Source organism: Bos taurus, chromosome 11, assembly GCF_002263795.3.
Source record: "Bos taurus isolate L1 Dominette 01449 registration number 42190680 breed Hereford chromosome 11, ARS-UCD2.0, whole genome shotgun sequence".
Classification (NCBI taxonomy): domain Eukaryota; kingdom Metazoa; phylum Chordata; class Mammalia; order Artiodactyla; family Bovidae; genus Bos; species Bos taurus.
The window spans coordinates 65,201,027-65,345,205 of NC_037338.1; the positions used below are offsets into that span (position 1 = coordinate 65,201,027).

The window sequence follows — 144,179 nt, forward strand, 5'->3', positions numbered from 1 at the left end:
AGCCATTAGATAATGGTGAGCAAATGCACATGACTGTATGCCAATAAAACTTTATAAAAACAGACATCAAGTTGAATTTGACCCATTGGACACAGATTGGGCATTTCCTGTTCTATGTAGCCACGTGTTCTCCTGACCCAAAGACATGTTAAAGCTTTTTTTCTCAAAAGGAGATTCTCAGTTGAAATGTCTTTCTCAACAATAGAGCTGTGATGAATTTCTTACACTTGTTCGTGTGCTGTGCAGTCCTGACAAGGTAAAATTCGTGACTGCTAATAAAATAGAAGCAATCTACACTCCATGACCCTGGTGGCCCAAAGGTTAATTAAAAAAGAGTGTGAATGTAGTTAAGAGATTTAATCAACATTTCTGTCTCATGTAGCTATGAGGACTTCCTCTACATAGGATTTGATGGTGACCAGATCTAATCCTGCAAACACTTTTTGGATAATTTTGCAAGTAAATTTCTTTCTTATCTGAGTTTTTTTCCCTCTCAAATTCTTGATAGAGTTAACAGAAAACCATTTTTTTTTTCTGAAATTGTTTCAGAGCCTTTGCCTTCTCCCTACTCCTTATTCTCTCCACTCCAATTAATTCACTTGCCTCTTTCACCTTTCGAAATATTTTTCTTTAGTTATTTATCCTGATGGTTTGACTGGAAATGTTCCTCTTTCCTTTCCATGGAGGACTTTTGGTGGTCTTGAGCAATGTGCTCTTTCAATCTCTTTAATAAATTCCTTAAGGAAGTTGGGGATTTCTGACAATAATTTTTGAATAAAGAGCTCCTGACTTCCTTTCCTTCCACTCCTCCAGAAATCCTATAAGCTAAGATTGTTTCCTCTTAATCTCTTCTACAGGTCAACTATTTCAACTTTTGACTTCAATTATTCATGTTCAATGGTTGTGTGTGTTAAATTCATTGATTTCTATGAAATCCCCTTAATTTACTTACTGTGAGCAAAGCGTTGTGAAAGACAATGTGATTGAAGACAAAGGCATTGAAAGCAATCTCTGCCCTTGAAGCACTAATCATTCACCTAAAATACCAAGTTCATAAACACTATATGAGTGATGCAAAGAAAGTTAGTAAATGTGTACAGGATATAAGGCCATTGTTCTCTGGGGCTTGGATGTAATGGCAGATTTTGGTTGATTTCTCTGTGCAGTATACACACTACTTTTATGAAGGGCAATACCCCAACTTGCTTTGGAATTATCATGCATCTTCACTCTCAGCCCATGTGCCAACTGTGGAATCATATGCTATAAGGAAGCTAATCTCCCAATTTACTCATTTGGAGCTGAGTTCACCAGTCACTTCAAGTTTCCAATATGGACCTATGTGTTCTCTTTCTGCCATCCAGGAAGAAGTTGCTTTCTGCTGGTGGACTGGATTTTTTGACCAGTGGAGCAGAGAAATACTGTGGGCCACCATGCAGATCCTCAAATACAGCCAGCACAGAGAAGCCAGGCAAAGGCCTGGATCTTGCTGCCATCATTTGGGGTCTGCATTAATCTGGAACTGAACCATGTTTTTTGTTTATTTTATATATATATATATATTACTTATTTATTTTGTTTTTGGTTGCACTCGGTCTTCATTGCTTTGTGTGGGTTTTCTCTAGTTGCGGGGTCCAGCAGCTACTCTTCGTGCAGTGCATGGGTTTCTCATTACCATGGCTTCTATTGCTGAGCACAGTCTCTAGGGCATGGGCTTCAGCAGTTGCGGAGCACAGGCTCAGTAGTTGCTGCTCAAGGGCTCTAGAGAGCGGGCTCAATAACTGTGACCCACGGGCTTAGTTCCTCCAGGGCATGGGGAATCTTCCCAGACCAGAAACTGAATCTTCCCAGACCAGAAACTGAACGTATGTCTCCTGCATTGGCAGGTGGATTCTTATCCAGGGAGGTCCTGAACCATGTTTATTTATTTATTTATTTAAGCTTAAACCAGTTTAAGCTGATTTTTCTGCCACTTGGAACAGAGCATGTGATCATGGAGCTTGAATTTCAAAGATTATAGAATCTTTATAGGTAAAGATAGAGTCATAGTTTTCAAACACTGTAATTTGCATACCAACTTCTGCATTTGACAGTATTGAACATAGTTTTCCATTTAGGGTAAATTATCAATTCGAAGGTTGCTGGCATTGGAAGTCTTCTCTATGTTGTATCATTTGGCCCACAGATGCTTACACCATTCTAGGAATCTGAAATAATTAAACCTGGAAAGGCATTTCTGAGCATTTTAGCATGATTCTTCTGTGACCCTCCCTGATAACACTATATTTTATCTCATACAGTACTTTTCCATTACTCTAACAGGAGATGACTTTTATTCTCATTAAAGGTTTAAACAGGGAGGCTTGAAAGTCTATTTACTTTATCAAGATTGCATACCTAGTATATGGGGGCATCAGGATTTGAACCCAGGCCTCCCTGACTCCAAGGTCCCAGCTGATTCCTCTGCATCATATACATGGGATGTCATTTTCAACTAGAGCCCTGGTTGGCAAGCACCCTTCACCATCCTTACCTTCACTTTTCACCTACTGACCAAGTCCGGGAGATGGTGAGAGACCAAGGAAGAGTTTCATTTCTGGTTTTGTTGTTCTGATACTCCTCATGGGGTGATGCTGTTATTGTGGTCCATTGTCTGGGCACCTTTCACACTTCTAGGGTCATCTTTGTACCTTGAGCAGCTATTTGGTGTCTGCCATGATTGGTGGGGGTAACTTCCGGCTCCTGAAGGAGGCGTGAGGCTGACAGTGCAGTGGTTGTGGCTTTTGGTTGCAGGGAGTCTCTGCAGCTTCTGTTGTTCATGACCGCAGCTGCCGGGAAGGGCTAAGGGAGGACTCCAGTGCTTGTCACCTTCTCAAGCACTTCCGGGCCCCCCACAGCTGGACAGCGCAGATTCTATCAACACTCTTCAGAGAGCTGTTCACAGCTGGATCCCTGCTCAGCCCTGACACTGTGAAACTTTTTCAAGTAACAGCACTTTCAAAGACCATGTTCAAAGTCAGCACTCCCAGCCTCCCCTTTCACTCCAGCCTTATACCACTGCACTATTCCTTTACTAGCAAATCTGCAGAGATCCACGGTGCCTGCTCAGCAGAGTGGAGGTGTCTAGGGAAGTTGGCAATCATTCCTCATCCTTTCAACTTTATTAATCATGCAAATCAAACACCAGAATCAGTCTGATCATCTGCCTGATCATCTGTCAGGATAGACACAGACTGAATTTTGGTGATTAACAGCCTGGACTTGGAAGTGGAAGGGTCTGGATTTGAATGCAGGGTCTATCACTTATGACTAGAGGTCTCTGAAGTATTCATGTACAAAAACAGGATAGATCTTACTTCATAGGGTCTTTGCGAAGATTAAATGAAAAAATATACATATTAAGGAGCTTGGCATATTGTATATGCTTGCTGCTGCTGCTAAGTTGCTTCAGTCGTGTCCGACTCTGTGTGACCCCAGAGACGGCAGCCCACCAGGCTCCCCCGTCCTTGGGATTCTCCAGGCAAGAACACTGGAGTGGGTTGCCATTTCCTTGTCCAATGCATGAAAGTGAAAAGTCAAACTGAAGTCGCTCAGTCGTGTCCGACTCTTCGAGACCCCATGGACTGCAGCCCACCAGGCTCCTCCGCCCGTGGGATTTTCCAGGCAAGAGTACTGGAATGGGGTTCCATTGCCTTCTCCATAGTATATGCTTAGCACACAGTAACTATTTTTACTGAGCATCCTTGGTTCTAGCATCTTTTGGTCTTCAGTTGATATGTATTTCTTTGGTGAATAAAATTACAAATTGTTTTACAACTGTCATGATAGATCTTAATATTTTGCACCAGAACTTTCCAGATGTGAGGAAGAAAGCAGTTACACTCTAGGATGTATCCTGAAGATCTCCCTGATTTTGTTATTGGAATCAAACAACTTTGTCCTATGTGACAACTGCCTGTTGTCATACTGCAGAATCTTCCTGGATTAAGACTTTTCTCCCTTGATTTGCAAAGCTCATCGTCTTCGAAGACCTTTACCCCAAGCCCCATTTGCTCTACAAGCAGAGATATGATTTTAAGTGGATACATTAAAAAACAAAAACCAAAACCTGGGATTCTGTCTTCTTAAGATTCTTGAAGAATTTTTCTGCTGTGCACCGTTTGTTCAACCAGAAGTCAGGCAGTGTGTCATCTGTACTGCCAAGTAGAAGGAATCTCAGGTTGTTTGCCCTCAGCTTGGATAGGAGTAAGGCGGGGACAGCATGGAAAGGAAGGGGCTGGCAGGATTCCCTGAGATCTTGGGATGATTCCATCATCTTCTATCTCTCTTGGGCCTGTTTTTAAGCCTACCTTGAACTGATAAGAAGCTATCACCTGAAGAACACTATTAAAACCAAACCCCTCTGGAAGGCAGGAGGCATCTCTTCTCAACTTTCTCACCTTGACACCATGCTTTCCTTGGCACTCAAATGCCAGGCTCAGCAGCACGATGTGATGCCAAACACCCTTTGTGGTGATTTCCAGTTAAGTAACAGGTGAACTGTGGGCTTGCTAGTACTCTTGGGGCATCAGAATTGGGGCAGAGCAGGAACATGTAGCTCAATCCTCTGCTGAAAATGTGATGAATAGGTTGGATGAAAGGGAAGACCACTTAATGAGCTCAACTTGCTTGTGGATACTGTAAGTCTGGAAGAAAATACAAAGCTGAGTTTCTGTTCTTAAGGAACATGTGTTTGTGTTGGCCAGGCCAGGGTAAGGCGCGTGAAGCAACTGGCTAGATGAGGGAGTCTATGATTAAGTGACAACCAAATAGTACAGACAGAAAGTACCCTTGGGGCCCAGCCTTTGGAGACATGGAGGAGACAGCCAAGTGTTGACAGATTCGCAGTGATCTGATGTTTTTGTGAGATGCTTGCCCAGGGTTAGAGATGTAGTTGTGACTGTGCACATTGCAATTCCAAAAATCACATTTCAGTGATTGTTTCATTTTCTCAAGTCAAGTCCCAGCTTTCTGTTGACTGAGGAAAACACATTGGAAACTTTTTGGGGTCACAGGATGGTATTTTGTGCTTTCTAAGAAGCCATCTAGCTAAGAGTTTCAACAATTCTCAAGCTCTGGTAGACTTGTAAATGTCTAAATGTATGAGATCAGGCTTACCTTATTGCCACTCACTGACCACATGATCTTGAGCTTGTAAACCTGCTAAGTTTCACTTTCTCTGCTGGAGAAGAATGATACTATCCTTACAGAGCTGTTACAAGGATAACAGGAAGATAATGTATACAAAGTGCTTGGAACATGGAAACAATTTCATACAAGACAGGTTTATCTTGGTCACTGGTGGGGCTGTGAAGAAACACCTTTAAATGAATATGAGATCAGAGCATGTGGGAGCTGTATGGGATCAGAGTGGTCACTTGGGCCAACCCCTCATTTTATACATGAGGGATGGAGGCCAAGATAAGCTAAATTGTTCAATAATGCACACCACCTAGTAGTAGAGGTGGGTGAGCCACCATGTTTCCTAACTGATATTCCATTGCATTTCTTTATCATAGGGCCTTCCATGCTGAATCGGTACACTGTCACTAAGTTCAACAATTCCTTCTTGTGAGCCGCCTCTTTCTTTCACTATCTCCCTCCAGTATTATCAATAACCGCTTTGGGTTTAGTGCTGTGGGAGAGAGAGATTTAAGAGTAAACAAGGCACTGTTCTTGTTGACAAGGACTTGACACCACAGATAACTCAGCTGCTATTAAGGTCCTTAGATTCAGGAAGGGTCAGTGGGAATTGACATGGGGTTCAAAGGTAAATTAGGCAGGGGAGGCAAGCTAGTGGAGTGGCTCAAGTTGGAGTCTGGAGGAAGGCAGATTGGGCTCACATCCTTGCCTTAACCTTGAGCAATTTACTGAACCTTCCTATCTGAGAATAAAATGGGGATGATAAGAATATCTACTTCTTAGGGTTGTTGTGCAGATAAATTAGAATATAGTACAGTGCTTGGCATGCAACAAGCACTCAATCAATGATAGCTGTATTGATATAGGAAAGACACTAGTGGCATTGTGTACAGGAGGGAACAGAATAGTAAGATAGAATCACAGAATCCTAACAAAGGATGTTTGATGTTAAGTAGCGATTTTATTCCAACTTTGGGAGCAAAGTCCTTGCATAAGAGGGACTGCTTTTCTGAAATGAGTCCAAAGGTATTACAGCACTCAGAACACTCTTACTAAAGCTTGGCCCAAAGAATGAACTTGGTCCTTCTCTACCATGCTTAATAAACATGAGACGGCTTGAATTTTCTTGGGAAGTCAGCAGTGCTGAATGTGGACTCTTTAAAAAATTTAAAAAAAAAAATTGCCAAATTGTTCTTTTTTCAAACCAATTTCTGATTAGCAGCTTGATCTGAGCAAATGAACTCTCCTTGTTCCTTACAGTTCTATTGCAGATCCGTTTTTCATCAGCTCTATTATTACACATTCTTTTCAGGCTCACTCTCAATGTAATAATAATACCTACCATTTCCTTTACAGTGATTTATGACTTTATTAAAGCTCTTAGATTTCTGTTCAGATTTCTAATCTGTTGACTTGGGTCACTTTGTATAATTTAATTATTGTCAGAGGTTTTGCTATAGGTAGGAACACCTGAATTTAATTAGTGCACTGTTTGCATATTTCACATCATAAATAATGATGTACAATAAATTGTATCTTAATACTAATCCCGTAGTAGCCCTCATAACAACTCCCTGCATTTAAATCCCAGCCATGGATCAAATCCTTTTTGATGACACTTGGCATCTACATTTTTTCCCCAGGACCTTTCTGACCACTCTGTTGCCTCTTTTCTTTCACCCACTTGTGTAATAGTTATATCCAGAGCTTTTAGAAGTTGACCGGTAAAGACAGAGAGCAATACAATTTGATTTTTTGTAGGTATTTTTTCTGAGATGTTTTTCTGAGATTTCCTTTTCTGGACATACAAGCATCAAGAATCTAGGGGCTTATACAATAGGTCTTTGTTCATTATATATCTTATATATGTTAATCCCAAACTCTTAATTTATCCCTCCCCTCCCCTTTCCCCTTTGGTACTGTATAGCATAGGGAACTATACTTAGTATTTTGTAATAACATATAAGGGAGAAGAATCTGAAAAAGAATATACATCCATACACTAGGGAAGCCCCAAGATAAACTATACTTCAATTAAAAAAATAATAAAACAAAAAGAAATAGAAAAAAGAGCGTCAGGTTGGTAGGAGCCGACTCATCTATTTCTGGTTTCTTAGTCACAAATCTACATAAAAATTGCCGTGGATTATAGCAGAATTGATGAGCTGCTATCCATAACACAGTTTCTTCAGACTCTACTAATCAAAGTGACCACTTTAAGAAAGTATTTCAATTCTCATCAAAGAGTTAAAAAGCCCAAGGCTTTTAGCATCTCGTTTCACTTGCACACATAGCCCATTATAACCTGCATAAACAAGGATGACAAGTTGAGATTAATGAGAGTCCCCAAGTGACAGAACAATTTAATTGTCAGAAATCATAGGAGTTGAACTTTACCAGTGTATTTATATAAGACAGCCATAGTCTAAAACTTCCCTAATTGATTATGACCAATAAGTAATAACTCGAAAAGCAGTTTTCTGGTATACAAATAACAAATGACTCATAATAGTTAATTGAGGTATTAAGATGCATAAGGGAAGAATATTAGATTGACTAGATAAATGATTCATAATGTAAGGCAAATAATTGGAGAGTTCATACTCCTGAGTAGGATATAGCTCGTAAGCAACGTTGAAACCACATCAAATAAAGGGAATTGTGTTTGCTAAATGAACTCCCAGTTAATTGGATATCATAGATACGTGCCCTCTAGGCTCCATTGGAAACCTGCTTGCTTTCAGCATGGAAGCCTTCTTAGGGAGTCTTCTAAGACAAAGTCTTATCTTGTATCCTGCAGTCCTTGTAACAAAAAGGTAGGAGTCTGAGGGTGGGGGTGGTGTAGAGCAGCCAAACACATGCAAGAAGAGGGCCACATTATGGCTGAGTGTTAACGTGCATGGAGCCTGATCCTGCCTTTCGAGGCTAGATCTGACTGGCCATGGGCCCAGCTTTGGGAACCAGGGATACTTGTATAATGTCCCTCTCAGCAACCTCCATGCTGAACATACTAGCAGATGTAGGCAGCTGCTTATGTCATACAACTGAGGATTCCTTGCACCGAAATATCCCTGTACCTCAATCTGTGCTAGATTTTCTCCATCTCAAATTCCAGCAGGTTCATTATTTGCTCAAAGTCACAGCAAAAATAAATGGCTACACCTTAACTTTCCAACTAGAGAAGGAAATGGCAACCCACTTCAGTATTCTTACCTGGAGAATTCCATGGACAGAGGAGCCTGGCAGGCTCTAGTCCATGGGGTTGCATAGAGTTGGACACGACCGAGTGAGTTTCACTCACTCACTCGTGCTTTCCGAAACCAGGTTATATTCTCTGTAGTCTCTGTCATATAATTAGGAAGAGTTTCTCGAAAATGTAATGACTTGCTGCCATCTTGATCTGTCCTGCTTGTTTCGCAGATGAGGTGACCAATCACCAAGGCAGTGAGTGGTTGGAATTTGAGGAGTTGCTTGAGTGCCAGTAGCTGGACTCTCAGCATATCTGCGTTGGACTCTATCATAAGCCTAGCAATCTGCTTTAAGTGTTTATAGGGAAGTTTATTCCTTAAATCTCATGAAAGCCTTTCTTCTCTCTCCTCTTCTTACATCATCTCCAAGACAAAAGCTGCAGTTCAAGTGAATGGGACATGGGAGAAATTCCAGTCTGGCCCTTTTGCTTGAGGAGCCCAGAGCAGTCCTTTTGACTGTTTCCTCTGGGCATGATTGGAAAAAACCCAGCTAACATTCCCCAACCCCCCTCTATGACTTCATTGGGAAACTATGCATAAGATACTTTGGAAATAAATATACACAAGAAATTACAACTGTGTTTGAATGACCCTCTACCTTGGAATGTCTAGAACTGTGAGAATTATAAGGCCAAGAAATATGTCCAGGCCCGCTGGCTTGAAAAGTTACTATTCCTTATATGGAATCTGAACAGACAGGGAAGCTGAAGTTGTATAAACTAAATGGAGATTTCTTTTTCCTTAGCCACTTATGTGCCTCATCCTTGACCTATTTCATTTATAGGTCCTTTAAGATCCTCTGCCTTGAAAATTCATTGCCTTCTTCATGGTCTTCCAACAGTGAATTTCAGAGCATCCAGCACTTTTCATGGATTTCATATCAGAAATGTCCAAGGATGGATGGACCCAGAAAGAGTCAGGCCACGAGTGTGCATGGGTGCAATTATATCAATAGAATGCAACGCCTGCTAACCATTTGGGGAGTTGGTTAGAGAATTCCAGATAAAATTTATTCCTTACTTTTGGAAATATAAAAATATAGACAGTCAAAATATTTAGTCTGGTTTTCAGTAAGGAAGTAGGACAAGTGGACTCAGGCAAGGACCCACAGCACAATAAATATTTCTTTTACTCTATTTCCTTGATAATGGAGAAAATGGGGCAACAAGCTGTGATTCTAAAGCTAAAAACAGAAATTCTATTTTTTTAAATAGAGGTAATTATTTTCTCTTACTCCATGTAGAATGGGGACATTTTGCAATTTTGGTTTGCCCAGAATATTTCAATGTAAGCAATTCAGAATACTAACAGCGTATGTTGAAAAAGGTTATGCTTTCACTAATTGTCACTAGCAGTTCCAAATTCTGGTTAGGTTCAAATCCCAACTAGACCATTAACTAGGATAAATTTCTTTTCCACACTAAGCTTCAGTTTTCTCATCTCAAAAATGAAGGTTAAATAATAGTATCTTTCTGGTAGGATTGTTGTGTTTAGAAAGTTAAAGCAACAGAAACACAAAGCCTGATATATATTAATATGTAATGTTTGGTAAATAGAAACAATTATTATTCTTACCAATCGTATGATTGATTGCCAGTCTTGAGAATATTGGAGTTTTTAAAAAAGTGGAAAGTAGCTCATAAAATGATTCCACACATATTGAAAACGGCCCCTTTAGTATGAACTCATTTGTTATTCATATTGGTTTATAAGCTCTGTGATGGAAATGGAATGAGTATTAAATATTTCTATTTCACTTGAAAACACCATTTGTTGTTAGGGGCTTTGATACAATTCAGGCTCCAGGAAATGCTAGATGTTCGTCTACATTTTCAATAAAAGTAAGGGAGTGAGATAGCTACCCAAATCATCCAAAGGAAGTGCTGATTTGGGGGTTTCCTTACTGCAGTTTTTCAGATGAAAGCTTGCATTTCATAGATGCTTAGAATATGATCTTATACTTCACTTATCTGGTTAGATTTGTAGAGATAAATCTGCAGATTGACCTAGAGATGAAAATAAATTGTAACAGATAAAACACCGCTTCTTCTTTCTAAAACCTATATGTTAATATTTGCTTACCCTACTGTTGCTTCAAGGGCATTTCTCTCCTGTGACCTAACAGCAGACTTTGCAGAGGGTACCCATAAAGCAAGTGGAGGCTTCCTCACTTTTGCAAATGAGAAAAGCTCATATTAGAACTGTTCTAAAGAAACATTAGAATTTGAAATAGTAAACCTAGAAAAAAGATCTTTTGGCTTTAGCATACCTAAGAAGTCTGGGATTTAAGCTTAGTGTTTTAAATATGTGGCAGGAGGCAGAAATAGTGCCATAAGGTTTTCTTGTATTACTGTCTCTACAGGTCTGAATTTAGTCCTTGTCTTATATATGATTGGAATACTTTTTATAGACATTTAAGATATTTTGTCACCAAAATAAATACCTATTTTACATTTAGAAAAGGCTAAAGGAAGGAATCTCATATTGGTTTTTAAGCTCAGTGATGGAAATAGAATGAGTATTAAATATTTCTATTTCATTTGAAAACACTGTTTGTTGTTAGGGGCTTTGATATAATTCAAGCTCTGGGTAACTGACTTTGATAAACCTGATTTTCCAGTTTTTAAATCTCCAATCACTAAGCATCTGGGTTTTGCTCTTTAAAGAAGCTAATACTCTAATAATACTTAATATTTGCCATTTTCAGCAAAGCCAGCTTTAAATATTTCCTAGTGCTAATGCATGATTTGTCGAAGCTTTTTAGCTAAATCTAATCTTTCATTACTGTTGCTGCTTATCTCTATTTCAGATAGCTAATTTGCTGACTCTCTTCAAAGTTCAGTTTTTGTTACATGTCTGATCAAGCTTAGCAATAATTTCCTATATTATATTAGTCAAAGTAATGTTTGTTTATGAGCTTAGAGTCATATTTATTAACATCCATGATTAACTGAAAATTGCCCTGTGTGGTATTTCAATCCACAAATGTGTTTTGATTAGAGAAGGGACAATTATTCCATTTGCATTTGATACTAACACAAATGGTATAATTTTCAGCTCTCTTAGTCAAACAGATAGTAGTAGAGAAAAGAAAAAGTAAGGCCTTAGAAAGATTGCCCACGTGGCTGCTGCTTTCTGATCATTTAGACTTTAATGTAATTTTGTTTCTTTGAAGCACATTTCCATAAAATAGTTTTTGGTATGGATAATTACCTTAATTGTTCATATACTCTCTAAAGGATCACTGGGGCATTATCTATTATGCTGCTTGAAATTGATCATTGTGTACTTTCTAACATATTTCATCCTCTTTACGATTGGATTTGACTATTTAGATTTAAAAATTGACAAATATTATGTCTGTAGACATTTGGTAAATAACAAAAAATATATTTTGAGAAGATGATTTATATTTTCTTTAATTCTGGCTAATATTCTCTGAGACTTCCCTGATGGCTCATTGGTAAAGAATCTGCCTACCAGTGCAGGAGACACAGGAGACTTGGGTTCGATCCCGTGGTTGGGAAATGGCAAACTACTCTAGTATTCTTGGCTGGAAAATCCCATGGACAGAGGAGCCTGGTGAGCCATAGTCCATAGGGTCACAAAGAGTCAAACATGACTTAGCAACTAGGCATCCATGCACACAGACATAGACACACACACACAATACTGTCTGAAGCTTTTGTGACGTGATAGAAATCTCCAAGTCTGCTTTGTTTTTTAGTCGTAGCATAGAATTTAGTTTTGTATAGATTACTTGGACATACAGGGAGAGACTTTGTTTGAGTGATGCCACTGGAGTCTGGAATCTGATTTTTTTATTGGAGTATAGCTGGTTTATGTGATGACTCATAAGTTGTAGTTAAGATTGCTGGGAGAAATATCAACAACCTCAGATATGCAGATGATACCCCTCTAATGGCAAAAAGTGAAAAGGAACTAAAGAGCTTCTTGATGAAGGTAAAAGAGGAGAGTGAATAAACTGGCTTAGAACTCAGCTTTCAAAAAACAGAGGTCATGGCATCCAGCCCTATTACTTTATGGCAAATAGATGAGAAAACAGGGGAAGCAGTGACAGATTTTATTTTCTTGGCTCCAAAAGCACTGTGGACTGCAGCCACGAAGTTAAAAGACACTTGCTCCTTGGAAGAAAAGATATGACAAACCTAAACAGTGTATTAAAAAGCAGAGACATCCCTTTGCAGACAAAGATATGTGTAGTCAAAGCTATGGTTTTTTCAGTAGTCATGTACAGATGTGAAAGTGGACCATAAGGAAGTCTGAGCACGGAAGAATTGATGCTTTCGAACAGTGGTACTAGAGAAGACTCTTGAGAGTCTCTTGGACAGCAAGGAGATCACAAAGTCAGTCCTAAAGGAAATCAACCATGAATAGCAATAGAAGGACTGATGCTGAAGCTGAAGCTCCAGTGCTTTGGCCACCTGATGTGAAGAGCCAACTCATTGGAAAAGACCCCAATGCTGGGAAGGATTGAGGGCAGGAGGAGAAGGAAGCAGCAGAGGATGAGATGGTTGGATGGCATCACCGACTCAGTGGACCTGAGCAAACTCTGGGAGATAGTGGAGGGCAGGGGAGTCCAGTGTGCTGCAGTTCATAGGGTCGAAGAGTCAGACATGACTTAGGGACTGAACAACAATCTGGTTTACAATGTTGAATTAGTTTTGTGTGTACAGCAAAGTGAATCAATTGGAATCTGATTTTGATGAGAGGCTCTGGATGTTCTTTGGAAGCACTAGTTCCAGCAGAGGATATAATGATGCCTAATATATGACTGGGTGACTGGTGTTGTGTAACCCAGACCTGCTTGAGAGTCATCTCATAGGAACTCCCAGCAGACTCTTACACTTTCACTGGTTTGGCTGTCCTTTCCATCAAATGGGGTGAGAGGGTGGGGTGAGGCGGTAACTTATATATGCAATTCAGAATGGTAACTCATATAAGATGATCTGACTGTTATTTTCTTCCATGAGTTGAGAGCTATATAGACACTTTCATTTTATCATATAAACTTTTAAAGCTGGACCAAACAGATGGAGAGAAAGGCACCAGCACTTAGCACAATTCCCAGTGTTCTCTGTTAGGTTGATTGAATGAATCAATGAACGAACTGTTCAGAATGTTCTATGTGACCACAGGCCTGATGCTCCCATTTTAAGCTTCTAGCCTTAGCTGTTTCTTTACATTGTTTGCACAATCAACTTTATCCAAAAGTTTTACTCTAACTCCTAAGGGAAAAAAAAAATTCATATGAATTGGGAGTACCTCTTAAATTTGTTTGGATCAGCTTTAATCTGCATTGAACCCCCTTTTCATGCCAGAATGCCAGCTTTCATAAATCAGCTGGCTCAAATTGAATAAATCTATTTAAATACTTATAAAATATTAAGGGTGCATTTGGGAAAAGCCTCTAAGGTTATTGTGGCACCCATGTACCTCACAGTAACTAATTTATTAAGAGTTTGCAAACCTGGGAAGAAAGGAAAAAGAAAAATGGTTTCATAAACCAAGAGCAGAAGCCAATTTTTCAGCTCAGATGATGAAAGGAAGCATGCATTTCTAATCAAAAAGACAGATAAGCCTTCTCTCTCCCACCAATCCCTCCCCGGCAAAGTGCCTTTTCATCATCAACAACACTCCATTCCTAATGGCTGCCTGGGCCTTTCTGCACCTTCTCCATACACTGGTAATGTACACACAGCATCCCTTTGAAACAAGAGCCCATTAGCTGTGGCAGACTACCTTTCCACATGACGTTCTTCTGTAGCAAGTCGTCAGCGCAGTGTTAAATCATTCCTACTGGGCATGCTCAGAACACTGTTGGAGGAATAAACTGATGTTTAGGGCCATAGCATGAAAATTGCTTTTCTGTCCCCTTGAAGGACAGTTAAAGATAAATAAATAAATAAAAGGGAAAAGGTCGTCAACTAGGCAGCTAACACCAAGCTCATTCTTTTACCCGGGAGTTTTCTTTCTTTGGATTTCTCAAAGTGATCATTTGTGACCCACAGTCTGAGGCATGTGGTGGCTGTCTCTTTGTTCCAAGGGTAGAGCTGGGGCTCCTGTAATGCTCTTGCTCTGTATTCCAGGTCATCCTGCCCATTCCAATGCCTAAGATTAACCCCCTCCCATAATAGTGAAAGACTTCCCAGGCGGCACTAGTGGTAAAGAACCCACCTGCTACTGCAGGAGACTTTAAGAGACATGGGTTCAATTTTTGGGTCGGGAAGATCCACTGGAGGAGGGCATGGCAACCCACTCCAGTATTCTTGCCTGGGAAATCCTATGTACAGAGGAGCCTGATTGGCTACAGTCCACAGAATCAAAAAAGAGTCAGACACGACTAAAGTGACTTAGCACACAAGCAAAAAAGTGACATAAACATTTGTATTATTAACAGCTGTCACCTTCAACAAGTTTGGCCTCTCTTTTAAGGATCAGGAATGTTTTTGTTATTGCTATGCTAAGTCGCTTCAGTCGTGTCCGACTCTGTGCAACCCCATAGACGGCAGCCGACCAGGCTCCCCCATCCCTGGGATTCTCCAGGCGAGAACACTGGAGTGGGTTGCCATTTCTTTCCCCAATGCATGAAAGGGAAAAGTGAAAGTGAAGTCGCTCAGTCGTGTCCGACTCTTAGCAGCCCCACGGACTGTAGTCTACCAGGCTCCTCAATCCATGGGATTTTCCAGGCAAGACTACTGGAGTGGGGTGCCATTGCCTTCTTATTGTTCAGTCGCTAAGTCCTGTCCAACTCTCTGAGATCTCATGGACTGTAGCCTGCTAGGTTCCTCTGTCCTCTACTATCTCCTGGAGTTTGCTTAAATTCAAGTCCATTGAATCCATGGTACCATCTAACCATCTCATCCTCTGTCGTCCCCTTCTCCTTTTGCTTTCAATCTTTCCTTACATCAGAGTCTTTTCCAATGAGTTGGCTCTTTGCATCATTTGACCAAAGTATTGTAGCTTCAACTATAGTCTTTCCAATAAATATTCAGAGTTGATTTCCTTTAGGATTAACTGGTTTGGTCTCCTTGCTGTTGAAGGGACTCTCAAGAGTTTTCTCCAGCACCACAATTTGAAAGCATGAATTCTTCAGTGCTCATTTACAGTCCAATTCTCACAGTTGTACAGGACTACTAGAAAACCCATAGCTTTGACTATACAGACCTTTGTTGGCAAAACGATGCCTCTGCTTTTTAACATGCTATCTAAGTCTGTCATACTTTCCTTCCAAAGAGCAAGTGTTTCTTAATTTCAGACATCTTACCTTTCCATTACTTTTCATGTTAGCTTGTATAGGTGTTGACAACTGTAGCAGCTACAAGGGCCTCCTGAGAAGCCTGCTCATTGATCCTTTCTCTTAATGCCTTAATTGTCCTCTCATGTCCCATGGGCCACCCTGGAAGGGTGCTCTCTTATTCCTCCTGCCCCTTCCCACAGGGTTTCTTGAGCAGGTGCTGACACATAATAATAGCTGTGTTATGTTTAATACAGCAGATGTAGAGCATACGGAGATAGTTGGGGACAGGGAAGATAGAGTTGGTAGGACTCACTTTGTTATTTATTTTTAAGAGCCAGTATCAATAAACTGCGTGCTAAACCTAGCTCTGGCTTATCTTAGCATCATCCGCCAAGTTTTTGCAGGAAATAATCAATGTGGCGCCCAGTGAGGCCTCTGCCTGGACAAAGGAAAGGTTTTTTAAGCATAGTCCGTGTCTCTTTTTACTCAGGGTAAAGGGAGGAGGGGGGCTTGATTTCTGACAAGCTGCCCACATATTTGGAGTCAAGTCATTTGTTATTTTAGGCCTGGATTCCTAAGCACATTTTCTCAAGGTGTTTATATGCAGCTCTTTTCCATATTCTTCTCACTCCGGGAAGCAGGTCAGAACATGCTAAAAAACAGGGCTTGTGTGAATTGTTTTCCTGCCAATGAGTGTAGTAGAAGGAAGTAAAGACGCACATTTACCAGCAGGTAGGGTGACATTTTCCAACACCTCTGAGTAATGCAGAGAAGACTAAGACCATGTTGAAGATTGCCTTTTCTGAGTATAATTCATTTCCTCTCCATGTCAGAATGCCTTCTGACATTTCTTGCCACATCCTGGCCTCTTAGTAGGCACGGCCCTCAGCTGCAATGGCTCTGATCTGGTTTATTTCCATCCCTGGGAGCCGTTCACATGTCTGCAAGTCTGGATCCCTGCAATTTTGCCTTTGATGGGTTTTGCCTCTTTCATGGGCTTCCCTGATGGCTCAGCTGGTAAAAAATCTCTGGTTTTGTCTATTTCATGGATCACCATTTGAATCAGAGTTTGACTCAGAGTTTCAGTCAAGTAAGGGTCAGGGCTTAAAGATCAGAGCTTAAGTGACTTTCCCCACCCTAAGCAACAAGTCCCTGCAGATGAAGTGGCACAAGAAAGCTCAGCCCATGTCTCTGGGCTTCCCAGATGATGAGACTCATTGGGTCTTCCCAGAGAGCATCATTTCCCAGGGAAATTCTGATTCAGTAAATCTCCTTTGAGATCTGAGAATCTGTTTCTAATTGGAGTTCCAGGTGATTTTCCCCAATAGGAAAAAGTCTTTGTAAGGATTTCCGGAACGTTGTTACTGCTAAACACACACAGAAAATTCCTGCCTCGATAGCAAGCTGATGAGTATTTTGGTGCATTGAATGCATGAACAAATGAATGAAGGCTTTTATTCTAAGTCCAGCAAGACAGACTGGACTGGATAAAATGGTCCTAAAGACAAGTTAGTGTATGGAGAGCAGTAAAGGGAGGGATGAAGGATGTGATTAGATGAAAAGGTTCTGGAAAACTCTGGAAAACTCATGGCAGTGTCAGGGATTGGGGGTGATAATGGGGGGAACTCAAGGAGACTTGAGCCCCAGGATAGTTATCTCTGCCTTTCACAAGGGCTGGTTTTAATCACTCCCTTGTACCTTTCGCTGGTGTCATTTGTCAAACCTTCGCATAAAAGTTGTAAAGTGAGGTTATTCAGCGGGTACCATCATCCATCTCCCATTATTGATCGAAGAGGGAGGTGGGGTACCATTCCTCCATATCCTGCCTGCCTGCTTTTGTTCTATCCTGTAACCCTCCCCGCACTGGAATAGATCACAACCTCCATCCCTTTCCAACAAAGCCCTTTGCAGCTCTGTGTGAGCCTTCTGGGTGTGCTCTCTTGGTGTCTGCTTTGGAGACTTCCTCTTCAGGGGATTTACCGATTTGAAACAAATCGCTTGGTTTTGGCCCCGAATCCCATAATTTTAAACTGTGTGATGATCAGAGTTGTTCATCAGGCACTAATAACAATGTGGTAGGAGCAGCTTTCTTCTTGCTGTGGCTCCATCCCTGGTGCATTGCCTGCTCTCTGCCATCACGTTGAGCTCCTCAGGGCTTCAGACAGTTAGCTCAGGTTCATGGGTAAATGGGAACAGGAGTTTCCTCACCCACATAGTTCAGTTCCCTTTCAATGCAAAGACAACTGAAAATGCCAGCAACTGAATTTAGAAAGCACTTAGTGCTCTCACTCCAGGTAGTGTTCCATGGGTGGTATGTGCATTCATATATTAATCCTTACAACAACTCTATGAAGTTGGTACTACCATCAAGCCCATTTTGCGGATCTGGTCCCTGATCACAGTGAAACAGAGTCAGGACACTTCAATCTACCAGCTTACCTACTGAGCACGTGCTCTAGCCTTGGAGAAGAGGTGGGATTGTGATGGAAGGTGGTATTTCCAGACAAGGGGAGAAGACACAAGGGACCTTATGGGTGGAACAAATAGCAAGAAAGCCCCTGAGACTCATTCTGAATGATATATCCATGGAAGATTTTTTTTTTAATCTGCCAGTGACTGGAACTATATGATAATAGGAAATTTCCCTTTGCCCTGGACCAGCTGAAATGCACAAAGATGAAGTTAGTAGAATGATCAGGAGGAAGAGAGGGTGTGCTTAAGCCAGCCCAGCAGCAGGTCTACTCAGGGCTGATTCGGGGCCAAGTACTTAGCATTTGATATCAATGAAGAGTAAAACTGTGCTGATGTATGAACCTGATAAAAAAGACTTTGAAACTCTTTTTATTTTTTCTCATTTGACTCTTTACCAACTTTACAGGTAACTTTATTTCAAAGAAAAGATTTCTTTGAGTTGACTTGTATTTATGTTTGGTTTGGTGACCAAAGGTGATGATATTGATTCCATTGCTAAGGGTATCTACATCTTGGCCCACAGTATATTCTTTTCCTTTTCAGCCTTTCTTAAAACTGATCCAAGGGGAGATAGTATTATTTAGCACAGCACTGCTTAATAGAAATTTAATGCAAGCCACATCTGTATTTTTAAAATTTCTGGTAGCCACATTAAAAAATTTGTTAAAGGCACAGTGGATTTTAACAATGTATCCTGTTTAATCCAACATAGTCAAAATATCATTTCAACAGATCTCTGAAATTTAGAGTGTTTCTTATACTTCAGTTCAGTTCATTTCCGTCGCTCAGTCATGTTCGATTCTTTTCGACCCCATGGACCACAGCATGCCAGCCTCCCTGTCCATCACCAACTCCCGGAGTTTACCCAAACTCATGTCCATTGAGCTGGTGATGCCATCCAACCATCTCATCCTCTGTCATCCCCTTCTCCTCCTGCCTTCAATCTTTCCCAGCAACAGGGTCTTTTCAAATGAGTCAGCTCTTCGCATCATATGGCCAAAGTATTGGAGCTTCAGCTTTAACATCAGTCCCTCCAATGAACACCCAGGACTGATCTCCTTTAGGATGGACTGGTTGGATCTCCTTGCAGTCCAAGGGACTCTCAAGAGTCTTCTCCAACACCACAGTTCAAAAGCATCAATTCTTCGGCGCTCAGCTTTCTTTATAGTCCAACTCTCACATCCATACATGACTACTGGGAAAATCATAGCCTTAACTAGACAGACCTTTGTTGGCAAAGTAATGTCTCTGCTTTTAAAGATGCTTAGAGCCCTTCTCATTTTGGACTATGATATGTTTAGTGGCCACACACGCCTCATGCTGTCCTGTGGGACAGCGTAGGTCTAGCAGTTCAGCCAACCCAGCTGGCCATATTGTGGCCCTCTTGCTTTTTATTAATAGCTGGTCATCCTTAGAAAAGTTAGTTAACCTCTCTCATTTTTCTCATTGGTAAAATAGGGATAATCGTAAGGACCAAGTGAGTTCACGCAGGAACACTGGAACATCAACAACACTAGGACTGTTGGAACCCAGCTCCTGCCTCTGCTGGCTTCCTTCCTTCTGATCCTAAACAGGCTAAAGTTAATGTGAATTTAAAAACAAACATCAGAATCCTTATTTCTGTCTATAACTTCTGATCATTGTATATCTCTTACAATATCTATTTAACATCTTCATTTTAATCTAGTAAATCTCAAGTAGAGACATCTAGCTGGTAGAAGCCAGTTCAGTTCAGTTCAGTCGCTCAGTTGTGTCCGACTCTTTGTGACCCATGAACTGCAGCATGCCAGGCCTCCCTGTCCATCACCAAATCCCAGAGTCCACCCAAGGCCATGTCTATCGAGTCGGTGATGCCATCCAGCCGTCTCATCCTCTGTTGTCCCCTTCTCCTCCTGCCCTCAATCTTTCCCAGTAGAAGCCAGGGAGGTGGCTAAACATCTTATATGTGCAGGACACCCCTCAGGCTTCACACAAAGAGCTATGTGAACTCAAATTTTAAGAGTGTCATGGCTGAGTGCCACCCTCATTTTAACCAGACCAGCCTGTGCACACGTGTATATATGTACTTAGTTGCTCAGTTGGGTCCAGCACTTTGTGACACGATGGACTGTAGCCCACCAGTCTTCTCTGTCCTTGGAATTTTCCAGGCAAGAATACTGGAGTGAGTAGCCATTCCCTTCTCCAGGGGATCTTTCTGACCCAGGGATTGAATCCGGATCTCTTGCATTGCAGGCAGATTCTTTACCATCTGAGCCACTAGGGAAGCCCAGTTGTGTATATATGACCTTATTATTCTTTGATCTCTTTTGAAACAGTTTAGAATATGAGTTATAAATAAATGCTAATAGATGGCACCAGCCTTGATCTTTGGGATACTCTCACTTATTTGGACAGGTTGATTCTGTACCCCAAATCCCAGAAACAGGCTTCCTTGGGCTTTCCAGGGGGAGGGAGTATGATTTCTCTGGTCAGAGGTAAGAGGCCAGAAGCTCCCACAGTGCTGTGACCCATGACCAGTCAGCAGAGGCTGCAGCATCCTGGGGCTGATGGACACTCCTGACAAGGCTTTGGCTTCCACTGAATCTGCTCTCTTGCCAGAACTGAGTGCTGTGTGAAAACTGACAGCTGCCTTCCTACCCCCCACGAGACTCAAGCAGAAAGAGCCGGAGCCTCACAGTGCCAGCTCTGGGGCAGGTGGCCTTATGAGAAGGCCCCTTCCCACCCCCTTTCTCCCGTTTTGTTATGACAAATGTGCTCCGTTTACCCTGAACTCTTGGACAGAACTTAAGAAAGGTGATTCTACCTCCCCACCTTGAAGATAGTTTCAGAGTGCCAAATTCATTCATAGGAGTTCTCAGGGATTTGCAGGCTTGCTTTCTCCCCTCCTTGTTCTCTCTGGAAGTCCTCCTGGGGGATTTTTCTGGTCTTAATTTCTATACTTGTGAGCTTTCCCTTGTATCATTGTGTATCATTCCCTTAAATTGTATCATTTGTGTGATACAAATAATCCCTTGTTATCATTCCCTTAAATTCTTCTAATTAGCCCTTTGGGTTTCCTGGGTTCACCTTGGAAATTTGGGGCATTTTTACCTTGTGTAGTCATGGGAGCTCAAGTCATTGGAACCCCCAATAGAGGGGGTTACTGATCCCCTTTGCTTCTGATTATACAGAAACATCATTTGTGAATCTTCTTGCTGCAAAAAAGCTCTTGGATGTGTCCTTGCTTTCTGCCTTCCAAGGAGCAGCTGTTTCGTCTTTGTTTGTGGTTTCCTGGCTAGGCTAGCTGTGGGTGGCATCTGTCATTTCAGGGGCCAGAAAGTGTCCCTTGCACTGCCCTCTACTCATGAAGGTGGACACAAAGGCAGGGAGAAACACACCATGCATCTCCTTCCGCTTCTCACAGCACACCTGGCAGCCTGGACTGATGGAGCTGAGATGCCCTGACTGGAAATGCCAGCTGCCACTAATCTTGGTGACCTGGTTAACTCCCCAGACCAAAAGACCATTCTCACCGAAAGAGCGGGAGCTGACAGCAGAATCCCCTTACTCGCCATTAAAATTCAAAGGAAGAATGAACCCCCAAGGGAACATGTGCTGGCTTTAAGACCATGTCTGGTGAACAGATGGATGAAAGCCAAGTGGCTGGCTCTGTGCTCTTGCCAGTGAGAGGGGACTATTCCTCTCCCGCGTGACTTCCTCTTTCACCAAATGATCAGCTTCCTTCTGGCCACCTGGAAAACGCAGACTCAAACACCTGTCTAAGTCGATGCGTTGAGCACTGGGCCTGCCTCCACCGGTCCATCTGTAGCACAGGACACGACGTTCACCAGCTGCTTTCCTGAGCGCACAGTGGGAACAGAGGCTTTGATGAAAGCATTGCTGCTGCACTTAAACTGCCGCCGAGTCAATGCTTTCCACATTATGCAGAGGGGCAGGCTTGCAACGTGGGGCCTGCCAAGGGTTGCTCAGATTGGGGCGGGGCGGCTGGGGGGAGGAGGGAGGCTGCAGGAGCACAGCAGGAGCCAAGTGAGCCTGGGCCCACGCTAGCCTCCTGGGCAGTCCTTCTCCAGGAGCAGACGGTGGCTTGGCTAAGCCCACATTCTGATTCTAGAAAAATGAGGGCGCCCTGTTGGAAGCAGCCATGGAGCCTGTCATTTTACACGGAACAATTCTCTCTTTTGTCTTGGTAGAGCTCAGAGTATGGAGGGAGCCCAATAAAACAGGAAAGAGGAAAGATGGCTTTGCCTCTGCCTTTAGGTGTGTGTATGGCATTTGCATTTTCCTTTTTTGGCTGGCTGATATTGTCTGCTCTCCTTTCATTTTATTGTCACCGCTCTCATCCTAATATCAATGGTCATAAAACACTATTAATTGTGTGGTACAAGGCAGGCAGCATGCTCTAACCCACCACACGAATGCCCTATAGCCTTTAAGTTCAGTTCAGTTCAGTCGCTCAGTCGTGTCCGAGTCTTTGCGACCCCATGAATTGCAGCACACCAGGCCTCCCTGTCCATCACCAACTCCCGGAGTTCACCCAGACTCACGTCCATCGAGTCAGTGATGCCATCCAGCCATCTCATCCTCTGTCCTCCCCTTCTCCTCCTGCCCCCAATCCCTCCCAGCGTCAGAGTCTTTTCCAGTGAGTCAACTCTTCACGTGAGGTGGCCAAAGTATTGGAATTTCAGCTTTAGCATCATTCCTTCCAAAGAAATCCCAGGGCTGATCTCCTTCAGAATGGACTGGTTGGATCTCCTTGCAGTCCAAAGGACTCTCAAGAGCCTTCTCCAACACCACAGTTCAAAAGCATCAATTCTTCAGTGCTCAGCTTTCTTCAAAGTCCAACTCTCACATCCATACATGACCACTGGAAAAACCATAGCCTTGGCTAGACAGACCTTTGTGGGCAAAGTAATGTCTCTGCTTTTGAATATGCTATCTAGGTTGGTCATAACTTTCCTTCCAAGAAGTAAGCGTCTTTTAATTTCATGGCTGCAGTCACCATCTGCAGTGATTTTGGAGCCCAGAAAAATAAAGCCTGACACTGTTTCCACTGTTTCCCCATCTATTTTCTGAATGTTGAGCTTTAAGCCAACTTTTTTACTCTCCTCTTTCACTATCATCAAGAGGCTTTTTAGTTTCTCTTCACTTTCTGCCATAAGGGTGTTATCACCTGCATATCTGAGGTTATTGATATTTCTCCTGGCAATCTTGATTCCAGCTTGTGCTTCTTCCAGTCCAGCATTTCTCATGATGTACTCTGCATATAAGTTAAATAGGCAGGGTGACAATATACAGCCTTGATGTACACCTTTTCCTATTTGGAAACAGTCTGTTGTTCCATGTCCAGTTCTAACTGTTGCTTCCTGACCTGCATACAAATTTCTCAAGAGGCAGATCAGGTGGTCTGGTATTCCCATATCTTTCAGAATTTTCCACAGTTTATTGTGATCCACAGAGTCAAAGGCTTTGGCATAGTCAATAAAGCAGAAATAGATGTTTTTCTGGAATTCTCTAAAGCAAGATGCAATTTGAGAGACTATCAGGGTATTTTGGAGGGTGGAGCCAGAAGAAATACCACAGCCTGGTGGTTCTTGGAACTCTTTATGAATAAATTGAGGTAAAAAAAAAAAAAAAAAAACACCATTGACATTTTGTTTTTTGTGGCCTAACCCTTGTATCAAAGTAGAATAACAAATGGACTCAAACATTCTACTGAGTGCTCAATATGCATCAGACACTGGAAAAGACCTTGATGCTGGGAAAGATTGAGGGCAGGAGGAGGAGGCGACAGATGATGGGATAGTTGGATGGCATCACAAACTCAGTGGACATGAGTTTGAGCCAACTGTGGGACACAGTGAAGGACAGGGAAACCTGGCATGCTGTAGTCCATAGGGTTGCAAAGAGTTGGACACAACTGAGCGACTGAACAATAACAACAACTGTTCTAAATACTATATTCTAATGAGATAATTTAAATCCTGACAACCCAATAAGGGAGAGATGACAGTTTTACAGGTGGAGAATCTGATGCACAGAGAGAGGTTCAGTAACTTCCCAAAGACTACACTGTGAGCAGATGCTGGAGGCCAATCAAACCAGCCTGCATCCCAGCCTGCAGAAAGTCCATGGATGCTAAGGGCTTGCTCAGGAGAACAATTATAGATGATTCATTTACCTCCTAGACTGTTTAGAAACATATTCATTTTTAAAACATTTTGTGACCTGACAATTCTAAAATGCCTATTTCCAACAGGCATAAAAAGAAAACCCTCTTTTCCCAAGTGGCCTACATCATTTCCCCCAGAGGTTTCACCCAGGCCTCATGGAGATGGAGGCTTTGGGCCACCCCGTCTTGTGTCCTCACCAACTTCAGTGGCTCCCCGAGCCTCTTGGGTGATGTCCAGGCCCACTATTGACTTCTAACTGCTCAGAAGTCTGAGAGCAAATTAATTCAGTGGTTTGTGATGTGAAGGCAATGTGGCTCCTGCAGAGTATGGAAAGCTCCAGAATGTGTGGATCAGGGAGAGGCGAGGGCCTCCCCTTCCCCTGCCCAGGTGCCCCCTTCCTCCTGAAGTCTCCTGTCTCCTGATATGTCTCAGCCATCTATCCGCTTCGTTAACATTAGGGAGGAATTATCTTCAGCTTGCGGAGGGCCAATGTTTGACCCAGGACCCAAATCAAGATCTGTAGTCACCACACTTGACAAAGAGATTTATCATGCCTGAAAAGACAAAACAATCTGGTGGACCTTCAAGCTGTATTTCTCTGGGAGTCGAATCATCTCAGAAAGTCACAATATAGTGGTAAAAGACCAAGGTCTTCCAAGACCAGTGCTATCCATTCTGGCTTCGCCATAGTCAAGAAATATCCGTGATTGACTAACCGAATAGTGGTGGAAGAATGAAGGCACTGGGGATGTCATCTTTGCAGTGAATTAATCTTTCGAGAGTATTGGCCGACTCTCTGGGTTGAGGTCGAGAGGCCAGGCTGGATGGAGCCTTGGTGTGTATGGGCCATAGAGGAAAACTTTGATTTTAACTATATGATTAAAATACATTATCACTCATGTTTTATTTATTTATTTTTATTCACTTAGTAAATTTACTTATTTATTTCTGAAGGCAGGGCCTTTAGAATCCATCTGCAATGCAGGAGCCGCAGGAGACCTAGGTTCGACCCCTGAGTTGGGAAGATCCCCTAGAGGAAGGCATGGTAACCCACTCCAGTATTCTGGCCTAGAGAACCCCACAGACAGAGGAGCCTGGCTGGCTACAGTCCATGGGGTCACAGAGTCAGACACGACTGAAGCGACTTAGCACGCATGCGTGTATTCCAAAGGCAGGATGGCAGAAAGGGACAGAGTAGAACCTCAACTCTTCATTTATTAATTGTGTGACCTTGGAAAAGTCACATAAAGCCTCCTGCTCCGTTTTCACAGCATGAGGGGGCGGGGCCTGACAATCCATCATCCCCTACTTAGTTATAATAGTAATGGTTATCATTTCAAGGTGTATGGGTGGGGTTACGTTTCCATTTTGCTTTGAGATTCTTAAGAAAGTTAAAGACTCTTCAAACCAAGAAACATTTAAAAAGCAAGCAAGTTTATCATTTTCACTGCATTCTGTATGTAGATTGATATAAAAATATAGTTAGCAGCTGGAACAGAATGTAAAAAAATCTTTGAGTCATTTCAAAACCTACGCCATGTGCTGAATGGAGATTTCTGAGACCTCTACAATCACTAACTTCAGCACTCACCTCTAATATATTCCGACTTAAAGTGTGCAACCTTGTTTAAAATGCACTGCTAAAGCATATATTTTCATGTATTGCTATGTCTGAATGCATGATAACCAGGTTGAAAATCAAATTATCTGTGTTAGGGTGAATATTATAGTGTGAATACTGCCTGCTGGGCTGTGAATGAATCTTGTAAACACAATCAAATGCATCTTTCCGTTTCTCCTGCCTTGAGCACCCCCACCCCGCTCAGAGAGGCAATTCTTCCCCTCCCTTCTCATTGTCACAGCAGTTCATGTTTATTGTGGGTGACATCTTCAGCTTTAACGCAGTGTGAGCTCTGCCATGTTGGAACTGTTCTCTGAACCTGTTCTCTGAACTGTTCTCTATTCTCAGCCTTGAGACGAAAGTTGCTTCAGGAATAAGGAAAAATAAAGAAATAAATGTCATCTTTTTCCTAGAGGAGTGTGACATGCTTTGTTTAACTACAAGTGTCTGCTGAGAAATTTCAAGTCTCCCAAATGGTTTTACTGGGGGCAAAGAGATTTACTAAATTATCCCAACAGGAGGGGGCTGGTATCCACATGTGACATTGGGAGCAGAACCTGAAGTTTAAGCCCAGGGCTTTCAAGGAGGGGAGTGAGTGAGTTCCGTGCTCTCACAGGCTTTGAGCCCCTGCTCCATTGCTGTCTAAACACTCTGTGGAGCAGCTATGATCGTTTATGGAGTGCACGGCTGGAGACGCAGACAAGGGATTAAGGGAGGACTTGATCTGATGGAAAGAGAGCCATGGCTCCAAAGCCATACAAGGCAAGATTTCTGTAAGATCTGAGCAAGTGATGGCCCATGTGGGGCTGCACTTGATCTTTCCTCCCACTGGCAGCATCCTTGCCTCCTGTTGCCAGATCTCCGAAGTGCACCACTGCAACTTCCAGAAAGGAAAAATAAACTCCGTGAATTATGGGGTTACCCTGACCAGTCCTTTATATAATGAGGCAGTTAGCTGCTCCCTTAGCAAAATAGTGAAGGTGATGATTTTAGAGATGAATTTCTCTTTCCTTCCTACATTTTTTCTTTCCTCATTTTGTACCTGTCCTTACCTGACCCAGGCACTTAAGGCCTCACAATCAGGCCCCCCTGACGCTGATCTCCTGAAGAGCACCCACCTGAGCAGCCCTTCATTGTTTCCCTGGACCCATCACCTTAGTTTTCTCCCACATCCAAGTCCTCTTGTCTGTGGACCTCTGAGGAATGAATACTGAGGAGGTCTCATAGCTCAATTCTCAGGCAAGTCTCCTGTTTTATCTGAGGTCTTCAATGCCGTGATTCAAAGGAGAGAATCAATGGTGACGTTGTCGACACGGGCACAGTGATATAAACAGTGATATGTACATTCTAGGTTCCTGTTAGCTCTGGAAACATTGCTTCCCAGCAGCCACCTCTGCACAGTTGGCTTGGCTGTTCCCAGGACACAGCTCTGTTGATTTGTCATGGATTTTGGGAGTCAGATACTCCCAAGCTCTCTTGACAGTAGCAAGGATTTTGCATCATCTTTTAGGAAGGTACTTCCTTCTTCAGCTCCCACTTCTTTGCATGCATTGAAAAAAATGAAACTAAAACGAGAATCAAATTGAGTCATAAAAAGGAGGAAAACATCACAAAAAAGATTCTTTATGTCAAATATGGAAAAGATAAGGGGTCCTCATGGTTGATTTTGCTGCTGTGTTACTAGCAGCCTGTTCAGCGAGTCAAGGGCCATTATTTTAATAACTAGCTGGCAGAACTGCCTCTATTTCCCCTATAGGTTTCTCTTCTAGGCATTGACTTATGTTCATGAAAAGCAGCTCAGGAAACAACTGGGGAAATACAGAGATTGATCAGCATGGACTGAAGTGAAGTGTTAGTTGCTCAATCCTGTCCAACTCTTTGTGACCTCAGGAACTGGACCTACGAGGCTCCTCTGTCCTTGGAACTCTCCAGACAAGGATCCTGGAATGGGTTGCCATTTCCTTCTCAAGGGGATCACAGACTAGGAGGCAGTAAGCACCTCCGCTTTTACCATGTACTTCCCTCTCCCGTTTTAATGCTCATGCTATTTATTTCTCCCCATTTCCCTTTCTTCCCTAGGAAGACTCACTTTCCGAGGCAGAATAGATCAGGATCCCTCTCCTTCAAAACTATCCAAAGAACTCAAAACCTAGTACTTCTGAGTGTTCTATCAGAAATTGCAGAGGATCATGGAAAACAAGAAACGGGGTCACCTATGGCCTCTTAGCTGTTACTTCACATGCATTACCCACAACCCAGCAAAGAATTGAGCCTTGGGAGGAAAGCAAATTTTCTCTGCAATAATAACAAAAACAATAACTTATGTACCCCTTACAGAGGGCTGGATACTGTGCTAAGGGCTTTACACTCTTTTTCACTTCATCCTTAAAATTTTCATTGTTACCTTCCTTTTGCAGAGAAGCTAATAGAGGCTTAAAGAAGTTAAGCAACTTGCTTAGAATCACACAGATGGTCAGTAGCAGAGCTAGGATTCAAACTAAGGCAGCCTATAGAAGACAGAAAGAATGTGTGTGTGTGTGTGTACACGTGTGTGTGAGCACAGGCACATTCATGCCCACAAATCAGAAAGCAAACTCCCCAAGGGCAGGCCATTGTTCTGCTCTCTACTATAAACTTTAGCCTGAAAAATAGTCCTTAGCACACAGTAGGCACATTATAAATATATGTTGAATGCATGAGGAGAGATTGAATTTAATCTAAAGTTTAGCAACTGACTCTAGTAGTCTTGCTGGGAGAATCCCATGGACAGAGAAACCTGAAGGGCTATAGTCCATGGGGTCAAAAAGAGTCAGACATGGCTGAGCCTCTAAGCATAACTAAACTCATGATTGTAAAAAACAAGAGAACTAATGTTTGCTTCCTTTTTTCAGCATTTCACCTGGATTGTATGTATCATCTTGTTTTATTCTCATGAAAGCCTTTGCAGTTGTGATGGAGAAAGTGAAACAGACTTAGATGTTTATTATAACATTTTATTACTGCTGTGTACCAAGAACTGTGTTATTACTTTCTCTTTGTTAAATTATTTAACTCTAATAACCCTAAGAGGTAGTTTTTCTTACTATATCCTTTTTATAGAAGAAAAAAACGGAGGCACAGAGAGGTACATGCTTTAAACTAGCAGTTACAGATTTTTCACGTGCTCCATACAACTAGGAAATCTGTAGGAAGCTGAGACTTGTTCTTGTGTCTTAAATATTATTCTTGTATTTTGATTCACACAACATTTTGCCTGAAAGAGATACCTGGGAGATGATTTAATTTATTTTCCTCTGAGACTTTGAGGCCCAGAGAGGGTGACTGATTTTCCCAGAGTCGCACAGGATTTAATGGCATAACTAATGGCGAAGCTGAGATTGAAAATTGGAGTAGTAGCCAGCTGCAGGTGGCTATTTAAATTTAAATTATTTACAAGTCAATAGTTAAAGATTCAGTTCACCAACTAGGCACATTCCATTGGTTCATGTGTAACATGTATTTAAATGCAACCATATGAGTTAACTGAGACTATATATTTCACTGCCTGCTTGGTTTGCTCTCTAAATACACTCACGTTCTTCTTGGCAGCTCTGTGTGCATGTCTTTCTCCACTAGATATTACCACGCTATGGAACCAATACTCTGCATTCACCCATTCATTCTCCCCTTCCATGTTTTTTGATAAGCCCACCATTGCCTTGGGTGATATGAAACATAGTCTTCGAAGAGATTTGTGCTTTAAAAGTGAAAGTGCAAACGAAGTCCCTCAGTCGTGTCCAACTCTTTGAGACCCCATGGACTGTAGCCTACCAGGCTCCCCCGTCCATGGAATTTTCCAGGCAAGAGTCCTGGAGTGGGTTACTAGTTCCTTCTCCAGGGTATCTTCCTGATGTAGGGAACAAGCGCCTTACCATCTGAGCCACCAGAGAAGCCCTTTGTGCTTTATTTAAAGAGCTAAAGCTTTCATTTCTGAAACAACTAAAGGACAATTCCAAGTCGTCTTAAGAGTAAATAAAATAATTTCTTACATTTATGTTATTAAGAATTTACAAAAAGCTTTACTGGGCCATTCTATTATTCAAGCTTCAAGATAATCACCTAAAATGAGCACACCTGTTGTTAGAGATGAGCTGAGAAAGCTGAACTTGTGCATGTGTAAAGAGCCAACTCTTACTGGCATGTCAAAGCCTAGATTTGACAACTCATGTAGATGTAGACATTTTGGAGGAATTCTAAGCAAGGGACATCACTAGAGAGGGAAATTCTGATTTTCCTTGTTGCTATCTAGTCCATGCCTAGTCTAGGAAAAGCAGAGGTAAATAAGGCATGAATGAAACATGGTCCCTGCCCTCTCAGAACTTAAAATCGAAAGTTGGGAAAGCATTGGTTTGGTTAAAAAAGTTTGTTCAAATTTTTGTATACGATGTGACAGAAAAACTCGAATGAACCATTAGGCTAACCCAGCATAATTCCTGTGTATCAACAGATAAAGTATAAGTTAGCAAGCAGCACCCATCGTGGCAATTTACAACTTTGCCTCTTGATGCAGCCTCATTGACCAGCACATAGTAGGCACTCAGAAAACATCCAATGAGTAAATTTCTGTGGGAACCAAATCTAGGCTTAGGTCCAGGCAAGGGGACAGGCAATGTACCCAGCAATTCAGGATCCTGAAATGTGACTCCATCTTCATCTATTTATGGGGTTGTCAGTTAAAATGTACACTGACTTTTCTCAATACTTGAACTGTTTCCTGATAGCAATTTTTATATAAACACATCTTTACCTCAGGAAATTGGCTGGGGCATTAGATTACCAATAAAGGCTAAAACCATTGTGGGAAACAGCAAAAAGAGATGGCATTTAAAGTAAAAATAGGAATGGAGGAATGACATAGGAGAACCAGTCACAGAGAATTAACTGTTGGACCCCAAATGCAAGAGGCTTTTGGAAAATGTTTGGGAAGATAAGGCTGTCATTTGATTTGGGTATTTCTGTCACTTGACCCAACTGCTAAGAGAAGGAAAAATTTTATTTTCTTAAAATATATTGAGACATTTCTTGAATGACTCCAAATATTCTAAAAATATGCATGAATTGGTTATAAACTTTATCTAATACAAACTTTATAAGATACAAGTAATAATAATCATGTCAGTGTTTCATTGGGAGGATCAATTCTGCTTTTTAAATTTCAAGGGAAAATTAATAATTTAGGAGGTCTATGTTTTATTCATTTTAACCATCCTAGTAGAAAATGAATGAATAGGTAAACATATGAATTATATCAAGGAATATTTGTAATCTAATTCCAATCAGAAATAAAGATGTAATTGAAAATGAGCACCATCATTGTCTAATATGTGTCTTTTCAAACTAAGATGTTCATGGTTTCTATAGAGGGAAGCCTAAAAGAGGAGAGAGCTGATAGCTACCCCTAGGATTTACCAGTCTCCTTAACCACTTGAGTGATGCCGCCCCCAAGCTGAAATAGTGTGAAGCCTTGAATTCAATGTTGCTTCTTAGCTTTTATACCCACAGGTTCCTCTTCTTCTTGCCCAGGTTCTGTTTTAAAAAGCAACTAAGCATGATGTCGTAGCAGGAGCATCTACAACTTAATTTAGGACAGGGAGAGAGACCCCAGGGGATAATTACCTAGTAGCCTAATCATGGAGACTGCCATTCCCTCTTCTGTGACTTTCTATAATATCCTCCTAACAGGTCTCCCTGCCTCTAGCACTTGCTGTCTGAAACCCATCTATCTTGTCCTTCTGCAAACTATCTTCTTGTGGTTTGTAGAAGAAATCACAAACTCTTTAGCCAAGCAGCTCATGCCAAGCACCATCTGACACTAGCCTGCTTCTAAAGACAAACCTCTTTGCTCATTGCTTAAATATATTCATATTTAGGATTTCCCAAGGTTTTCATGTGCCATCTCCCATCCCTGAAACTGAATCTCCAAGTCTATGCATTTCTTTGTCTTGTAGTAAGATGAACTACTTATTGAATGAATGGATTGATGGATTTCATCCCTGTGTTTAATTCCAAACTATTCTATAAATCTTTTATCTTACTAACGTATTTTGTGTTTTACCAGCCATCCTTTGAATTATATTAATTATTGTTGTTTAATCAAGTCATATCTGACCCTTTTGTGACCCCAGCCTGCCAGGCTGCTCTGTTCATGGAATTTCCCAGGCAAGAATACTGGAGTGGGTTGACATTTCCTTCTCCAGGGGATCTTCCCAACTCAAGAATTGAACCTGCATCTCCTGCACTGGCAGGCGGATTCTTTACCACTGAGTCACCTGGGAAGTCCTTATCTATTATTTGGCACTCAGTAAATGCTGGCTTGTGTTAATTATTAATTAGCTAACTCATTAATTAAATCAATGAGCATTTATTGGGTGCCTGTTATATAGCAGACTCTGCACTAGGCACTGGGGACAGAGACAAATGAGCTTCTGTCCACTAGAAGGAGCTTTTAATACAATAGGGGAACAGATGAGAAAATCCCCAATCGTTGCTATAAGAGAACACACAAGAAGTGCTGTGCAAGTTTATTGGAAAAATCCAGGTGAGGGTGATTCAGCTAAGTCTGAGATTCAAGAATTGTTTCCAGAAGTGTTAGTGTTTGGTCTGAGGGCTGTTTACTTGATTCATCTTTTCTCTTCACATCTACTTGGATGGGATTTTTGTCTTGATCATGGTCTCCTACTTAGTAATAATATTCATCCTTTGAATTTTGAGCCATCTTACCATGATTTAAAAGATTTCAGACATATATCTCAATTAATTCTCTTAAAACCTGTCTGATATTGCTGGTCAGGCAGGGAAGACCATGGTACAGAAGAGCAATAATTATTCCATCTCATGGCCAGCATGCCTTTACAAGGAAAGTTTTCTGATCCCTACTGGAGACTTTGAAATCCGACTGGGCAGTTTGAGGAGTTGGCATTATTTAGGAAGGGCTTGGATTTTATGGTTTTTCTCTTTTAACTTTATTTGTTTTTATTTATGGCTGAGCTGGATCTTTGTTGCTATGCGCAGGCTTTCTCTAGTCACAGTGAGTGGGGGCTACTCTGTCGCGCGTGTGGGCTTCTCATTCTGTGGATTCTCTTGTTGTGGAGCACAGGCCTTAGGGTTCTTGGGCTTTAGTAGTTGCAGTGGGCAGGCTCAGTCGTTGCAGAGCACGGTCTCTGGAGCACAAACTCAGTAGTTGTGGTGCATGGGTGTAGTTGCCCTGTGGCATGTGGACTCTTCCCAGACCAGGGATTGAACCCATGTCCCCTGCACTGGCAGGCAGATCCTTTACCAATGGACCACCAGGGAAGTCCTCTGGCCTGTCTTTGATGGTGCTGAGCTGAATCAACTCTCCCTTCTGTTATCGTTGATCCAGGCCTTGTTTTTGGAAGAGTGAGAACAAGTCACTAGGGGTAGGTGGAAAAGCACTGGGAGAACCAACTTGAAGAAACATCTGGGGATGTGGGAGTAGATAAATGATGAAAGCACGAGACATCTTTTTGGAAGTACATTCTAAGAAAGTTCTCTCTCTCCTCTACAGAGAAGAACTGAGATCATCCCAGGAGTAAGGAAAGAGGAGACATTTACACTGACAAAAAGAGACCAATATCAAAGACTCTTACTTTTAAAAATGAAAGTGAAATTATGATGAGTTTTAATGTGAGTTCTTCTGCCAAAAGAGCTTCACCCTCTAAATGCCAGGTGACTCCTCCCTTACCTCTGCTAGCAGAGTTTTTCTTGTCTTCAGGAAAATGCTATATAAATATGATAGAAATATACTCCTGGATTGTAAAAGAAAGAAAAGACCAGCTCTAAGTTGCAACATATTGAAAGTTGGTAATCCAAGCACTTTTCTTGCGCTTGCAGTATCTAATCCTTGAAGCCACTTGGTGAAACTCAAAGATTACATGGTAACTTGACTAATTTAAGAGCTGCCAAAAGAAAAAAATATAGCCCACCCTTTTCTAAAGAAAAAAAATCCATGAGTCTTAAGCCCAAAAGCTCTAGTCTTTAAGGTGCAAATGTAGAAGCACAGAGCAGAGACTACGCAAACTCCTTTGAAACAAAAATAAACCTGATATGCTGAAGGCACGACAATTTGTAACCATCACTCACTAATGGAAGGTCCCTGGATACTCATGAATCTGGCATGGGCCAGACCAGAGTTTTCCATTTTAAGTGGGACAGAGAATCATGAGAATGCTGGAAACCTGTCTTTTCTTCACCTTGCTGTTGATTTGCTTTTGCCAAAGAGACTACTGAAAACAAAGCTTTTGACGCTTAAAATATGAGACGCATTCCTCCTAGGAGCTTTGTTTTCTTGCAAAATATGTTCTGGTCTTAGGTTGCAAAGAAGTGAGACCTCCTGCCAAGATGTGTGCACGCATATTAAGATGGTTGCATTAGCTAATTCATGGTAGTTTGCTACTCTTTGGTAAAACGTGCCATTTTATCCATATTTTAGGAGGATGGGTTAGAGCACATTTTGGGGGATTAAGAGCCTCGGTTTTCAGATTAGGCAGGTCTGGGTTTGGGTCTGGTCAATATGATCACTAGCTTCATGAGCTTCAGTTCAGTTCAGTTCAGTTCAGTCACTCAGTTTTGTCCGACCCTTTGTGACCCCATGAATCTCAGCACGCCAGGCTTCCCTGTCCATCACCAACTCCCGGAGTTCACTCAAACTCACGTGCATCGAGTCGGTGATCCCATCCAGCCATCTCATCCTCTGTCGTCCTCTTTTCCTCCTGCCTCCAATCCCTCCCAGCATCAGAGTCTTTTCCAGTGAGTCAACTCTTCACATGAGGTGGCCAAAGTACTGGAGTTTCAGCTTTAGCATCATTCCTTCCAAAGAAATCCCAGGGCTGATCCCCTTCAGAATGGACTGGTTGGATCTCCTTGCAGCCCAAGGGACTCTCAAGAGTCTTCTCCAACACCACAGTTCAAAAGCATCAATTCTTCGGCACTCAGCTTTCTTCAAAGTCCAACTCTCACATCCATACATGACCACAGGAAAAACCATAGCCTTGACTAGACGGACCTTTGTTGGCAAAGTTATGTCTCTGCTTTTGAATGTGCTATCTAGGTTGGTCATAACTTTCCTTCCAAGGAATAAGTGTCTTTTAATTTCATGGCTGCAGTCACCATCTGCAGTGATTTTGGAGCCCCAAAAAATAAACTGACACTGTTTCCACTGTTTCCCCGTCTATTTCCCATGAAGTGATGGGACTGGATGCCATGATCTTTGTTTTCTGAATGTTGAGCTTTAAGCCAACTTTTTCACTCTCCACTTTCACTTTCATCAAGAGGCTTTTGAGTTCCTCTTCACTTTCTGCCATAAGGGTGGTGTCATCTGCATATCTGAGGTTATTGATATTTCTCCCGGCAATCTTGATTCCAGTTTGTGTTTCTTTCAGTCCAGCGTTTCTCATGATGTACTCTGCATATAAGTTAAATAACCAGGGTGACAATATACAGCCTTGATGTACACCTTTTCCTATTTGGAACCAGTCTGTTGTTCCATGTCCAGTTCTAACTGTTGCTTCCTGACCTGCATATAGGTTTCTCAAGAGGCAGGTCAGGTGGTCTGGTATTCCCATCTCTTTCAGAATTTTCCACAGTTTATTGTGATCCACACAATCAAAGGCCTTGTCATAGTCAATAAAGCAGAAGTAGATGTTTTTCTGGAACTCTTTTGCTTTTTTGATGATCCAGCAGATGTTGGCAATTTGATCTCTGGTTCCTCTGCCTTTTCTAAAACCTTGAACATCTGGAAGTTCACGGTTCACGTATTAACTAATTAATTAATTTTGAGCATTACTTTACTAGTGCGTGCGATGAGTGCAATTATGCGGTAGTTTGAACATTCTTTGGCATTGCCTTTCTTAGTCAATTTTTTTTAACCTATCTAGGAATTGATTTCTTCATCTGTAAACATGATAACATAACCTACTACATGGGATTTTGCAGAGAATTAATTAAGATAATGTATATAAATACCTTATGAAGGTATCTGCTGTATTATCAACATTCAATACATGCTGCTGCTGCTACTCACTCACTTCAGTCATGTCCGACTCTGCGTGACCTTATGGACTGCAGCCCATTAGGCTCTTCTGTCCATGGGATTCTACAGGCAAGAATACTGGAATGGGTTGCCATGCCCTACTCCAGGGGGCGTTCCAGACCCAGCGATTGAACCTGGGTCTCCTGCACTGCAGGCAGATTCTTTAGAGATCTCTTCAAGAAAATTAGAGATACCAAGGGAATATTTCATGCAATAATGAGTACAATAATGGACAGAAGTTGTATGACCTAACAGAAGGAAATGGCAACCCACTCCAGTGTTCTTGCCTAGAGAATCCCAGGGACAGAGGAGCCTGGTGGGCTGCCGTCTATGTGGTCGCACAGAATCGGACACGACTGAAGCAACTTAGCAGCAGCAGCAGCAGCAGCAAGAGAAGCAGACGATAATAAGAAGTGGCAAGAATACACAGAAGAACTATTAAAAAAAGATCTTCATGATCCAGATAACCACAATGGTGTGATCATTCACCTAGAGCCAGACATCCTGGAATGCAAAGTCAAATGGGCCTTAGGAAGCATCACTACGAACAATGCTAGTGGAGGTGATGGAATTCCAGTTGAGCTATTTCAGATCCTAAAAGACAGTGCTGTGAAAGTGCTGCACTCAGTATGTCAGCAAATCTGGAAAACTCAGCAGTGGCCGTGGGTCTGGAAAAGGTCAGTTTTCATTCCAATCCCAAAGAAAGGCAATGCCAAAGAATGTTCAAACTACCACACAATTGCATTCATCTCACACACTAGCAAAGTAACGCTCAAAACTCTTCAAGCCAGGCTTTAACAGTATACGAACTGTGAACTTCCAGATATTCAAGCTGGATTTAGAAAAAGCAGAGGAACCAGAGATCAAATTGCCAATATCCACTGGATCATGGAAAAAGCAAGAGAGTTCCAGAAAAACATCTACTTCTGCTTTATTGACTTCACCAAAGCCTTTGACTGTGTGGATCACAATAAACTGTGGAAAATTCTTCAAGAGATGGAAATACTAGACCACCTGACCTGCCTCCTGAGAAATCTGTATGCAGGTCAGGAAGCAACAGTTAGAACTGGACATGGAACAACAAACTGGTTCCAATTTGGGAAAGGAGTCCATCATCCTGCTTATTTCATATATATGCAGAGTACATCATGTGAAATGCTGGGCTGGATGAAACACAAGCTGGAATCAAGATTGCTGGGAGGAATATTAATAACCTCAGATATTTAGATGACACCACCCTTATGGCAGAAAGCAAAGAACTAAAGAGCCTCTTGATGAAAGTAAAAGAGGAGGTGGAAAAGTTGGCTTAAAACTCAACATTCAGAAAACTAAGATCATGGCATCTGGTCCTATCACTTCATGGCAAATAGATGGGAAAACAATGGAAACAGTGAGAGACTTTATTTTTTTGGGCTCCAAAATCACTGCAGATGGTGACTGCAGCCATGAAATTAAAAGACGTTTTCTCCTTGGAAGAAAAGCTATGACCAATCTATTCAGAGACATTACTTTGCCAACAAACGTCCATCTTGTCAAATCTATGGCTTTTCCAATGGTCATGTATGGATGTAAGAGTTGGACTATAAAGAATGCTGAGTACCAAAGAATTGATGCTTTTGAACTGTGGTTTTGGAGAAGACTCTTGAGAGTCCCTTGGACAGCAAGGAGATACAACCAGTCCATCCTAAAGGAAATCAGTCCTGAATATTCATTGGAAGGATTGATGTTGAAGCTGAAACTCCAATACATTGGCCACCTGATGCAAAGAACTGACTCATTGGAAAAGACCCTGCAGCTGGTAAAGATTGAAGGGTAGAACGAGAAGGGGATAACAGAGGATGAAATGGTTGGATGGCATCACCAATGTGATGGATAAGAGGTTGAGTAGGCTCCAGGAGTTGGTGATGGACAGGGAGGCCTGGTGTGCTGCAGTCCATGGGGTAGCAAAGAGTCTAACATGACTGAGTGACTGAGCTGAACCAGAGATACCCATTCGATATGTAGTAGGTATTATTTTTGCAATTACTGCTCTTTCTACCATCATGTAAAAAAACCACAAAGTCTTGCTGAGTCCACACTCTGATCTAAGACACAAGACTCCTATCATGCTTCTAGTGATGGTTTATTGGTGCTTCTCTGTGCATTGAGCACACATGGTGCTGTTATCATGGAATTAAGAATCTTGTCGGTCAATGATTGATCTAGCTAATTGTGTGCCCTTCCAGGTGAGACAATTAATGGAGACACACTGAAGTATGTCCAACAAAGTTCCCACAGGATAGAGAAACTGCATCACATACAGAATGATGAGAAGGTATTTAGCACAAAAAAGGCTTAGAATGAATAATATAGTCTCTTTCAAATATGGGAAGGGCTTTGTCTCAAAAAGGAATTGGACTAGATTGGAATTCCAGTTCCAGTTCCAGTTCAGTCGCTCAGTTGTGCCCAGCTCTTTGTGACCCCAGCCCGCCAGGCCTCCCTATTCATCACCAACTCCTGGGATCTACCCAAACCCATGTCCATTGAGTCGGTGGTGCCATCCAACCATCTCATCCTCTGTCGTCCCCTTCTCCTCCTCTGTTATCCCCTTCTCGTTCTACCCGTCAATCTTTCCCAGCATCAGGGTCTTTTCGAATAAGTCAGCTCTTTGCATCAGGTGGCCAATGTATTGGAGTTTCAGCTTCAACATCGATCCTTCCAATGAACACCCAGGACTGATCTCCTTTAGGATGGACTGGTTGGATCTCCTTGCAGTCCAAGGGACTTTCAAGAGTCTTCTCCAACACCACAGTTCGAAAGCATCAATTCTTCGGTGCTCAGCTTTCTTTATAGTCCAACTCTCACATCCATACATGACTACTGGAAAAACCATAGCCTTGACTAGACAGACCTTTGTTGGCAAAGTAATGTCTCTGCTTTTTAATATGCTGTCTAGGTTGGTCATAAGTTTCCTTCGAAGGAGCAAGCATCTTTTAATTTCATGGCTGCAATCACCATCTGCAGTGATTTTGGAACCCCCCCCCAAAAAAAAATCTGCCACTGTTTCCACTATTTCCCCATCTATTTGCCATGAAGTGTTGGGACCAGATGCCATGATCTTCATTTTCTGAATGTTGAGCTTTAAGTCAACTTTTTCACTCTTCTCTTTCACTTTCATCAAGAGGCTCTTTAGTTCTTCTTCACTTCCTGCCATAAGGGTGGTGTCTTCTGCAAATCTGAGGTTATTGATATTTCTCCTGGCAATCTTGATTCCAGCCTGTGCTTGCTCCAGCCCAGCATTTCTCATGATGTACTCTGCATAGAAGTTAAATAAGCAGGGTGACAATATACAGCCTTGATGTCCTCTTTTTCCTAATTGGAACCAATCTGTTGTTCCATGTCCAGCTCAAATCTAGTCCAGTCTCAGCACTATTGACATTTGAGGCTAGATAATTGTTTATTTTGGGCATTGTTTGATGCATTATATAATACTTAGTATTCCTGTCAGTAATAATTTGGTAGTTGTAACATCTGAAAATGTCTCTACCCATTGCCAAATGTCTTCTGGGGGACAAAATGGCACCTCTGTTTGTTTCAAAACCACTGGACTAGGTTAATCTTATAGAACAAAGTAGAACTATTACCAGCTTGTAGAAAAGCCCACTAAGAAGGTGGTGGGCTTTATTACTAATTTTTATTACTAATCAGTAAGGTCCCACAACAGAATAGAGGAGTGTCTGGTCATTTTGCATCCAAGCAAAGGCTAAGACTGTCAGGGATTTTTTTTTTAAATAGAGCACCTATTCTGGATATTATTTGTATTTGTAATTCCCATATTCTTAATTCTCCTATTCTCTATGTTCTTTTTGAAGCAAATTTCATCTCGAATGGGATTCTTTAGCACATCCTCAGCAAAGCACCAATGTGCTGGGGAGGACATAGAAGCTCTGGGCTTACTGTCTTTGAGTTACTGAACCTCTCTGTGTCTCAGGATCTCATATACTTCCTCTTGGTCAAATCCAATATTCCATGGTTCTAGAATATTGCTTCCTGTGATGTCAAGCCATTAACTTTTTCTAACTTTGTTTGTCTTTTATAATTAATGGTGTAATTTCTAAACCCTGAGAAATCCTTACCCACTCAAATCTAGATCTCCTTGGTGAGGTGATTTAACTCTTAAAATCTGAAGGAGAAGAATAAGATAAAATTTTATGAGCTTTGGGTGAGATATAAGTGGCCATTGCCTTTTGCTAGCAAATAAAGGGCATGGGTGAGCCTCAAAACTCCAAAAGTATAATGATGTGCCCATAGAAGGTAATTGATGTATAGTAATTGGATTAAATAAGATAAAAGTACCTTACGATGCAGTGGATTTTATGCCTAGAAACCCACCATTTACTCTGATTCTTAGAATGTTCCTGATTCCCATTTTAATATTAACATTTTTTTTGTATATAGTCTCTAAAATGATTACATTATATTATGATAGGTCATTTTTGTCATGTAGCTCTCTGACCACATCATTCTAATATTAAGAGATAACATCTGTATACTTTCACATGTGCGTGCATGGTCAGTCGTGTCTGACTCTTTGTGACCCCAGGGACTGCAGACCGCCAGGCTCCACTGTCCATGGGATTCTCCAGGCAAGAATCCTGGAGTGGGTTGCCATTCCCTTCTCCAGGAGATCTTCCTGACCCAGGGATTGAATCTGTGTCTCCTGCAGCCTCTGCACTGGCAGGAGGATTCTTTACTACTGAGCCATACTTTTGTGTAAAACTGGATAAATGTGTCCATTGCAAAGATAATAAGCCAATGTTCAAAGACGATAATTACATGCTATGATAGTCAGATCCACAGTTGCTTCTTCCAGTTGAATTAGTCGTAGCATCAGCCTAAAACGTGTTCACTCCTGAGGCCCAAGAGAGCTGCCCAGCCTGAAACCGCACTTGAGGAAGATCAGGTGAATAAACCAAGGATAGAACTAAACCAGACACTGACTGACTAGAGATAAGAATGAGTTCATGACAAGAGGAAGGAAATGTGTGACATTCACAAGCAAGGATGTCACCCACCCTTCTATCTATTATAGGTGGTCCATTAGCTTTCTTAAATTGACTCAGAATTGGCTAGGCTCTTCGATGCTTCAGTAACAAATGACACCCAAATTTCAGTGGTTCCCAACGATAAAAGTCCTTTCCTGCTCATACTCATCTCGGGTCCATGTTAATACTACTTTGTGCTGTCTTCATTCTAGGACCCAGACTAATAGAGCAATTCCTCTTTGGAGCACTGCTGGTCATTAAGCAGAAGGAAAAAGAGAGCCTGGGCATTATATACTGGCCCTAAAACTTCTGCATATCAGTCACTTTCCACAGTTTTCACTGGTTAGAGTTGGTTGCATGGCTAAGCCCTGTCCATAAAGGACTGAACTATGAGTTTCCTGCGGGGAGGGGGCTGTGTGTGTTTGGAAACAGTAACTTATGCTGCCATTGTTATTTTCCTTGCAGAATTCATCAATGCTCAGAAACAAGCTGAACGATATAAGCCTGAAAAATGGAGGCACAGCTGTGTGTGTCCGTCCACAGATGGAGAATTCGGAAGCCGTTTCTTGGTCTCATCACCCCCCTTTTCCTCCTGCTGAGTGGGTGGGGAATCTGAAGCTCTGTTATCTTTTCCACAGCCTCCTGTTAACTTGGGGAGAGAAGACACTGGCTGTGTCCCCCCAGTGGAGTGGAGATGACAGCTGCAAACGGAAATACCATGTTTTCTCCTGTAGTTCCCCTGTCAGTGCATCTGTGACTGTGTGGCCACCTTGCTAACTAACCACTTGTAGAGATGTTTAGAAATTCATGTGTCTAGCTTTATTACAGCCAGATCATTCCACCAGAGCTGAGCACGCATATGTGCCACCAATGAGCTGCTATCTGTCTAGTTAGTTTGCCTTTGCGGGCTTCTTTCCTTCCAGCCCCCATTGCTTATGACATGTGTGTTGTTGAAATGGTGTCAGAGTGAAAAAAATCTCTCCTTGACTGAGAGAAAAACGGGCAAATGTGGCATGGAATGTGTCTGTATAAATTTCCTGTGTTGCCTTCATCCCTTGCATTTCAGGAAAACAGCTTGTTTAGAAGTTCTATTCACTGTGCATCAAAATGCAGATTTGTCTTTCTTTTTTCTGTGTCATAAAACAGCAATGCCTCCTGAGTATTTGGTAAGCTGCAACTCTGCGAAAGCTCCCGAGCAACCCCCAACAACAGACTTAGAGCTCTAAGAGTTGATGAGGTCAAACGTTAAGTGGCCGCCTGTTTAGGCAGCCGGAGGACAGATTTAGATTTGAAGTTATCATCTATAATCTACTAAGTTCATGATTTTATGATATGATTAAGCAGGCTTTTCTCTGCCATGGCCTAAAAATAAGATCACGCAATGGAAACTGAATTCATTGGATGTATAAACAGCCCTCGCTCTGAGATGGGGCTTTCTCTGGGTCAGATTTCTTGTGATTGGCAGGAGATTGTGACAGCTCATATTGTATGTTCCTAAGAGGATCCTGGGTAGAAATGGTCAATTAGAACTGCCACTCAGCTGCTTCTAGCGTTGGCTGCTAGTGGACTGCCACTTGGGCTCTGAACTAGCTGTTAAGATGGGGAAATCCTGCTCCCCATTGTCATTGGGTTAAGTGGGGTGATTCCAGGAAAATCTTAATTGCATGCCTATGTACCTAACATTATAAATCAGCAAAAATGAGGCAACTCATGCTGTAGGATAGAATTAGCCATCCTCCAGTGCAGGTACAGGAGAAATTTTTTGAGCGGAATATTTCTCCTGATTGTTGTCACAGCCACAAAGGTGGGTCTGCCTCTCACCCCACTACTGTAGCTTTCTCCTCTCTGTGCAAAGATCTTTCCTCACTCCCACTACACGCAGACACGTTCTAGCAGAGTATGTAGTGACACAGCCATGCACATGGCTTGCCTCTCCCCTTCCTGCTTCCAGCGCCCTGATTTCAAGGTGAATGAGGTCAGTCCAGAGAGCAGCTGGCTGGAGCTAGCCCTGTGCTGATTTTTTCCCTGAGTTATAAGGGATGCTGCCAAGTCATTCACCTCACCCTGCATGCCTTGTGATGTTGTAAAAGCAAATAGAAGGAGAGAGTTCAGTCCAATTTGGAAAACTTGACAAACAGGTGGGAAAGACAAACACAAGTCTTGTCAATGCCATTGGGAAGAAAATGTCATTGTGCTGAAGGTGAGCTAGAGAGAAGGCTGAGTTTGAACACAGAAATGATTAGGAAAGAGAGAAGAGAAGAGAGAAGGGGAGAGGAGAAAGAAGGTAAGAGAGGGGAAGGGGAGGGGAGAGAAAGAGGTAAAAAGCATTCTAATGAGGAGAGGTAGGTAAAATGAAGGAGAAAGATTCTCCCATTTGTCAAAATGACCTGGAGCCTTTCTTTCAGATTGAATTGAGAGGAATAAGGAAGCTCCTAGACAGATGGGCATGGAGTGAGCTTGGGCAGGGCAATGGGTGAGCAGCCAGTCTTGAAATAGATTCTGAGGATGTGGCATGTGTTGGAACACTTCTTCCATGGGGCCCCTCCTTTCTGAGTTCATTCTGCAATCTCCTGGGACTCAGCTGAAAGTGAGGCAGCCCAGAATCACCCACCAAGGGTGTTGGCTGACACCTCCCTTATGGCCAGTTTTCCAGGTACTGCTGAAGCCATCTCTCAGTCCAGGTTGGAATGGACTGGAGAACCTTCCCCACCAAGTTGCTGATGCAAGAGGGAGCTCCTCCAGCCAGTCTACCACCTATTCCTTGTGGTCTAGTCTAGGGAGTCACTTGTGGCAACTCATTTAGAACAAGAGCTTATTGGGATAATTCCATCAGAACATAAGTGCTCTGTCCTCTCAAATGCACATGGCTCTATTGGGGACTTTGATGGCTCATTTCAACAACCAGTACTCCTGGAGTTCTATGAAAAAAGAGGTTAAAGCTCAAAAGAAATTAGAGGCTGGTTTGCTGTTTTGTAGGAATTAGCACTCGAGTCAAAGAGGGATGACTAGATCACATGAAAGAGCAAAAGGTGGGTGAGGGCATATACTGAAATGTTGAAGCCGTGGCCAGACTTTTAGAGCCCATTGAGATCAGAGACAGTGGGGTCGCTCAGAGCTGTCCCTTGGAAGGGCTGGGACTTGGATTCTGAGGAGAGGATGAGACTGAGGAGAGGATCCAGGAGAGCATCCGAGGTCAGGCTGAGGCAGCTGGAGCAAGCTGTGTAACCTGGGAGCGACACAGTCTGTGGGGACAAAAACTCAAGACTTGGAAATGATGTGTTAACATATGAGACTTGAATGCTAAGTGCTAGGGTTTCTCATCCTCAACATGATAAAAGTCTCAGTCTTAGAATTAAAGACTGACTTTTATAATACTTATTGAGTGACTACTAAATGATTGGAACTATGTTGGCCCTTGCATATATAAAAAATTTAAGGACGATACCAGAACACAAGAGTACCTAGGTTTGGGTATGATTGGTTTATCTTTGGAATTATGGGGAATTTTCTTTTTCATTTAGTAGTGGAAGAGAGATCACCAAGGTATGTTGGAGCAAGAATTGTCTCTTATTGTTGTTTGGGGTGAATTGGAAATGGCAGGGAGTATGACTAGAGCTCTAGGCACCAACATTTATCTGCTTCTGGAGAAGTTGAATTTAACTTTCCAAAACCATCTTGAAATCTAAATGTTCAAAACAAAAATCCATCCCCTTTCCTTCAAAACTTAATCTCTCTCCCAATCTTTTTAGACTTTCTGATATAGTGACAAATCATTCAGATTCTAATTATCAATGGTGCGTGTGCATGAGAGAGAATTGAGAACTGAAATATATAGAATATATTTTATATTTATAAAAAGTAAATATCAAGTTAGTAGCATTGTTGCTAAAGAGAAAACTGGAGTCATTTACAGATGAAGGATTAATATATTATACCAAACTCACATCAGGACATTTAGAAAATAGGAAAGAATAAAGTTGGGATGGGATCTTAGAGTCTCCTAATACATCATGAAAATCATGGCAGACAGTAAAAGAGGTATTTTCTCATGACACCTGGCTTCTTAAAGGTCAAGAAGAATTAATGGTAGCTCAAAGGTTAGGCTGCAATTGACTTAAATGCACTTCTGGGACATGGTCCCAGATGAGAACACCAGCTTTGTTTCACTTAGAGAGGAAAGGATTAGGAATTCCTGATTTAGAACATTCCAGTCTGTGAAGGGGTTCATGGGCTAACAAGGAGAAGTTGCTTTCCATCTGGAGATGACGCCAGGAAGAACTTAGATATAAAGAAGACATTTGTGACAGGGTGGATCACAAGATGTTGAAATATGACATCTCTGAAAAATTCCATGAGTTCTATTTTGTAATTCTCTTTGCCTTCTCTTCTGTCTCAACTGTCTGTCAAGTCAGCATCCTCTTATCATTTCTTTGCTTCTGAAATGTCCCTTTGGATTAAGAAGCTTTGACATATCAAGTTTGTAAGGAGACATTCTATTGCAATTCTTTGTACTTTGCACCACCACCCACTCCTGTATACTAAGTATGTTTTGAGCCACTTCAGTGTGATGGGTAACGTAAACACTAGAAAGTTGAGAAGAGGCTCGCTTAATTCATCTGTGCTTACTTAGTAGCAGTTGGCATAGGCTGTGGGGGTTAGCACTGAAGAAAGCAGACACAGGCCTGACTTCATGAAGCTTACACTTCAGTGGACACAGCAGAGAGATATACACCTGAATGTGTTGCAGAATGATAGATAATGGTCAGTGCTAAGAGTATGTCAAGGCTGTATATTGTCACCTTGCTTATTTAACTTATATGCAGAGTACATCATGAGAAATGCTGGACTGGATAAAGCACAAGATGGAATCAGGATTGCCGGGAGAAATATCAATAACCTCAGATATGCAGATGACACCACCCTTATGGCAGAAGGTGAAGAAGAACTAAAAAGCCTCTTGATGAAAGTGAAAGAGGAGAGTGAAAAAGTTGGCTTAAAGCTCAACATTCAGAAAACGAAGATCATGGCATCTGGTCCCATCACTTCATAGCAAATAGATGGAGAAACAGTGGAAACAGTGTCAGACTTTATTTTTTTGGGCCCCCAAATCACTGCAAATGTTGACTGCAGCCATGAAATTAAAAGACGCTTACTCCTTGCAAGAAAAGTTATGACCAACCTAGACAGTTTATTAAAAAGCAGAGCCATTACTTTGCCAACAAAGATCCGTCTGGTCAAAGCTATGGCTTTCCCAGTAGTCATGTATGGATGTGAGAGTTGGACTATAAAGAAAGCTGAGCACCGTAGAATTGGTGCTTTCGAACTGTGGTGTTGGATAAGACTCTTGAAAGTCCCTTGGACTGCAGGGAGACCCAACCAGTCCATCCTCAAGGAAATCAGTTCTGAATATTCATTGGAAGGACTGATGCTGAAGCTGAAACTCCAATACTTTGGCCACCTGCAGAGAAGAACTGACTCATTTGAAAAGACCCTGATGCTGGGAAAGATTGAAAGAAGCAGGAGAAGGGGACAACAGAGGATGAGATGGTTGGATGGCATCACCGACTCAATGGACATGAGTTTGAGTAAACTCCAGGAGTTGGTGATGGACAGGGAGACCTGGTGTGCTGGAGTCCATGGGGTCACAAAGAGTCGGACACAACTGAGTGACTGAACTGAACTGAGGGGTTGGGTGGTGGCTGTGATTCTCTATATTTGATGTGGCTGATCTGGGAAGGTTTTTCTGAAGAGCTGGCATTTGCCCGAGGTCTGAAGAGTGAGAAGAATGTCCAGGTAGACCTCTGGGCAAAGAGCCTCTGAGGCAGAGAGAGTGGTCAGTGTCAGAGTTCTGAGTAGGCACGTCCTTGGCCTCTTCAAGAAATAGTTGCAGGCCATGTGGCTGAACCTGGAGAAGGCGAGGCATGGAAGGTGAGGGTAAGTTCAGGTGACATCAGGCTTCGTGCACTTGTTGAGTGTTTCTGGTTTTATTCTAGTATAATGGGCAATTGTTGGAGCTTTTTGAATAGAGGAATGATATGACTTGACATATGCGGAGAATAAGGTGTGACAGAGTAGAAGCAGGAAGCATAGGGAAACCAGTGAAGCCCACATGTTTGAAGAAACCACAACCTAACAAAGAAACAGACATGCCCATAGGTGTTCAGAGTACAGTGCTCAGAGGAAGAATCAGGAGGAGAATGTCAAAGGGTGATGAATACCTCAGGGAGGTAGAAATGAACTTGGCCGGATGGTCCAAGGAGGATCCCAGAGAGAGATCACATCCTAAATGCATCTTGAAGATGAGAATTTTTCAGATGGAAGAAAACAGAACAAGCACTGCTGACTGAAGGAGCTGTGGCTACAAAGGGCTGGCTAGGCGGACAGAATGTAACTTGTTTGAAGGACACCAAGCAGTTCAGGAGGGCTGGAAGTCTGTGTCTCAGGTGACCATGGCGATTAGCAAGAAGGGTGGTTGGAAAACCTAAATAATGGCAGACTCTGGAAAGCCTCAACTGTTTGTGACTTTAGTGTACAGGCAATGCATTACGAACCACTAGAATTGTGAGTGGGGCTTCCGAAGCGGTGCAGTGGTTAAGAATCCACCTGCCAATACAGGAGATGCAAGAAATGCAGGTTCAATCGCTAGGTTGGGAAAATCTCCTGGAATAGGAAATGGCAACTGACTCTAGTATTCCTGCCTGGAAAATTCCATGAACAGAGGAGCCTGGTGGACTACAGTCTCTGGGGTCACAAAGAGTTAGACCCAACTGAGCTCACACTCACACACACACACAGAATTGTGAACAGAGGAATAAGTGATGACATTTGTAAAAAGTGACTATTTATATGTCCTTTAAAACAAAGAATTTGGAACATGCAGAGGTGAATTTAAATCTTGGCTAGAATAGGTAGTACTTGTGTGATCATAGCTAAGTTTTTAATATCTCTTAGCCTTGGTTTTCTTGTTTATAAAATGAGAAAAGAAGTATCTACTTCAGGAGAGTTATGAAGATTAGATTTTTAAAAGTGCTTAGCACTTTTAAGGAGAAGGCAATGGCAACCCACTCCAGTACTCTTCTTGCCTGGAAAATCCCATGGACAGAGAAGCCTGGTAGGCTGCAGTCCATGGGGTCACCAAGAGTCGGACACGACTGAGCGACTTCACTTTCACTTTTCACTTTCATGCACTGGAGAAGGAAATGGCAACCCACTCCAGTGTTCTTGCCTGGAGGATCCCAGGGACGGGGGAGCCTGGTGGGCTGCCGTCTATGGGGTCGCACAGAGTCAGACACGACTGAAGCGACTTAGCAGCAGCAGCACTTTTAAGCTGGTCCATAATAAGGCATCATGTACTAAAGAGTTACTTCTATTACTGCAAAGAGTTGGAGTGCAGAGAGATGGGAGGCAGGCATACTATTGAGAGGACCATCCCATTAATGAAGGGGACCCATGTCAAGGGCCCTAACTCTGGTAGCAGGAGAGATGGGGATAAAAAGGAGATTCAAGAAATATTTACAGACTGATTGACAGAGTCTGATGGCTATGGGAGATGAGATATCAGGAAATGAAAATGTCTCCAAAAATTTTAGCTTATACTCATGGGGATTGTTGTGTGACGTGATCATTATTAAGACCTGAGAGAATGAAAGAGGAAAAAATATCCAAGGACTTCTTCATCTCTCTAGCAGAATGTTGCTTTACCATCCTGCTCAAACTACTCTCCATGGAAAAGAAATAGTTTCTTCCAGAGAATACCTAAGAACTACCAAGAAGAAGAAATGGGCATGAAGTTAAAAAAAATATATGGTTATCCACTACAGTGTCTTAGATTGGGCTTTTCTAATGGACAATGGTGACATCTCATATATTTTATTTATTTATATTTTAAATAAGAGGGCTATCCTAGTACTATTGATAAGCAGACATTTGTAAATAGTCTTTTATGCTGGGGTTGAAATTGGTGATGAGGTTGATCATGTTGACACTGGTCTTTTGTAAGATGATGGACAACTGTCTACACTTCGGGAGGCTTCCAGGAAGCACTGATAGACTTGGATAAACTCCTGTTGGCCTCCCCACTGCTGTGCTTCCATGACACAGCTGTGAGGTCTAATACCGCGTTATGAAATGAGTGATCACAGATGGTGCCTTGTGCATTTAGCGCCACCTCTCAACTCAGTTCCAGAGGTTGTAGAAATTGCCATATAAAAAAAATGACATTTCTTTTTACTCAGGGATTGCCTTGTAAATAGTAGCAACTCAGGTAATATTCTAGAGTTCTCTGGATAGGCTTCAGGAGAGGTGCATAGACAGGGGCCCAGAGAAAGGTCTCCAATCTTCCCATTTCCCTGAGTCAATGCAAGCTGAACACTTACCCTGTGGAGCTGCATCACACACATATTTTGCCCTGGATAATTTCTTTAATATCAAAGAATCAAGTTTATACTAGCTTAAGACACATTGCAAACAACAGTACTTCCTGGACTGAGTATGAGTAATTAGCTGTGAGAGGCATGACCGTTTGGCCCCCAACCCATATTGACATTTTAAGACTTATTATAGAAATCCACATAGTGTTCATAACATAAAAGGCTAGCCCTTTAATGAACATCTTATCTGGGAAGCCCAGCTACAATATATTTCTAGAACCTCATAATGATCACGTTTACTTTATGCTCTGGTGCTCTTAAGCTAAAAAGAGGAGGGGGTGGGGGGTAGGGAATGGATGGAGAAAAATGTTAATTTAAGTTCTGTGGTTAAGACCAAAGCAAAAACTCCACAGTGTTGCCATGTTAGAGTGGACTGCAAAGCAAGTACAAGGACTTATTTCTCATAAATATTCAGCAACATCTCTGTGTTTTCCTTGAAGTGGCAGCAAATCCAGGAATGGAAGGTCTTGTTTTCCACAACTGCTTATGAGTTTGTTATGCTTGGGCATAAATTACAGAAGCCACGATTTCAACCACAGTGGAAAAGACTATAAAGATTTCTGCCCCTTATTAACTACTGTGGGACCACTAATTTTATGAATGGAGTTAAAAGTTCTGAATAGGAACAAAATATGTGGTAAATACACTCAAAAGCACTAGGAAGAAAATTTCACAGTAGTGCTGCCCAGACCTGGGGCGGAGCAGAGGAAGGAAAGAGAGAGAGAAAGAAAAGGAATAAAAACTCCACAGATCTCCCCAAGCCTGGCAGTGGTCACCCGCCAGTCATGGCAAACAGAAGTGCGCTTTCTGTGCTAAGTAAATAAACTTAATTGTAAGTTTGTAAGGCCACAGAAAGTATAAACTAAAAGTTTTGAGCCAAGGCCTGAAATGTCTCCATTGGAAGTTCATGGAAACAAGAACTATCTTTTTAAAAATCAGAATTGAACTGGCTGGAACTTGTAACTGCCCAAAACAGAGCCCCAGGGGCCAGTGGTTAAAAATATGATTTTTATAAACAAATCTGACATTGCAACTAAATGCAAAATCTTATGCAGATAGTATCACTTATGTGTGTAACTTGTTTAAGAGCTACAAGAAAAAGGAAGTAAAATCGACCTGTAACCTTTTGTTTAGCATTTTCAACTGTCTATATTTTGAAGTAGACAGTGGTGTACCCTTAGCCCTCCAAGATTAAGAATCTATTGGCATTTTCCTCTGAATTTTTTATGCATATTTTAATAAAATTCAGTTCTAAGTGCATGCTGTAAACATAAAATATCCTGGGTGCAAAATTTAACCTTGCTACAGAACTCCTGGGGGTGTCACCAAATTCATTCTGCTGAATTGAAACTTAAGAGAAACATTATAAACAACACTTATCTGAAGTCCTTCCTCACCCTCATACTCACAGGTTGAAGATAGAGGCAGTTTCTTTTCCCTCTGGAAATTTATTGGCCAATATTTCCCTCACTCCAATTTAATCTCCTTTGATATTTGAAGAGAAACCACAAAACACTAGCTGTTAATATTCTTTTAAGCCTCACCCTCTTGCTTCCTTGTCTGTTTGGTTAGATCTGCTCTTAATACGCCACTTTGCAAATTCAATTAAAATCATACAGCTCAATCCTATGAGTTTGGGTAACCCTGGATAGCAATGGTGATTTCAAGAATTACGACAGAGATGTAAAATCTCTCTTAGAGTTGGATGGTTGGTTTACCAATAATTCAGATGGAAAAGACTGTTTCTTAAAACCATAAATATTTAACATGATTATGACTCATTTGCTCTTAGTTCCATTATTCCAGAAGATCATGTATCGCTCCTGAGAGTGTTCTGAAACGCCTGGTTCTGATTTGAGTTTGGATCATCTTCCTCGTGTGTGAGGTCAGTGTGTGTGTGTTCTTAGTGTGACCCAAACGCCATTGTCTCATTTCAGCCCCTTTGAAAATCCACGTTGGTAGTTTGCCAACCTTTCCCCTCTTCATTCTTAAGCTTACAAACATTCTTGAGTCTTTACGATGATCAAGAGGATTTTGTTGTTGCTTATTTGCATGTTGCTTTCATTGCTGAAGCAGTGGAAGTAAAATTAGCTCTCTGTGCCTGAAGGGTCAAGGATGGATAAAGGATGGTCTGGTGCAATTGGAGCTTTGGAAGAGATTTACCAGATGGGATGATTTTTGAAGAGGTTTGGTCATTATCTTGGATGTGGTACATGTAGTACTTTCTGCATGATTTCTCTGAAGTGATTAACCATTGTATTGCTTTTTATCCACAGTACATTCTGTGATCTTCTTAGAAGCGTGTGTGGTATGCTTAGTTCTACTCTATTAATTATATGGGGTATCCTCAAATCTTTCCTCTATTGTTTTGCTATTAAGGATTAACGAAACATTTTCTTCAGCTGACTATTCATTTGTAAGACTGTGTCCTTCTCCTTCTCAGAGCCTCTGCTCTATGCCCAGAGAGGAATATTTTTGGACTCTATAACTTTATACCTCTAAAATATTAAGAAGAAACCCTCTAATTAAAAATACAACACGATTGCAACCACAAAGGAGATGTTAAATTCCATTTTGAAATCCGCTGGAATGGAAGGGATGTCAAAATGGAATTTGACATCATGAGATTCACTTGCACCCACATAAGTCTGATATTGGGAGGTGAACTAAGGACAGAGGGCCATTTTAGTTCTAAATATTGCTGGGTTTTGTGGGAATCAGCCAAACCCTAAATGCTAGAAGACCATCTCTTCAGATTAAATTGCAGGGGATAAATATCCAACTCTGGTTCAGTCTACACTCAGATATTTTGTTTTCATTCTCCCAAGTTCCTAGTAGTTGCAGAGATGCTGGCAAAAGGATAAAGGCTTCATGGGAATGTATCCTATTCAGAAATATCCCTGAATGATCACTGCCAAGGTTTTAAAATTTGTTGTCCTGAAAAATTCAGGCCTGTGTTTTGGTCAAGGTTGGGACAAAAATTATTAACTTTTCCCTCTATATCAAGTGAAATCATGCCTGGCTAAGTAATTTACTTGCATTAGAAAACCAAGTAGGGAACTTGTCCCACTTCCACCCGATCTTCTCATTGGATAGTTTAGCACATCTATAAATTCACTTTGATGAGTTCAAACAGAATTTCATATGTGTAGGAGAATAAAATATCATCGCCTGATTGTTGCCTATCTGACCTTGAATGTAAAACGGGTGTTAAGCCATAATTTTTGGGCCTCTCATTTGAGCAATATAATGAAGAGTCAGAAAGGATTTATTTTAAAATACATTTCCCAAGTACCATTTAGAAGCACTTTAAATTATTTCCTATTTTCTGTGCTTACTACCTTGCAAACACCGCTGATACTTGGGAGAATATTTTTCTACTTCCCAGGGCCAACAGAAAATTGGATCCAGCACAGGTATCCATGCTGATAGTTCATGTTGGATTCAGACGTAAATGTTTTTGGAAAACATTAGTGGTCATGTTAAATTTCTATAGTCTATGTAACTGTCACTCACACCAGTTGATGAAGCCTAGCTTGTTTTAAAAATAACCTACAATGTATGGCTGTTGCTTCTTGTATGAGGGAAATATGTGGTTCTATAGGATCTAGCTCTGGATAACTATCTTCGTATTTTCTCCCAAAGTGTCAATAGCAGTAATTAAGTTTGGATACTTTCTATCACTGTGATTTTTGCTATTAAAAACCCATAAAACTCTGAAATAAAAAAATTAATCTATCTAACTGTCAGAACTTAGGCAGATGTTCCTTATTTTACTTTTTCCTTCTTTCTTTTACTTCTTTAAACAGTATATTAAGATTAGAAAATGCATCTTTGTCTTTTTCAGCTGAAGAATAACAGAAAATTTACCTTTATTAATCAGGGTTATGTTTAGCTTTAACATTTTATGGCACAGATTTTTATCATTTGTTTGGGTATTTTTTTCTGCAAAAAACCCTTTTCTTCTTTGATGTAGACAAAATTAAATAGTACAGCCAAAAAAAAAAAACCAACCCACCAAGATGTATATATTATTCATTCTTATTTCTATTACTCAGAGGAAAAATGTTTTTAACATTTGGTGTATATGCTTTAGTCTTTTTGAAAATGAATATTTATTTTTCAAAATAATGATGTCAAATTACAAAGGTATTAGGTAACATTTTATTCATGACACAATAATTCTCTGTATTTTCACTGATGCTTTCTTATGCAACATATAATTATAATTGAAGCATAGTTTTTCGTGACACAGTCATAACATAACTTGTTTAGCCAATTACATAATTTCTATTCATTTAGGTCATTTTCAATGTATTGCTGATTATTGATATGGTAATTTTTATTTTAAATGTTATCAATTTGATTTGTGTGGTTAAAACAGTTAATTAATGAAATTTACTGGCTAGAAATTAAGCAAGAAATTCTAGCTACTTCTATCTTTTATTTTTCATCTTTCTATCATGTCATTTGCCTATTTTTCATATTATCTTTTGCTTATAATTGCAGCAATTACAAACAAATGCTTTTCATATTTTTGTGATAAAAAAATCCTTTAGAGAATTTTGACTTTTTAAAAGAGATTTGCTCAAATTTTGTTTGTTTTCTTTTTAAGACTTTTGCCATAAGTTCAAGTTTACAGTGTTTTCAACCACTGTAAAATTATGTGTATTTTAACCTGTAATTATTTTTAGTGGCTTTATGGTTGTTTGCATTTAATTTGAAATGCAACATTTCTAATTTATTTGTGATATGCTATGAAATTTATTTTTTTTAATGTTAGGCAGTTATACCAGTGAAATTATTAAGGAATCCATCCTTTCCACACATACAAGAAAGTTAATAGTTGTTCCTTATTTTCACATTTTTAAAGTTTGTGCCTATGGGGTCGCACAGAGTCGGACACGACTGAAGCAACTTAGCAGCAGCAGCAAAGCTTCTACTCTTTTTTATTTCTTGTTTTATTACAATAGAACTTGAAGAATAGAAATAATTTTTGAAATATTAGGCTTATCTTGTTTTTGAATCTAATAAAATGATTCCAATATTTCACATTATTCTGATATTGAGTATGTGTGTGCTATGATATTCTTTTTAACATTGAATAAATTGCCTTATTACCCTATCTAGCTATCATTTAAAGTCAAGAATGAATTTAACTATTATTAAGTTCTTCTATGGCACCTATCAGATAATAGTGTATTCTAACACTTTGATTTTGCTGTCGTACTTACATTTTCCAGAAACAAAGGTCATTTGCTCATAATTTATCATTCTTTTAGCATAACATTAGATTCAGTTTGGTAGAGGTTGTGTGTGTATGTTTCATCCATGATACCTGGTTTTATAATCAGAGATACAAGAACATTAGAAAATGAAAGGGATTTCCATATTTTTGATGCTTAGAAATTAAATAACATAGAAATAAAATTCTTGAAGTTTTGAAAAACAATTTTTTTGTTGTTCTTTCTGAATGATCTGCAGAGAGTGGAATGCACCAAATGGAATGCATTTGATCTTTTATGTGCAGTTCAGATGCATAAACTCATGTAACTCACACCCAAATCCAGACCTAAAACATTTCCACCATCCCAGGAGGTTTTGTCATGTGACTTTCCAGACTGCTCCACCTCACAGTGGCGTGTGCTTTGATTTTCATCACCTGCCCGTTCTTGTAGTTCATATAAATTAAATCATACATTTGAAATTCATGTTGTTACATATATTCATGATTCATTACTTTGCATTGCCAGGTCATAGTTCATTGTATGAATATGCACCAATTTTTTCATCTAGTTTCTTCTTGATGAAATATTAGCTCTTTCCTGTTCTAAGCCCTTATAAGTAGAGTTACTTTAAACATTCTTCTGCAAGTTTTCCTACAGTAATCTATAAATACCTAATAGTAGAATTGGAGGAATCATAGAGCAAGTAATGAGTTTAACTTTATCAGAAACTACCACTTTTCCAGAGGTTGTAACTTCTGCATTACTGCCAGCATTGTATGTGAATTCCATTTGATCCACAGCCTCATTAATATTTGACATTTTCAATTGTTTTAATTTTACCATCCTAATTTTCTGTGAGACAGTATGTCATTGTGATTTCAACTTGCATTTTCTTGATGACTAATGATATTAAGCCATTAATATCAAGTCATTAAAATGACTAAGTCATTTTATGTGCATTTTTGCCATTTGTATATCTTTTGTGAAATGTTTATTGAAATATTTTGCCCATTTTTAAGTTGAGTTGTTTGTCTTTTTACTATTAAGTTGTAGGAGCTCTTTATATATTATGTATACAAATCCTTTGTCAAACATATGCACTACAAATATTTCTTCCACGTCTTCAGTTTGTTTACTCATTTCTTAATATTTTGATGTATATGTCTTAAACAGAATATTTCAAAAATGTATCTTATTTTGGATATCTTTAGTCATCTTTTATATTTTGATATGTACATTACTCCTTTTCATTATTAATTAATATGAAGTAATTTCAATTTTGATTTTCTCTCTGAACAAATTTATTTAGAAACATGATTTTAAAACTCTAGTTTTAGGAGTTAATTTATATTTTATTTTTAGCCTGTTTGTTCCTTTTCTATTTCTGTTTTATTATTTCTAATTTTTTAAACTTTCTATGATAGACATTATGATGCAAACTTCAGACTCTCTTTTAGGAATGGAAAAATACATTTATTCCTGCTGAGACTGAGGCAGGTAAATAGCCTTTCAGCTATTTACAATCCTTGGGCTTCCCTGATGGCTCAGTGGTAAAGAATCTGCATGCCAATGCAGGAGATGCAGGTTCAATCCCTGGATGGGGAAGATTGCCTTGAGCAGGAAATGGCAACTCACTTCAGTACTCTTGTCTGGGAAATCCCATGGACAGAGGAGCCTGATGAACCGCAGTCCATCAGGTTGTAAAAAAGCTGAACACAACAGCAACATCACAATTCTTGGAGATGGTCTCCACTGAAAGGCTGTCCTGCCCAATGCCATACTCCCTTCCCTGGGGAGCCAAATTCAAAGACTGGTCTGTGTTCTCCAACTCACAGTTCTGTTACTCTCTCTTCTAATCCTGGCTCCTTTCCTTCTCCCCCATAAATGTTGAACCTCCTAAATGATAATCTCCACCTTAGAATGTGCCTCTCTGTGTGCTATATCTGCTGAGATTGGTGTGTGTGTGTGTCTGTGTGTGTATATGCGTGTCTATGCATGTATATAACCAATTAAATGATTGAATTTGTAAATTTTACAGGGATATTGTAAAAATAAAACAAAACCAAACATAAACAAGGATAACAACAAAAGCAAAGTATATTTCTATTCTTTCACTGGTGGACACAAAGCCTGATATAGTTATCAAACCAAATATCTATATTATTATATCTTTTTTATATTTATGTTTTGCTATTTGATTTATCGAAGATTGTCTTAATTCTCTTCTATTGACTTTTAAAAATTTATTTGTGAATATTTGTTTTATATTTTATACATCATATTTTGATATAATAAAATTACCTATGTGGCAAATCATAGTAATGCATTTAGTAACCCTGTATTGGCATTAATTAACTGTATCTCTTTCTGTTTCTTTGCCTTGATATTTTATATGATGTTACTGTTGTAACCCTTTCATTTCTTTTATTTATATAATCTGCTTTGTTCAACTTTTTACTATTAACTTATTTGTATGTTTTTTAGATATGTTCCTGTTAATTGGAGCAGTTAAATTATTTTCTTCAAACTGAATGTTTTTAAAAAGGGAATATTTAACACTTTTATACTTGTTAAAACTGCTATGTTTGTCCTTCTGTCGCTTTCTATAATTCTTTTAATAATGCTTTCTTGTATTTTATTATTTTCTGAAATTCAAGATATAAGCCATATTTTCTTTGCTATATTAATTTCTAGTGTATTAGGAAGAGTATTTTGTTTTAATTCAGCTATTGATTACTTTTCAATTGTTCAAAATCATTCTTTAATCTATTTTGTTTTAATTTTAGAGTCAAAAATTATAGTTTTTAATCTCTTACTATATAAAAGGGGGCATTATGCAAGTTTTTATTTCGTCTCAAGTCTCCTCTATTTTTGGATTTTAGCTCCTGTTCATATAATCTGTAATTTCCAGTCAATACTATTGTTGAAGTTTTATTATTTATATTACATTTTTTTCTTAAAAATGAGTTAAGTTCTTAAATTTGTCCACCATTTCACAGATTTTCTTTTTTCTTCTTTATTCTTGTGTCTTTTCACCTTCAAGATGTTTTATTCCTACTGTAATATTTGTAATTTTCTCACTCTGTCCTTATTGTTTTTTTTACCATTGTGCTCTCTTTTCACTTTATTTTATTCATATGACTTTTCCACTCCTGTTCCATAGAATTCATGTCTTGTACTTGAGTATAAGAATTTACTGGCATAGCTAGAGATATTGTCTTTCTTTTGATATTCCAGGGTAATTTTTCCTAATTCTCAAAGGAAAGTGATTTGTTTTTCAATTCTCTGTGTCCTGGAGCCACTACTATAGTGATTCAGATATAATTTTGATTATGGGTTCCATAATTTTGATTCTTTGAATTTTAACCTCAAACGAAGACTCAGAATAAACTCTTACCTGGTATCTTCAACTCTAACTTTTGTATTTTAAATCCAGCTGGAACCTCATATGGTAATTAAATATAGTGCTTGACTTTTTGTGATCCCCATGGACTGTAGCCAGCCAGGCTCCTCTGTCCATGGAATTTTCCAGGCAAGAGTACCAGAGTGGGTTGCTATTCTCTTCTCCAGGGAATCTTCTGACCCAGGGATTGAACCCATGTCTTCTGCACTACAGGCAGATTCTTTACCATCTGAGCCACTAGGGAAGGCCTCATATATATTTTCCAGTTCAAAAATCTTCCCTAAGTTTTAAAGCCTGTAAAATTCAAACTATTTAACCTGCATTAAAGATTCTCATCTTCTTTGTCTCTGTTATCAAACTTCTCTACTCACATTTTCACTACTTTCTCTACTTTCCACTCAAATCACACATTATTCACATCTGCTCATTTACCTTAAGCTGTTTCCCTTATTAGCACTATATTCCATACTTCTTTATTTTATTTTCCTTATCTCTCTATTTACATTCTTCAGAGAACACTTTCAAACCTTCTTCTTATATTAAGGGTTTCTTGATCACTTCTTCCTAAAATGACCTACTCCTTACCTGAACTTCTCCAACAGTTATGTTGTAGTTCCACTGGCTCTTACCTTTTATCATCTTTACTTATGGGTTCTCTTGGTAGGTAACCTGACTCCCCCAGCTGGAGGATGGACTCTTAAGGTTAAGGTCACACCACAGTTGTTGTTGCTGTTGTATCACGTGATTCAGAGGAACCATCCTCTGATTCCTAGCAGGAGCCCCTCGTCTTTGTTGAGTCTGTAGTAACTATTGGCTGACTGATAAACATGAAACTAACCTGTGATCTTTGAGCATATTTGTCTCTGATCCTGGTAACCTATTGCTTAAAGCTGAGAAAAGTATAAAACAAATATCAGAATCAGTCCATAGACTAAACACATCTTATGAGAGGGGTTACTTTGAAGTATGTAATGAATTTAATGCTCCAACAGCACTCTAAACAATTATTCTCTTTCCTGTTTTATGTTGTGACTCTTCAAAAGCATATTGGCATGTTTCCTCTCTGATTCCAATCTCTTGTGGCTTCACTGTTCTTTGGCAAAGATTACTTGAATCTGTCATAGTCTCATAATCCAGCTTGGAGAACCAGAATTTAGACTGTGGTTCCCACACCTTGATCGTTTATTAGGTCCAGTGGCTTTTAAGGCTAAGTCAGGCATAGTAATGGTTTACGTGACTACGTTTCTTGGCAAGGCAAATGACATCTGCAGAAATTTGAAAATTCTTTTTAAATCTTTTTTTTAATGAGTTACTGCCAGTGGAGTTGGTAATTTTCCCTGGCATTGGGTTTTATGTCACACAACGACCTGTGCTCTTCTAAAATCATCGCCACAATTTGATGACTCCTTGTGAAAAGTTTTGACGGTTTATTGGCAAGTGATACATCCCAGCACCTGTCTGGGTGAACTAAAAAACTGTGTATTTAAAATAAATATTTATAAATACTTCAGCATTGAACATCAATCAGAGTATACTGCATGCTTATTTAAAGCATCTAAACTTTGAAATGAATCCCAAGTCTTTCTGGGGAGATTGTTAACTCAGTTTCCTTGGCAGTCGTAACAAGGAACAAGAAGATACTTTCAAATAGCCCAGTGGGGTTTTCCAGGGAGTCTTTAGTCTCATTAACTTTCTTTCTCTTAATGAGCATGTAAAAGCCCTTGAATTGTTCACCATTTTTTAAATGAGGTATTTTATATGGCTTTTAAAAGTTCAAGGATTGAAATCCTTTTCATTCCTTTTAAATCTGCAATTGTAACACTGAATACTATTTCCCATTCTGTCCATTTACATGTAGTTAAATGAGAAATTTTTTTTTTTAATTAGGATACAACAGTATTGAATTCTCTGCAATAGTTGGCTCCAATCTCTTGCAAGATTCTCTTGCAAGAAAGAGATACTTACGAGATATTTATAGCATCCCTTTTACTGGGGCTTCCCTGGTGGCACAGGTGGTAAAGAATCTGTCTACAATGTGGGAGACCAGGGTTTGATCCCTGGGTCTGAAACATTCCCTGGAGTAAGGGAATGGCAACCCACTCCAGGATTCTTGCCTGGAGAATTTCCTGGATAGGGGAGACTGAAGGCCCCAGTCCATGGGATCGCAGAGAGTCAGATCTGACTAACACTTTCACTTTTTTAAACTGGGGATTAAGGATAGCAACCTTGAAGAACTCACTAGTTTAGTTCAGTTCAGTCACTCATTTATGTCTGACTCGTTGGGACGATAGGGACTGTAGCATGCTAGGCTTCTCTGTCCATCACAAACTCCCAGAGCTTGCTCAAACTCATGTCCATCGAGCCAGTGATGCCATCCAACCATCTCATCCTCTGTCATCCCCTTTTCCTCCTGACTTCAATCTTTCCCAGCATTAGAGTATTTTCCCAGGAGTTAGTTTTTCACATCAGGTGGCCCAAGTATTGGAGTTTCAGCTTCAGCATCAGTCCTTCCAATCAATATTCAGGACTGATTTCCTTGAGGATGAACTGGTTGGATCTCCTTGCTGTCCAAGGAACTCTCAAGAGTCTTCTCCAACACCACAGTTCAAAGGCATCAATTCTTCAGCGCTCAACTTGCTTTATAGTCCAACTGTCACATCCATACATGACTATTGGAAAAGCCATAGCTCTGACTAGATGGACCTTTGTAGGCAAATTAATGTCTCTGCTTTGTAATATGCTGCCTAGTTTGGTCATAGCTTTTCCTCCAAAGAGCAAGTGTCTTTTAATTTCATGGCTGCAGTCACTATCTGCAGTAATTTTGGAGACCAAGAAAATAAAGTCTGTCACTGTTTCCATTGTTTCCCCATCTATTTGCCATGAAGTCATGGGACCAGATGCCATGATTTTTCTGAATGTTAAGTTTTAAGCCAGCTTTTTCACTCTCCTCTTTCACTTTCATCAAGAGCCTCTTTAGTTCTACTTCGCTTTCTGCCATAAAGGTGGTGGTATCTGCATATCTGAGGTTATTGATATTTCTCCCAGCAATCTTGATTCCAGCTTGTGCTTCATCCAGCCTGGCAATTTGCATGATGTACACTGCATATGAGATAAATAAGCAGGGTGACAATATACAGCCTTGATGTACTCCTTTCCCAAATTGGAACCAGTCTGTTGTTCCATGTCCAGTTCTAACTGTTGCTTCTTGATTTGCATACAGATTTCTCAGGAGGCAGGTCAGGTGGTCTGGTAATTCCATCTCTTGAAGATTTTCCCACAGTTTGTTGTGATCCACACAGTCAAAGGATTTGGCCTAATCAATAAAGCAGATGTAGATGTATTTCTGGAATTTTCTTGCTTATTTTATGATCCAACAGATGTTGGCACTTTGATCTCTGGTTCCTCTGCCTTTTCTAAATCGAGCTTGAACATCTGGAAGTTCATGGTTCACGTACAGTTGAAGCTTGGCTTGGAGAATTTTGAACATTACTTTGCTAGTGTGGGGGATGAGTGCAATTGTGCAGTAGTTTGAACATTCTTTGGCATTGCCTTTCTTTGGGACTGGAATGAAAACTGACCTTTTCCAGTCCTGTGACCATGGCTGAGTTTTCCAAATTTGCTGGCATATTGAGTACAGCACTTTCACAGCATCATCTTTTAGGATTTGAAATAGCTCAACTGGAATTCCATCACCTCTACTCGCTTTGTTCATAGTGATGCTTCCTAAGGCCCGCTTGACTTTGCATTCCAGGATGTCTGGCTCTAGGTGAGTGATCACATTGTCATGGTTATCTGGGTCATGAAGATCCTTTTTGTACAGTTCTTCCATGTATTCTTGCCACCTCTTCTTAATATCTTCTGCTTCTGTTAGGTCCATAGCATTTCAGTCCTTTATTGTGCCCATTTTTGCATGAAATATTCCCTTGGTATCTCTAATTTTCTTGAAGAGATCTCTAGTATTTCCCATTCTATTGTTTTCTTCTATTTCTTTTCATTGATCACTGAGGAAGGCTTTCTTATTTCTCTTTGCTATTCTTTGGAACACTGTATTCAAATGGGTATGTCTTTCCTTTTCTCCTTTGTTTTTCATTTCTCTTCTTTTCTCAGCCATTTGGAAAGCCTCCACAGATAGCCATTTTGCCTTTTTGAATTTCTTTTTCTTGGGGATGGTCTTGATCACTGCCTCCTATACAGTGTCACGAACCTCCATCCATAGTTCTTCAGGCACTGAGTCTATCAGATCTAATCCCTTGAATCTATTTCTCACTTCCATTGTATAATTGTAAGTTGCTCAGTTGTGTCTGACTCTTTGTGACCGCATGGACTATAGAGTCCATGGAATTGTCTAGGCCTGAATACTGTAGTGGGTAGTATCTTTCTTTTCCAGGGAATATTCCCAACCCAGGGATTGAACCCAGGTCTCCCACATTGCAGGTGGATTCTTTACCAGCTGAGCCACAAGGGAAACCTGAAGAACTCATTAAATGCTGCTTAAAAAGAACTTCACACCTGGACCATATTTGACCATATTTTTGCCCTTCGTACTATCATATTTCTGATATTTAAAAATAATTTCAATATTTTATAAAAGAAAATTACTAAGCGTTATAAATATTTTTACTTCATCCATCATAGGATTTCCTGAGAGACAGCATGGCATAACAAAATTGAACTGGGATCCAGTTCTGACCACTACTTGCTAGCTATGTCACTTTAGATAAGTACTTGTTTTCCCTGAAACATCTAATTTTCACAGAGTGAATGTGAGGATCAAGTGAAATAATACACGTGTAAGCAATAAATTGTTTTTCTTGTTGTCTGGGAAGAAGGCCCATATATAAACTACTGGCTATTTCAGAATAAAATTGTATAATGCATCCTCGTGGCTGATGGATGGTGATGAACAGAAATAAAGCAGTTCTAGGAAACAAGAGTCCAAGGGAATAGAACTGGGTTCAGCTGTGAAGAATAAATATCCTGCAACAGTCTTGCCATCACTGTTTCCATCACTCTTTTCCTGCTATAATTAAATGAAAAATATGTTTAGGGAAGACTTCATGGAAATACTGGCTTTCTGAATAACAACATATCTGACGATGCTGAAAACCGCTCCCCACCTACAGACAGACCATTGGAAAAACTGACTCCCCTGAAATTAATCTCCAAGAGGATTTTGCATGGCCAGAAATGTACATTGAATAGACATGGAAGAGAAGTGAAAAGACAAAGTATGTATTTCTATTTGAAAGTGTAGCTGAGAAGCTAGGAATAGAAATGAAGATTGGATCTCAGCTAAATGCTTTAGAGTTGAGGAAAACAAGCTGATAATCTTGTCTGACTCTCAATATTATAGATAATGAAATGGAAGTTCCCAAAGAGTTTGACTTGCCTAGCCTGTGGGTGAGATTGTGTTCTGGTTGGTTCCGTGTAGACCTGTTGCTTTAGCTTAGTTCTTCTGAGCACTTTTCATTGTCCTTTTGGAACAATAAATTGCCTGACGGCCATCAGTGGTGGCCTCAGAACAACACAGCATAGATTGCTCTCCAAATCTTGATTTCTAGTCTTCCGTCCCTGCAACTATCTTCTACTGTCTTTCCTTGAGTGAGCTGGAATGAACTTTATTTTTCAAATAGGTTCCTGATTATTTTGCTCTGTGGGTCCAGAGACCTTTGGAGATGTGTGTTTACAAGTCTAAGAGGAACAGGAAAGATGTGGTGAACACTAGGAAAGTTCAGGTTAGAAATTCACTGGAAGAGAGCTTATGGCAAGGTTGGTCAAATATCACAATGGGTGTTCATCCAGTCAGGAAATAGGTAAGTCCCTGTGTGTCTAGCAAACTATGTGAGAGCTCACCAGTCAGTGTTTCATGCACTCTTTTCACATCTTTTTTTGTCAAGTAAACAAGTAATACTGAGCACTTTCTAAATGCAGGGCACTGTGAAAGAATCAAAGAAGTGGCAATGGATGAGAGCCTAACAGCTTTAAGAGGTATAATCAGTAGTCTCTAACCTGTAAATTTAATCAGGTAGCATTTATGTTAATGGTCATCCTTTCCAGTGTGAGGACCACTTGCACTCTTGACAGTTTAAGATGACTTGGTGACCAGGCATCAGTGGTCGGGGAGATATTTTAAATATTTGGTAAGGCGGCAGCTGGGGGGTAGGAAAAAGAGAAGGAGGGAGAGAATTTCCCAGCACCCCTCAAATCACACCATCTAATTTGTTTCCTACGTGAGCCCAGACCACAAGGTCAGGCGGCACAGCCTATGTAATGAACAAAGAGCCTTGTGTGCTTACTCCACGGGCCGAAGTGTCAGTGACTTATCCCTGAGAGGTCAGAAACACGTCTGAAAATCTCCCACCGCAGAGGGTGGATAAGAGGGCTATAAAACATGAGAATACAAAATGTAATGGCTTAATGGTTTGGGCTCTGCTCTGGTTTGCAGGGACCTCTCTTCTTACATAGTCAATGAGCTGTTTCCAACCTACACATGATTTCTTTAGTGGAGGGAGAAAACAGATGTGCTGTTGGCAGTATGGGAGTCTAATCCAAACATCTAAACAACGCTGCTTGGAGGAATTCAGAATGAGGTCCAAGAGTAGGAAGGAAATATTAATATATTCAAGAATAAGGGACTCCAACGGAGAAGGCGATGGCACCCCACTCCAGTACTCTTGCCTGGAAAATCCCATGGATGGAGGAGCCTGGTGGGCTGCATTCCATGGGGTTGCTGAAGAGTTGGACACGACTGAGCGACTTCACTTTCACTTTTCACTTTCATGCACTGGAGAAGGAAATGGCAACCCACTCCAGTGTTTTTGCCTGGAGAATCCCAGGGACAGGGAAGCCTGGTGGGCTGCCGTCTACGGGGTCGCACAGAGTTGGACACGACTGAAGTGACTTAGCAGCAGTAGCAGCAAGGGACTCCAAAAATCTACTTCCCCCCACCCTGCCTCGTCTGCTGTCTTTGGCATAGCAGTCATCAGTGGCTAATGACCTGGAAGAAGCAGGAAGTTGGGTGGAGGTAGGGTCATATGTGATGGTCTGTAGCAGCTTACAAGGAGGCTTTCTTAAGTTGTTTTCCCCATTGCATGGGATGGAATCGTTTATGAGTTTTAGTCAAATCCATTCAAATCGGGTTTCCTAACCTGGCACCGTGCAAGCTCTCCAGAGCTAGAAAACTGTAGGAATTAGACATCTTTCAATTTCCAGAACCTTATTGTGTAGTTTAAGGGGTTCCCCTTCCTTTAAAAAGTACCTTCTATCAAAAATAATCTTGAGAAATTTTATCCCAAAAGTACTATGAAAGATTTGGCTTCTTATCAGTTGAACCAAGAGTTTATTTGTACGTCAAATATACAAGTTGAAATCATTAAGGAAAAAATATATGATACCATAAAACTCCTTTTATTTGTGATATTTGAAATTCTTTTAAAAAGTTAAAGTTGTGTGTGGGTGTATATGTGTGTGTACATGTGCACACACTCTTAATACCTTCAGATACAAATAGAGTCTAGAAGCCAGGAAGAATCCTGAATTCAATGGGAATTCTTGTTAGTAACTTCCCTGTTCCAGCAATCATAAAATATAAGTCTCACCTTGGCATTCATCCATACCTATAAATAAGAATATTTATCACTGATAATGCATATGGTTGAAAGGATGAACATCAAAGCTTCCTCCTTTCTTATCTATGTGTAGCTAACCTCAGATATAGTCCTATAAATTATGGAAAACAAACAATAATGGAATAGCTTGCCATTTTAGAAATCTGGAAAACAGATGAGCACTCTGGAGAGAGAAAAACATGCGAGTATATGCCATGTGCATTACCATCAGTATTCTTGGTAAAAAACAAAACAAAACTAGCTCATTGATATAAAACTTTATTAAGTGGAACACAAGCTAATATTATAGGGAAAGAAAGCAGATTAATAGTTGCCTGAGGAGTGGGTTGAAGGTGGGAAAGGTTGATGGGAAGTATTTGCTAGGACACGATAAAATATTTAGGGATGATGGATGTATTTACTATCTTGATTGTGTGGATGATTTCATGGACGTGTGCATATTCCAAGCCTTATTCAATTATGTCCTTAAAATGTTCAGCTTATTGTATCAATCATACCTCAGTCAACCTGAAAATGATTGTAAGTTCTTAAGAAATAGCACTAGCACATAAGAAACTTACAGTTTCAAGGCATTTTTCAGTGTGGCCTTATAACCTCAATTAAGGTTATAATGTTGTCTAGCAGAATGATTTGAGTTAGAGGTATTTGCATGAAACAAAGTTGCATGTCATTTATCTCAGTTGCTAACACCTTAAGTCTCAGTGCAGATCCTGGGTCATCATGAAGGTGCATGGTATATTTTGACTGAATAGACAAATAAAAGCAATATAATCCCAAAGTATGCAGAAAAGAAGGATATACCAGTTAGGATAGGATGATATATCAATTTTATTTGATGGCTAGTAACAGAATCCCAATTCTAGAGGATAAATCTAACAAGCATTTATTCTTTTCTGCAATAGTGGTTCAGAGATACGCAGTCCAGGGCTGTTTGGTGGCTCTCTGAAATCACTAGAACTCAAGATTCTATTTTTCTGCTTCACAACACATGGCTTTCATCTTCAAGGACAACTAATTTTCCCAGATGGTAGAGGAAATTCTAGCCATTATTACTAACTTCTAGAAAAAGGAAGGGAGGTGGTAATTCTTCTTTAATAGACTTTTCCTTTTAAGTGACATTTTCTAAAGACCCACACAACACTTGTATATTTCATTCATTATACTGAATATCCAGGGAGGCTGGAAAAAGTAGGCGGTATCTCAGATGCTAATGTCTGCAGGTAAAATCAGGTTTTGGATCACAAGGAAGAAGGAGAAACTGGGTGGCAACCTGCTCTCCTAATCACGTTGGGCCTCCGTGTTTCTTTTATGATTATCATTCCTCTTGTTCTTGCCACCAAAGTTGAGTAATAATTAAGAGTTTATGAAGCACACTTCTAGGTGTGGCCTTTTAACCACTCAGGTATTTTATTTCACAATAAATATTTGGCAGACATCAAGCAGATAGAAAAGGAAGTGGTTACACCTAGAGGAAACTAACAACACTGAATTCCAATTTACAGATTCCCTCTTTTGCATTGCAAAGAATACTAGTCAAAGACCACTGTTAAAAACAAACAAACAAACATGGTCCACGTGATTTTATTTTTGTTGTATATTTCTTAAGACAAATGGGTTATTGCCAAGAGCTAGTAAATCTTTCTTCTTACAGGGGACTGGAATGCAAAAGTAGGAAGTCAAGAAACACCTGGATTAACAGGCAAATTTGGCCTTGGAGTACAGAATGAAGCAGGGCAAAGGCAAATAGAGGTTTGCCAAGAGAACACACTGGTCATAGCAAACACCCTCTTCCAACAACACAAGAGAAGACTCTACACATGGACATCACCAGATGGTCAACACCAAAATCAGATTGATTATATTCTTTGCAGCCAAAGATGGAAAAGCTCTATACAGTCAGCAAAAACAAGACTGGAAGCTGACTGTGGCTCAGATCATGAACTCCTTCTTGCCAAATTCAGACTGAAATTGAAGAAAGTAGGGAAAACCACTAGACCATTCAGGTATGACCTAAATCAAATCCCTTATGATTATACAGTGGAAGTGAGATTATACAGTGGAAGGGACTAGATCTAATAGACAGAGTGCTTGATGAACTATGGATGGAGGTTCATGACATTGTACAGGAGACAGGAATCAAGACCATCCCCAAGAAAAAGAAATGCAAAAAAGCAAAATGGCTGTCTGAGGAGGCCTTATAAATAGTTGAGAAAAGATAAGGAGCAAAAAGCAAAGGAGAAACAGAAAGATATACCCATTCGAATGCAGAGTTCCAAAGAATAGCAAGGAGAGGTAAGAAAGCCTTCTTCAGCGATCAATGCAGAAAAATAGAGGAAAACAATAGAATGGGAAAGACTAGAGATCTCTTCAAGAAAATTAGAGCTATCAAGGGAACATTTCATGCAAAGATGGGCTCGATAAAGGACAGAAATGGTAGGGATCTAACAGAAGCAGAAGATATTAAGAAGAGGTGGCAAGAATACACAGAAGAACTATACAAAAAAAAGATCTTCATGACCCAGATAATCACGATGGTGTGATCACTCACGTAGATAGAGCCAGACACCCTGGAATGTGAAATCAAGAGGGCCTTAGGAAGCATCACTATGAACAAAGCTAGTGGAGGTGATGGAATTCCAGTTGAGCTATTTCAAATCCTGAAAGATGACACTGTGAAAGTGCTGCACTCAGTATGCCAGTAAATATGGAAAACTCCGCAGCGGCCACAGGACTGGAAAAGATCAGTTTTCATTCCAATCCCAAAGAAAAGCAATGCCAAAGAATGCTCAAACTACCACATAATTGCACTCATCTCACACACTAGTAAAGTAATGCTTAAAATGAAGGAGGAGATTGAAAAAGTTGGCTTAAATCTCAACATTCAGAAAACTAAGTCATGGTATCCGGTCCCATCACTTCATGGCAGATAGAATGGGAAACAGTGGAAACATTGGCTGACTTTATTTTTCTGGGCTCCAAAATCACTGCAGATGGTGATTGCAGCAATGAAATTAAAAGATGCTTACTCCTTGGAAGGAAAGTTTTGACCAAACTAGACAGCATGTTAAAAAGCAGAGACTTTACTTTGTCAACAAAGGTCCATCTAGTCAAGGCTATGGTTTTTCCAGTGGTCATGTATGGATGTGAGAGTTGGACTGTGAAGAAAGCTCAGTGGTGAAGAATTGATGCTTTTGAACTGTGGTGTTGGAGAAGACTCTTGAAAGTCCCTTGGACTGCAAGGAGATCCAACCAGTCCATCCTAAAGGAGATCAGTTCTGGGTGTTCATTGGAAGGACTGATGTTGAAGCTGAAACTCCAATACTTTGGCCACCTGATGCAAAGAGCTGACTCATTTGAAAAGACCCTGATGCTGGGAAAGATTGAGGGCAGGAGGAGAAGGGGGCGACAGAGGATGAGATGGTTGGATGGCATCATCGACTCGATGGACATGGGTTTGGGTGGACTCCTGGAGCTGGTGATGGACAGGGAGGCCTGGCGTGCTGTGAAGAGGAGCAAAGAGTCAAAGAGAAGTGAAGGGGTTGCAAAGAGTCAGATATGACTGAGTGACTCAACTGAACTGAAGAAATCTTTTGCTAGATGGAGATTTTTTGACACAATAATGTTTGTTTTGATGAAATTTGACCTATATTGTATTTCTTTACGTCTGTTGCTAATTTTCAGTAGGGCTGTGGTTCTCAAATTTTTTTACATGGAGAAATCCTTTGTTAGAACAAACTCTAGCAGAAGCATACAAATAAAGCAGATAAAATTGATGTGGCTCTAGGTGAAGGATTATGAGTATAAATAACCTACAAACTTCACAAGCTCATCCAGTTTCCTATCACCACCCTCTATTTTAAGGCACACATAACATGTTTGGGCCATGGTTTAAGATGTTGTCAATGATTTGTTTTTAGTAAGATTTAAAGGTATCTAGTCAAGAATAAGTAAAAGTCCTGGAAAATATTCTCTTCCACCAGATCTATGAAATGACCACTTAAATCTTCCAATTTGTACATCAGTTAGGAATCTGAGAAACAGTAGCAATTGGTGTTTTTAAATAGTGTCTTGGCTTGAAAAACAGAAGTTAATCAACTGCTGAGGCTTTGCTGTTGTAAAATCTTATTATGGCAAGGAAATACAGTCCTTCACTGCACTATTAAAATCCACACACATTCATTCTAACGGGAGAGAAATTACTATGTTTATCACTCTTTGAAGAAGCAGTTTTTAAGAAAATGGATAGTTTTGTTGTTGCTTTATGCTTTACTTATCACATCTATAACTAAACATTGTGGAATTCATCAAAAAAAAAATCCGAAGTTCTTTCATTAACAAGAAACATTTTTAAGAAAAAAATGCACTTATTTGGAAATAAGATCATCAGAGAAACCACCATTTTTTTATTATTGCAAAATAGATGCTATGTGATTTTTTTTTTTTTTTAAGAAAGAAAGAAAGAATATGGGCACAGGAAGCTTTAGGAGTCAATCTGGCTTTTTGTTAAAACCAAAGAAGGACCTACCAAGGAAAGAGTAAAGTTATTGTTTAAAAAGCTGTTTTATATTCAAGACAATTATTAAACTTATTTATGTATTTGTTTTTGTTTAGTCACTCAGCAATGTCTGACTCTTAGAGACCCCATGGACTGCAGCATGCCAGGCTCCTCTGCATGGGATTGTCCAGGCAAGAAAACTGGAGTGGATTGCTGTTTCCTCCTGCAGGTAATCTTCCAGACCCAAGAATCGAACTCATGTCTCCAGTTTTGCAGGTGGATTCTTTATCACTGAGACACTAGGATATGCCTACATTTACATTATTGTACAAATTAGTGGTGTTTAAAAGAAGTTTTGCCTTCTCAGAGGTATTTTAGATATGTGTGGGGGTGGGTTTGAACTGTGAAAATATTTGGCATGTGCTTCTGGCAGCAATCAGATGGGAGTCAGGAATGTGGTATGCTCTACAATATGCTGGAGAGTCCTACAGAAAATGCCATTGGCCATGACCTGCAGGACGTCTAGGCAATGCACTAGACACCTCCTCTGTTACACATATTAATGTTAAGTACAAAGCATTTTTTGCATGGTTTTAACATATACTGACACTAAACTGGTCATAGCAAACACCCTTTTCCAACAACACAAGAGAAGACTCTATATATGGACATCACCAGATGGTCAACACCAAAATCAGTTTGATTATATTCTTTGCAGCCAAAGATGGAGAAGCTCTATACAGTCAGCAAAAACAAGACCAGAAGCTGACTGTGGCTCAGATCATGAACTCCTTATTGCGAAATTTAGACTTAAATTGAAGAAAGTAGGGAAAACCACTAGACCATTGAGGTATGACCTAAATCAAATCCCTTATGATTATACAGTAGAAGTGAGAAATAGATTTAAGGGCCTAGATCTGATAGATAGAGTGCCTGATGAACTATGGAATGAGGTTCGTGACATTGTACAAGAGACAGGGATCAAGACCATCCCCATGGAAAAGAAATGCAAAAAAGCAAAATGGCTGTGTGAGGAGGCCTTACAAATAGCTGTGAAAGAAGAGAAGTGAAAAGCAAAGGAGAAAAGGGAAGATATAAGCATTTGAATGCAGAGTTCCAAACAATAGCTAGAAGAGATAAGAAAGCCTTCTTCAGTGATCAATGCAAAGAAATAGAGGAAAACAACAGAATGGGAAAGACTAGAGATCTCTTCAAGAAAATCAGAGCTACCAAGGGAACATTTCATGCAAAGATGGGCTCGATAAAGGACAGAAATGGTATGGACCTAACAGAAGCAGAAGATATTAAGAAGAGATGGCAAGAATACACAGAAGAACTGTACAAAAAAGTCTTCACGACCCAGATAATCACGATGGTGTGATCACTCACCTAGAGCCAGACATCCTGGAATGTGAAGTCAAGTGGGCCTTAGAAAGCATCACTACAAACAAGGCTAGCGGAGGTGATGGAATTCCAGTTGAGCTCTTTCAAATCCTGAAAGATGATGCTGTGAAAGTACTGCACTCAATATGCCAGCAAATTTGGAAAGCTCAGCAGTGGCCACAGGACTGGAAAAGGTCAGTTTTCATCCCAATCCCAAAGAAAGGTAATGCCAAAGAATGCTCAAACTACTGCACAATTGCACTCATCTCACACGCTAGTAAAGTAATGCTCAAAATTCTCCAAGCCAGGCTTCAGCAATGTGAACCATGAACTTCCTGATGTTCAAGCTGGTTTTAGAAATGGCAGAGGAACCAGAGATCAAATTGCCAACATCTGCTGGATCATGGAAAAGCAAGAGAGTTCCATAAATATATCTATTTCTGCTTTATTGACTATGCCAAAGTCTTTGACTCTGTGGATCACAATAAACTGTGGAAAATTCTGAAAGAGTTGGGAATACCAGACCACCTGATGTGCCTCTTGAGAAATTTGTATGCAGGTCAGGAAGCAACAGTTAGAACTGGACATGGAACAACAGACTGGTTTCAAATAGGAAAAGGAGTACGTCAAGGCTGTATATTGTCACCCTGCTTATTTAACTTATATGCAGAGTACATCATGAGAAACACTGGACTGGAAGAAACACAAGCTGGAATCAAGATTGCCGGGAGAAATATCAACAACCTCAGATATGCAGATGACACCACCCTTATGGCAGAAAGTGAAGAGGAGCTCAAAAGCCTCTTGATGAAAGTGAAAGTGGAGAGTGAAAAAGTTGGCTTAAAGCTCAACACTCAGAAAACAAAGATCATGGCATCCGGTTCCATCACTTCATGGGAAATAGATGGGGAAACAGTGTCACACTTTGTTTTTTGGGGCTCCAAAATCACTGCAGATGGTGACTGCAGCCATGAAATTAAAAGACACTTACTCCTTGGAAGAAAAGTTATGACCAACCAAGATAGCATATTCAAAAGCAGAGACATTACTTTGCCAACAAAGGTTCATCTAGTCAAGGCTATGGTTTTTCCTTTTGTCATGTATGGATGTGAGAGTTGGACTGTGAAGAAGGCTGAGCGCCGAAGAATTGATGCTTTTGAAGTGTTGTGTTGGAGAAGACTCTTGAGAGTCCCTTGGACTGCAAGGAGATCCAACCAGTCCATCCTGAAGGAGATCAGCCCTGGGATTTCTTTGGAAGGAATGATGCTGAAGCTGAAACTCCAGTACTTTGGCCACCTCATGTGAAGAGTTGACTCATTGGAAAAGATTCTGATGCTGGGAGGGATTGGGGGCAGGAGGAGAAGGGGATGACAGAGGATGAGATGGCTGGATGGCATCACTGACTCGATGGACGTGAGTCTGGGTGAACTCCGGGAGTTGGTGATGGACAGGGAGGCCTGGCGTGCTGCGATTCATGGGGTCGCAAAGAGTCGGACATGACTGAGCGACTGAACTGATACTAAAATTAGTGGAAGATTCTATTTTATCATAGTTTGTTCCAAGTTTATCAAGATTTGATCATCATTTCAGAAAGTCATATCTTTGGCAGCAAAATCATTTATGGTACCTGCACCACCTGCAGGTCTCCGTAGGTAGCATACTTAGTGGTGATTCAGTGAGAAGTCCAAACACCTTCCAGTGTCCTTGTCTCTTAGTTTCACAAACTGAATTATAGATAATTTTCTTATAAACTATTATGCTTTTATTTCTCCTTTACGTTTAGTCAGGGATGCATATAATTCATATGGATTTCATTTCTAGATAATAAAAGTGGTTATAAGAAGTAGATGTTGGTTCTGTTAAAATTGCAGACTATTAGCCCAGGGCTTCTCAACCCTGGCAGCATGGATATTTTGGGTCGGATTATTATTTGTTGTGAGGATCTATCCTGTGTTTTGTAGGATCCTTAGCAGCATTCTTGGCTTCCACTTACTGGATGCTAGGGATATTCCCCTGATATACACCCAAGTTATAACAACCAAAAATTTCTTAAGACAGTGCCAGATATGCCGTGGGGGACAAAAACCATCACTAGTTGTGAACCATTGCATTAGTGTAAGTTATAAGAGTTTTAAAACTGTCAGATGTGCTGCTTTTTCTGGCTCACCATTACTTATTTTTATTGAATTTTTCCCCAACTGCTTATAGATTTTAAAATTTATTGTTTTTTAAATTGAAGTATAATTCATTTACAATGTTGTTTTAGTTCCTGATGTACAGCAATGTGATTCATAAATATATAAAATATGTATTCTTTTTCAGATTCCTTTCCATTATAATTTATTATGATGATGGTGGTTTAGTTGCTAAGTTGTGTCCAACTCTTGCAACCCCGTGGACTGTAGCCAGATCCTCTGTCAATGGGATTTTCCAGGCAAGAATACTGGAGTGGTCTGCCATTTCCTTCTCCAAGGGATGTTCTCGACCCAGGAATTGAACACGGGTCTCCTGCATTGCAGGCAGATTCTTTACCACTGAGCTACCAGGGATATTGAATATAGTTCCTGTGCTATACAGTAGGACCTTGTTGCTTGTCTATTTCATATAGTTTGTTTCTACTAATCCAAAACTCCTAATTTATCTCACCCTCTCTTCTTTTTCCCCTTTGGTAGCCATAAGTTTATTTCTTTATGTGTATGAATCTGTTTCTATTTTGTGAGCTGGTTAGATAGCATCACCAACTCAATGGACAGGAGTGTGATCAAACTCCAGGAGACAGTGAAGGACAGGGAAGCCTAGCATGCTGCAGTCCACAGGGTCACAAAGAGTTGGACACACCTTAGCAACTGAACAACAATTAATAAATAAGCTAATCTGTATCATTTTTTAGATTCTGCATATATGTGATATCACATGATATTTCTTTGGTGACTTACTTCACTTAGCATGATAATCTCTAGGTCCATCCATGACGCTGCCCAGGGCACTATTTCATTCTTCAAATGGCTTAGTAGTATTCCATTATATACATATACGTCACATCGTTATTCATTCATCTAGAGATGGACGCATCGGTTGCTTCCATGTTCACTATTGTGAATAGCGCTGCAGTGAACTGCGGGGCACGTACCACTACTTACTGATGAACATCTTCCCTGTGTTCTTTAAAACTGCTGTTTGTAGTTCTTTGGTGCAGACCCTGTCCCAGTTTCCCCCAGTAGTTTGTCATGACTGTGCTAGCTATTGCTTCTTTCCAAACTTTTGGATTTTGTTTCTGTTTTAGGAGGAAGGAAACTGAACTTGGAAAGGCTGAGTTTTATCCCGGTTTTGCCATAGTTTATTTATGTGACCTTGGGCAAATCGTTTCACCACTCTGTGTCTCAACTTCATCTGTGAAGTGAGGAATTGGGCTAGAAAATCAGAGGTTCCTTCATCTCTCAAAATCTTCGATTAATTATTCTCTGACTCATCTCTTAAAAAAACCTGTTTAACTGTTGGCAATTCTACATGTGATTTGGCAGAAGACATCCCAAACATGCTGAGAAATTATGAGTTTAAAGACAGTGATATTCATGAAAAATATCATCACTCAGAGAATTTTAAAATAGTCCAATAGTAAGTTAGCAAAACAAATTAATGTAGCTTAAAAAATCTAAAATTTAAAAAAAAATCTTCTTTTTAAAGAACCTTGCTCTGAAATAGAACAAAAACACTCATTAAAATATTAACAAACTTATACACTTGGACCTTCTGAGGGAGCAAGAAAGAGTCAGTAATTTGGCCCATGATCTGGACTGATGAGGACAAAAATCTTTGAGTCTTTTGAAGACTCAAAATGACATTAGTATCTATATTGATGACTCTTCCTCTAAAAGGCCAAGCTGTATGGATGATCAATGAAAAAGTCATCAGGTCATATACTGTTTCTCTCAAATGACTAAATACCTGGATATTTGGAGATAGAGGGAACAATTAATTGGCTGAATTTTCACTTTTTTTTTTTTTTCCCAGTGTCATGGACAAGAGAAAGATGGAATTCACTTTATAGTGTTGGTAACAAGCACCTCTACATCTGGGTTCTCAATTATGGATATTCCCTATTTTTCCTCTCATTATGTAAAAAGGCTGTAACAGCATTCTATTGGCCGACAGTGATGATAGCTCAGAATTAAAGGCCAAATTTTAAAGGCATTGCAATCCCATTGAAGGGGAAGGAAACTTACTAAACACCCAGTATTTGTCAGGTGTATATTACTTCCAATTCTCAGAATGGCTTATGACATAAGCATTGCGATTCTTATTTAGGGATGAAGAAACCTAGTCTTTAAGATGACCTGTCCAAGATCAGCTAATTACAAAAGGGAGCATGAATCCTTCTGATTCAAATATCCCCACTCTTTCCCCTGAGCTCCTACGGTATCCTTATGTTAGCTGAAGGTGGTTACCAGGGTTAGCATTGCTATTTTTCCCAAATGCCACCTCTGGCTGAGGCATAGTTAGAAACTCTAAAGTTTGTGTAGCTTGTGTTGCATTCTCCTCTCCTTTCTCCTTCCTTTTTCTACACCCTTCCAGGTCTGACTCTATTTCAGACATCTGTATCCCAAGGCTGCACACTAAATGCTCTGACCAACAGCACCACCATTGGTCAGAGCAATCATCTGAGCATTCCCCAAGCATCCTCCCCTTGTCGAATCTTACCACTCCCAAGCCCATGACCTTGGACTTTGCTCTCTGCCAGATGGTGTTATGAGGCTGTGGCTTTGCAGACATTGCTACTGGATTAATTGTCTAGCCTTCTAGGGATCTTAATCAAGATAACAAACCTATCTAAGGGAGGTTAGGGTGTTGTTGCCAATGTCAGGGTCTTGGTGACTAAGCAGACCAAGAACCTCTCTGCCAGGATCCATCAACATTTTTATGGAGATCAAAGCCCTGAACTCAAATGGTAAAGCCCTCATTAGACATTTAAAGCCAGTACACTTAAGAAAAGGTAATAAAGAGACAACTGTGCCTTTTTCTAGGGTCTCTTAAAATAAAATCTTCACCAGACCAAAGTCTTCCTTATGATGAATCAAATTTTGATCAAGACAGTAAATACTCAAGGAGCTTATGTCTAAATTGGCTTAACTGGAAAAAAAAAAAGTTCAGTGTTTCAATAATCAAGAATTTCAACATGATACAAATAGCAGTAGCACAGGGTACTAGGCAAGGTCTCTGGTTCTGCTTAACAAAGATGTCAGTTATTCCACTGGGCATAATGAGCTTCTGTTCATTAGTCAATCATTTAATGCTGATTGAGCACTTGTGTTCAAGGCTTTGTGTTGGGATGAAGATAAGAGATCTTACTACTGTGTAAATGGCTTAAAATAAATTAATGTATTAATTTTTTTGTCATTCAGTCATAGTCACTGTCATGTCTAACTCTTTGCGATCCTGTGGACTATAACTCACCAGGCTCCTCTATCCATAAGCTTTCCCAGGCAAGAATACTGGAGTGGGTTGCTATTCCCTTCTCCAGGGGATCTTCCTGGATCATAAAGTCATGTAAATTAATGCAAGGTTTGCAGCAAGACCTGGGATTGATATATGTGTTTCATTCATTTATCTGTGCTCATTTTACAACAGATAATATTTATCTGAGGTATGAATAGTACAGCCACCATGTACTATGGGGAGATAGAGCCAAGATTCAGACACAATCTGAACTGGAAGGGCCAACCGTGTGGTCAGGAACACAAATACAAGTAGGATGATTCCACTCCAGTATGATCACTGTGCAAAAATTGATCATCTGGGCAACTTTTGACATGACAGCACACAGATGGAGCAACAAGTTCTTATCTTAAGGTGATAATGAAAACATCCTGGGAGAAGTGGTGCCCAAACTGCAACCTAGAGGAAGAGGAGTGAGCCGGACAAAATGTGGGCAAGCTGCTGCAAGAAGGATGGAGAGAATGGCATGTGCAATTCTCAGAGACAAGAGAGAGCCTGGCCAAGTATAAAACAGACAATAATTTGTGATAGCAAGAATTTAGGCATGAAAATAACGGAGGATACAGGTAAAGAAAGACTAATTCATGAAGGTATTTGAATCCATACCAGGGAGGTAGATGCTATCTTGGGGACAATAGGGCTTCAATGATGAATTTCAATCATGGCAGCCATTTCAGTGATTAGAATGCAGGCAATGAGGAACCTGGGTAATTTTGCTTTTCTGGAAAATACAAAAGTCAACAAAAATGCCTGAAGCCAATAACCAAATTATCTTGAATATTTTGATTCATCTGTGATGGTGAATGAGGCATAAAGTATTCTCTATGTTCTTTCTTCTCTCCACGGTGGTGAGATTCCTTAGAAAAATCAATAAAAGGCATTTTTGAATAAGAAGTTAGTAAAAGTCATAAAAAGGCTTGAGTTAGAATAGACATTTTGCAGCTGTTTCTGGCTGAAACCAGAAAGTGGAAATGAAGCAGCTGACACATCTCTCCTTATATTATAACTTTTATTAAGCAGACAACCTTCCTTCACCCTTACCAGCCCCATCTAACTCTAGGCACCTCTTTTTTTTAATGTGAAAAGGATTTTTTTTTAATGTTTTAAAGTTAATAAAATATACAACTTGACCTGGTTAATCTGAATCAGTTTGCAAACTCCCTTTACATTTGGATAAAAAAAATAAACCCTTAGATTAACAAACTCTTGGCAAATTCCCTGCCTCTCCTGCTAGTGAATTCTTTGCTAGTTACATTTCCGGCTCCCCAGACATGGGGATGAATAAGCCTGGATAAACCAGGCCTGGCTGTAATTACATTAAGCACTTTTTTTCTTTTTTTTTGCAATAAGAAAAATTGTGTCATAGTGTACAGATATCCTTAAGGTGACATTCACTCTGATCTGCCAGTTTGCGGGCTGGGCCCAAGTTCCTTGCATCCAATAAAAATACTTGGCCAAAGGCACTTTCTACCTTTCTGATAATTAAAGATTTTGCTACTTGTGAAAGTGATAATGCTGCTGGCTAGACAAATTGAAAGGTGAAGGTGAGCTCTACAGAGGAGGCTAAAAGGACCTCAGTCAAACCAACTTTTCAGACTCCAGCTTTCATATCTTTTAAGCTCTTAAGAAACCAGGCTCTGGGGAATAAGTAGGGGAAAGTGTACAGATGCCAATTCCAATGGCCAATTGCACTCCACCATTTTATGTAGGGAACTTGAGCATTCATGGATTTGGGTATCCACGTGGGTCCTGGAATCAACTCACCACAGATGCCAAGGAATGACTATATTCTGGAAAGAACTGTTATCCTAGAGTTGGAAACAATCAGACATCCTTCTCATCTCTTCCTTAACATAGGACTTTGCTCAATGACTCATCTTTTCCAGAAGCGTTTTCTGATGAATCTTCTTCCATCTCAGTCATTTTCAAGGGGCTATTATAATTCGAGTGATACAATATTTCTCCTTGTGTGTTAGTCACTCAGTCGTGTCCGACTCTTTGCGACCCCACAGACTGTAGCCCACCAGACTTCTCTGTCCATGGAATTCTCCGGGCAAGAATACTGGAGTGGATTGCCAATCCCTTCTCCAGAGGAACTTCCCAACCCAGGGACTGAACCCTGATCTCCTGCCTCACAGGCGATTCTTTACCATTTGAGCTACAGGGGAGTCTCTGTATATTTCTCCTTAGCTGGCTTTAATTCCCTTCTTATATCTTTTTCTTTCTTTGCAATGGCTCCACCTAACTCTTCTGTCTTTCTCTTGGCACCATGCTCAATGGTGTATGTGGTTCATGCAGTATGTGCTTAATACTCTGAGAAGGACATTATGCTTCTTAAGAACTTAATGCTCAGAAAGAAAATGTGTAATGCCAGCCCCTAGCTGGCATTACAGCTAGCAGATTTTCCCTGCAAAATTACATTAATTACTCTCATAAAATATAACACTATCCTTATTACTTTTGGCAGTAAAAGAAAGCCTCTAATGTATACCTTTCCTACCATACCTCACACACTTAACTGAAGGGAGTTCAAATAGAGGGGTGGAAAGGCATGGAAAAGCTAGATTCTTCCAGTGGGAACCAAATGAGTTGGAGTGTGGAAGTCTGATTTTGAATTCAAAGTGGTCTGGGAAAACACAAACCTATATATATCTTGAGTGTGACCCATTGGCCCCTTCAGTGTTTTGCAATGGAGTCTTCCTTTCAAAGTCTTCCCCTAATTCTTCTTTTTGGAAAAGTAGTGTGAAACTTACTTTCAAAGCCCTTAAGTGTAAAAATAAACAAGCATTCAGTCAATGAAGTCCCTGCTGCCTTGCTACACCACAACACTTTTGAGTCATAAATCACAGCTTTGACAGGTCTATGATGATGCATTGTGTTAATACATCATAATGACAATGTTGATGATGTATTAGTACAATATATCCTGAAAGCCTCTCACTTTAGAATTCTGTGTTTATGGATAGCAGAGGAAAGATTTGAGAGGGCTGAAATTGAGAAAAAGGGAGGCACAAGGGAGGGTTCAGGATGATGAACATCTTTTTTTCTGACAGACCAACAACCAAAAAGGGAAATCAAAGGCTTCTACCTCCCAGGCACTAATGCCTTCCCTCTCCCAGTAGTTGTACCATGGATGCAACTCCTGGAGATGTACATGGTGTGTGGTGAGTTGCTTCAGTAGTGTCTGACTCTGTGACCCCATGGACTGTAGCCCACTAGGCTCCTCTGTCCATGGGATTTTCCAGGCAAGAATACTGGAATGGATTGCCACGCCCTCCTCCAGGGATCTTCCCGACCCAGGGATTGAACCTGCATCTCTTATGTCTCCTGCATTGGCAGTCGGGTTCTTTACCATTGGAGCCACTTCATGGATGCAACTTCTGGAGATGTAGACGCTACCAAATCAGGAGTTGCACAGCTATCTATTGGCGGGGCCAGACCTGATGCAGATCTTCTGGGTCTAAGCCCCATAGTCTTTTCAGACTTTGAGGTGAATGAAATATCCTTTATGTTTGTGAAATAGGAGCTCTGTTTTAGGTGAACTCATTAGACACAATTTTCCATCACACTTGCACATTGCTGCTGCTGCTGCTGCTGCTAAGTCACTTCAGTCGTGTCTGACTCTGTGCGACCCCATAGATGGTAGCCCACCAGGCTCCCCCGTCCCTGGGATTCTCCAGGCAAGAACATTGGAGTGGGTTGCCATTTCCTTCTCTAATGCATGAAAGTGAGAAGCGAAAGTGAAGTCGCTCAGTCATGTCCGACTCTTAGCAACCCCATGGACTTCAGCCCACCAGGCTCCTCAGTCCATGGGATTTTCCAGGCAAGAGTACTGGAGTGGGGTGCCATTGCCTTCTCCAACTTGCACATTAATGTTTGCTAAAAGTTTGTGATCTTTAGCAATAAGTGGTCTTTTCTCCCTTGGCTTCTGGTAGATGCTGGAGTTCAATGAGCAGCCTAAGAAGAGTGATGCAACCATTTCATTTGTCGGGCATTCAGTACTACAACACACTGGTTCCCAGCATTCACTACACCAGGCCATCAGACCAGACCAAGCCCTAATTGCCTATTAGTCTCTGCCTCAAACCAATTCAGCAAGGCTATTTCTCTTTTTTCAGCAGAACATCTGTGGTGACTTGACAGTGATGAAAGCAGTTAGTCCTTCAGTTCAACTCACCATCCTGCCTATAAAATACGTCAATTATATAGAAGTTGTGCCATCTTCATAATGAGATCAATTGGAAAAAACGCATGTTCTTTGTGGGGGAGAACTCTTATTACATCATATCTATCAAATCTTCAACTATTTCCAGTCAATCCAAAATTGGCTTTGACATTCTTCATTTAAATCATCTTAGTTCAATTTTAAGATGTTCCTGAAAAATAACAAAACAAACAAACAAGAAAAAAGTAAGTCAAGCAGAAAGATAAAAACCACTAGAAGTGCAATGAAAGCAGGGGAGAAGAGTAGAAAACTCAGTGCAATGGGTATATCTTTGGTTAGGAAATAGGCCAATGTCTATTTTTATATTAATGAGAAGAAAATTAAGAATTTAGATTATAAAATGGCTGGAATCATCATCATATAAATTCATATGTAAGGATGAACAACTTATTTTTAAATTTAGATTATAATGATATAAAACTAGAAATCAACTACATGAAGAAAGCTTAAAAAATCACAAATATGTGGAGATTATTACAGCATGCTACTAAACAAGCATTGGGTCAATGAAGAAATTCAAGGAGAAATTAAAAACACTGGACAAAAGAAAAAAAAACGAAAAGTGATAATGATTATAAAGCATTATCCATACACGGGTAAGACAAAGCAAAAACAGAACAAAATTGCAGGAGAGCAAAAACTGATACAGACATAGAGCACTAACGTGACAGGACCTGCAGATACACTGTCAGCATACCCCACTGCGGGTCAGGGAGACGCCAGGTATTTCAGGGTGACCGGGCACACTGGCACCACAGGCTTCCCCCTTGAGTACTGGAGGAGGACCTAACACAGCAGGCGTCAGAATACGGAGGCGGGTGGCAAGAGGAATGGGGACAATTCAGGGTGCGTGCTTGGGGCTGTGAGAAGAAAACTCCTGAAAGAAACCCAAGGAAGCGGAGGAACACAAGTCTTGTCATCCCCACTCCAGCTGGGGGTGCTGGGCGCGGACGTCCCCTGTGTCTTTCGGGCTAGGGCGCAGCCGAGGCTGGTGGGCCAGGAGCGGGAGACGGAGGGCCTCCGTCTGCAGGTGCTGGAGGTGGTGGCTGCTGCTGCGGCGGAGGGGGATACATGCCGTTAGGTGCCGTGAGGGGTACCCGGGGTCCTAAGATGTTTCCTGGGATTGGAGGCATACCAGGAGGGGTGGGGCCACTCCCAGGGGGGTGGATGCTGGCTGCAACAGTGGGCATCTTAAGATTTGCCTTTCAAACCCTCAGGTGTTACCTCTAAGCAGGTGGCCCTGGTCACCATCAGAGTACTGGAACCAAGGAGACCTTGTTCCTTTAGTGAGTTTATTCCAGGCCCTTGGAGTGAAAATGAGCTTGCTCCTACTGGAGTTTAATTCCATTGCTTTTGACTCCAGAAAAATTCCAGTGCCTTTCGACAATGGCCAGGGTTTTCTGTATTTTCCCGCCAGTCTTTCCCAAAGGAAACTCATTCCAAATACCTTTTCCACTGAGGTCTTTAAAGGAAAATGGAATTCAGGTTCATACTGTGGTCTCTTGCAACCTCAGGTCTTTAATGTGATCACTTTCAAATTTAAAAGATCTAGGTGGAAATATTTTAACTATGCTGGTAATAATTCTACAGAATACCTGAATTCTTAACACTGTTGTGTTTCAGTATAAGTGGTGACTTTTTCTTTTTATGTCTTTGATCTGGTTTTGTTCCTGTAATACAGCCACCCGATTTTGTGAGGGGGGGGGGATAATACGTGGTTTTTGTACAAAAAACAACAACAACAACAAAAAAAAAAACACTGGACAGCTACAGACAAAAGGATGATATTGGACCACTTTCTAATACCATATGCAAAAATGGAATCAAAATGGATTGAAGACTTAAATGTAAGAATAAAACCACAAGAATCCTAGCAGTATGTCACGTCAGTACACTCTTTGACATAAATCATGTAATGTCTTGCTGGATATGTCTCCTCAGGCAAAAGAAACAAGCAAAAATAAACAAATAGGACTACATGAGACCAAAAAGTTTCTGCACAACAAAGAAAACTCTGAATAAAACAAAAGAATAACCTATTAAATGAGGGAAGATATTTGCAAGTCATATATCCAGAAAGAGGTTAAAGTCCAAAACATATAAAAGACTCAAATAACTCAACAACAAAATATGAATAACCCAATTAAGAAATGGGAAGAGGATCTGAATAGACAGTTTTCCAAAGAAGCTATGTAGATGGTCAACAGGCACATGAAAAGATATACAACATTACTAATTCTTTGGGAAATGCAAATCAAAACCACAGTGAGATAATAGCCTCATGCCATTAGAATGGCTATTATCAAAAAGGCAAGAATTAATACATTTTGAAGAGGATGTGGATAGAAGGAAACCATCATTGTTGGTAAGAATGAAAATTGGTGCAGTCAATGTGAAAATAATATGGAGGTTCCTCAAATAAAAGATTAGAACTATCATGTGGTCCAGTTATTCCACTTCTGGGTATTTAAATAATTCTCTCTCTTTCTCTGTCTCTGTCTCCCTCCCTCTCTCTCTATATATACATTTGGAATATTATTCATCCAGATAAAAGAATGACATCTTGCCATTTGTGACAGCATGATAGACCTTGAAGGTATTAGGCTAAGTTAAATAAGTCAGAGGAGAAATACAAATATCATATGATTTCATTCATACGTGGAATAAAAAAATAACTGAACAAACTTAACCAAACACAAACACATAGATAAAGAAAACAGAGTAGTGATTACCAGAGAGGAAGGGGGCTTAAGGAAAGGTTTACCTGTATGGTAACAGATGGAAACTAAATTATTGGTGAATGTTCTATAATGTATACAGAAGTCAAAATATAGTGTGTACGCATGAAATGTATAACAATGTGAGCCAGTGTTACCTCAATTTAAAAGCAAGTTGCAAGAGAGTTCACTGAAATACACAGGTAAGTACATTCTTAAAACTAGCAAAACAGCTTTGTTTCCAACAAATTCCGGAATTCAGATTTATCCAGATTAAGGCAAGTGCCAACATACTTGTGAGGGTTTGATGTATATGAAAAGTCAGACAAAGAAGAGGGCAATTATCTGATGAAATTTTTTGACACTAGAATGACATGTTTTGTGAGTATGTATTTTGCTTCACATAGAGGTTATTTATTTATTTATTTTTTACTGATTTGTATATACTCTATTTCCCTACAGACTTGCCATACAGATGTGGGTAAGAATTGTCTACACTCTCCATTATTATATTTTAATATTCCAATATACTATATTCCAATGTGTGGACCTTCATACATATTTACTACTGAGGCTGATGTTTATATTTGCCCTATAACAGATTTCTGATGTCGTGTATTACTCACCCTCCCCACTTCCAAATGTGCTTTTGAAAAGATTCAACAAACTCAATATTAGATGACTTTACTGAGATAACCACTTATCAGGATCAGATCACATACTTAAAAATACTCCCAGATATTTTTTTTTTCCCAGATATTTTCTATCCCACTAGTTTCTACCAGTAAATGTGGCAGCCCGAGGCAGGAGGGACTTCATTACCTCCCGCTTAGTGCTAGGAAATCATAGGTAAATGACTGACCTTACTCAGTGCCTGTCTTGGATCTTGGAACCTGATGGAGTGAGTGTCTGGAGAGGGATGTTAACTACCAGAGCTCAAGAGCCATGGCTCACTTCTGCCTCTGCAGGCTCTATTGACCATCAGCTTTGATGGCTATTGCTGTCCTAAGAATTTTAAGGTCGCTGTACAGACTGATGACAAAAACCCAAGGGTCTCGTGGCAAGCCTCCAGACCTTTGAAGAGCCTCAGCTCTCTGACCAGTGGGATTGTGGTAATGTTTGTTGCTCTTGGCCTCGAAGCCAATCTGTCCCACACCCAAATTGAGCATCTGGAGAAAGTACAATTTCCAAGAAGTGTTCCCAGAGGCCATATCTATCTCTCCATTACCAGAATAAAAGTATCCCAGCTACTCCAAAGTACCCAGCTAATGAAAAGCTGTCTTATTTGGCTCAGCTGGATCATCCCAATGATCTATAGGTCAACTTACCCCTGCTCTGTTACATCTCCCATCAAATCAAGGGCACAGGATACTTAAACATATGTTTAAAAAATTCTCCTTGTTGTCATTCCCCAGGATCCATAAATCATTTTTGCTCTTATAAATCTACAAGGCTTTAATGCATGAGACCTCAGGGGATGGTAACATGGGCATACAGGGAGAAAAGCTCCCTTTGCTTGCCCCAGGCCCATCAGCCTCTTAGGGTCTCAGTTTACTTATCTATAAAATGAAGCTTTGAGTTAGAGGAGAATGTAGGTATTTTCAACAGTATCTTATACTTAAAGAACACATTGCTATAGCATTTAATAGGAAAGTGAAAGACTGTATACTGATAACTGCTATACTTTTAGAAAACAGCACTGAAGCTTATAGATTTTTCCAACAGCCAGTGATGATAAACCTGCATTCTCTAGTGAAGTAACGAGTCCCCCCTCACTCCACCATCAGAAACACATTGCAAGACACTCAACCCTAAGCAGTCCCTCTCAAGCCAAATGTCCCCAAACCATGTTTATTAAAGCTTTGGTTCATCAATTTGGAATTACTGTCGGGTCACTCATGTCTAGTAACATGGTCACAGCAATCCCTGCTCAGTATTGCATGGAATTCTTCTTCAAAGTGCCAAAATTCTAGTCATACATCCTCCTTGGGGGAACTCAATCTGCCAATGTATTTGACTGTTACTACATTTATGTATTTCTGTTTTATGTCCTAAGAATTGAGCTGAACTGGGAAGTTCCTTTCCTCAGGCTTTTAAAAGAAATTATTTTATTGACGTATAGTTGATTTACAATGTCATGTTAGTACAGCAAAGTGATTCAGTTATATGTATGTATGTATGTATGTATATATATATATTATTTTTCATATTCTTTTCCATTATGATTTATCAGTTCCCTGTGCTATCCAGTAGGAAATTGTTATCCATTCATTCTGTATATAATAGTGTGCGTCTCTTAACCTCAAACTCCCAATCCACCCCTTCACGTTCCCTTACTCGCTTGGCAACTACAAGTCTGTTCTCTGTGTCTGTGAGTCTACTTCTGTTTCATGCATAAGATAATCTATGTCATGTTTTAGATTCTACATATAAGTGATATTTGTCTTTGACTTACTTCATTTAGTATGAGACGTAATCTCTAGGTTCATCCATGTTGCTGCAAATGGCATTATTTCATTCTTTCCTATGACGGAGTAGTATTCCAGTGTGTGTGTGTGTGTGTGTGTGTGTGTGTGTGTACACCACATCTTTATCCACTCATCTACTAATGAGCAGTTAGGTTGTTTCCATGTCTTGACCATTGTAATTTGTGCTCCTATAAACACAGGGGTGTGAGTATCTTTTTGAATTAGAATTTTGTCTCTTGTTGATATAGTTCTTTGGTATAATTCTGTAATGGGAAGGGAAAAAAGTGTTTCTTAAAACCCAGATCACATCCTCTACAGGGCAGATTCCTGACTTAGAAGCCCTTTTGCCTTGCCAAGAGGCTCAATGAAGCAGTCCCAGAGACGCTGAGGGAAGAAATGTGAAGGAAATAAGAATGTAGGGTTTCCGGGGCACTCTTAAGGGTCAAGGGGAAAAGAGAAAGTCAGCTGAATAGTAACAGTCTGAGTGACGGGGCCAGGAGAATGTCCCTACGGTGGGATGTTCTCAGACTTTAAAAATCAGGGGCCGCATCCATTTGTGGTCTATGTTACTATGATAGAAACAGCTTCCGCCCCATCCACACCCCGTATCCCATTTTTGAATGGAGTTTCTGTGCATATTAACACAATAATCATAAAAGATGAAGGAAAAAGCTGTTTCTCGCTTAGCTCTTCTCGAATACAGCAGGCCCAGATTGGTAGGATAAACTGTCCACTGAACATGTTTAAGAAATGCAGGAGTTTTGATTCAGAGGCAGCCTCTGAGAATTTGCAGAAATCTTGGGGACTTTTTAGAGTCCCATAAAATATGGAATATAAAGTTTGAGACAGTCTTATCTGGAATGTGAAGGACCCAGAGACCTCAGCTGACATATGGGTTCCATTATGGGGGAGGACTTTTGTTACACTGGCATCAGGAATTAAGCTAATCTCCTCATATTGGACTTTATCCATCTGTGGTAATATTTTGTGAAATAAGATAAGCCTTGGGACATAGTTAAATGGGTGATAACAAGTGATTTCATGACTCAGTTTTGCTTGTGTTCTGTCCTCTAGTGAAGTTTTGACTTCTAAATGCAAATCTCATCCCTTGCCACTCCCTCCCAACATACACAAAAAGCAAACTCATCATCACCACTTTCACTTCTATTTCAACTCTAAATTCAGATGAAATAGTTAACTGCCTCCAGTGTGAACTGGAATATAAGTCCCCCTCTCTGTGTGGCTCCCCATCTTGAATTATCTCCCCATCCTAATTTCCCTGTAGTGGCCCTTGGCTACACTCAGGGTCAGCCTCTCCCCTCCAAAGAGGGGCTTTGCTTCCTCTTACATCTTCAGTGAACCACAGTGACCTGTGAGGCTGATGCAGGTGCTTTGGGAAACCAGTTCATCAAGTGCTGCAGACAGTAAGGGCTGGGGTGAGGCATCAGCCCCTCAAAACTATGGTCTAGAGTTGCCCTGGACCAGATTGCTGATGGTGACCTGGAGGTGAAAGGCTCTGGACTCCATTACCGGTCTCCTGAGTATTCTACCTAATTCAGTATCCTTTCATTTAATTGAAACATTATTTTCTCTCTGTTAGCCAGGGCACTCAAGCTGGTGTAGAGCAGTGTTAATCTTTCAGCTGATTTCCATCTTTGCAGAATTACTTTTCTAGCAATTAGATCCACTGGTATAAATTTGCCTTGCTCCTTCCTGGGGTTCAATGTTCAAATGGAAATCTCCAAGCTCAATGTGTTTCCCTCCAGGCTGACCCAGGGCAGATATTAATTAACTGGGGTGTCGTGAAAATGTTGAGCTTGAAAAAAGCCAAGTAGGAGAATGTTTCTCTTGGGATGTCATTGCAGACAGTAGACAGACTAAAGAGGGTGAGACCTGGATGAAGAAGAATCACATTTAAAGTCAAGTGGAATGACTGCACTATTAGTGAACCAGGGAGCAAAACAATGGTTATTCTGGAAATGCATTAGAACTTATATGTAACCAAATATTCCACATCCTTTGTGGAAGTCTGAACATAGCTCATTTGAGCACATTCTCTAGGGCAGGTTACGGCCTAGGTCAAGGACAGGGTCATGGTCACCAGCCATCTCAGCTTGCTTGGAACTGAGGGGTCCTGGGACCAGGAGCTTTCCAGGCTAAATCTGCAAAAGTTCTAGACAAATGCAGAAGGTTGCACACCCTATTAGAGTACAGTTTCTGAGAAAGATGTATAAGTCAGTTGACTTCTCACACTTCGTGCTAAACTTAACGATGAGCAGTTTATGCTTACCATCTTATATACTGAAATTGATCCTTTTAAGAAATCTGGCATCTGCTCCTGCAAATCTAGTTGAGAAACTAACACTGGATTTTCAAGGTAAGTAGGACTGCTAATCGTCAAACCCAGTGGCCTTCTCTTAGAACTTGCCTTCTCTCTGGCAGTGGATACATTTGAATGTCTGCCTTTTCAAATTCTCTCTTCATTGGACTTTTGGGACACTTAATTTTTCTGGTTCACTTCTTTCTAACCATTTCTCTTTCTCCACTGCTGCAATTTCTAGCTTCATCCCTGTTCTCTCTCTGCAGTGACTCCTATAGATGCTGTGCTGGTTATTTACCTGTCTGTCCCCTTTAATATTCTGCTCTGTGCTGCCAGGGCTGAGGATCAGCAAACTCTCACTTCCCTCGGCTTTCTCAATAGCTGGTTTTCTGTTAATTTGGGCAGTAGAGGCACCATGGGGTGGTCAGAAAGCAGGAGAGAGGTAGGACCTTTTCCTGGCACCCCCCTCTCCCGCCCCAGTGCAGTGCTTACTCACAGTTGCCGGTGGTTGCCATGGCAGCCGTAGAATGTGGTGATTCTGGTCTCCAGCAGCTGCAGCAGGGAAGCACCTTCCCAGAGATGCCCACTCTAGTCAATGCTGGATCTTGGAGCTGTGATAGCTCTTGCTGGAACACAGAAGCTGGTGAGGCTTGAAGCCAGGGGGATTTCTAATTATCAATAGCATATATTAGACTCAACTTCAGACTTGCATCCAACACTTCGAGGATCTATCTGTGTGGATAATCTAGTCTATACTATTCTAATCATCCTCCTATAGACCTTGACCCTTCCTCCTGATTACTAGAAAAACTTCTGGTGATGGACCTATCATTCTTCTAGTAATTGATACTTGCCTTTCCCATGTTTCCAAAACCAAACTAGTCACAACATCTTGTCTTTTTATATAAAACTCAAAAGTATTTTGGACTACATAGAAAGCTGAGTGCCGAAGAATTGATGCTTTTGAATTGTGGTGCTGGAGAAGACTCTTGAGAGTCCCTTGGACAGCAAGGAGATCAAACCAGTCAATCCTAAAGGAATCAACCCTGAATATTCACTGGAAGGACTGATGTTGAAGATGAAGCTCCAATACTTTGCCCACCTGATGCAAAGAGCTGAGTCATTAGAAAAGACCCTGATATTAGGAAATATTGAAGGCAGTAGGAGAAGGGGATGACAGAGGATGAGCTGGTTGGATGGCATCACCGATTCAATGGACTTGAGTTTGAGCAGACTCTGGGAGATAGTGAAGGACAGGGAAGTCTGATGTACTACAGTCCATAGCGTCACAAAGAGTCAGACAACACTTAGCAACTGAACAACAACAAGGTATTTTACATCTTTCACTTTGTCTCCTTTCCCTGATTTTGGCCTCTACAACCTTACGTCTGACCAACAATATATTTCTTATTTGTTCACAAATGTAATTAATACCTGCTCTCTTTTAAGGGCTTTACACCAGATACTTTGTGTACATGATTTCTAAACATCATGATGACTTTCAGATATATGCCTCTTTCTTCTGCAGCTGAAGTAACAGAACTCAGAGAAGTTAGTCAACTTTCCAAAGGTCACATAGGCATTAAGTGGAAGAGCCTAGATCTGAACCTCTATCCTTTTAACTGCAGAGGCTATACTTTTTTATTTAGTTATTCCTTTTCTGGTTTCTTCAACTTCAAATTTATCTGCATTTAATCAGTCTAGATAATTATTCTAAATTTCCTGTTTTAAAAAACCTGATCAATAGTTAAAATCCAATCAATTTTTACTGAATGAATTGGACTTTCTACTCTTCTAGTTAAACACCTTTTAAAAATGTTAACAGCTTTATTGGGATGTAAGTGACAAAATAAAATGCATATATTCAAATCATATAATATGATGATTTTTGACATATATACACCTGTGAAATCATTATCATAATCAGGATAATGAATATTTGTTACTTCAAAAAGTTTCCTTGTGTTCCTTCCTAATTTCTCATCTCACCACTCTTCAGCCCTCCTCCCAGCCTATCCCCCATCAACTCCCAGAAAACTACTGATATGCTCCTGTCACTATAGATCAGTTTATATTTTCTAGAATTTTATGTGAATGGAAACATACAGGGTGTATTCTTTTTTTCTTTTTTCCTTTAGCTTCTCTCATTCAGCATAATTATTTTCTGATTCATCCATGTTGTTGCATGGTTCATTATTCTTTATTGTTCAGTACTATTTCTCAAATTGTTGATTCCTTCTCCTGACAATAGACACTTGTGTTTCTAGTTTTTGCAATTACAACTGCTGTGAACGCTCATGTAGAAGTCTTTGTCTAGTCATATGCTTTCATTTCTCTTGATATATGTGTAGGAATGACAAGGCTGGGTCAGGTGAAAGGGGGAATGTTTAACTTTTTAAGAAACCAGCAAACTCTTTTCTACAGTGGTTGTACAAGTTTACATTTCCACCAGGAGTATATGAGAATTCCAGTTGCTTCACATATTTGCCAACATTTGGCAAGATCTGTCTTTTTAACATTATCCATCTTAAAAGGTTGGGGCTTACCTTGTAGCTCAGTCGGTAAAGAATCTGCCTGCAGTGCAGGAAACCTGGGTTTGATCCCTCGGTCGGGAAGATCCTCTGGAGAAAGAAATGGCAACCCATTCCAGTATTCTTGCCTGGGAAATCTCATGGACAGAAGAGCCTTGTGGGCTGCAGTCCATGGGGTCGCAAAGAGTCGGGCCCAACTGGGCGACTAGCACTTACTTACTTATCTTAAAAGGTAAGATGATTTGTGGCTTGAATTTGCATTTCTCTAATGAATAATGATGTTGAGCATTTTCATATGTTTTGTCATCCATATCTTCTTTGCTAAAGTGTCTGTTAAGTCTGTTGCTCGTTCTTATTGAGTATTCATTTGACATTTTTTATTGTAGAATTTGAATAGAATTTATTGTAGAATTCTTTTTATATTGTGGATACAAGTTCTGTATCAGATATGTGATTTGCAAATATTTTATCATAGTGTGTCTTATCTTTTCATTTACAGTGTCCGCCAAAGAGAAGAATTTCTTATTGCAATGAATCCTAATTTATCAAATTTTTGTTTAATGAATTATATTTTGGTGTTACATCTAGGAAATCCTGTCCAACCTAATTCACAAAGGTGTTTTTCCTATTTTCTTTCATTAGAAATTTTAGATTTTACATTTAGATGCATGATCCATTTTAAGTTAATATTTGTTTATAGTAAATTATATTGATCAAAGATTTTTAAAATGGATATACAATTGTTCTGACACTATTTGTTGAAAATGTTATCCTTTCTCTATTGAATAGCCTTTTATACTTTTGTTGAAAATTATTGACTTATATGCATAAATCTGTTTCTTTTTTCTCAATTATTTTCCAATGCCTTGTTTGTATATGTTGATGTCAACGTCACAAACACTCTAGCTTTTGAATAAATCTTGAAGTTAGGCACTGTAAATTCTCCAGCTTTATCTTTTCCGTGTTGTCTGGGCTATTTTAGGTACCCTGCATTTCTGTATGATTTTGAGAATCAGTCAACTGATTTTTACAAAATTCTGGTGGGATTTGATTTGGATTGTATTGAATCTATAGGTAGGTTTGGGAGAATTTTCACCTTAATAATATTGTGTCTTTCAGTTTATGACCATGGTATGTCTTTCCATTTCAATTCAGTCACTTGCTTGTGTCTGACTCTTTGTAACCCCATGGACTGCAGCATGCCAGACTTCCCTGTCCACCACCAACTCCTGGAGATTGCTCAAACTCATGTCCATCGAGTCGGTGATGCTATCCAACCATCTCATCCTCTGTCGTCCCCTTCTCCTCCTGCCTTCAATCTTTCCCAGCATCAGGGCCTTTTCCAAGGAGTCAGTTTTTCGCATCAGGTGGCCAAAGTATTGGAGTTCAGCTTCAGCATCAGCCACTTCAATGAATATTCAGGACTGATCTCCTTTAGGGTGGACTGGTTGGATCTCATTGCAGTCCAAGGGACTCTCAAGAGTCTTCTCCAGCACCACAGTTTGAAAGCATCAGTTCTTCAGTGCTCAGCCTTCTTTATGGGCCAACATTCACATCCATACATGACTACTGGAAAAACCATAGCTTTGAACAGATGGACCTGTGTTGGCAAAGTAATGTTTCTGCTTTTTAATATGCTGTCTAGGTTGGTCATAGCTTTTCTTCCAAAGAGCAAGCATCTTTTAATTGCATGGCTGCAGTCACCATCTGCATTAATTTTGGAGCCCAAGAAAATAAAGTCTGTCACTGTTTCCATTGTTTCCCCATCTATTTGCCGTGAAGTGATGAGACCAGATGCCATGATCTTAGTTTTCTGAATGTTGAGTTTTGAACCACCTTTTTCACTCTCCTCTTTCACTTTCATCAAGTGGCTCTTTAGTTCTTCTTTACTTTCTGCCATAAGGGTGGTGTCATCTGCATATCTGAGGTTGCTGATATTTCTCCCCACAATCTTGAGTCCACCTTATGCTTCATCCAGCCCAGCATGTTGGTGGCCTGGGTGTAGCCCACCAGGCCCCTCTGTCCATGGGGATTCTCCAGGCAAGAATACTGGAGTGGGTTGCCATGCCCTCCTCCAGGAGATCTACCTAACCCAGGGGTTGAACCCAGATCTCCTACATTGTAGGCAGATTCTTTACCATTTTAGCCACCAGAAAAGCCCAAGAATACTGCAGTGGGTAGCTTATCCCTTCTCCACAGGATCTTCCTGACCCAGGAATTGAACCAGGGTCTTCTGCACTGCAGGCAGATTCTTTACCAGCTGAGCTACCAGGGAAGCCCTACAACCACTGTGCATCAGGTAAATATATAGTTACATATTAAAGGTAGAAATTGTTTAGAAAGATTCCAGCTAAATAGGACTCTTAAATAATTCCTTTATTACTTAAACATTTTATGCAAGCATAAATAAACATGTATTTTGTTTATAATTTCTAAAAGTGTAATATTATTTTTATTTAAAAAAATGGATTAAATGAAGAATAGCAAGAGAAAATATAGAACTAAGGGTGAAAAATTAAATAGCATATGTCACTTAAGTTTGATTTTGATAATAACTCAAATTATCTTCAAGTAGGCATTTGCCAATAGATATCTTCTCCCAGGAAGGATTTTAGGAAATTTCTATAAGTGTATATAGCCTGAAGCCAAAAAGAGAAGTTCATTAGAGCTAGAGTTATAGTTGATAGTATTGTCCAAATGAAGCTGGCTCTATCTATAATGAAAAATCACCTAGGAGAGTAATATCTACCCAACTTTATTCCAGAACCATAAATTATAGTCTCCTACAGAGTACCTCTAAGAGTAAGTGTGCTGAAGGCAGGTCCCTCTATTCTTACTAATCACCCTAAAATAGGAGGAAAAGGTGGACAGACTTAGCTCTCCTCAAAGTGATTTGATTGGTATTCACTGCTTTCTCCATAGAGCTAATGACCTCTAATCAGAGAGTCTTGGCGAGCAGACCTTCCAAATGCCTTGTCTAAGGCTTATCCCTGTGAAGACTCTATCTCCTCTGTGGGACCCATCTAATTGATTCCCTCATTAACTGCTAATACGGTCCATTTTTTCCCCTCAAATTTTATCCCTTTCCAAATGGATATAGCTCTATGCTAGGTATGATGGAAGATACTCTATAGATAGGTGGTGAGGTTCTTCTTCTTCAGAAGTGTGCAGTAAGACTGAAAGGAAGATTTGCATGTAGAGAAGTAATAGAATCAAGTAAGAGTATTCTTTAGCCTGTTGGGAATAAAATCATAAAAAGAGATAGATGTGAGCTGGGATGATCAAGGGAGTTTTCCTAGAAAAACTGACCTTTGGTATGTCGGTGGACTGATAGGTTTCTGATCACTGTGAGCACTCTGAATGCTGACAGCTCATCATCCATTCATTCAAACATCATGCAAGAAATCCATTAAACCCAGAAATATTGAGTAGCATTCATTTCTGGTTTTCCCCTATGCTCTTATCCTTAGGGTTTTAGTAAGTATCAGTAGCAGGGAAGAACAGGTGGAGGTGTGTTTGTTTTAATGGTCGTCTTTATTCATCCAACACTAGTTCTGTAGCATGGATGCAATTTGAAGAGTTTATCCAAGAAAAGATATCTAGTGTCTCTTACTGTACTCACAAAGTTCTCTAGAAACTTAATAGTTCACTATATTTAACCCACTTTTACTACTTTTTAAAAATTTAGCATATGTTCACTATGTACTGTCTATGCGCCAGTCAGAGGTATGGGTATGGAGAACTAAGACAAGGCTGTAAGTGAGAGGTAAATCACAGCCTGAGAGGTCCTCTCCAAGGAGTAAAGGGTCCAAGCCCCATATTAGTCTTCCCAGTCCAGGGCACCTGCACTGAGAAGACAAGCCCCCATAATGTCTGGCTCTGAAAATCAATGGGGGAACCAGAGGGCTGAGGAAAATTGAGATTCCTTTCTTGAAGGAGTCATACACAGACTCACTTGCTCTGAATTTTAGCACAGAGACAGTGTTCATCAGAAGATGAATGCAAGGACTTCCCAAGTTGTGTAGTGGTTCTTCCTGCCAATGCAGAGGGCATGGGTTGGATCCCCAGTCCTGGAAGATTTCACAGCCAAGGGGCAACTAAGTCCATGCACCACGACTACTGAAGCCCAACTCTAGAGCCTGCATACTGAAACTATTGATTCTGCGTGCTGAAACCACTGAAGCCATGTGACCTAGCACCCATGCTTTGCAAATAGAGAAGTCACCAAAATGAGAAGACTGTGCGGCACAACTAGAGAGTAGCCCCCGCTTGCCACTGCTACAGAAGGCCAGCGTGCAGCAGCGAAGAGCCAGGACGGCCAATAAATAAATAGCACATGGTTCCTTAAGTACAATTCAAAAGAACCCTTTTAAAAAAAGATGAACAGGTAAAGAATATGGGGCCTATCTACCTATTTATATACAATGGAATAGTGTTCAGTCACAAAAAATACTACACTATTGGAATTTGCAACAACATGGACATGGGCCTAGAGAGTGTTATGCTAAGTGAAATGATTCAGGCAAAGAAGGACAAACACTATTATTTCACTTATGTGAATTTCACTTATGTGGATTTCATTTACGTGCAATCTAAAAAAAGCATATGAAGGAGCAAAACAAATCAGAAATAGACTCATAGATACAGAGAATAATCTAGCAGTTACCAGAAGGAGGAATGTTGAGCAAAACTAGGTGAAAGGAATAAAGAGGTACATGTAACCAGTTAAGAAATAAACAAATCACAAGGATGTAGGGAATATAATCAATACTATTGTAATAACTTCATGTGTGACAGATGGTAACTAGGCTTACTGTGGTGATGGTTTTTTAATGTATCTAAATGTTGATTTACTGAGCTGTACACCTGAAACACATGATATCATATGTCAACTATACATTAATAATAAGAAGGAAGGATAATTCTAAAGAGTTTTGAACCACCAGAAAAATAGAGCGCCCATGGATAGAAAAGGGGAGAAGCAGCAGGGGAGGGGATGGGGCGGCAACTCTGTTTGGAGCACTTTAAGTCTGAGATGTTCATTGGGCAACTGTATTAATTTTCAAGGCTGCTACAAAAAAATACCCAACAGTGGGTAGCTTCAAACAATTGCAATTTATTTTCTCACACATATGGAGGCTAGAAATCTGAATCAAGACATTGGCATACTTTCTGTAATGGCTCTGGGAAGGGATCCTTTATTTCCTCTCTGAGCTTCTGGCGTTTGCCAGCAACATTTGGTGTTCTTTGACTTGTCGATGCATCATTCCAGTCACATGGCCATCTTCTCCTTGTGTGTCTTCACATCATTCACTCTGTGTGTGTGTCTATTTCTGTGTCTAAATTTCCTTTTTTTTCCCAGAGGGAACAAGTCATATTGGATTAGAGTCCACCATAATGACCTCATTTTAACTTGATGACCTCTGTAAAAACTTTACTTCAAAACAAGGTCACATCCGGAGGTACTAGGGTTTAGTGCTCCAACAGATCGTTTTGGGGGGATGAGTCAACCCATAACAGCTTTCAAGTGAAGAAGTCCAGTAAACAGTTAGATGTCAATGAGATAGTCAAAAGTTAGCAGAGAGATTTGGTCTAGAAACAAAAATGTGGGAGTCATCAGCATTATAAATGGTATAAATAAGGTGGGAGTGAGATCACCAGAAAGTGAGCATAAACAAAATAAAATTTGGAGTCCTTTAGAAGTTGGGAACAGCAGAAGAAACGTCAACATCTCAAACTGGGAAGATGTGTTCTAGTTCCTCATGTAGGTGGAACTCATAATACAAACATAAGGAGCCTGCCAACCCCAGAGTGTCCTTGAATTTTTTTTTTTTTTTCAAAATGCTTGTTTCAGAAGAGAATAGTGCTGAATTCTCTGTAGCTCAGGTGGTACTCTGGTAGTCTGGTAGCTCAGATGGTGAAGAATCTGCCTGCAGTAAGAGAGACCAGGGTTTGATCCCTGGGTTGGGAAGATGCCCTGGAGAAGGAAATGGCAACCCATTCCAGTATTCTTGCCTGGAAAACCTGATGCACAGAGGAGCTTGATGGGCTACAGTTCATGGGGTCACAAGAGTTGGACATGATTTACTGACTACACCACCACCACCAGTGCTGAATGATATTCCTAATTCAGTTTGTCTAAGTAAAAATCATTCTGAAAAACATTTAGAAAGCTAGTGTTGAATTTAAATAGTGCATCTCATCAAAGCTCATTTAAGAGTAAAAAAAATAACAGGAATGGGCTCTGCATAATGATAAAGAGTTGAACCTTAAGGGGTTAGATTTTCAGTTTTCACTTATGAATATATTTTGGATTACATAGTCATGTAACACATTTTCCAAAAGCAAAATTTTCTAGTGGAGATAGAATTTAGAGTTGAATGAGGTTTTCTAGATCATTCTGTTGACAGATCAGCAAAGGGAAACCTAGAGCCAGGAAGCAATCAACCCAACTAAGATGGTCATGGGCTGAGGCTAACAGAGTCATCCATTTCAAGTTCAGCTGCCCTGCTTTACAGTTAAAAAATAAAGGGAATTTGTGAGAAAAGTCATAACTTAAACACTAGCCCAAATCTTATTCTAACAAAAAGTAAGAATGTATAAATATTGCAATTGCATATTAGTATACCATTGATCTTGGAGGTTGTATTGGCAGTAGCTTAGCCTGAGAAATTCCATTTCAGTTTTATCAGAAGCAAAAGTAAGACAAAGTAAAGCTGCATCCTCCACTTAGGGAAGCTTTGTGTTAAAGTGAGGAGGAAATGGAAATATCAATAACCTCAGATATGCTGGTGACACCACCCTCATGGTAGAAAGCAAAGAGAAACTAAAGAGCCTCTTGATGAAGATGAAGGAGGAGATTGAAGGAGCTGGCTTGAAATTCATTCAAAAAACTAAGATCATGGCATCTGGTCCCATCACTTCATGGCAAATAGGTGGGGAAACAATGCAAACAGTGACAGACTTTATTTTCTTGGCTCCAAAATCACTGCAGACAGTGACTGCAGCCATGAAATTAAAAGATGCTTGCACCTTGGAAGAAAAGCTATGACCAACATAGACAGCATATTAAAAAGCAGAAACATTACTTTGCCAACAAAGGTCTGTATAGCCAAAGCTATGGTTTTTCTAGTAGTCATGTGTGGATGTGAGAGTTGGGTCATAAAGAAGGCTGAGTGCTGAAGAATTAATACTTTCAAACTGCAGTGTTGGAGAAGACTCTCGAGAGTGCCTTGTATAACAAGGAGATCAAACTGGTCAATCCTAAATGGAAATCAGCTGTGAATATTCATTGGAAGGACTGATGCTCAAGCTCCAATCCTTTGGCCAGCTGATGCAAAGAGCTGACACACTGGAAAAGACCCTGATGCTGGGAATGATTGAAGGCAGAAGGAGAAGGAGATCGCAGAGGATGAAATAGTTGTATGGCATCACCGACTCAAAGAACATGAGTTTGAGTAAGCTCCATTTGGTGAAGGACAAGGAAGCCCGGTGTGCTGCAGTCCATGGGGTCATGGAGAGTTATACTCACTGAGTGACTGAACAACAACAAAAGAGAAATTGAAAAGGCTTCTATAAGACTAATGAGTTGTTTTCAATTAGTCTTGATAATTAATGTTAAACTAAATAGATTAATTGAGCATATAAGTGTGACTTCTTTTTATCCCAGGGAACTTGATCATCCCCTATCGCCTTATGAATAACCCTTAAACTATTGCATATCAATATTTTCCACTCTATATTTAGAATCAGCTTAAACTTCTAGCACCCCTATAATGAATGTTAACAGAATCCTCTCTCTTTCAGTTAGTATCGCCCAACAGAAAGTTTATCAATCAATAAAAGAGTGAAAAGAAGTTGTATCTTTCTAATTGAACCTAGGCTTATGCTTTGGCCCTATGATGCTTTGGTTGTATGGTGTTTCCAAGTCTCTTGATTTCTCTGAGGCTCAGACATCTCATCTGGGACTCAGAATGATTTTATAAAGAGTGGTGTAAAATAAAAGACAGTTACAATATATGAAATCTTAACACAGTACTTGGTACTTAGTAAATATCAATAAATGACTTTCCTAGTAAATAGTCCTCTTCTAGACATTTTTCTTTCTACCTCAACTTACTTTGTAGTATATCCAGGTTGTTATAGACAGGGAAAATGAACAAAAAGGTATTTTAAATGTTATGTTCCTTTTTATTCGACAACTATAAACATTTACCATCCTTCCAACACCTTTTTGGGTGATCTTTTTGTATGAGTTGATTTCCATTAAAGTGGCAGAATAAGCCGCTCTTGTTTATGTAACTGCATGTATCTGTTTACTACTCAAGGACAATACTGTTTCCTTTCTACTAAGTAAAAGAAACTGTTGTTCTTATGAAATATAAATATTCGTTTAGCACCTTCCCTTTATCTTAACTCTACACAAACCCCACCTTCAGGTTTTATATGTAATCGATTTATGAAAGATAATTTTGAAAAATAACCCCATTTCACTGGGATTTCTCACCGATTTCTAACTTATTTAACTATTTAAAGAAATAGCTGCATAAAAGCTTCTGTAAAGGAAAATGGCAGCTTTTCCTTTAAACAGCAGCCACAACAAGCTGTCTGCTGCTGCTGCTGCTGCTAAGTCGCCTCAGTTGTGTCCAACTCTGTGCGACCCCATAGACGGCAGCCCACCAGGCTCCCCCATCCCTGGGATTCTCCAGGCAAGGACACTGGAGTGGGTTGCCATTTCCTTCTCCAATGCATGGAAGTGAAAAGTGAAAGTGAAAGTGAAGTTGCTCAATTGTGCCCGACTCTTAGCGGCCCCATGGACTGCAGCCCACCAGGCTCCTCCGTCTATGGGATTTTCCAAGCAAGAGTACTGGAGTGGGGTGCCATTGCCTTCTCTGAACAACCTGCCTACTTATGACTAACCCATCCTTGAGGTTCAGACAGTAGGTTAACCTAAAAAATACCTTATAAGTTTGGTCAGAAACATAAACAAGGTGAAATAAACCCGCCCATTCCACTTGAGGCAGTTTTGTCAGAATGCAGAGAGTAAATGGAAACGACTTCCAAAAATGTACACTTCTGCAAGGTGTTCAAGCTTGTGTTCCTTTTGTCTAAAGTTCTGCTTTTAAAAGAACCAGCTGTGGGAGACTGAGAGCCAGAAGTCCAGCACCTTCAGCCTGCACACGCGAGGACTGAAGTGAGAATGGGCTTCCCTGTTGGCAGCATATCTGATGGTTCAGGAAACCTGTCTGGAAAATGCTTTATCACCAAGGAAACACTCCCATTACAGCAAGTCTAGCATCTTCCCACTACAACTCATTTAACAAGCACCAGCTGTAAATAAGATTACACTCAGGAGTAGGGATCTGTGGCATCCTTCACTGGCACCTACCGTAAGAATTATAAATTGCCCAATATGGGGATGGAGTGAGACACTTTAACAAAAGTTCAGAACAACGGCAGATCTGGTACTGAGACTATTGCGCACTAATTGTTTCACTGAGATAATTCTGAGATAATTACACTCCACCAACCGGCAAGTAACCTCACTCAGGCTGTACTTAATCCAGTGTAGCTTGCTATTTCTAAAAGGTCAGGAAATCTCTTTCCTCACCTCTAACTGCTCACCTTTCCTGGGTGCACTATGGGGATGCATAATTCCAATAGAGTGGAAATTCAGTCAGTAGATGGAGTCTGGGCATAAATATTCATAGCCAAAACTTTTCAAAAAAAAAGTCCAAAAAGGAGACTAAGTAAATCACAGCCCCCTGTAGAGATGACTAAGATATGCTCTGACAATTTACATGGATTTGCTTAAAATTCTACACTGCTGTTTAAGATCTCTTTTCATGGCAACCAGTACATCTCTATGCCAGTGTTTAATTGCTTCACTCATACTTTGCTCATTGGAGAAGAAGGCAGGTGCACTCGGAGCTTTTCAAGTTCTTCTTATTCTTTGTGATGCATCTTTCCTTCTCCAGAACTTTGGTCCTTAAAAAAATTTCAAAGATTTATTCACATTCCAATGTGGTCAAGCATGCCTCAACTTATATACAATTACTTGAAAGCTTTGGATTTGTCCTACACCCTGAAGTCTGCTATTGAATTCATTAATGATCAAAACTGTCTAAATAGCTCTTCAACATGGATTCCCATGTATTCTAAAACTTATAAATTCTATAAAATCAATAACACTGTCCCTTACCCAAATATGTGTGCCTGTATGAAGATGTTTGGTATTTTAAATTATAAATGGCATCATTAATTAGTAATAACAGTAATTTACCTTTTTATCACAAACATCAGTTAGTTACTATCTCATTTAACCCAATAAAGTTCTCAAAAGGTTGCTTTTCCTTTAAGAATCAACACACAGAAATCTCATGATGTGACTACAATTGCAGAAGCAATAAACAAAGGAAGAGTTTTAGCAGTCTTGTGCTTTATCTTCTCAAGATTTAAGAAAACTACTAAAAATTTCTCTTGTCAGGGTAAGACATCCACGGAGAACCAGCTCAAGATGAATGAGAACTTTTGGTACTTTTTGTATTCGATCACCAACCAAACGGTGCCAGCAGCCATACCTTGTGAACTGATATCATGGGATTTTGTCCAATGACTGTCAAGACCTGAACTTGCCTGTCACAGTTAATTTCAGGATAAAGTAGAATTTGTTAATTCTATGCAAAGCAGTTAAGATATTCAAATGCAAGGAGCTTTTTTTTTTTTTTTTGCCTTAATTTTTGTTTGCCTTGTTTTATTGTTTTACCATTAGTGGGAAACTCCATTAATCCAAAGAATTTAAAGATGGAACTTAAGAATTAAAAAGTACCAATAGATAGATAGTACCAGATAGATTTGAGAGTTCTAACATGATTTGCCTGGCAACACATTTTTTGGATAGCCCTTCTTTTTTAAGCACAGGTTAGCTGGGAAGGAAATATATGACTCTAGCATGTCCCAAACCCAATGCTGGTGGAAGTCAAGAATGTTACCATATTGCTTACAGTTTCCCCTGCTCATTTGCAAGGTATAAAAAGAAAACCGAATATCTTTTCACAAATTATTGTGATATTGATCTACATAATTATATAAATGACTTTAAAATAATCTATTTGGGAACTTTATTGAAAATTATGAAAAGACCTGACTTCCTTGGTGGCTCAGAGGTTAAAGTGTCTGCCTGCAATGTGGGAGACTGGGTTCAATCGCTGGGTCAGGAAGATCCCCTGGAGAAGGAAATGGCAACCCATTCCAGTATTCCTGCCTGGAGAATCCCATGGATGATTAAGCCATTGAAACGTCATCTTTATCCCTCTATTACCAAATTGTAAAATAAAGAGAAGACTATACATACTTGTTTACTTGCTCTTATAAATGAAGTACCATGAATGTTTGATCAAACATGTTTCATGTTTGATCATCAGGAGACTATAGAACTGAAGGGGAGACCCATTTCTTCCCCTCCTCTGACTCATGTAGCTATTGGACTAACAGGGGTTCAGTAAATAGTTTGGAAAATTGCTCTTTTCTTCCTTAAAATCCAATTTTTTAGATGGGTAAAAATGAATGTTTCTTCTTTGGGATTAGGGACTTCCATTTTAGAAGATCTATTTCCTGTCATATTTTCTATAGCACATACTTATAAGCCTCAGGTGAAAAACAAGTAGTTAGCTTTTGGAAGTCCTATAGGTCATATGCAACCTTCCTGACATATAAATTGTTTTTAAATGGGTTTGGTGAGACATGAATATACTCTTCCAAATTCAAACCCAAACTCCAAATTTTCTTTCCTGTTTCCTGTTTTCCAGGGATTTCTGAGAATGGCCACTTCATAGTTCAGTTGTGAAATAAAATCTTGTTATCACCATCCAGGGATGTGAAACCATAACTAAGGGGAGCTAGAAAATGTATAATTTGTTTTTATGGCTTCCACTATAATTTCATGAGATTTCTTTCTCCCTTTCTTTCTTTCTTTTTTACTTTCCTAATATACTCACTTATTAAAAAGCTTTCTGGCACCATGATTAGAGCATAAAAGATTCTGAAAACACAAATCAAAGATGAATGCTAGTTTTCAATAGGAATGTCTTCCCAATCTCTTTTCTTCAATCTTCTAGTTTCATAAAAGAGGTGATGTCATAATTTATGATGTTAAGCTGACTGGTGAAATGTCATTACACAAGTGATGTTTTGATCGATGATGTTAGGCTGGTTAGCAGGAAAGTGTCAAATGTCACTTTTGTGACATAAACTGGCAGTTACGATTATATAATATCAATTATTCTTTGGAAAACTGCATTAGATCAGTTAGAGCTGAACCAATTTAGTTTGAGCAGGTTCATATTTTTTTTCTAGCTGTTCATCCAGTTCTAATTATTAGGAGTAAAATACACTTTGGATGTAGTTTAGATTTTCATAATGTCCTCCATGGAAGTGTAATGGGTGCCTTACATGCCCCTTGTGTTGTACAAAGAGGTGCAAGAAGAATCTGTACTGACCTTCCAGAAAGGAGGGTGTACCTTGAATCCTCTTCCTCCTTAATTGAAACTCTTGGAATTATTTTAATTGCTAGTTGAGATTTAATTGAAATATGACATTATAAAGGAACATATTTTAAAGAGTCTTACTTTACTTGATTTTCTATGAATGTCAGCTGCTAAGTTAATTTCAATTTAACCCAAAACTTCTATGAATATTTACCCCTCTCCTTTTCTTTACAAATTAAAGTGAATATAAGAAACAAAAGAAGTGAATAAACATTTTCTTATTGTCCATTACTACATAACACCATTTTGAAAATATGATGGGTTCACCAGAAAGAAATGGTGGCACAAAACTCAAAACCTTAAATATTAAACTATTAATCATGTATCATGATAGCAGCAGCGATCATTTATTGTAATCACCATACACAGGCACTGGTTTAATTCTTTACACACATTGTTTTCTTTCTTCCTCATGAGCTAGATATGATTTCTATCATTTTGCATATGAGAAAAGTGAGGTTTAGAAAGACTTAAGAATGCAACAGAAAATGAACAATTTGTAAATGTTAAGTTTTCCCAGGAATATGGAGCAATTTGGTATAAGACATACATGGGGAAATGCATCAATAGCAAGTCTCTGCCATCATTAGACCCCAAAAAAGAGACTCAGTAGTTGAGCCCTGGGATGATAGCTAAGTGCTAACAGAATGAAGAGCAAAGGGGAGCTGGGGTAAAGCGAGTCCATCCATGTGTGTGGACTCTGTTCAGGGAGTGGGAATTAGGATGAGGAAGAAGTGTAGACTGGCCCTGATCGGGAGCAAGATTAGACACCTTTAACACAGATCAAATGCAACCTGAGTAACTGGTACAAATTCAAAAACAGATCTTCCCACTTGGTCCAGGAGATGCCATGCTGAGCCAGTCATTAACCACCCACTTGTTGAATTTTCAGCAGAGAAGACTTTTGGGTGAGGGGCCAGGGCATCCAAGGCAGGAGGTGGGCCCTCAGGCAGTAACATGTATTTACCAAGTGATACAGCTATATTTCAATAATTGTCCAAGACATAAAATCCTGCGATTTAAAGTTGAGCATCTATAAAGAACACAGACTCATAAGAGGTTGCTGGCCCATATCTCATGTTTTCAATTCTATTCCTCATTACTGCATAATGAACTGCCTTCTTCCTACAACAGTTTAAGCTATTCCCACAAAGACATTGGACTGATAGCTCTCTCTAAGCATTTCAGTTCTACAGACCTGCTTTCCTTTCTACAGATATGATTTTGGTGAAAACTAGAAAGAGATTGGGTTTACTGGAGCTGAGAAAATCCATGGGAATCACAGAGGAATGTGAAGTCCTAAGCCAAAACCAGACATTCTAGAACTTGGATGAAAGGCTCTCATGTTCCCTTTCAGGCTCCATCAGACCACATCAAAAAGAAATCAACCAGTAAATGTGTCACATGAGAAAGGATTGCATTCTTGTTCTTGGCAACATTCTAAGTCTTTACGTTAAGTCCTTATGGCAAGTTATATTTGCTTCCATCCTAGTTTCTCCCCCTTTATTCTCATCTATGTTTTTACCTTAGTTTTACCTTGGCTTCTACATTGCATTTCACCAAAAAAAAAAAAAAAAGCCAAAATATTTGATGTGGAAGGTGAGGAAAAAACAGAAATGGTTCCTGGGGCTTTGGAATTTTTCTTACGGATCTAACTTGGACAGGGAAGTCACCTTGAAGGTGACTACCTGAGAAGGCAAGACAAATAGCAACAAACACTTGCTCAGTGCTTTGTGAATCTGCAGATACTCTTATATAACAAACAATGATTCTCCCAACTTTGCAAGCTCATGGTTATTACTCTTTCCTTTAACACACACACACACATACACACACACACACACACACACACAAGCAAAGCTCAAAGGAGTTTAGCCAAAGAGCTAGTAGGTTGTCTGAGTACTCATCCCATGATCTTTCCAGCATAATGTGGGGATCTGTAAACTCTTCTCATTCTGGTTGTTAGGAAAAGTCCTGATTACTCTTGCCACCACTTGAAAATCAATAAGCTTAATCTTTCCTTGATTCAAGTACTGACCACTACTCTCTTCCTCTTCACCTAATTGTATTCATTCAACAAATGCTAATTGAGCATCTATTATGTGCCAAACACTGTCCCCATGGCTGGTGGTAGGATTGTTGGTCAAATAATGCATTCTTGAAGCTCACATTCTCATTCTGTCTTGCCTAAAGAAAATTGTAAATAAAGTAATTTTGAAACTCAGTGTCCCATGACTTTTTTTTGCATTAGAAGCAAATCACTAGGTCCTGCTCACAAACAAGGAGAGAAGATTACACAAGGGCATGAAAGCTACCAGGTGGGAGTTTGGGGAAGTATTTAAAGGCATTGTACCACAGAAACTGAGGTATCTAAGAGGCCAAAATCCCTCCAGTTCAATGAGACCATTTTATGGCACCTAGTGAATCCTACAAGTCAAACTTGCCATTCAAAGATAGAAATTGTGTCTCTTAGCTTCAGTACTATTTCTTAATTTCCACTCAGAAACAAGCTATTATGCACTTGCATTGTAAGCTCTCTGATGGTTGATTTTGTCACCATAAGAATGTTCCATCTGAAAACTTTTATTAAAGACTAAGCTCCATTTCAGGCTTCCCAGGTGGCGTGGTGGTAAAGAATCCACCTGCCAATGCAGGAGACGCAAGAGACGTAGGTTTGATCCCTGGGTTGGGAAGAAAATGGCAATCCACTCCAGTATTCTTGCCTGGAGAATTCCATGGATAGAGAAGACTGGTGAGCTACAGTCCATGGGATCGCAGAGAGTTGGACTCGACTGAGCATGTGCGCAAGCACCATAGCACCATTTCTGGCCATCAAAGTCACACCTGTATCCTAGGTCAGCCATTATTGCCAACAATAGTTCTGTGTAGGCTCCAGCCAGTTTCCAATAGGTGCAGGCTCCCTTCAGACCAGTGCTATGTATACCTCTTGCCTCTGGCAGACACGTGGCTGTTTTTATTGGCACCACAGCATGGGATGCTTTAGGAACATACTTTTATGCCCGAGACCATGCAACCCAGAAATGTGAGGAATTAATTTGAGGTTGGGGAAAATGTTAACCAATGAGGACTGGAAGTCAATGGGGAAATGCTTCTTCCTTTGTCCCCTCTTGTGCCCCAGGAACATTCAGAGACACATTCCATTTTATGGTCCCATAGGACGAGCAGCCTGTCCTTTCTTCTCTCCCATTTCACTCTAGTTCCCTGAGATCATGTTCCCAAATAAACTCCTTACATATGGCCTTTTTCTGAGATTTTGCTTCTTGTGGAATCCAAGCTAAGACAACCTTCAAGCTTTAATGACTCAGAAAAAAATCAAATTACTGATGATAAAAATTTCAGTGTTATACACAAAACACACATGCTGCAATAAGCCTGGTTAAGAAGGCATTTCATAAAATGTGCAACTTACCAGATGTTGTCCATTCTGAACACTGAAACATTCATCCTGATAGTTGGCACACTGGACCATGGCTTTCTCTATTATGATACTTAGCTGTTTGAAGACTCACTCTATAACAAAAATAATATGATATTTTCTATAAGTATTGATACACATACACTTACCTGAGGCAAAGTTCCCAGGAGGACACTAGCAACATCTCTTGGTGCAGCTGAACCTCAGGGGCAGAAGGGCCAGCAGACATGGTGTAATGTGCTTCGGCAGTATACCAAGGGATGTACTATGAGGCTATCTCTCCCTTGAAGGAAAGTCAGGCCTGCTGATTTCCCTTCTTATCAGGCAATCATGAGAGAAGATTTGAGGAGAAATAGGCACTCTGGGCTTGCTTTGTTTAAAGAAGTCTCAACTTATAACCAAAATTGTTAAGGGTGTTCTGAGGAAGTACAGATGGCTAGCATCTGGAAATCTTACGATTTCTGGTCCCTTGGGAAGTGATTTAGAGCAGTTCCTTATAAACCTATGGAAAGTTTTATACTTCATACCAAAGAAGGAAGCCCTCAGTCCCTGTTAGGTCAGCTGTCAGGCAAGCCAGAAAGAGCTCAAAGGTCATCCTTCAGAAAATCCTACTCCTCCCTTCACAAGATATTACAAATGCATAGTGGACGGTGGTGACAGTCTTCCAGTTCCTCACCATTTAGGATTAGTGATAGCTTTTTTTTTTTTTATCAGCATGGCCAAAGGAATGTTCCTAAACTATTCTATGTTCTCCTTTATTCACCAAACACGGCTGCTATCACATCATTTGTGCCTCTTGCTTGGGCAAATTCTGCTTCTGCTTTCAATGGCTTTATTGTCAGGTGTTAGTCTTGCTTAGGCATTTGACAAAAGTAGAGTCACTGGCTCAGCGTGTTCAGTGGTGATTTTCACTGAAGGCTTTGCTTTCATCCATCACATTCTGTGCAACGCTGGTCGCGGCTGGCTGCAGGTGATTGCAGCACTCCAGCTCTCTTGGCTGCACTGCTGTGTCTGCCATCTCCATAGCCTGATGGAGGTTTTCCTCTGGACTTTTGGAAGAGGCTTTGGATGTATAAGACACATGAAGGAAACGGGTACTGATACCAATGTTTTTTCAGATTTTTTTTTTTTTGCTTATATTTGGAATTGAAAATACATTTCTTTTTTTGCACTAGGCCATGTTCCTCCTGTGAATAACATCATTACATTTCTTGCCAGTCCCCAAGAGTGTAGGAAGACATCCAAGGTGCTACCCTTTCATTTTGTTGGCTTGCAGATTTCACTAGGTGCCTTGATAGTATGTCATAATAATGAATGGGTGGGGGGATATTTTAGACACCTGAGAAACCTTAGTTCTTTGGGTAAAAAGACTTAAGAGACTTAAGACAATGTATTCTCGACCTCTTGAATGGGGGCTAAAGCGTAGTGACTTGCTTCTAACGTGAATCATAGGCTCCTTCCCCTCTTGAGCCTTGAGATGACCACAGTCCTGGCTGACCCCTTGACTGCAGCCTCTGAGAGACCCTGAAGCAGAGGAACCAGCTGAGCCAGCCCAGATTCCCAGCCCACAGATAAATAAACAATTTTGAGATAAAGAAATAGTTTTAAAGTCAATCATAACACAGTAACAGCAAATACAGCCCCCTTCAGTTACAGGCTGTAGGAAGCTCAGTCTTTTCTTGTGGGCCATTGTAACAGCATCCTTTGGTTGCAATATCCAGGAATTGTCTGTAATCTATGATCTCCTTTGAATGCAGGCAGCCATTTCCCACTCCGGGATCACTAAGCAACATTCAACCTGTCAGAAACTAGGGCATACAAATTCTATTACAGCCACTATATTTAACACAGGAGCCTGGCTAATAAGGTCAGAGATGTATTTTACAGCCTAAGCCTGGAATCACATCTTTTTTGGACTAAAGGCACTTTCTATAGTTCTGATTGAAAATAGCAGTTATTTTTTTCTCCCCCTGATCAGTTATCTTTACTGAAAATGTACAGTGCTGTCGCTCCTGACAAGGAGGACATGTATTAGACACCATGGGCTTGCACTTGAATACCCAAGTGATGCATTACATGAATATAATTTACATAATGAGCCAGGGGAAAAGCACATCTTAGACTGTGCATGCTTGTCAACATTTAAAAATGTTGAAATCTTGACAGAGAGTTGCCTCTTAGGGTGAAGAAAAGAATGAATCTTACCCTCCTCCCCCTTCAAGCTCTGATCTGGTGACATGCCCCAAATATTACTCGTAGAGGGAGTTCACACCAAGAAATAAACCTGTTGTATGTTCAAATGTTAATAAAACTAGTACATTGAACTTACTTGGATGCTTTAGAGAATATTTCTTCTAGTTTTTCAATGAATATGAAAAGATTAAATTCAAACATCAAGTGGATTTTATGGGTAAGTCTCTATTTATAAGTGGGCATCACATAAAAACTGTGATTCCTTAAGGAATTATATATTGCCTTGTCATTAGTGGCAGGATTATAATTATAAACCTTGTTGGACTGAATAATTAAGAAACTGTAATAAATGACTATGCTATAGTAAGGCCCTTGGATAATGAAAACAGCAGCATTTGGAAGAAGTTGTAGTAAATAACTCTTTACACTTGGGTCAAATGCATTCCCCATGGCAGCCTTCATAACCTCACAATGATTAATTAGACCTTAACAATTATACCAGAATTTCAGAAGTATTTTAGTGTTTTATTAGACCTGTGCTTCCTGAGCTCAGGTAAAATGAGCTCTAGAAATCCAAGCAGACTTTTTGGACTGCACGTAGTTTCAAACAAACTTGCTTATAAATCTGAACAGAATGCATTGCCTATATCAACTGTAAAGTAAAATACTTTTCTAATATGCTTTTTGTCCATGTTTTGAGATTCAGGACTATATCTACCAAAGCGTATCTTCTTAGTAGAAAGAAAAAGCCTACCAAAATGGCTCTTTGGCTTCTCAGAAACAGCACTGAACCCCATTCCTCCAAATCCACCTTGTTTAATTAATTCAACTTTTTAAAAATATAATACATTTTTTAATGCTTATCGAAAGAACAGACAGGAGGGAGAAAACTTTTAAAGGTGAGAGTTTATGGAGCTATAGATAGTGACAGATGCATAGGTGGATAATTATCTTCAAACTCATCATACATTAAACATGTACAGGTTTTTTTTTGTATATCAATAAAAAATAGGAGATGGACAAGATGGTTCAATAACATCACACACTCAATTGTCATGAGACAGTGAAGGACAGAGAAGCCTGACATGTTGCAGTCAGGACACGACTTAGCAAGTAAAGAGCAATGAACAACAACAAAGAACATAAAAGATAATAGAGTTTATAAAATACAATTTTTGTACTCTTTTCATTTCTTAGTAAATAAGGTGTTTGAAGGGCATTTTTGATGTTTTAAAATGCCTGCTGTTACCTTGGTCCACTTACTAAGTATTACTAAGTGCCTAGTGTAGCACCCAACTAGGGGTATACCATCTGTTTCCTAGCCTGGCTCCAGTACCTGAAACAAGAAGCCCAGAGGAATGCCAAAAAAAAAAAAAAAAGAAAGAAAGAAAGAAAGAAATTCTGACATATTTTGGCATTTATTTGCCCTATAACCTACTGATCTTGGCAAAGTTCCTAGGATGGGATGGCAGAAGCCACCCATTGACCTGAATGAAATCTATCAATCCTGCTCAAATGTTAGCCAGCGAGTAATTGCCTTACATACTAACGATTGAAATGCCAAAAGAATCAAAAGCCCTTTCCTTTTGGAATGAAAAGTGGTCAGGTGGTCACTCATCCTTTCTGGAGGATGTGGCCACTACCAATCTCTGATGCTAGAATGCAATTGTACAACAATGGCCTTAATAAACAGGGCTTGTTCCTGGGTTCTCTATTTACCTTCACTTACAGCCTCTGCCCACCTCAGGTCCTTGCATTGTAAACTCACTTTACAAGCCAGGTCTTCACATGGCTGGCCGCTTTCATTTAAATACCTAACCAAATGCCACCCTTTGTAGTGGTCCATTCAAACTTTTCCATTACTTTTGGTTTTGAGGTGGCTACAGTGCTTTCATTTCAAACCCCAGACGCACTATTCACTAATGTATTTAGCTGTGGAGACTTGGGCAAAGACTGAATCTCTTTGTATGTTTACAAGTATGATATGCATATATTTTTGTTTTTCCTTCATTATTTCAAAAAGGAATAAAGGCAACCAAACCTATTCATATTATTCAGGTGTTTTCCATTTGTAGTACCTTGATATTTCTTAGTTGACTTAGCTGTCTTAATTTGATTCTAGGAACAATCTAACTTCTGTGTTTTCTTTTTGCCACATTAGGTCACAACCATTTGTTTCTCCTCTTGGTAAGTTGATGCTAAGCATTTATGTATTAGTCAGCAAAGGTTATCTCGATGGGCCGAATGAATTGAGAGACTGAGACCAAAGTTTAGACAATCTAAGTAAATACCTGTAACTAAAAATTAAAGAAGGTAGGAAATGAAAACTTGAGCAGCATTTCCCAGATTTTCTGCATTGCTGTATTATCTAAACAATTGCTCAGCATTTCATTTTAACTTAGCAGTATGGTTACTTTGAAATTTATAAGAATTGGGAACATTTGATCACCTTCACTTGAGAATCAGATGTAAAACTATTCTTAGAAATGAGTGAATTCTCAATTGCTTTTCAACGGAAAAGGATTTTTTGGTCATTAATTGGTGACATTGTTTGGTATCATTTGCTGGTGATATTGAGAACATTATGTTTTTAGCTGTGATCTGATATGTGAATCAAACAAATTTGAAAAATTATGCTTTTCTCTATGAACTATTGCAACCCAGTCAGGCCTCTGAAAATGTTTGCCATTGCCTCATAATATGACTGGTAAAACCAATTTTTATTGTTTATTTTGTCTGGTTTTTGCTGACTTTTGATGCAATTATGAGTACTTTTGGAAACAAGAAGAGAAAGACAAGTTGTACATATGCCCCATCTTTATGTAGTTTGGTTGACTCCTAAGAGAAGAACTAGCTAATAATTAAATATATGCAAAGTTAAAAATAATTAGCTGATTAAATTTGTAATATAATTTAATATAGGGGAGCTGTGATAATGAATCAGTTAATTGAAGACTCTTGAGACATGTGATTTGGAAGAGAAAGTTTAGTGAGACATGAGGTCTAATGGCCTTAAAACAGGAAAAGGGTACTCACAAGTAGGGAGGAAGAGACTTGAAACACAGTCTCCAAAGATCAGGTAACAAAGGATGCTCTTCCACCCGATTTGTTTGGGTAATTTAATTCCGCTTGACCCATCGGCATGTTTTGTTTAGCAAGTGCAATTAAAGAGTCCCAGTATCAGCAGAGACATAGTTCCAAGAAATGGAGTAAAAAATGAGTATTCAAAGTATTTTTTTTTTCTTTCTCTCTCTCTCATCTGTCTTTTCCAAAAGTTATCTATTCCCAGACAGTTTGTGTCAGTCACTGAAGTCTATGGTTGATTTTTCTGTGAGGTGAGTGTTAGACCAATGGACAGACCTCTTTCCATAGTTTAAAGACTTTAGAACATCATCATCAACAAGTATTTTATCTTTTAAAGAATCTGGCAACTCACTCCAGTGTTCTTGCCTGGAGAATCCCAGGGACGGGGGAGCCTGGTGGGCTGCCATCTATGGGGTCGCACAGAGTTGGACACGACTGAAGTGACTTAGCAGCAGCAGCAGCAGAGGAAATATAATGAAAATACTGAATGTTCAATGGTTACAGTGAGTTTTTCTCTTCTGTTATTTAATCAGGGTGTTTATAGACAAATTTTATTCATGTGCCATATTTATCAATGTTGCCATCTCTACTAGAGAACTTCTCTATTATGTTCTCCTAAGTTGGTTTGAATTAAGTCAAATCTTCCTTAGTCGCACACTAAGAAATATTTTCCACTGAAGCACAGGTTTGAAGTGCTGCTTACATTTCTTCTACTAAACATTTGAATAAAAGCAAAATAGCCATAAGTCTGTTCTCTATGTCTGCATCTCCATTGCTGCCCTGTATATAGATTTATCAGTACCATCTTTTTAGATTCCATATATATGTGTTAATATATGATATTTGTTTTTCTCTTTCTGACTTACCTCACTCTGTAAATAGGCTCTAGACACATGTGGGGGAGGAGAAAGGAGAGGGTGGGATGATGAATGGAGAGAGTAGCATGGAAACATATACACTACCTTACGTAAAATAGATCGCCAAAGAGAATTTTTTGTGTGACTCGAGGAACTCAAACCAGCACTCTCTAACAACCTAGAGGACTGGGGAGGGATGACAGCTGGCAGGGAGGATGGAAAAGGAGGGAATGTATGTATACCTAGGACTGATTCACGTTGATGCATGGAAGAAACCAATGCAATATTGTAAAGCAATTATTCTTTAATTAAAAATAAATAAACTTAATAAAAAAGGGAAAAATTTAAAAACCTATTAAAAGAAACCAAAACAAAATAGCAAAAAGGTTAAAAATAAATGTTTCATGTACCACTAATTGCAGATGTATAATTGAGAAATTCTAATAGAGTCACAGCCTCTGTTCTCTCTTTAAACTCCGAAAATATTCATTCTCCTCAGATAACATACCCTTTGCTGAATTAAACAGCCCAGCCAATGCACAGAATTCAAGGACAAAAAACAAGCAAATGCAAACAAATGAGTAAACAGAGTCAATATGTTTCTGAGTATTGAAAAAAAATGTACAATTTCTTTTAGGTTTTTTTTTTTTTCCCCAGAAATGCCTTTGGTTACAATGCTCAAACTGCTTGACTTGAAGAAATGAGGTGTTATATTATTTAACATGTTAGACAAAATAGTTTACCATAAGACCTTTTATTATTTAGGTTTTAAAAGGACATGAAACGATATGCTTTTGCTTGATTACTACTGCTGCCTACCTGGTGGTTTAGTCGCTAAGTCATGTCCGACTTTTACGACCCCGTGGATTATAGCCCTCCAGGCTCCTCTGTCCATGGGATTCTCCAGGCAAGAATACTGTGGTGGGTTCGCCATCTCCTTCTCCAATTTCCTACCTGGTCTGCCACAGTTGTCTTTCTGTTCTCTGAGAGCAGACATATTTCCCCTTCACTTTTGTTTCATTCAAGAAATCCCTGTCCATGAGAATGAATCTATGACACTGTGACATATTGAACATAGGCATCCCACTGCAGGCCATAAGCCTTTATCCAGGGCTGTCCTTACTGTGGGCTGCACATTAAAATTACCAGTGGGGAACATGTAAAAGATACCCATACCTGAGTCCTAACCATGGAAATCTTAATTTTATCACTCCTTGGTGGAACCCAGCTTATAGTAGCCTCACCAAGGGTTTCTTTTATAGAGCCAGGTGGTTTGATTGGTTGATTAATTTTTTTTTTCTCTTTTCATTATGGCAATTGTTGAGTACCTTTAAAGGACCAGGTAGCCTCAGTCATAGTCAAATTCAGATATGGGACTTATGCAACAGAGAGAACACTTACCACCCCAAGTTCTTCCAGTTATGACCTCTCACTTGTCATGGACAGGAAAGTAGAAGACTGAAGAGCATTTCTTTTAATAGGCTTGGCCTCTCTGTGTTGGCAGGGTGCCTTGGCAGAACTGGCTTTCCTGCATGCATGCAACAGAATGCAATGAGGACCTTGACATTAATCAGGCTGGGTCTTTTCCTCATCTCTGCAAAAGAACAGCCTCGCAATAACATGAAGAGAGAAGGCTGTTGTATCCTGGCTGGATTCCTCTCCCTATGTTGTTGGGGAACATGGGGCCCTGAACTTGGAACATTTATAATAATGTTTGGCAACAAGAGCCCTGGTCAGATTTCTGGATGGAAAAGCAGTAGGAGGTTGGAAGTCACCATTTTATTCTTGTTTAGGAAATGAAGCCTTTTCTTTTTCCCTAGCTCTGTTGTCTCTCCTGAGTTTTATGTCAGGAAATGTGAAGCTGCTGATAGCCTGTTGCTGAAATTAAGTTCAGGCTTTCCCCCCACCCTCTTCCTCTTTCTGGTTTCCCTCCCTGAAACTTGGGTTCATGACAGCTTGTTGTTGGGCAGGGCATTAGCCTTTTGTAATTTATTGCTTTTAGATTAAATCTGGGGAAACTCAATATTGCAGTTGAATGATTAGAGCAATACCCCTTGGAGTAATAAATTTTCTTTGGTGCTGTGCATCTCCAGATCATGTTTCCCTTCTAATTACATTTACATAAATGATATTCTGTAAAATTAAATTAACATTCAAACGGTTACACTGGCAGAGAGAGACAAAAATTAGTTACCAAGTTGCATCTCCTTAAAAAAAAAATCTAGTTCTTTTCATAATATGAATCACAACCCTCTCTCAAGTGTCAGCAATCAACAGAATCTTGGTTCCAGAAATGCACAAGGATGTTTGTCACTAGCTAATGGAGATGTTTTGTTTCTTTCCTGGAGATTTAGACTGTAAAGCCTCATTAGACAGTGACAATGGTGACTTTTCAAACTTGGCCACTAATGAATTGCTAATCTTACTTCCAGCTTCTCGCCTTGGAATCCTGCAGTTATCATGGGAAATGTTCAAATTGAACAGGCACACAGGACTTTGTTCCAGTCTGTGCCTTCCTCCCCAGCCACCCCTACTTTTCTGCGAGCCTCACGTCTAGGAATCAACAGAAGGCTGGTCACAGGTCACAGGTGCCATCCAAAATCTCCTTACCTTTCTATGATCTCTTACACCACCTCAGTGGGTTTCTATTTGTAAGAGTTTAGGTCTCTTTAGAAATGTACTATTTGAAGGGCTTGAATCAGAATCATCAGAAAATCTACCACTTCCTTGTCTTAGCTAAGAATGTTACCTCAATTATGTTTACAAGTACAATGTTATGTCAACATAAAGAACCATTTCATTTATATTTTTCAGTGAAACCAATCAATGTCTGTGAGTGTGATTTATGTAATAAAAATCCATGTATCTCTAGGGGGGATGTTTAACCAAAATATTACTAGTAGTATCCTTAACATATATGTGTTGAGCACCTACCAGACTGCTTTGATTATCACTGGAGATAAGATGGAAAAGATGGAAAGAAAAAGCCGAGGTACCTCTTGTTCTCACAGATATTACAGTTTACATGGAAAGAGAGATAATCACATTGGTAAATGTTAAATTATAAACCGAGGTTAGCATGCTGAAGAGGAAACACAGACCTGGGAGAACATGAATGTAAAGAATTTCACTTATTGAAGTGGATGGGTGAAGATGGAGTTTAGGGAAGCATTTCTAAGGACTTGGGATCTGAGCTGAGATGTCAAAGATGGGTGAGGCTGAAGCAGGAGTCAAGGGAAGTGGCTGCAGAAGGGAGGAGATGACCATACCAGGCTGCAGAACTCATGAGCCAGGACCCTGCACCAGGAGTATATGGTCTGGTCACTCAAGATGGCTTTTCTTTTGCTTTCTGTAATCCCCTGCTCAAGCAGTCCCTGCTCTACTCACAGGACCAGCCAGTTCTTTTAATTATAGGGCTTCTAAGTGAAAGTGAAGTCGCTCAGTCGTGTCCGACTCTTTGCGACCCCATAGACTGTAGCCTACCAGGCTCCTCTGTCCATGAGATTTTCCAGGCAATAGTACTGGAGTGGATTGCCATTTCCTTCTCCAGGGGATCTTCCCAACCCAGGGCTCGAACCTAGGTCTCCCGCATGGTAGACAGACGCTTTACTGCCTGGGTTGGGAAGATCCCCTGGAGAAGGAAATGGCAATCCACTCCAGTACTATTGCCTGGAAAATCTCATGGACAGAGGAGCCTGGTAGGCTACAGTCTATGGGGTCGCAAAGAGTCGGACACGACTGAGCGACTTCACTTTCACTTAGAAGCCCTATAATTAAAAGAACTGGCTGGTCCTGTGAGTAGAGCAGGGACTGCTTGAGCAGGGGATTACAGAAAGCAAAAGAAAAGCCATCTTGAGTGACCAGACCATATACTCCTGGTGCAGGGTCCTGGCTCATGAGTTCTGCAGCCTGGTATGGTCATCTCCTCCCTTCTGCAGCCACTTCCCTTGACTCCTGCTTCAGCCTCACCCATCTTTGACATCTCAGCTCAGATCCCAAGTCCTTAGAAATGCTTCCCTAAACTCCATCTTCACCCATCCACTTCAATAAGTGAAATTCTTTACATTCATGTTCTCCCAGGTCTGTGTTTCCTCTTCAGCATGCTAACCTCGGTTTATAATTTAACATTTACCAATGTGATTATCTCTCTTTCCATGTAAACTGTAATATCTGTGAGAACAAGAGGTACCTCGGCTTTTTCTTTCCATCTTTTCCATCTTATCTCCAGTGATAATCAAAGCAGTCTGGTAGGTGCTCAACACATATATGTTAAGGATACTACTAGTAATATTTTGGTTAAACATCCCCCCTAGAGATACATGGATTTTTATTACATAAATCACACTCACAGACATTGATTGGTTTCACTGAAAAATATAAATGAAATGGTTCTTTATGTTGACATAACATTGTACTTGTAAACATAATTGAGGTAACATTCTTAGCTAAGACAAGGAAGTGGTAGATTTTCTGATGATTCTGATTCAAGCCCTTCAAATAGTGCATTTCTAAAGAGACCTAAACTTCTAATTCCTGGTAATTGACAAGCCCCCTGTCAATTCTCCCTATAATTGGTAAAATCCTTTTCTCCCCAGTAACAATGACTGTAGCCACATTCTGCCTGTCATTTGCTGTGCGTGGCGAGGGGTAACTCCTGGAACTTTATGTAAAACTTTCTATCCAATAAGCTGTTGATGTCTCTGTCACTGTCTCTGGGCTCTGTCTTCAGTCTTGAGGCTGGAGAACTACAAGGCTAGCAGGCATACAGGGTGCAGCCCAACAAAGGGGGAGTCTGGCATGTTTGATACCAGGGAGAGGTCACTGTGGTTGAATCACAGCAGGCTTGGGAGAAAGATGGGTAATGAGATTAGAGAGGCAGTTTATATTAGATAAAGCGAGACCCTTGATGTATGCTAACTATTTAGTTTTCTTCTCAGGGCAATGGGAAGCAATGGAAATGTCATATCAGGGGAGTGACATAGTCATATTTCATTTTGCAAAGATGTCTCTTAGAGCAGTGTGGGAAATAGATTGTAGAGAAGTCAGAATATCTGTGAGTGAACCAGCTAGGAGGGAACTACAGTAGGGAACTGCTGGACTTCCTAGACCAAATGGAAGGCCACAGAGTTGTAAGAATGGATGCGATCAAGAGATAATTCAGAGATAAATTGATGTCAGTTGGTAACAATTGGGCCCTGGGGAAGCAGGAGAGGCAATGACCAGGATAGTTCTTGGGTTTCTCACTCTATAACTAGGTACATTTATAAACCTAGATCTCAGAGGAAGTCAGAGTAGGTTATATAAAGACGGTAGCGGAAGTCATGAGCATGTATGTGGCCATGTGAGTAAGCCCTAGGATGAATCTGACTAATCCTGTCCTAGTTTCTCAGTACCTCAGCCCTGGTGGCCCTCCCAAGTGGTGGTCTGGTTCTTAAGTGCTCCTCCCCTCTTCCTGTGTGACATAGAAAAACTCCACATACTCCTTTGACCCTGCCTGTGATAATGACTCACTGCAATTTGACCTTGAAGTCTCAGCTCCCTCTTTCAGTGTCAGCTGCCACAATCCCATTGTCTTGGATCTTAAGGAGGCCTATGACACCATTAAAGATGATGAACTGAAACTTGAAACTGAACTTGAAATCTAGATCTTAGTTCTGCCATCTCGGCTTCATCTGGAATAAAAAGGATTCCTCTTCCTAACTGATTCACTCATTATTTCTGTGTGTATCAAGAATTGATTTATAGTATATCCAAAGGCATGTACTAATGAACCATGTCATAATGGAGCTCTGTTACACTGTGCAAATGCCTATAATTCATTTTACACCTCTTATGCAGCACTTATATTATACTATGAATTATGATTCTTTTCATGCCTGTCTAATCTTCCTTACAAGAGTTCAAACTCCTTGAAGACAGAGTTATTTCTTTATAGAGTTTTAGACTTTGTACAACACCCAACAGTTTGTCTCACATAAGTAAGTATCAACATGTACTCATAAATCAGTGTTGAGTGACCAGGGACTGTGATCTACTATAGGAAAGTACTTGCAGTTATACAGGTGTGGTGCTGTTTAGTCACTAAATTGTGTTTGATTTTTTGTTACCTCATGGACGGTAGCTGGCCAGGCTCTTCTGTCCATGGGATTTCCCAGGCAAGAATACTGGAGTGGGTTGCAGTTTCCTTCTCTGGGGATCTTTCCAACCCAGGGGTTGAACCTGGATCTCCGGGTTGGAAGGCAGATTCTTTACCAGCTTGGAAGGCCATACAGGTGTGAGGTAGCCAGAAATGGGGATGGGAAATAAAGGAAGGGAAGTATCTAGTATAAAATAAAGCTCAATATATATTTGTTGAGTGATTGAATTTTAGGAAGAGTTGATGGATGAAGAAGAAAAACATCAAAGTAGAGGACTGGAGTAAACCCACGGTTATTCAAAAATGCAATGTTCTTGCACCTGCCCTCACCTTCTGCTAATGTTATTCCTTTGCCTGTAACTCTATTTGGCACCCTGTCTCCATCCTATCTGGATCACAAAAAACTGGAAATTTCTTAAAGAGATGGGAACACCAGATCACCTTATCTGCCTCCTGAGAAATCTGTATGCAGATCAAGAAACAATAGTTAGAACTGGACATGGAACAACAGACTTGTTCCAAATTGGGAAAGGAGTAAAACAAAGCTGTATATTGTCACCCTGCTTATTTAACTTATATGCAGAGTTCAGCTCAGTTCAGTTCAGTCACTCAGTTGTGTCTGACTCTTTGAGACCCCATTGCCGCAGCACACTAGGCTTCCCCGTCCATCACCAACTCCCAGAGATTGCTCAAACTCATGTCCATTGAGTCAGTGATGCCATCCAACCATCTTATTCTCTGTTGTCCCCTTCTCCTCCCACTTTCAATCTTTCCCAGCATCAGGGTTTTTTCCAATGAGTCAGTTCTTCAAATCAGGTGGCCAAAGTGTTGGAGCTTCAGCTTCACCATCAGTCCTTCCAATGAATATTCAGGACTGATTTCCTTCAGGATGGACTGGTTAGATCTCCTTGCAGTCCAAGGGACTCTCAAGAGCCTTCTCCAACACCACAGTCAAAAGGATCAATTTTTCAGTGCTCAGTCTTCTTTATGGTCCAACTCTCACATCCACACGCGATTACTGAAAACCATAGCTTTGACAATGGACTTTTTTGGCAAAGTAATATCTCTGCTTTTTCATATGCTGTCTAGGTTAGTCATAGCTTTTCTTCCAAAGAGCAAGTGTCTTTTAATTTCATGGTTGTAGTCACCATCTGCAGTGATTTTGGAGCCCCCCAAAATAAAGTCTGTCATTGTTTCCCCATCTATTTCCCATGAAGTGATGGGACCAGATGCCAAGATCTTAGTTTTCTGAATGTTGAGTTTTAAGCCAACTTTTTCACTCTCCTCTTTCAGTTTCCTCAGAATATTCTTTACTGGAGAACATATATGAGAGTACATCATGGGAAATACTGGGCTGGATGAAGAACAAGCTGGAATCATGATTGCCGGGAGAAATATTAATAACCTCAGATAAACAGTTGACACCACCCTTATGGCAGAAAGTGAAGAGGAACTGAAGAGCCTCTTGATGGAAGTGAAACAGGAGAGTGAAAGTGTTGGCTTAAAACTCAATATTCAACAAAGATCTTGGTATCCAATCCCATCACTTCATGGTAAATAGGTGGGGAAACAATGGAAACAGTGGCAGACTTTATTTTTGGGGGTTCCAAAATCACTACAGATGGTGGCTGCAGCCTTGGAAGAAAAGCTGTGACCAACCTAGACAGCATATTAAAAAGCAGAGACATTACTTTGCCAACAAAAGTCTGTCTAGTCAAAGCTATGGTTTTTCCAGTAGTCATGTATGGATGTGAGAGTTGGACTATAAAGAAAACTGAGCACTAAAGAATTGGTGCTTTTGAACTTTGGTGTTAGAGAAGACTCTTGAGAATCCCTTGGACTGCAAAGAGATCCAAGCAGTCCATCCTAAAGGAAATCAATCCTGAATATTCACTGGAAGGACTAATGCTGAGATCGAAGCTCCAACACTTTGGCCACCTCATGTGAAGAACTGACTCATTGGAAAAAAACTCATGCTGGGAAAGATTGAAGGCAGGAGGAGAAGGGGACGACAGAGGATGAGATGGTTGGATGGCATCACTGACTTGATGGACATGAATCTGAGCAATCTCTGGGAGTTGGTAATGGACAAGAAGGCCTGGTGTGCTGCAGTCCATGGGGTTGCAAAGAGTTACAGACGACTGAGTGACTGAACTGAACTGAACTCCATCCTGCCTAATAATCACCCACCTGTGAAGTCTTTTCCCCATTGGTTTCTCAGAGCTTGAGGCATCTTCCTTCATGGCCTCATTGATGGCATAAGCTACTAAAGACAGGACACATTTATTATCTTCATGTGCACACTTCCAGCTCTCCATAATTAGCCAAGCTCCTTTGTGGGACCACAGATTCAGCTTTCAAAACAGAAGAGGCATGTAACCATATGGCTGAGTGTCAGGATAGAAGGTTAGATAAGGCTCTATACTCACCATTGGGTATCATTTCCAGAGCACTTCTATGGTATCCCAGTACCAAGGTACATCAATGTGACTGCTTACCTGCCTGAATTCTTTTGTAAAGAAAAAACAACTGGCTTATACTAGAATAAAAGTTCAGATTAACTTTAGCTGAAACTGGACAATGAGTTAGGAAACATGAATTCTATCCTTCTTTTATATCTCAGATCTCTATGGCTTTGGACAAATCATTGAAACAACAGTTTCAGTGTTATATTCTGTGTAACAAGCCAATTAGGCAATGCACATGCCTATCAAATTAGGTAATGCACATGAAAACAGATTATCCACTGTGACTGTACAAACACAATGGGGTGTGACATCAGTGTTAGTTGCTGTTACTGATGTGAAAAAAGTCCGTGACAGTGGCCTTCCCTCTGTCATTTCGTCCATCCTTGAATACAAGTGCACAGAACGTGCCCAGGTTTGTGCTCTAGAAAGGAGGAACAGTTTTAGGACACGTGGTTTGTGTTCTCAGGTTGTCTGCAGCATGGATCAGGAGACAAGACTGACACAAATCAATGACAAGCAAAATGTATGCAAATGCAGGATCATACAGGATCAGACTATTTGTGTCACTACAGTCTTCAGAATAAAAAGGGATAATGAAGCTATACTGTGATTATGTCAGGAGAGGCAGCGCTTCCTCTCATTTTCTGGGTGTTCTGTGATCTAATCAGTTGGCACTTGCATCAGGATCTACTAATCAGTGGCTCTATTTTCTGCCATTCACCCCCTTTCTTCAGGGCCACCTAGCTCAGAGTACCCCATGCATCTGAAGCCCTTGGCTCAGTTCCTCTGCAGGCTGCAGAGGACCACAGGCTCCCACCTCTGGCTTTCCCAGGTGGAAGGCTGAGTGCAGCTCCCAGAGCCTGATCCAGCCTGCTGTCTTCTCCCTGCCTCCATCTGGGCCTGCTGTCAGTGGACGGATGCCCATGGCACTGGCTCACCCACCCGAGGTGAACAAATGGGACCAGAGCTCCTGAGCTCCTCAGGGAAAGCTAAGAAGGCCGGTCACTGGAACCCATCATTGCTTATGATTTGTCTACCAGGGAAAGGTTACAGAAATTTATGAGTGGGCACCATATGCCAGCACAACATCTGCTTTCTCATAAGGGGTGTGAATATAGGACAGTGCTAACTAAGTGCATTAAAGGAGAGATTCCAGGCATGAGAAAAGTAGTTTAACTGCTTAGGGGGTGAAAATTCCAAAGCATATTAGGAGTTCACAGCATTATTATTTTTTATTGATAGATATTATTGTCCAGAGCAGTTTTAGGTTTACAGCAAAATTGAGGGGAAGATACAGAGATTTCTTGTATACATCCTACCCCTACACATACATAACCTTTCCCATTATCAACATCCCACTCCAGAGTGCTTCAACTGATGAACCTATATTATTATCCACAACAACATCATTATCGCCCAAAGTCCATGGTTTACTTAGGACTCACTCTGGGTGCTGTATATTCCATGAGTTCGGACAGATGAATAATGACATAGATCTATCATCATAGTATCATACAGAGTAGTTTCACTGCCCTAAAAAAAATCTGTGCTCTGCCTATTCATCCTTCCTTCCTCCCACATTCATTTTTCAAAATAAATTTCATGTAGAACATTAAATATAAGTGTAGATGACTCTGCTCTCTTCAGAGGTGCTGGGAGACCCAGAGTCCTTCCTCCAATCTCTTCCCAGTGGTTCTTGAGCTACTGTCCCCACTGCTGGGATCTTAAACAGTTTCAAAACTATTGTTCTCGTTGATTGAAGGAAGGGGAATTTATTTTATTTTCCAATATTTTCTGCATTTAACACTGAGGAAAATCTTATCTCATTCTGACAGAAGATGTTTGGACAATGTTTCTTACAGATCAGAGTCTTATTTAGCAGTGTCCTTCATGAAATTTATCAGGAAATTTGCTGGAAACAAATAATGCATTAAGCTTCTTTTAATATGACGAATGCTTGTCTAAAGTAGGGAAGAAGGATCTAGGTAATCTGATACTGTTCTTTAACCTTTCTGAATCTATGCAGCATCAAAGCTCTTGTTTATGCTAGTGCTATTGCTCAGAGCCAGGCTGTGAGATCCAGCTCTGGACTGATAGTGTCACGTAGGCAGATGTGACAGTGGAATGTCACTAGTAGTGCCACCCTCAGATTTTGCAACTTTGGTTTCAAAAGCGGTGATTATGGATGGCATCCTGGAGCCTTGAGTCATTTCCTCAGTACTGTATAGGTCAAGATTCTTCAGAGATGTGTCTTCCTCACTGCTCATAGTTGCAAGCAACACTGTAACCAGACACAGCAAATAACTACCATCAGAGGGTCATCAACAAGCATGGTAGTGACAGTGCACTTCAAAATACTTTGTATACACTTTAACCTTCTTAGTATTTTAAGGAATATAAATATCAAGGAATATTTTAAGCATATATAAGTGTTTTAACATGCCTACTCAAAAACAGAGGCTAAATCTTTCAGATAATCTTAATAAAATAAAACGAGGTAAATTCCATTTAACTCATTAAAGATGTGATTGAGAAAGGAAAACATGCCCCGGATGTATGTCTGATGTGAAAAACCAAAAGGGTACCCATCAGAATAAGTATGTATAGTAGACAGAGCATGGACTGTTGAATTGGAGGGAACACTCCAAGTTCAAATTTTCCCCAGCTGTACTATTCATTGCATGTACAGTGAACTTGAATAGATACTTGATCTTTCCGGGGCTCAATATTCTCAGTATCCTTTTATAATAAAAGAAAATTTCTAATTCCTTTTCATATTAATAGTTCTTGAGAGATGCAGTGAATGGAATATCCATTTTTACTCATTCTCATCTAACTCAAAGCCACACATATGCTAGCCGTTTGGCTTATGTTATGGAAGGCAGCCTGATGCCCTGGAAGGCAGTGGTTTCAATGCAGGCAGGTAAGTTTCTCAGTCCCCATGAATTCTTGTTTCCCCACTAAAAGATGAATGGTTTGGAGTAACAATTAAAGCCTTAATCAATACTCAGATGTTTTGATCTCCCTTTGAGTGGGGAAAAAGCAAGAACAGCAATTAAATATACCCAACAGCTTCAGAAATAGGCAGCTATCAGAGATTCTAAGTTTTGTTCTTGGTGGCAAAAATCTTTTTCTATGTGTAAAGCATGAAAAAAAAAATATATATATATAATATATATATATGTATATAAACAGACACGCATTATATTAGGCTTCCCAGGTGGTGCACTGGTAAAGAATCCACCTGCCAGTGCAGGAGATGCAAGAGACAGGAGTTCAGTCCTATGGTCCGGAAGATCCCCTGGAGTAGGAAATGGCAACCCACTCCAGTATTCTTGCCTGGAAAATTCCACAGACAGAAGAGCCTAGCAGGCTACAGTCCATGGCGTCCCAAAGAGTCAGACATGACTGAGCATGCATGCACACTCTATCATGCTGCACTGCTGCTGTAGACAGCTTTTAGTTTTCTGAATTTCAGTGTCCACCTAAGGATAAAGATGTCTTCCTTGGTGTTAATACTCCAGGCAGCCTAGGGTCTAGAGGGCCATGAGAGTCTTTGGTGCTTTGTTTTCTAAGCTCCACATATAATTCTGTCTCCACTTTCTTATCCCTTCTGGCTTCCAGAAACCAAGAGAAGGCTAACATCTTCCTGTGAAATTGTCACAGTTCTTAAATTCAAGCTATCAGTTCAGTTCAGTTCAATCACTGTGTCATGTCCGACTCTTTGTGACCTCATGGACTGCAGCACACCTGGCCTCCCTGTCCATCACCAACTCCTGGAGATTACTCAAACTCATGTCCATCAAGTCAGTGGTGCCATCCAACCATCTCATCCTCTGTCATCCCCTTCTTCTCCCGCCTTCCATCTTTCCCAGCATCAGGGTCTTTTCCAATGAGTCACTTCTCATCAGGTAGCCAAAGTATTGGAGTTCCAGCTTCAATATCAGTCCTTCCAATGAACACTCAAGACTGATCTCCTTTAGGATGGACTGGTTGGATCTCCTTGCAGTCCAAGGGACTCTCAAAAGTCTTGTCCAACACCACAGTTCAAAAGCATCAGTTCTTTGGGACTCAGCTTTCTTTATGGTCCAACTCTCACATCCATACTTGGCTAGATGGACCTTTGTTGACAAGTAATGTCTCTGCTTTTGAATATGCTGTTTAGGTTGGTCATAACTTTCCTTCCAAGGAGTAAGCGTCCTTCAATTTCATGGCTGCAGTCACCATCTGCAGTGATTTTGAAGCCCAAAAAAATAAAGTCTGACACTGTTTCCACTGTTTCCCATCTATTTCCCATGAAGTGATGGGACCAGATGCCATGATCTTCGTTTTCTGAATGTTGAGCTTTAAGCCAACTTTTTCACTCTCCTCTTTCATTTTCATCAAGAAGCTTTTTAGTTCTTCACTTCCTGCCATAAGGGTGGTGTCTTCTGCATATCTGAGGTTATTGATATTTCTCCCAGCAATCTTAATTCCAGCTTGTGCTTCCACCAGCCCAAATGTTTCTCATGATGTACTCTGCATATAAGTTAAAAAAGCAGGGTGACAATATGCAGCCTTGATGTACTCCTTTCCTATTTGGAACCAGTTTATTGTTCCATGTCCAGTTCTAACTGTTGAGTCCTGACCTGCATACAGGTTTCTCAAGAGTCAGGTCAGGTGGTCTGGTATTCTCATCTCTTGAAGAATTTTCCACAGTTTGTTGTGATCCACACAGTCAAAGGCTTTGGCATAGTCAGTAAAGCAGAAGTAGATGTTTTCTGGAACTCTCTTGCTTTTTCCATGATCCAGCAGATGTTGGCAACTTGATCTCTCGTTCCTCTGCCTTTCCTAAAACCAGCTTGAACATCTGGAAGTTCACAGTTCACATATTTTTGAAGCCTGGCTTGGAGAATTTTGAGCACTTCTTTGCTAGTGTGTGAGATGAGTGCAATTGTGGGGTAGTTTGAGCATTTTTTGGCATTGCCTTTCTTTGGGATTGGAAGGAAAACTGACATTTTTCCAGCCCTGTGGCCACTGCTGAGTTTTCCAAATTTGCTGATATATTGAGTGCAACACTTTCACAGCATCATTTTTTAGGATTTGAAATAGCTCAACTGGGTTTCCATCACCCTGAATAGCTTTGTTCGCAGTGGTGCTTCCTAAGGCCCACTTGACTTCACATTCCAGGATGTCTGACTCTAGATGAGTGCTCACACCATTGTCATCATCTGGGTCATGATCACACGATCATGATCATCTGGGTCATGAAGATCTTTTTGTACAGTTTTTCTGTGTATTATTGCCATCTCCTCTTAATATCTTCTGCTTCAGTTAGGTCCATACAATTTCTGTTCTTTATCAAGCCCATCTTTGCATGAAATGTTCCCTTGGTATCTCTAATTTTCTTGAAGAGCTCTCTAGTCTTTCCCATTCTGCTGTTTTCCTCTATTTCTTTGTATTGATCAATGAGGAAGGCTTTCTTATCTCTCCTTGCTATTCTTTGGAACTCTGCATTCAGATGGGTATATCTTTCCTTTCTCCTTTGTTTTTTGCTTCTCTTCTTTTCACAGCTCTTTATGAGGCCTCCTTGGACAGCCATTTTGGGGTTTTTTTTTGCATTTCTTTTTCTTGGAAATGGTCTTAATCCCTGTCACCTGTACAATGTCATGAACCTCCATCCATAGTTCATCAGGTACTCTATCAGATCTAATTCCTTAAATCTATTTCCCAGTTCCACTGTATAATCATAAGGGATTTGATTTAGGTCATATCTGAATGGTCTAGTGGTTTTCCCTACTTTCTTCAATTTAAGTCTGAATTTGGCAATAAGGAGTTCATGATCTGAGCCACAGTCAGCTCCTGGTCTTGTTTTTGCTGACTGTATAGAGCTTCTCCATCTTTGGCTGCAAAGAATATAATCAGTCTGGTTTCAGTGTTGACCTTCTGGTGATGTCCATGTGTAGATTCTTCTCTTGTGTTGTTGGAAGAGGGCATTTGCTATGATCAATGCATTCTCTTGGCTTAAATCTATGAGCCTTTGCCCTGCTTCATTCTGTTCTCCAAGGCCAAATTTGCCTGTTACTCCAGGTGTTTCTTGATTTCTTAGTTTTGCATTCCAGTCCCCTATAATGCAAAGGACATCTTTTGGGGCTGTTAGTTCCAGAAGGTCTTGTAGGTCTTCATAGAACCATTCAATTTCAGCTTCTTCAGCATTATGGTCAGGGCATAGACTTGGATTACTGTGATGTTGAATGGTTTGCCTTGGAAATGAACAGAGATCATTCTGTTGTTGAGATTGCATCTAAGTACTGCATTTCAGACTCTTTTGTTGATTATGATGGCTACTCCATTTTTTCTAAGGGATTCTTGCCCATAGTAGTAGATATAATGGTTATCTGAGTTAAATTCACCCATTCCAGTCCATTTTAGTTCCCTGATTCCTAAAATGTCAACATTTACTCTTGCCATCTCCTGTTTGACCACTTCTAACTTGCCTTGATTCATGGACCTAACATTTCAGGTTCCTATGCACTATCGCTCTTTACAGCATCAGACCTTGCTTCTATCACCAGTCACATTGACAACTGGGTGTTGATTTTGCTTTGACTCTGTCTCTTTATTCTTTCTGTTGTTATTTCTCCATGGGTCTCCAGTAGCATTTTGGGCACCTACTGACCTGGGGAGTTCATCTTTCATTGTCCTATCTTTTGGCCTTTTCATACTGTTCATGGAGTTCTCAAGACAAGAGTACTGAAGTGGTTTGCCATTCCCTTCACCAGTGGACCACATTTTGTCAGAATTCTCCACCATGACCCGTCTGTCTTGGGTGGCCCTACGTGGCATGGCTCATAGTTTCATTGCGTTGGACAAGGCTGTGGTCCATGTGATTAGATTGGTTAGTTTTCTGTGATTGTGGTTTCTGTCTGTCTGCCCTCTGATCCTCTCTCTCAGTGCCTACCATCTTACTGGGGTTTCTCTGACCTTGGATGTGAAGTATCCCCTTATGCCCAGCTCCTGACCTCAGATGTGGGGTATTTCCTCCCTACAGCTCGCCGCTCCAGTGCTGCTCACAGCCGCCACTTGCTGTTCCAGTGTTGCACAGCCACTGCTCAAGTCACTAATTCAAGTTGTAGAATATATGAATAGTTAATAAGAGAACCTTGAACCCTACCTCAATTATTTATATCAAGGTTTGAGATTCATAGCTGAAAACCAAGGATAGAATTTTGGCATTGGTCCATGGATATAATATATTCTCAAAACCTTAACAGAAGTAGATCAGAGGTAACACTCTTCCCACAAGAGAAAACCATGCTTCCATATTTTTTCCCCCTGAGGGAGCCAGGATGGTGGTCTGTCTGAATCTCTGATAATGACAGTATTTTACCTGTGCCTGTTCCTGCATCACCATAGCTTCCTCTAGTGATGAAGAAGAGGAAAATAGAGAGGTTTATCAAGTCTTACTATCACCTGACGGTATTGACTTGCTTGCTCTAATTCAATGGAACAGGGCCATGGCTTTCCACTACACTCTGGGCTTGCTCTGCCCCAGCTTAGCTTGTTTGTCTTTGTTGTGATCATGTTCTTCTCAGCCTTTATTAGTAAAATAAGGCTCCTTCCAAGGTTAGTCTGCCAGCATGTTTCACTCTGAGTCCTCATGGTTCCGGTATGGTAGCAGGAAACACAAAAGTTCCCATGAAATGCTTGCTGAATAGGGAGAGAATGAAATTATTCAATTCGGCCAGAAAGGAAAAAAAAGTAATTCTGCAATATGTTAGCCAATGAAAATAGCTATTCTGATACCTCATTTTTATTTGATTTTGACTTGGGTGTGATTTTGAAACATTCCTTTCTTTTTCTCATAAGGAAGTAATGAGGTAAGTAGTAAATAGCCAAACTTTCTCACTTGTCGTGTCATATTTGACAAATTACTTAAGCTCCTTGCACTTAAGTGTCTTAATCTCTACCAGAGGCGATAGTACTGTAACCTAATTTGACAAATGTGTGAATTAACTTGGTGATGGGAATCATTTCACAATGCATATCTATGGCAAATCATCATATACCCTTTAAATATCTTATAATTCTACTGGCCAATTACACCTCAATAAAACTGATCAATAAATAATCACTGCAATGGAAAAAATAAAATAATAGAGTCCAACTAATAGAGTCATTGGGATAATGAAGCTAGAACTTATGAAGCACTTGGAAAAGTGCCTGCCACAAAAGATGTGTGGTTAAGCACATATTTATTTTTTATCAAGTCACTATTTAGGCAACATGGCACAGTGAATTAAACGAGAATCAAGCATGTGAGCTGTAGTCCTGGTTCTACCACTAGATGTGTGCATGAGCTGCTTAGGAACTGGGTTCCTCTGTAGAAAGGGGGAGTTGGATCAATAATTTTGAAGGTGCTTCTCGTTCTAAAGAAATTCTATGAAGTTCTGAACTATTTGGGTAATGGACCTCTAAGAGATTTGGCTTTGGAAATGATTGCTAGTCATCAGCCCAATGGCATATGACAGTGTATTATTTTCCTCTCTTTTTGATATCTTACTTCTTCTATGTATTCATGTTGTCCACCAATTTTACTTTGCTTTTTGCTGTTTTTCAGTGGCTAAGTTGTGTCTGATTTTTTGTGACCCCGTGGACTGTAGCCCACCAGGGTCCTCTATCCATGGAGTTCTTCAGGCAAAAATACTGTAGTGGGTTGCCATTTCTTTCTCCAGGAATTCCATCCTGAAGGAAGATTAAAAACTGGTGTGACTTATACTTGAAAACTACTGAATTAAGAAAAAAACTTTTAATTTTTAAAATTTTCTGGTTCATAAAAAAAAATTAATGACTTAAAGAGCTGAACCCCCTGGAGAAAAATAGAGAAAAGTTGTCATTTTCTGAGTTCATCCTAAATTAAGACTTCTCAATATTATCTTAGTGTTTATTGTTTTGTTAGAGGCAACTTTCTAGAAACCTAGACATCCTCATAATATAAGTGCTATCTTTAAAACTGCCCTCAAACAAAATATAACATGTTTAGTCAATTTGATACTTTAGATTTCTGATGTACATCTCCTCATTGATTTAGAAATTCCAAAGTTGAATTTTGAGTCTCAAATACTAGCATGATATTCCCATCTATTTCAGATGATTAATATCTTGGTTCCAATACTAGAACTTCTATTTATATATTTAAAAAACTCCATTCCACTTTTGTTACTCTGAGGCCTTACAAATAGCTGTGAAAAGGAGAGAAGTGAAAAGCAAAGGAGAAAATGAAAGATATAAGCATCTGAATGCAGAGTTCCAAAGAATAGTAAGGAGAGATAAGAAAGCCTTCCTCAGCAATCAATGCAAAGAAATAGAGGAAAACAACAGAATGGGAAAGACTAGAGATCCCCTCAAGAAAATTGGAGATACCAAGGGAACACTTCATGCAAAGATGGGCTCGATAAAAGACAAAAATGGTATGGACCTAACAGAAGCAGAAGATATTAAAAAGACGTGGCAAGAATACACAGAAGGACTGTACAAAAAAGAGCTTCATGACTCAGATAATCATGATGGTGTGATCATTCACGTAGAGCCAGACATCCTGGAATGTGAAGTCAAGTGGGCCTTAGGAAGCATAAGTATGAACGAAGCTAGTCAAGGTGATGAAATTCCAGTTGAGCTATTTCAAATCCTGAAAAATGACGCTGTGAAAGTGCTGCACTCAATATGCCAGCAAATTTGGAAAACTCAGCAATGGCCACAGGACTGGAAAAGGTCAGTTTTCATTCCAATTCCAAAGAAAAGCAATGCCAAAGAATGCTCAAATTACCACACAAATGCACGCTAGTAAAGTAATGCTCAAAATTCTCCAAGCCAGGCTTCAGTAATACGTGAACCATGAACTTCCAGATGTACAAGCTGGTTTTAGAAAAGGCAGAGGAACCAGAGATCAAATTGCCAACATCCGCTGAATCATGCAAAAAGCAAGAGAGTTCCAGAAAAATATCTATTTCTGCTTTATTGACTATGCCAAAGCCTTTGACTGTGTGGATCACAATAAACTGTGGAAAATTCTTCAAGAAATGAGAATATCAGACCACCTGACCTGCCTCTTGAGAAACCTATATGCAGGTCAGGAAGCAACAGTTAGAACTGGACATGGAACAACAAACTGGTTCCAAATAGGAAAGGAGTACATCAAGGCTGTATATTGACACCCTGCTTATTTAACTAATATGCAGAGTACATCATGAGAAACGCTGGGCTGAAAGAAACACAAGCTGGAATCCAGATTGCCAGGAGAAATATTAATAACCTCAGATATGCAGATGACACCACCCTTATGGCAGAAAGTGAAGAGGAACTCAAAAGCCTCTTGATGAAAGTGAAAGAGGAGAGTGAAAAAGTTGGCTTAAAGCTCAACATTCAGAAAACGAAGATCATGGCATCCGGTCCCACCACTTCATGGGAAATAGATGGGGAAACAGTGGAAACGGTGTCAGACTTTATTTTTTTGGGCTTCAAAATCACTGCAGATGGTGACTGCAGCCATGAAATTAAAAGACGCTTACTCCTTGGAAGTATGACCAACCTAGATAGCATATTAAAAAGCAGAGATATTACTTTGCCAACAAAGGTCTGTCTAGTCAAGGCTATGGTTTTTCCAGTGGTCACACATGGATGTGAGAGTTGGACTGGGAAGAAAGCTGAGCACCGAAGAATTGATGCTTTTGAACTGTGGTGTTGGAGAAGACTCTTGAGAGTCCCTTGGACTGCAAGGAGATCCAACCAGTCCATTCTGAAGGAGATCAGTCCTGGGTGTTCATTGGAAGAACTGATGCTGAAGCTGAAACTCCAAAACTTTGGCCACCTCATGCGAAGAGTTGACTCACTGGAAAAGACCCTGATGCTGGGAGGGATTGGGGGCAGGAGGAGAAGGGGATGACAGAGGATGAGATGGCTGGATGGCATCACCAACTCAATGGACATGAGTTTGGATAAACTCCGGGAGTTGGTGATGGACAGAGAGGTCTGGCGTGCTGTGATTCATGAGGTTGCAAAGAGTCGGACATGACTGAGTGACTGAACCGAACTGAACTGAACTGATGCTTTATAAAAAACAAATCATATTTGTCTAGTTGTGCACACTGTGTTGCACGCTCAAACGTGTATGCGTTAGGAATGCCATTAAAACAGTTTGGTAACTACTTCTTTGGATAAAATAGCATGTAAGTTTGGGCTACAATTTTGGTCAAATATTCTGACACTGATAAATTTATTGAGTATTATGTACCTACTGTATGTCAGTCTCCATGCTAAGCACTAGCTGTTCATATGCTTTTGTTTCAAAATTATGTTTTTTACCCTGAAAGTATTTAATAGTAAGTCCACATGGCACATTGTTGGGAAAGACAAAACATATGGCCATATGATAGAGTTTATCCATGTCAGATCAGCCTCTCTTTACTTGAGTATCTTTGATCTTCTTACCTCCACTCTTCATTGCAAACACATGTACGCTTGGCAAACTGATAAATGTGAGATAATCAAATATAGAGTTACGTCTGAAAACAAAACAAATGAAAAGGGACTCTCTCATAGGATCAGTAGAAGTTTCATGCCTTGTAGGTTTGGTACTTTGTGGTTGAAACCTGGGAGAGGGAAGATTGGAGGAGACCAATAAGGAATTGCCTAGAATCAGAAAAAATGCACTAAATTTTGGAGGGAATATTGGGGAAGCTCAGGGTTCCAGATGTTTAGCAGCTCTCCAAAGATGGTGTCATTTGTTACTGAGAAATCTTAGAGGTCATTAGTGAAGGAGTTTAAGTTTATGGTATCATAGGGCTTCCCTGGTGGCTCAGACAGTAAAGAATTTCCCTGCCAATACAGGAGACCCTGGTTCAATCCCTGGATTGGGAAGATATCCTGGAGAAGGGAATGGCAACCTACTCCAGTATTCTTGCCTGGAGAATTCCATGGACGGAGTAACTTGGCAGGCTACAGTCCATGGGGGTCACAAAGAAATGAACACGACTGAGAGACTTTCAATTTTAGGGGCCTCAAGTTAATTGTATAATGCTTATATAGGGAAGACTGTGTGTGGCTGTTACCCAACACAGCATCTGGGATGCTGAACTTATGTACTTAAATCTTTTTTTTTTTTTAGGTTTTTCAAAATTAGATTATAATTGCTTTATAATGTTGTGTTAGTATCTTCTGTGCAATGAAGTGAATCAGCTATCTATATACATATATCCTCTCCCTCTTGAACGTCCCTTCCGCTCCCCCTAGCCCATCCCTCTAGGTCATCACAGAGCACTGAGCTGAGCTCCTTGTGCTTTTTAGCATGTTCCCACTGGCTATCTATTCTACACACTGTAGTATACAGATGTCAACTGTACTCTTCCGAATCCGTCTCAACCTCCTCTTCTCTAATGTGTCCACACATCCATTCTCTATGTCTGCATCTCTTTGATATGCATCCATCTTTGGGAAGCCTGTATCCCACTGGAAACCTGTTTCTCAAAGACTGCTGATAATATTAACAGGTGCAGTCTGGAACCTGGAATTTCAACCGTCTTAAACATTCACAAAAATGTTGATGGAATTTGTAGGAAATTTTAGGAAGAAGGACAGAGGGAGGCTAATGAATAGCTTACTTGATTTTGCGAATGCTTGTCATCACAGGCATAATGATTAATTTACCAATGTGATTTAGACCAGTATCAAGTAAGAACTTTTAAAAGTACTTTACAAGTAGTTATTGAAAAAAGCATAGATAATTGGGCCTGGGTTATGATGCTATTCTAATAAGATGCAAAGCCAATCATATGCTTTAATTTTGGGGTCTTAGTACTGGCACTCCAAAAGGGCAAGTCATTTAAGTGCAGGAAAAAAGAGAAAGCAAGCCTGGCAAGAAGTCGTTTACTGCCTCTGTCTTTAATCAGTCCAATAGAGTCAGGTCCAGGCATCCCAGTTTGTCAGGGGCCTTTGAAGTCTCAATCACCAATAAGTTGTGAATCTGTGACTCTGGAACTTGCTACTTTGCAGGCTTGTCTGTTGAACCTGACTTTCTGTTGATGCTCAGTGATCAGAGAGATGAAAAGGGACCATTAAGAACAAGTGATGGGACTTCCTTGACAGTCCAGTGGGTAAGACTTTACCTTCCAGTGTATGGGCTGTGGGTTCAATCCCTGGTCAAGGAGCTAAGATCCCATATGCCTTTCAGCCAAAAAACAAAACATAAAACAGAAACAGTATTGTAACAAATTCAATAAAGATTTTTAAAATGCTCCACATCAAAAAAAGAAAAAAAACACCAAACCTTAAACATAGAAACAAGTGATGCAACAGTGCAGACTCCACTGGAAAACCTATGGGGTTCTGCCCCACAAAAAAAAAAGGGGGGGGGCTTGTTTTTTCTTTTTAATTAATTAATTTATTTGAATTGGATGATACAATATTGTGATGGTTTTTTACATACATCAATATGAATCAGCCATGGTCATAAATGTGTCCCCTCTGTCCTGAATCACCTTCCCACCTCCCTCCCAACCCCATCCCTCCAGACTGTTACAGGGCACCAGCTTTGGGTGCCCTGAGCCATACATTAGACTTTCACTGGCTGTCTATTTTACATATGGTAATGTATATGTTTCAATGTTATTCTCTCAAATTACCCCACCCTCTCCTTCTCCCACTGAGTCCAAAAGTCTGTTTTTTTATTTTTGTGTCTCCTTTGCCGCCCTACACATAGGATTATCAGAACCATCTTTCTAGGTTACATATATATGCATTAATATATAATATTTGTCTCTCTCTTTCTGACTTACTTCACTCTGCATACGTAACAGGCTCTAGGTTCATCTACCTCATTAGAATGAACTCAAATGCATTCCTTTTTATAGCTGAGCAATATATTCCATTGTGTATATGTAACACATCTTCATCCCTTCACTGGCAATGGACATCTAGGTAAAAATGGGCTTTAGAAATGCAAAATAGAGCAATTCTGGCAGGGTAGAACCTGACTTAAATACATAGATCCAAAAATAAAGTGAGGTGAAGTCAGTATTGTACTTGAGATTAGAACTCGCCAGGAGGAAATAGGACAGCAAATCCAGTAGTCTGGCTGATGTAGCACACCCCAACCCACCCAGCATCCTTGACGGGTCATGAGGAAACACCATAAATCCATATGCTTGGACAGAAGGACCTGTCAAGGCAAGCAGACTGGTGTTCAATCAGGGTTGACTCTGTGTAATCTAGCAGGGGCTTCTCCCAATTTTCACCTTCTTGGTGTCTCTATAATCTCCAGGGAATAGCAATTGCAGCTATTTTCCACTGATCAATCAATCAATCAATGAATCCCTGCCCTTTGGAGCTTTCATTTATGAGGTGTCAAAGAAGCTGACAACATATTCACAGTATTTCAGGAGTTAGAATGAATAGGAATCAGAGTAATTCTCTAGCAGTTTAGTGATTGGGACTCTACTTCCATTGCTAGGGACCCAGGTTCAATCACTGGTTGGGAAACTAAGATCTCACAAGCCCATGGCAAGACCAATTACTTTTTTCTTTTTTAAAAATAAATAAGAATCATAGATGAGAGTGAACAACAGAGTCCAGGCCACTCCATTCAGTCCTGACAGTATATCTCTGTGATGTGGCCATAAGAGTTCTCTTCAGGGCCACCTCTCATGTGAGGAAGAGCAGATGTAGTTGGAGAAATGGAATCAGGCAAATTGGATTTAAATTCTAGCTCTACCATCTATTAGTTGTATGATCTTCTTCAAAAGTGTAAACTCTCTTTGCTTCAGATTCTTTACTTGTAAAATGTGGATCAGAGTATCCATCTTACCTGTTTGTGGTGCAGATTAAGTAAGAAACAGGCTTTATTTTCTTGTGACAGACTTTATTTTGGGGGGCTCCAAAATCATTGCAGATGGTGACTGCAACCATGAAATTAAAAGATGCTTGCTCCTTGGAAGAAAAGTTATGACCAACCTAGTTCAGTTCAGTTCAGTCACTCAGTCGTGTCCGACTCTTTGCAACCCCATGAATCGCAGCATGCCAGGCCTACCTGTCCATCACCAACTCCCAGAATTCACTCAGACTCATGTCCATCGAGTCAGTGATGCCATCCAGCCATCTCATCCTCTGTCGTCCCCTTCTCCTCCTGTCGCCAATCCCTCCCAGCATCAGAGTCTTTTCCAGTGAGTCAACTCTTCACATGAGGTGGCCAAAGTACTGGAGTTTCAGCTTTAGCATCATTCCTTCCAAAGAAATCCCAGGGCTGATCTCCTTCAGAATGGACTGGTTGGATCTCCTTGCAGCCCAAAGGACTCTCAAGAGTCTCTCCAACACCACAGTTCAAAAGCATCAATTCTTCAGCGCTCAGCCTTCTTCACAGTCCAACTCTCACATCCATACATGACCACAGGAAAAACCATAGCCTCTATGTTGATATATGGCAAAACCAATACAATATTGTTAAGTTAAAAAAAAACAAAAACCAAAAACCATAGCCTTGACTAGACAGACCTTTGTTGGCAAAGTAATGTCTCTGCTTTTCAATATGCTACCTAGGTTGGTCATAACTTTCCTTCCAAGGAGTAAGCATCTTTTAATTTCATGGCTGCAGTCACCATCTGCAGTGATTTTGGAGCCCCAAAAAATAAAGTCTGACACTGTTTCCTCTGTTTCCCCATCTATTTCCCATGAAGTGATGGGACCAGATGCCACGATCTTCATTTTCTGAATGTGACCAACCTAGACAACATATTAAAAAGCAGAGACATTACTCTTCCAACAAAGGTCTGTCTGGTCAAAGCTATGGCTTTTCCAGTAGTCATGTATGGATGTGAGAGTTGGAATATAAAGAAAGCCTAGGGCCAAAGAATCGATGCTTTGAAACTGTGGTATTAGAGAAGACTTTTGAGAGTCTGTTGGACTGCAAGGAGATCCAATCTATCCATCCTAAAGGAAATCACTCCTGAATATTCATTGGAAGGACTGATGCTGAAGCTGAAGCTCCAATACTTTGGCTGCCTGATATGAAGAGCCAACTCATTAGAAAAGACCCTGATGCTAGGAAAGATTGAAGGCAGGAGAAGGGGATGATAGAGGACAAGATAGCTGGATGGCATCACCAACTCAAAGTACATGAGTTTGAGCAAGCTGCAGGAGATGGTAATGGATAGGAAAGTCTGGCATGCTGCAGTCGGATATGACTGAGTGACTGAACAGCAACAGCAACATACAAATTCCTCCGTAAGAGTCCTACTTAAAAATCCAATGCTATATTTTTCTTCTTTCATTTTTGACAAACATGGTTGTGTATTTATGACAATTGTGTAACCTTTTCTCATACTTTTGGGGCTGATAGTATAAACAGGGACATTATTTTTTATATTCGAGTTAAACTGATATAAGGAGCGACTGGGTGAATTTTTTGATTCTACTCAATTTGAATAACCTCTCATTAGCAACCTTCTGTAAAAATCTTTATTAATTTAATCTGGATCTTCTTTCCATTTTGCTCCCCCATTTAAGGTTTCTGCCATAGGCTCTCTTCCTATACTTTTCTATTCATGTTAATCCAAGTGGTTCTCAGTGCAATGGTTGGAAGAAAACAATGGCAAAAGAAGTGTATGTGTGAGGAAGAAGAAGGCAGTGGATGTCTGAAGTTCATAAATATGTCCTTGAATCTCTGTGGGCCAGGAGGGAGCTCTGGGCTAGAAGAACCTCTGTGGATTAAGAGTTAAAGCTCAAAGTGAGTAAACGAGCAACTTCATGAAGCTGCCAGGACCATCCAGGAAAGTACTATCTCCAGGACCCTGAGCATTTTGCTTGGCACATAATAGGTACTTGATGTTCCTTCCTTTATTCCTGGCAATATCATAAAACAAACCTCAGTTTTCATTAAATTATATGAGTAGGTGAGACAACTTTGAATATGCATTATTCTATACCAGAGTGGGCAAATCATGTCACCTCATATGAAAAAGGAATTTGGGGGATGGAAGAGCTATGTTCTGGAGTAACACTGGTATCCTGTGGCTAGAAAGACGTATTTTTCATAAGTGGCTGGAGCTTGTCCCTCAGCTAGATACGTCCTGTTTATGGTGACTTTCTCTAAAGCCATGATTAATGCAGGCTTTTAAAAATTGTTTTTCTTTGTGTTATGTAAATAGGGTTTCTTTCCAGTATGGCTGAATGCTGGTTTTAATTAAGTTTAGGAAGAAAGAGGAGGGGAGGTTGGGGAGCCTGACCAAGCTGAAGAGCATCAGTGGAAATCACATTTATGTTTGGAGCATGGCATTTGGAAATAGAATAAATAATGTGAAAGAGAGCCCTTTTTCAAATGGGAAGGTAAGGAACATGCTTAATATTGTTCTCATTTTGGCTTAGGACAGGATTCTTGCTTTGAAAAGGAGAGTTTTCCTGTTTTAATTACTAACTCTACCTATTTTACACATCCCATGCCATGAACCACCTTCCTTTTCATTTTATCTTCCTCCTGAAGAAAGTCACTGTTTTATGAAAGTGAATTGTGCTATTCAATGAATAGTATGCTTGTTTGTGTTACTTTGACCATAATGTAATTGAAATTTGGATTGAGGCTAATCTATACTGGACCAAAATTAATTATGATGCAGAGAGGACATTGTATCACTTTTGGTTAAAATTTACCTTTACTCAGCATGCTCTTTTCTTACAAGACATACAAATCAGTGGTGTAAACATGTTTACTTAGGAAAAAAATTATTTTCAAGCACTTGAATAACATACATTTATTTATAATAGTTATGCTAATTAGAAACTAGTCTCATCTATTTCTTAGAGCACATTCTTAAGAGCTCCCAGTCAGTAGGAGGATGAATGGATACATGCTGAGACAAACTTAAATTATTGTGGGTATCTGGGAGTTGCAAAACAGCATTTCTTCAAAAATATTTCCTTATCTAGATTTTTTTCCATGGTTTTGGCCTGACCTTCCCCTCTGCTAGTTCAAATAAGTAAAAGTAGTCTGCATCCCTAAATCATTCTTGAAAGTTCTGCCTCCCAACTTCCAATCAATGGTGTCTCTCTGGCAGTTTATGTCCCTGTAGACTGCTCTTCATGGGAGGCAGTGAGCAAGCTCACTAAGGCTGATTGGCTCCATCTCTGAAATATGATCAGGGTGAAACATGTGCATTGTTTAATGGAAAGGAAAACTCTAAATATAAGGCAGTCATGCTTCTTGTGGGGAGGTCAAAGAGTGAGTAGATTATGGGTTGAGGGGATAAAGAAGGAAGAAGAAAGATTTATGTGCTTGTGGTATTTGAAACCAGCTTACAATCAGCCCCCAGATTCAAAGATTTTACATATTGTGTTGTTGTAGAACATGGATTCAAATTTTAGAGTAACCCTCAAAGGTGCCTCTTATGAGCTTCCCTGATCGATATACACCTTGATTAATCTTAAAAAGAAAAGAAAAAAAATGTTGAAAAGTGTCTCTTTTCTTGAAAAAAAGGATCATTTGGCTGGCAGCCATTGGGTAAGTGCTTGAAGGTACTAATTCAGTGACTTACAAAGCTTTGTGAATTTGGGCAATTCCTTAACTTCCCTTTGCCCCATCATTATAAAGATGTATCATAGGAAGAAATTATTTCATACACAGTCAGTGGAAAGAATTCAACACTATGCATTTGTTTGAAAAGAAGGAGCAGAGGAGGTAAATGATTTGAGTCAAAAGAATGATCCCATCTGCCTTTCTACTTAATGAATTTCCCAGGTAAATGTGAAATGGAAGGTACGAATTGATTCTTCCTTCACGGAGTCTTAATTCCCAAGGTCATCTTATGAAATGAGCATCTCAACAAACCTAGCATTTGCACTGTTTTAAGAAACAGTATGTTATTTTGTACAGAAAGATCCTAATGTAAGGTTGTCTCTTCCTCTGAGACTCAGTCAAACACTGAAGGAGGTAAGACTGGTTGGTTACATTCATTGAGAGATGATATTCCTGTCACTGATACAGTGCCTTTCTTCCTCAGCTATTTGCAATGAGAATGTAGACAAGTTTTTTTTTTTTTTGCCTCATATGTTAACTAGAATTTAACTTCATTTTTTAAAAAAATTATTTATTTTTAATTGAAGGATAATTGCTTTATAATATTGTGTTGGTTTCTGCCATATATTAACATGAATCAGCCATAGATATACATATATGCCTTCCCTCTTGAACCTCCCTTCCACCTTCAACCCCATCCCACCCCTCTAGGTTATCACAGAGCCCTGATTTGAGTTCCCTGAGTGATACAGAAAATTCCCACTTTTTTTATGGCTATTCTTAAAAGGTGGCTAGGTTCTAGAGGCAGAAAATACAAGAGTGGTGACTAGAGGCTAGAGGGAGAGAGAAATGGGAGTTTAATAGGCACATAATTTCTGTTTGAGATGATGAAAAAGTTTTAGAAACAAATGGTGGTGATGGTTATGCAACATTATAAATGTGCTTAATGCAACTAACTTTTATATCATATGTATTTTAACAACAAAAAGAGGTAGTTTGGCAGTTTCCATGAGAAAATATGCACATCAGACAGTTAGCATAAAGTCATGAATGGCCAATACAAGTAACTCTGATGCTTAGAGGGATTTTTGGCTACTGTCCACATATCAGACTTATTTATATGATTTTATGTCTTTTGACTCTATCTGATTAATACACAGGCTGAGAGGGGATATTATGGTGCTCTTGACCCATGGGTACATTTCAGGGCATGAATCACAGAACGCCCCTCTGGATCCCATCGTTGCCCCTGCTCTTCCTATTGCCCAGCTCTCCATTGTTCCTGTGTATGTTCAGTCCAGACCAGGCATGGTTTTGGGGTATGTGATTCCATTTGTGTCTCTGTAATCACCATCTGGAGAAGGCAATGGCAACCCACTCCAGTACTCTTGCCTGGAAAATCCCATGGACGGAGGAGCCTGGTAGGCTGCAGTCCAGGGGGTCGCTAAGAGTCGGGCTCGACTGAGTGATTTCACTTTCACGTTCCACTTTCATGCATTGGAGAAGGAAATGGCAACCCACTCCAGTATTCTTGCTTGGAGAATTCCAGGGACAGAGGAGCCTAGTGGGCTGCCGTCTATGCGGTTGCACAGAGTCGGACACGACTGAAGTGACTTAGCAGCAGCAGCAGCAATCACCATCTAGACATGTCTGCTTTTAAGTTTTCTCCTTTATTCTCTTTGAAATCATTTTGTGTTCTTCTTCCTGTTCCCTTTATGATGAGCTCTAGTCCTCAGTTCCTGGGGCACTCATTGGTGACCTACCCTCAGTTTCTTCCCCCTTTTTCAAAGGTATCAGACATAGTTCACCTAAGAGGAAACCAGGGGGCTCGGGATTTGCCTCCTAAAAACATTCAAAGCTGATGTTCTCACTGGAGCACAGTGCTTGTGTGTGATTGGGAAAGTAACAGAACTGAAATTGAGGGCCTGGTGCGGACTGTCACCTGGAAAAGAAAGCCAGCAGTTGGAGAAAATGGGAATGGAGCCAAGATCAGAATCAGAGAGTAGAACAAGTGTGGTAGAAGAGAATGAAAACACAGACAAATCCAGTGGTCAGGGAGAGAAACACCATTCAGCATAGACAACTCTGAGCTGAGACCCAGAGGCTAATTACTTCACTGGATGTAGCCACTGGCTTAAAGTTCCAGATCAGTTTTTTCCTCATCTGGGCTTCCTCCCACTTGAAATGCCTGCAGCTGAGTCTGGAATAGGACTTGCCATTATAGTGTGACGTGTCTTAGGGATAAGGCAACTCATCTGCCTCATTTGCAAAAGAGGCATCCTCCTCCAAAGAAGGAGGATGCTCTGTTTCAGCTCACTCAGCTGCTCAGTGCTGAGGTCTAGCCTTGAACTCAAGTCTCATTATTTTCAATAATCTCATTGTAATTTTCAGCCTCCCTAGGATGAGGGCCATGATGCTGGAGTTGTATAGAACCATACTGAATACAGCACCATATGCATTGAGTAGGTAATAAATGCTTCTTGATGGTAGTGGTGGTAAAGACGATGATGATTATGGTCATAGAGAAAACTCCATTTAGGTGAAATTAAATGATATTGCATGGGTGAGAGTGGAAAATTCCATGCTATTTAATGGCTGACATGTAAGATGAATTTGGTAATGAAGCTGGGGGACTTATTAGGCCAGAAAACTGCATTCTCTCATAAGACAGCCCTTAATGACCCACTTATTACTAATATAAAGGAAAAGATATACATATAAACACATGTTACTGAATGTTTGACTGCAAGAAATGAAACCAGTACACCGGCTTCAGGGGTTAGCAACAGACGCTGCTTCTGTTTGAATGATCAAATTTGCTGCTTTCCAGATGGAAAATGACAACTGAAGTAAAGGGGTAAAGGATGATTTGACTATACTTATAAAAAAGACAAGGGAGAATAATGTAAGGGAAGCAGGTGGAACTGGCTACCTCTAAGGATCGCTGCAGGGGACTAGAAGAGGGAATAGATTTATTTAGAAGTCTGACTTATGCCTTCTTTTGGGATGTGTATCACTAAAAGTATTCAACTCCTCACCCACACGACATTCATCTCTCTGATAAACTCAGTTATCTAAGATACAGTTGATAGTCATCAGGGAGGCCAACATGGAGGCCGCATCTATTCATAAAACCTTGTGCGTTTCACCCGTACGAGTTCTTCTTAAGTCCCTGCTTAGAATGCATTGAATACCCAATCTTAGAGTGTTACTTGGTTTCCTAGCCTATAGAAAATGATAAGCAACACAGCTCAAAATAAGGAAAAGGTGTTTACTGAAGGGCCTTTTGTTTACAACCAGGGAAAGTGATGCCTGACAACCTGAAAGTCAGGAAAAAGAAAGAAAACCATGAAACAAACAAAAAATAAAGATACTTAGCCTGAAATAGACCATAGTGATGTGTTACCTTTTAGAGTAGGGAGGCTTCTACATATCACTATAGCCCTCGAGGTAATTTTTTATTTATAACATAACCAAAGAAGCTTTATCTCAGTTATGTGATTTGGAAATTTAGACAAGTCGTTTAGATGATTTCCAAGGCCTC

General features: G+C 40.1%; 2 long non-coding RNA genes across 2 annotated transcripts; one reads left to right on the forward strand and one right to left on the reverse strand.

Annotated features, from left to right (window-relative positions):
• The first annotated feature begins 43,218 nt into the window (after nt 1–43,218).
• LOC132346596 (uncharacterized) lies at nt 43,219–92,967 on the forward strand. The gene is made up of 3 exons (XR_009496477.1): nt 43,219–43,348; nt 70,364–70,476; nt 91,884–92,967. It is a non-coding gene; the product is annotated as an uncharacterized lncRNA (long non-coding RNA).
• On the reverse strand, nt 77,643–90,238 carry LOC132346595 (uncharacterized). Its single transcript, XR_009496476.1, has 3 exons — nt 89,956–90,238; nt 89,152–89,479; nt 77,643–81,499 (listed from the first exon to the last, which is right to left on the reverse strand). It is a non-coding gene; the product is annotated as an uncharacterized lncRNA (long non-coding RNA).
• Nucleotides 92,968–144,179: the final 51,212 nt, after the last annotated feature.